This window comes from Chiroxiphia lanceolata, chromosome 15 (assembly GCF_009829145.1).
Source record: "Chiroxiphia lanceolata isolate bChiLan1 chromosome 15, bChiLan1.pri, whole genome shotgun sequence".
Lineage (NCBI taxonomy): Eukaryota > Metazoa > Chordata > Aves > Passeriformes > Pipridae > Chiroxiphia > Chiroxiphia lanceolata.
Window position 1 is genome coordinate 11,761,520 of NC_045651.1, and position 121,896 is coordinate 11,883,415.

At 41.2% G+C, this 121,896-nt stretch overlaps 1 protein-coding gene across 1 annotated transcript; it reads left to right on the forward strand.

The window, feature by feature from the left end:
* The first annotated feature begins 74,554 nt into the window (after positions 1–74,554).
* CLINT1 (clathrin interactor 1) lies at positions 74,555–121,064 on the forward strand. The gene is made up of 12 exons (XM_032702712.1): positions 74,555–74,667; positions 98,742–98,846; positions 99,485–99,581; positions 101,041–101,149; positions 102,039–102,203; positions 105,267–105,441; positions 109,933–110,173; positions 110,694–110,775; positions 115,040–115,117; positions 117,790–118,070; positions 118,499–118,700; positions 119,399–121,064. Exons 1-12 carry the CDS (start codon positions 74,627–74,629, stop codon positions 119,758–119,760), a joined length of 1,938 nt encoding a protein of 645 aa, XP_032558603.1. The 5' UTR covers positions 74,555–74,626; the 3' UTR covers positions 119,761–121,064.
* Positions 121,065–121,896: the final 832 nt, after the last annotated feature.

The window sequence follows — 121,896 nt, forward strand, 5'->3', positions numbered from 1 at the left end:
TCCATGGCAGTGCCTCAAGTCACAACGAGTAACATGTTCTGTCACAGGCTGTTGTAAACACTCGGGCTGCTCGGCGTGTACCGTGCGCGATTCGTCTGAGCGGAGACCTAAAATCTTACACCTGACTGTTTCGCTCACTATCAAGCCTAAATAAAGCTTCAATGGCAGAAGCAGGCAGGGAACACAAACCAGTTGTGACTGGTGCTCAGAGCTGAACGCTAAAGGAGCAGAAGATGGGGTTTGAGCTTTTTTGCAGAGACAGTAGAAGTAGCAGCATTAAGGGAGGTACAGCCCAGGGAGGTGCTGTACACCAACCAAGCACTTCCAGACAATGAGAGAGGAGGAACTGGAGCTCGTCCTTTCTGGGACTAAACTCCCAGTGTTCATCTGGCTGTGGGTTCAGGAGCAATGTGATTTTGAGCTGAAGGAAGTCTGGTAGCTAAAAGGAGTGCACGAGGCCTATTTGACTTCTATTCCTGGCCCTCCTATTGATTTGCTTGTAACCTCAGGAGAGTCCTGTCTGGGCCAGAATGTTCTCACACTGGAAGCCAAATGTTAATTTAAGATAATGCAGCTGTCAAATAAGCATTTTGATTTTCAGAAGTGGTAATATCAAAGAATGGAATAAGAATGCATTAGAATGTGCCTCCTTGGTAACATTTTACTTGAACTCATACAAAGACATGAGTCTATAGAACAGCAGCCTCTGTGACATGTAAAACAACATTTGGCATCTGTTTTTCCCTTCATCTTTTCCACTTCATTTTTTTTGTATTCCAAGTGTGTGCAGCGAAGACTGAAGATTTTATTTTTCCTTTTTAATGGAGCGATTGTTATTGACTACCTGGTGCCTGTGTTCACAGGGTAGGAAAAAACCAAATAAAATCTACTGAACCTAAAAATAAAGAGCCCGAAACAACAACAGGAGCTCTCTCTATCAGGTGCACCTGGAGGAAAGGAGTGCTGCAGTTTGTACAGGCTATTGCACATTAGGAAATAGGATACTGCAGTGAGTCTGTTTATATCCCACTAAACAAGGGACATGGGACAGACTCCCTGCTTGTCCTACCACTGTTCTGGACCATCCCACGCAAGGAATGCACTGTATGAATGGTTGGATTTATTTAAAGATTGTCAAGTTCCTTGGCTCCCATTAGCTTTTAGAGGGTTTGACAGACCTTTACAAAGGGCCCCTGCCTTGGTCTAATTCTGTGAAAGTGTGAGAAACAGGTTCAGGCACCAAAGCCACATTAAAAGTCTGGACCAACTTGCAGGAAGACCAGTGAATTAACCAGGGCTTGAAAATTTGCTTTGAAAGCTGAAAAAGTTTATGAAGCTTGAAAATCACAATGTTTAAGAAATGGTCCTTGGTATCAAGCCCTATTCATTTTGTTCCTAAATGTGCACCGATAAAACCCTGCCTGCAACAGGCCCATGAAGTAATTTACATTTGCAATTGTTTAGCACTGCATTTAAGCCTCTTCTCTCCTCTCCTGGTATATTTTTACTATTTGAAAATCATTAAATGTTGACTGCAAAGGAAGCAGGTGTACAGGGTATAACTTCTATTTCAACTCAAGGCCCTTGGTGTTCCTCCTTTGAGAATGAGGGCATTAACTACATCAGGACACAAATAGTGTTGGAGTTTTACCATCAAAAAAAGATTTTAAATTGTGTAAAAAAACAGGAAGAAAGAGTCCTTCCTCCAGAAACTTCTTGGGTGGGAAGTGACATCAGTCACGCCACAAGGACAGCAGGAGCAAGCACATTTTATTGGAAAATAAAGATGTGAGTAAATCTACGATGATGAATATAAAATGCTTCTTTTGGATTTAATTAGGAGTCACCTTTTTAGGGCACCACTTTGTACCTGACTTTTCACACAGCAAAACATATGGCAAAAAAAGCAGGAAGTGGGGATTAAGGTACATTTTAACGGGCAGCATGTTCAGCCAGATGGCCTGTTCCCTGCCCCTCAAGATCTGTATGCTTTTTCCCCCTCCAGAGTTATTTTGATTGAATCCCTTAAACAAATAATAATAAAAAAAAGCCCATATTTTATGCCATTTTAATGCATACTTCTCAGTCCACGTCACACACTTCCATGCACAGGCTTTTTAAACAGAAATCATGGTGCAAAAGTAGGCAAGGGTCTTTCTGGCTTTGAGGACAACAGGACCTCAAGACTTAAAAGTCTTTTCCAGGAGTGCCTCATGCCTTTCTCTCCTAACCTAAGCAGCAGCAGTGATGGCACTGTGATCCTGGTATATCCCTACTGGCAACAGCAAGAGAGGGTAATAAGAGGCCAGAGCTGGTGAAGTGGTGCACAAGTGACACATGACTGCTCCAGCCATGGAGTTTCCCGAAAGTTTGAATTATGGTGCAAATCTGGAGGGATTTTTTTTTACCAGCTCTCCTCACTTTTGTCCTTCACTCTGATGTTGAAGCTGAATGTCTGTTCCTCATTACTGGCCCCCAGTGCTGCAGAGCTGTCCCAAAAGGCTCTGCCCACCTGACAGACTGGGTAGAATCAGGAGTTCCCACAGCCAAGCCATCACTGATGGTACCACTGAGTGACCAGGTGTTACAGTTATATACAATTGAAATATATACAATTTCACAAAGGAAAGGGAAGGGGGAAGGCAAAAGGAACAAAACCAAAATAAAATATATCTATATCCCAAGAAATTAGCAAAGAATATCTTACTACTTTCCTTGGGACAACCGAGAGTCGCTCTGGAACGATCCGGCAACCTCCGCCTCCCAAGGTCGACAAGGCCTTACCAGGCCTCGCTCCCCAACCCGGCAGACTCAACAGCAGGGAACCTGCACCTCCAAGCTGCTGGAAGGAAAGAGAGCGAAGGCCTCTCCTCCTTTCTTCTTATAGTCGGGCTTACGAAAAAATCGTAGAGAATACTGGGTAATCTGGACCCTTCCTTGGTTACAAACTGGTCACCAAGGAAGGCCTAGACCAAACTACCACATCAGGAAAACATAAAGATGAGATAGAAGAACAATTGCTTGTTGAAAGAGGGCGGAGATAATGGCAATCAAACAATCAGGATGCTCTTAAGGAAGTGCAGCTAGAGAAGAGCTCTAGTTCACATCATTGTTGTGTCAAGGCACTTAAAACTATCCACCATTCCTTTTTAAAGCCAAGAACTAAACATGGGATAAAAAGTCCTCCAGAACTGAGTTAACCATGGTGAAAAAGCTGTCAGCAGAGGTTACTGAGAAAACTCAGGAAGTGGAAAAAAAATGAGTCCACATTAGGTGGTGAGGTTTGGAAAGTCCTCTAATGACTTTGGCTGACATATGCACCACAATGGCAAGGTGCTGTTGGGCGTTGGTGCTGTTGGAAGTGTTCAGCAGTCAGGTGAATTGGTCCAGTTTCACTGAAGCATTAAACAGACAGCTACCCAGGTCACCACAAAGCAGGGGCTAGAGGCACCAATTTTCCTGGCACACTGCACTGAAGCTGCTCTGGAGCCTTTGGGTGGAGGGAGAGAGGCAGAGAGAGGAACTGAACACCTCTCTAGTGCCCAGGAGCTTTAGCCCCCAGGCAGCAGAGAATGAAATAGAGAAATACCCATGTCCAGTAACGTACATATCACACCTATTGTTATATTTACCTATGGCTGTGTATACACACACACACACATACATGAAAAAATATAAAGCAAGCAAGCAATCCCATTTAAGAGAAGTACACTATTTTTTAGGCATAAAGAAAACAGTAATGATGATTACACTTCCTCAGTGGAAGCCTTCATGAATACAATGTAAATTGCATGATACAAATGCAAGAATAAGGCTTCAAAATTCTGAGAAACACTTACTGGAGAAATTTGGATGAAACATCAAGGAGGGAGTAGTGGGGAACTTCCTGTGGCTGGAGCTGGGCAGTGTGTAATGTGCAAAATTCATTATCTTAAACTTTTGGCTATGATGTGTAATTGTTAACCTCTGCCGTTAGTTCAAGGCTCCTTTCAGTAAAATATATGGGTTGCCATCAAAGCTGATTTGGATTAGGAGGCAAGCATGTGCCCTCACTTTTAGGTTATATTAATACACCAAAATCAATAACATGCCATAGCTTTCAGAAGTAGTAATAAAACACCCTAAAATATTCCCAGAATACTTCTATAAATTATTTGTTCAATGTACTTATGTTAAAAAGGTTGTCAGTTACAGTGCTCTGAAAGACTCTAAAATAACAAGTCATCGTATTTGTATTTGATAAACCCCTGCTGTTTTGGGTCAAAGAGGGCTCTAAAAAGGGGGGGGAACAAAAATCATTATTTTCCCTAATAAATAAATTACTTGCCTATATTTCATGTATCACTAAAGCCTGCCAGTATCGAGGGCTTAAATAATAAATAGCAAATAGCTCCATTCATTTATTAATAATAATGCATCTTTTCTTCCTCTTACCATATTTGCGGGCAATGGATTGCACAGTAGTCATGCGGAAGGACAAATAGGTGGGCCACTGGGAACATTTAAAATTTTCCAGTTTAAGGTGAACTTGTCAGCACTGACAGCCCTTTTCCCTTTGTCCGTGTGTTGTGGTGCCTGATCTGTGTACTGTCAGTGGTAGGAGCTTTTGGGCTTCAAAACTATAAAACCCTTATTAGTTTGTACATGTGAGCGTTTCTAAAATGAAAAGCCATTTTCAGTTAGTGATCACAATACCTGTTCAGCCCTGTTCATCAGAGCATGGAGGTACCTCACTGCCCTTGGTAGGTTTAATGTTCATAACACCTTTGGCAGGGCAGCCCAATCCCTGCCTTTGGTGGCAAAAAAAGGCATTAGGCAGGAAAGGTACAATAAGTAGGAGGCTGAGCCAGATACACATCTCTCTTACCTTCTGCTAACCAAAGAAATGTTTTATTTGCGACTGTTCTCAGCATAAACTGCTCATTCCCTTTCTGACATAATCCACATCTTCGCCAATGTGACTATTTTTAACAGTCATTCCCTCTTAGATTTAAAGCAAAATAAAACATGAGCAGTTTACCAGAGAGGTGAGAGTTTCTCAAGCTCTGAAACCGCCAGGCAAATGCCCTCCTCCCATAAGCAGGGTATTGCAGCTGATTGCCAGCGCAAGGAGAGGCACAAATGTGTACATGAGTCCTAAATACCAAAGTTTTTAACATCACCAGCAGCCCAGCCTGTAGGGATAAGTGGATGAGCACAGATTTCAACCTCATGCCTTAATCTAACATCTTCAATGGAGAGATAAGAGAATTCAAGCACAGGCACACAGATGACCACGTCCACCATCAGTGTCCCTCCAGAAGAAGAAAGGGAGCTGGAACCTCTGTATTCATGCAGGTCATGGCATCATCATGCCTGGTGACGGAGAATGAACTCCTTTCTTTGTCTCAACACCCAGTGGGAGCAGACGGGATGTAAGCAGCCTCATATTAACTACAAAGTGACCTTTGTTGCTTACCTGGAGAGCTAATCTTTTTCAAGGGTCAGGAAGAAAGTACTTTGTATTCTCAGTGTCCCTTGACCAACACATAGCCATTTCTGACAAAATTAAAAAAAAATAATAAACAGGAAAAGAGCAAATGCATCAACCATGCCAAAATCTGGAAGCTCACAGCCTTGGATGGGAGGGACTGCCAGCATTTCAGCTTGCCACTATGAAGAAGAGCAAGTATGGTGGTACTCAGTCCAGGTGCGGGGTCTTCAAGAACATGCCCTGCTACCCTCCAAAGAAATTTAATCACTCAGCCAGCCACAGAAACTCCACTTCCAACTACCTACAGAGTGCAGGCTTGTATTTAAAGCAGTGTATTTCTTTCAGCCTTACCCACTGTGAAGTGCAGTTATGTTTTTCCACAAGATTTAGCTACAGGGCAAAAGACTTCAAGCATCTAAAAACATAGATGAGAGGTCCGGCATGATACTGCTGACCCAGTCTAATAGGAGCCTTGATAGCCAGATGAGTTGGGTCACATCCTACCTCTTGTCTCCTTAAGCCCACCGTGCCACTGGCTCTTTTCAGACCTAAGTAAATTACTTCTTTTCTTTTGGCTATTCCTTAAGCTACCCTAGGCACCGAGCAAGGAAAGTAAACACATGGCAAAGGCACAATAGGCAGAACGGACTTGATCTTTGTTTAAAGCATGGGGTCAGCTCCTCGCTGTGAGCAGATTTTCCTCTTTGGAAACAGGTTCATGTTTACGTTTTAAGTTCCAGCAACACGCTCTGGATTTTCAACATGTGCAGCACATCTGCTCCAGCCCAGATTTATGAACAAATCTGCATATAATTGTGCTGGGCTAGGGTGTTGTTGTTGTTGTATTCCCACCCCCACCCCTCCCCCGCACATATACCCACCCTTTAAATAAAATGGTTTTGTCCAGGGCTGTATAAACCCCTGATTCCAAGCCATATAATTTTATGGACAGGAAAAAAAAAAAAAAGTTCTTTTGTATTGCACCTGAGCTCATTAAAACCTCGAAATTCCATAATTTTACACTACCATGTGCTGCATATTGTATTTAGTACCTAGCAGAGTAATTGCTTACAGTCCTCAGAGTGAGTGCACATAAGGTGGAGAAATGATGGAACAGGTGGGACAGCCACCCTGTGCTTGGCAATCGCAGGTTTACGTCCCTGCACAGCTGATGTGAATCTGTGTGGATGAACAGTTCAAAAGCCTGGATTAGGGTCCTTTGTTAGCCCTGTGGTGGGTGCCAAGTCCCAGACATCAGCTCCCAGTGAACACAATGGCTTCTGTAGCAGAGCAGATAAAACAAATAAGCATGTGGGATACAGACTGGGAAAAGGGAGAAGCCAAGGATAAGAGGGTCAAGGTGAAAAGTCCAAAATGCCAGAGGAAGTGGCAACTTAAACAACTTAACGAGACATCCCAAGAGAAAATAACCCTGGAAAATTCAAGAGAAAGTGAGCAGACAAGAACTCTTCTGTGGCAACATTCAAGGTTTCCTAGCTTGTTCTTGAGAATAAACCAGAACTTTTTGTGCATCTCCACAAAGGGAATAATGTCAAAACTGTTTCTAAACAGAAAAAGTGTTTGCACACTCACTGTCTCAGTGAGCAAAGACCCCCTGAAACTGCTTTTGCCACCATGTCTTGACTGCATGAAGATCATATGGAAAAGGAGAGGAAAGTGAAGCAGATTTGCTGTGTGGTCACACACACTCTGTTCTGGATGACTGTGCTCTTTGGTGACCAAATCCCCTTCACTTGACATTAAGGGTTTGTTCAAGCGCTGAATGGGATCCAGTTGCAAAGGCCTCTGTGCTCAGTACTCCTGAGGGTGCATCCTAGAGATGTTTGTCTCAATCCATGGGCTACCCAGCCTGATGTTTCAGGATGGATTTAGGTCTCCAGCCTGTAAGAGAGAGAGTTTTTAAAAAAACTCCCCATGCATGGCTTGCTCAAGGGCACACAGGAACAGTGTAGCAGAGCAACTCATTTTAGCCATGGCTCCCAAGTCCCATCCCTGTGCCCTAATCTCCAGGCTGGTATCAGAGCTGCTGATAAGCTCTGAGTGATTTCCTTGTGCCTGGAACCGTAAGTGTGCTCTGCTGGAGATTCTCCACTGTCTTATCAGCAGCTCTTCAGATAGTTAAGATTAGGAAGCCAGAAAAAGACAGACACTGAGTTCACAAAAATATTGTGAACAGGAGCTGACTGAAACAGGCATATGCTGATGTGTCCCTACAGAGACAGTCCTTACAGGTTGTACTTACTGGCCTGGCTTCCTAAGGAATTAAAAAAACCCAAAACAAAACAAAACAAAAAGCTCTTGAAATTATTGAAGTGGGTTTTGCAATGGTCAAAACTAATATTTTGGTAACACATAACTGTGCTTAGCCTTAAATGGTGGGAAAGGTGGAAGGCTCTAACCTCAACATTAGGAAACTTCTGACATTTAGAGTTTCAGAAGTCTCTTAGCTAGGAACAACTTGTTTCCTTTTTTTTTTTACTGTAGTCCCTCCTCATTTAAAACATATAATGAATGTGAACAGTCATCAGTCTGTAAATACTGGTTTTAAGTTCACTAGAGCTTTGTTGAGATATTCCTCCTAGGTAACAAGTCTGTGGCTCATTAGTCCCTCATTAGCAAGATAGAAATAAAGACGCAAAAGGAAAAAAAAAAAACCTTTCTCCAAAGATATTGTTGCAGTCTAATTGCCTGCAAGGAATTCTTAATAATGTTTACTAATGCCTTTTCAGCATTGCCAATTTTATAATGTTCCAGATGTGACGTTGCTGTTCCCTGCTGTGATATTACTAAGTCTGCTAAGGCACCTACAGTACTAAGTTTGCAAAGATTTTAGCCCCATCTTATGTCACTGCCATGAAACAACATCCATTGGGGCTTTCCAGCATCACATTTGTACTTTTGAAAAAAATTATCAGAAAACCCCTCTCTGATCCACTGTTTATACAGAACTGAGTAAATTCAGTCACAACCCACACTGGCTGCAGCCAACAGCCTTACCCTGGACATCAGCAGCACTATCAGATACTCACAGTTCAGCCACATTCGCTTTCCTCTTTTTGTTTTTGTTTTTCTTTTAATATATTGGTTTAGCCTTTATGACATTAATTGGTTCCTTATTTATAGAGAAATATCTTTTGTTTGGGATATGATTTTATACTGTAAGCAGCATTTGGAATATAAAACAAGCAGATGTTTGCAAGGATATGAAAGCAAGGCTCGCAGCGTCAACAGTATGTTATACTCTTGCTTTACAGCCAAGTAAAGGAACAAAGTAAGCAGCAAACATGCAGTTTTGAAACAACAAAGCTTTAAACCCAAATTTCTCTGAAGTTTCTTGGTGTTATGGGAACAAGCAGACTCTCCACCTGAGTCAAATTTGTATGCCACTGGGAATATGTAAATAAATGTCTCTTTTGGATGAATTTACTAAGGAAAGAAAGCTTGTGAGATCATCATGTTTGTCATTCTTTCTGTTTAACAATTTGTGTACCTGCTGGTCAACTTCAGCCAATCTGAAAACAGGGTGGAAATCTCCATGATATCAAATTCTTGGAAAGAAATGGGTAGAAAAAAGGGTAAGTATTAGTGCTTCCAGGAAGAAAGATTCTGTAGTGTGAGAACTCTGTCCATATTTGGGAAGGAATAATAGAATTATAGAATCATTTAGGTTTGAAAAGACCTCCAAGGTCTTATATCTGACCTGGTTCATTGGTTAAGGGATGCAAAACTCGTTTCTTTATCTTAAATTTATCACCTTGCTCCTAAAATGATGGCTCTGGCAATTAATGCTAAGGAGTTCCTTGTGCCTGTCAGACTGGGGTAATACCATACCCACGAGGACACCCTGCACTCCTCTCCTTTCCCAAACCCAGAGAAGAGGGACATGCAGCAGTCTGACCACCTTGGCTCATGATGTTAAAAAGCTCTTGCTTCCAACTCTGAAGGTCCCCAGTTCATTTTCCCAGTATGTCAGCCAAGACGGTGGTCCTCACATTTGCACTCTTTTAATAGTTTCAAGCTTACATCACATTCCCCTCTATTTACTCTTTTTTCCAAGTTATATATATATATCCTTAACCTTAATCACTGCTCAGCCAAGGGCTCCTCAAGCAGACCCAAATCTAGTGATCAGTGGAAGTGGGAATCTTCCTACGGACTCCAGCCGACTCAGGATCATAAAGTCCTGAACCCACATCTGCAAGATCTGGAGGCATTCCAATATGGATTCAGATTGGACATCAGCCACTCAGGCCCATCTTAATTCGTAAATCAACATACCCAACTGACTTTCTCTTCTCTGGAACCCCTCCAATTTGTTAATACGTTTCTGTTAACGAGGTGCTTAGAACTAAGCACAATATCCCCAGTGCAGTCACATGAGAGCTGTTACATTCCTACTTCATAATGTTATGTCTCCACATATCCAGGCCAAAATTGCACTGACTTCACCAGCTACCATGTTTTGTTGCAGCCTTGAAACCCTCGCCCTGTCACTCTTACCCGCTGGGAGCTGCACTTCACCCCACAGGTAATCGTGGCACAGTCAGCAGGACTCCTCGCTCAGCACTGGCAGTGCGGGCCAGGAAAGCAGAAACTGGTCCCAGGGAAAGAATTCGTGTCTAGATTTTTGAGCTGATAAACTGAGACAGCAGAATAATTGTAACAATGCCATCCTGCTGCTTTCCCGAGCAATAATCTATTTTCCTCATTGGGATAAATGATTTGGCCATCAGTCTCCCGGTTTAGCCATTTGGGAACTGGATTATTGCTTCATAAACTGTGCAACGCACTCCTATTACTGTTTAATTGCACTGGGCAGAGAAAGGGGGAAAAAGATTTTGCAATTTCAAATGGAAATCTCCCAGAAGCACTCTCTTTCTGTGTTACTTTCCTCAATAGTTAAGGCAGTGAACTGCATTCCAATCCCAAATTTTCCTTTGAACAAAGAACATAGTTTCTCTTTATACACTTCTGCCAGTGCAGCTCCTCTTTCCAGCACACTGCTCCTTTCCTGGACCTGGATGCCCAGTGTTCCTCACCACCTCCTGTAGTGAGGCAAACTCTAGGCTTCTAGGCAAACATTTGCTGAAAAATCTCAGCTACATATTTTGGCCCGAGTTTATATCCCAATTTCCCCTCACTAACAGCAGAAGCTGTCCTTGAACCTCTTCATTCCTTCCATTCTTTCTGTTTTGCTTGTTGTCTGCAAGCTGTTCAGAGCAGTCACTGCCTCCTGTTACACAGGGAACCTCCACCCAGCACTTCAGCAGCGGGCACTCCTGTAATTGAGGTATATCCTGTCTCCCAAAGCAAGAGCTGAGGGGGGAAAAAAAGGGCCTGTTCTGCAATTTTTTTATTCTTAAACAGTGCAGCATTCACTCCTGTCTCTAGCATGTTTTCCAACACTAATCTCCTACTCTGACACAGCATTGAGAAGTCAAGATGAGTTCAAAGAAACTCTGTTCAGTTGTTTGAGAAAAGGCTGAGTCCCTGCTTTCTAATTATCTAGCACTGACACTTGTTTCTCTTTATGAAGCCTGAGTAAATATATTTTAATAATATTTCTTTCTAATTTCAGGAGTTAGTGGTTGAAGTGTTTTCATCAGAATAATTCTCAGGAAAAATATCTTTCCAACAAACATGGAAATTTTTGCCAGCCAAAGCATTTAACCTAGTCAGTTCTTTTTACAGACATTTTTCCCTATGAAAACCTGACAAAGAAAATGAACAAAATGTTTCTGGGTGAAATGTTTTCCTTTACCAAATTCAATGTTTGCTTTTCAAAATGTGGCTTTGTAAGAAGTCTGAAAACTGGTACCGAAAGATGCATTTTAAAATTTTGATCACTGTAATTTTCATAGGAAATGCAAAACAAATAAAAATAAAGTTAGGAAACTTCTCCGAGCACAAATAAAAAGGAGTTTGATGGAACGAAATCTTAGTGTTTTAAAAATAAAGCTATTTTTTATCTCTGCAGGAAAAAAAAAAACCAACTAGGAATTTCCTGGGCTTACTGTGTCCCAGACAAGCCTGAGAAGCTGCAAGCCAACTTCTCCCTTAAGCATTGCCATGTGTTCTCCCACACAGGTCCACCTCTTTGTGCCAAAAACCTGTCCAATTACCTATCCCCTGGTAAACCATATCTTATCATTTACTCAGGCTTAGTGCTTACAGATTGTTCCCATTGCTTTCTATTAATCAGGCAACCAGATGACGTTTCTGTTAAACTCTGTGCATCCGATTGCAGTAAGTTTTCTCCAAAACACATCTGCCCAATTTGCCCAGTTCGTCCGTCACTGCATGGTGGCAAAGAGCCTGTGAGCTCTCTGGGGCTGCACCTGCAGCACCTGGCCAGGGAGCTCCTGTCCCTACAGGGCTGCAGGTCTTAACTGCAGTTCACAGGTACTCTTCTAATACCAATAAAAAAAACAACCAATGAATACGGGGAATCTGTGACCATGGACAGCTTGAGCAGAGGAACTGCAGACAACTTATATTTTGATTTTCAAAGCTGGCAGTGCCTTTCTACAGAATATTAAGCTGTTATCACAATGGAAGGGAAAATATTTGGCATTGGCAGTTAATTGTTGGGAGGTGTTGATTTTAACATGCTGCTACACTGTGACACACACAGTGTCTTTAATCATAGACCAGGCTGGATGATCGTGGAGATCTTTTCCAACCTAAATGATTCTGTGATAATGTGGGGAAGCAGATCCCTCTGAAAGGAGGCCCTGAGGTGGGTGGAATTGCTGACTGTGTTATGGTGACAGCCCACTGTGCACACTGTGGTGGCAGGGATCTCCATGTGTTTCAGCTCCCTGGGATACCAAAGCTCGCTGGCAGGATGTCCGGCCAACAAGGAAACATGCTGGTATTTTTAACAGGAGGTTAGAGGGGTGAGAGGCCGGGACAGCAGCAGGTCAGATGAAAGGCTTGGCAGGCCAAGTTATCAGACACGCTTTCCTCCAGCGAAATTCCGGCTGGAGATCTCCTATCAGGCTCTCTTCTCCTCTCCGCGGTTTCTGGGACATGCCCTCCTGCCTCCCACACAACTTTGCAGTTTCCAAGGAGACCGCATGCTGCTCACCCCGCACCTCGGCACCGGTGACCGAGTGACTTCACTGGGTCAGGGAGCCCATAAAGCAGCGCAGCCGAAGCGATCGCGCGGCCGCCTGACTCACGGCGGTGTTAGCGAATCCTAAAGGACACGTGAACCCAATGATGGGCTGCCCGGTTTGCTTTTTCATTAGGGCTGTTACGATGAGACCTAGACATGGTGTCACTGCTTGGAGACAGCCTGGAGGGAAAAAAAAAACATACCGAGGGATCGCAGGCTTCAAAGAGCCGATTCCAATAATCGTGTTACTCAGTTTCCTGAAGGAAGATAAATATGAGAAGTCGATTTCATAATCGTGGCGGTATAAAAATACACTAAAAATTCAACATTTATAACATCAAGTAAGTTCACACCAAGATCAAAGATTAAAAATTGGCTACATTCCTACAGTATGAAACGTATCAATTAGGTAGTGCAGCTCAGTGTCACGAGATGTGAATCTGGTGCCTTTCTTAGTCTCAGACTTCCTGAAGGATTTTGGAAAACCCATATAGGACATCAATTTCATGAAGTTTTTTGTAAGGCAATACTTACCTCCACCTGAAAATTAGGCTCTGAAAATAGTTTTTCAGACTTCAGTCCATAAAAATATATCAGCCTGTAAATTGTCTCTAGGAACCAAATAGAAATTGAATTTCTGGATGTCTCTGTGTGTGTAGCCCTTATTGTTTCTGTAGTCTGAATTCCCTACATCTTAAGTAAGAACAGTGGAGTTTGTCTGACCGGAATGGAGTCAAAATAGGAATTTTAAAGTAATTATGAAACACATATAGTAACAAAGAAAACACCTAGATAATAGAGTTTCTGTTGCAGCAGTGTTGGAGAAAGTCCTAACTTAGGACCATAAGAGAAGGAAGCAAAATAACACGTGCATAAATCACAGGTACCAATTGCAACCCAGCTGATAAGGAGTGCTGGACATGGTATCCAATTTTCCCTTGGCATTGTATCAGCCATGGCTACAGCAAAGGATGCCACTTACCCCAAGTAAAATCCACAGTTAGTTACAGAAATTAAATATTTCAACATATCTTCCTGAAAAGTGCATTAAAAAAAACCCTTATACATCCAATATGGGAAAATTGAACATTCATGTTCAATCATGACAAATATGCTGCTTTCCTGCCATTCAGGTTTTGTCTACACTGACGGTTGTAGGGAACTTTGAGGTCATCTTGCACCAGCCTTGATCACAATCCTCATCTATGGAACAGCTCACAGCCTTTGTCAAAATCATTCTTCTGCTGCTTGTTGTCTACAAATTAGGGCTGGTTTATGAACAGCCTTCTGAGCTACTTCTAGGCATGTCTTTATGGGGTGTCTGCTATAGCCCAGCATACTTTGACATGTCCCAGATCAAGAGATAAAATGGAAGTAGCAAGGGGCAGAAATTTGATAGAATTCCAATTAATCTGCCTGAAAACAGTGGCCAGCAAATTTATCTGTTCCTTAGGGCAATTTTGCAGTGAGTCCACACTGTTAATGCAGGATTGAAGGTGTGTTGATTGGCTATATAAACAAATATCAAAATTTTTAAATAAGTGATTGCAAGAAGCAGATCACAAGTGCCTCCATTTGCCCTTTAAGAGCTGTTTCTAGGTATTGCCCAAACACAAACCCTAAATGAATACTTCTCCCATAACTTCAATCCTGACTGACTTGTAATCTACATTTTAATATTTTGATTGTTGGACAACTGCAACAACTCACAGTGGAGAAACAGGTGAGCAAAGCATGTCTACAACATCAATATTCCTCAACTGTCATAGTAAAGGAGGTGGTTACAATGAGATATTGAAGGAAAAACACCTACTTTGAACTTAAATAAATAGAGAGTTGAAGAGAAAAACAGTGAAGACGATCTACTGCATTGACATAAAGACTAACCTGAAAAAAACCCTCCAAAGTATTAATTTATTCCTTCCTTCTCAAAGGATTCACTTTAAAAACCTATATCCTACACTAAAAGTAATGAAGAGGAAAATCCACTTCACTCTTCTGCCATTAAGGAAACAGTTAAAGGGTTCAGCAAAAGGTGGCAGCCTGAGACCTCAGGAGCTCCATTTACTTTGCTGGTGACTAACATGTCCCTCTCAAATTTGTTGGATGAATTGTTTTCTTGAAGATAAAATACTTTTCTTTCCACTCTTCCAAATGTTGCTCCAGGAGCAGAGATTACCCAAAAAAAATGTGCTGGATGCATTAGAAATTGCAGCCCCAGGAAAACAGCCCTTGATAGAGCAGATTTTCTCTCTTACTGTGAAGTTTCCCACGCTTCCCCAGCCAGATTCTGCTGGCCACGGCTCAGAGCCTGACTCTTGCTGTGAAAGTCCGGGAAGCTGGTTCATCCTTACAGCTCACTGACCCTGGGTGCCTGAGCTGTGAGGGGGTGCAGTGCACATCAGAAGAACAGCCCCCCATAAGAGCTGGCACTGTAAGGTCCTCAGTCTCCTGGCACATTGGCCACTTGACAGCCTGTAACACACCCATCCCTGCCATGCCTGTTCGAGGAGAGGATGGGGAACGAACACAAGGTCACAATGGAGAAGGCAGAAAAGGGAGCCCTGGGGCTTTTAATCCCAGAGTGTATCCAGCTCCCTCTTTTGTACATCAGTTTGCTCCTCCTCTTCCATCCACAAAAAAATGACAGTGCAACTCAGCTGCTTTGTCTGTAGGAGTCTTTCTGCTATGGCAACCAGAGGTAACACACAGTTATTCAGTTCTCACTGGCTCTGGAATCTGTTATAACCTTGTGGAAGAAACATGTCTTTATAGGGCACTTACAGACATACCTGAAGGCACAGGGTGCCTACCAGCCAGGAGTGCAGGGGATGTGATCCTTGTCCTGGGTTCTCCCCCTCTAAGACACCAACTCATTCTCACTTTTAGGTCTTCTACCTATTCAGTGGAAGCTCGTGAAATTTTATTACTTAGCTAATATCTTGCAAATTATTCTGGGCATTCCTAATGTTATCTGTATAAGGCAGAACTGTCTGGAGCTCTTATCGTGAATTGGGATCCCATTGTGTGCAGAAAAAAATAAGACCCTATAAACAGCAGCACAATGGAACAAACACTGGCACATCTGCAGATGCAGCAGTGGGTACCATTTGAACCTCACTTTTTTCTTAAGTCTCCCACACCGCATTCAAAATATTCTGCAAAATCCCTCTTCCTGTCCTGACCCCATGGCAAGAAGGAACACGGAAACCAGGGAGAGCAGGAAATTCCACTCGAATTCCAGCTGCAATCATTTCTGCGAACAGGAGGGACAAAATGCAGCAGAGATCACAGCAGATAAATGTCACATGCCCAAAGAGGCAGCTAGTAAAGAATAAGCTCTGGGAGAGGGTGCAGGTCACACATGGAAGTGGAAGCAGACAGCCCTGTTCCTTGCTTCATAGATTGTACATCAATATTAATCAGGAACTGTCTTTACATAAATAAGACTAATATTGCCAAAGGTGTCTGGTTGAATTTCTTGGTCCCAATGACAGCTGGATAGACCTTCACCCCAGTTTTTAGGAGGTGGGAGGAGAGACTGGAAATCATTCAAAGACTTTTTAAATCATTACTGCAGATCTTACTTTTATAGTTACCAGAATGAAGTTGAGAATGGAACCCACATACACTTCTTGAGCACAGAAGAGGAAGTATCACAGTTTTGCTTTATGTCTTTCCTGGGCCTCTCTTGATCCACGAAGCTGTCCTGGAATACTTAGCCTTCTTCAAATGCAGGAAAAGTAAGCCCAGGAGCTTGAAATCAGTGCCAGCAGAAGACAATGTGTATCTTCTGATGTCATTAGAACACTGATTTAACTTCATGGTTGCCTTCTGATATTTTAAACTCAGACTCACAAATATTTAACTTCTGTTGGTGAGCATGTGTGTGCAAGGCAGAAAGAGAACTGCCTGATTCTTGAAGTGATGTTTGCATAGGGGTTTGCCATGTTTTAAATAGGTATCTTATTTAAATCAACACAGGGGAATGGTGCAAACTAAACACATATTCAGGTCTGAAAGGGAGCAACCACCCTGACTGCACAGGAGATAATAAAAAAATCTCTTACCAACTCTTCCAAGGCTGCTCCTTTGTAAACTGAAGGCAATGGAATCACCAATACCCCATGGTCAATTTATCTGCTGGAAGACAACCTTTTCCATTTGGCAGGGGATGTTGTCATGTTTTCCTCTGCCCTTTCCATTTGCCATCTCCCCAAAGGACTTGCCAAAACAATACAAAAAAAGGAGTCAACATCACTCTGACAAGTTGTCTCCTGCTACTATGCCAATAAAAATTACCTTCCTTACACCACACTTCCCTGAACCTGACATCTGTCCTAAATTTCAAGTCATACATCCCACTCTTCCATTAACATGAGTCATCCTACAGACGTCCTTCTGCTACTCTTAGAGTCATGTCAGAAAGAATCATTGACTTATTGTCAGCAGATTCATCCTACCATGTTAATGGTGTCTGCAGAGCCCTCTTCTCTGATCATCTTGTTCTTTCCTCCCCAAAAATGCTGGAAAATACCTGCTGAGCTGTGGGATGTCAGAAGCATGGAAAGAATTGCCTGTCCTATACTGCTACTCTGCCTGGAGCATAAAGGCTAATTTGCCACATTTTGGACTTCTCTACCTTGAAGCAGAGCAGATAAACAGCTTCTTCTCAGGAATTCACACAGCCTCAAGCTGCCTAAATAAAAGACCTCCTGCTAGTGATACTTTTGAGAATTTCAGGAAACATAAACGACTTTCTGTACAGAGATTGTGGGCATTATATACAGGAATCCTAGTTCCAGATGTTTAAGGGTAAAATACCAGGAGTTCAGAGTGGACAGTTGCATAAGAATAGAAAAGACAATGAATGTCTTCTGCCTTCAATCATACGCTATTTACAACCCTTCTGTTTTTAAAGCAAAGACCAAATGGGGAAGAGGCTTCCTTTAAGGGGCAGGGGCCATGGCAAGTCCTGGTAGTTGTTTTCATTATTCCATCAACTTGGTGTCTTGAAAGATTTATTAACTCATTCTCTTTCTTGGTCTTTTATTTCTATTTTTAAGTCTCTGATGTTGCCTCTATTCTCATGCACTTCACAATGCCCTTTCTGCAAAGTCAGTGGAGATCAGTCTCAGCCTTCATCTTTTCCACAAATGGGAACCTAAATGTTTGCAGAGAGAGGGGTGTCTGTGGTTATGTTAAGATCCAGGAAGTCAAGCAATTAAGCCAAATGTTTGCCTAGTGTAAATCAGCACTCAGACTTTACCTAATTTCTGATGGGAATAAGGAAATCCTTACAAAATCAGACTGCAGGTTAATATTGCCCATTTTCAGCAGGGAGCTAATTCTGTGAGGGAGGTGCAAAAAAAACTTTCAAAGTCTGCTTTTCCTCTTAGAATCATAGAATAGAATTTAAGTTTGAAAAGACCTCTGAGATCATCAAGTCACACTAACCCAGCACTGCCAAGTCCACCACTAAACCATGTCCCTAACTGCCACATCTATGTCTTTTAAATATCTCCAGAGATGGTGACCCCACCACATCACTGGCAGCCTCCTCCAGTGCTTGACAAATCTTTCGGTGAAGAAATATTTCCTAATATCTAATCTAAAGCTTCCCTGGTGCAACTTGAGGCCATTTCCTCTAGTCCCATGTGCCCATAACTCCTTTCACTCAGAGCAATCTAAACACCATAAGACTGCCATGCTTTCTCTCTTCCCCAACATCAGGGTTTTCTTTCTAGGGTGTTACCTTGGGGTAGTGGAATGCAGTCATACTGTATGCACTGGAACTGCATAGAAGAACCTCAGTGCATTGAGGAAGGGGGCTGCTGGAACCCCTCTGCCCTGTCTTGGCATTCACTGCGTGGAAAGCAGCCACTTGGAATCTCAGGAAGTACTCAGATGTGGCAAAAGAGGACCCCACTCAAGAAAAGCTGAAGATGGATGGCAGGAAAGAGGTCATCTCTGTGATTGCTGGGGAAGGATAAAATAGAATAATACTCCCAGCACACCTCTGCTCACCATGGCTCATCTTTGCTTAGGAGGCAATGATCCCTTACAGTCCTATCCCAGACACAAAAGCATATGGTTGGGGCAATCACTGTGGCTAATTGCACACACACACAGAGCTCAGTGCCCTGGGACATGCCCTCAGCCCATCCTCAGCCAGCTGGGGACTGAGGTGTCAGCAAGGTTCAGATGAACCAGTTCATTCCAAACCCTCACGGCAGTGGACAGCAGGCTGCCATGAAACAGTCCCATCTCTGAGACAGACAACCACCTCGGCTATAATTAAAGATAATTATTCAAAGGCACCCTGTTCATGTAGCACTGCTCAGAAGCTCCCTGCATGAGCATGTAGGCAGCAGGGCTGTTTTTCTTCATAAAAACTTATGAGGAACGCTGAGCAGATTAACAGCTTTAATGACAAAAATTACCGCTTACAACACTGACTTCAAATCAAAGAACAATATCTGCAGACAGATATTTTCATGGTTTTCATAACAATTCATTATAGGTGGCACCAAGGGATTATATTTTTATTTCCCTTGTGTCATTTCTCTCAGACTCAGGTTCATTTCTCTTAATGAGGCAGTGGAAGATAAAGGGCAGTGAAGGCTCCTCCAATGCCTCTGCAGAATGTGAGGAGTTTAGGGGCAAAGTGATAACTGATCCTCTAAAGGAAAAGGGAGGGCTTGGAAGGGGAGGGGGAGAGGGAGAGTGATGGGGTGGGATGCTCTCTGCCATAATGAACTAAAATTAAGACATAAATTTTCCTACCTTTGTTCCAGCCAGATCTAACAAAAGGGAATCAGCTCTTTAATGAAGAATGGATCAGTAGCAAAATTATTATCTAATTAATTGTAAAGGAAAGGGAAAGAAAGAGGAAAGAAAAAAATCTTCACCTTAAAGGACAGGACTGAAAGTTCTTCTTGTGGGCTCTCAGAATAGGAAGGAAGACCCTGAAACCTGGAAGCTTTCACTCAAACAGCAAGGCTGTTCTTCACACATAGTTCAGGATGGAAAAGCAAAGGTCCAAGCAAGAAGGAATAAGAACTAAGCAGAGCTCAAAATGGGGTCCAGGATTCCCCTGGTAGTACCAGGTTTATTAGGACTGAGCAGAGGTTCCCAGTGAAACTGGATGGAAACTCTCCTGTGAAATAGTTTTCTGCTGAAAAATAATGTGGAGACAGAACAAAAGGGTTCCTGGGAGAGGGGACTCCTGGCACAGACTCAGAAGACCAGGAAGCTGGTTTTTTTCTAAAACCCAAAACATCAACCCAAATGCTTTAAAGTCTTCTGAGAACTAAACAAACAGGACTGGCATTTCCAATCCATGGAAAGGCTTCTCATTCCTGAGTTTTGTTCCAGCATTTGTTTCAACAATTTTGGTTTCCTGTGAGTGGGGTAATCTGTGTTTCAGCAAGTTCTGCCCATCAATTAGGGCCTCGGGGCTCCCAGCATTTGTGGGTCAAAGGGACCAAAAAAAAAAAAAAGAGAATTCAGGATTTCCTCTCTTTTGGGAATTCCACTGGAGAAAAAGATTCTATTTGAAGGTACTCAAAAGTGGACAAAAGTAAAATTGGGGCTATCAGAAAAACTCCAGTAAAGGGAATTTCTTTCTTTAGGTTAATCTTAATTCAGATCCTCCTTCTGTCTGCTCTAAGTAGTGCTTTCCTGAAAACCAGTATTTTAAGCATTGCTAGAGCTGGGCAAAAGCCTGGGAGCCTGGATGGGTAAATATATCTGACAAGCCATAGAGACAGGAGACAAAGGGGCTAGACAGGGAAAGGAGAAACCGAGGATAAATGAGATACAGTTAGTGGCATTTGTGTGTGTTTGGCTGTGGGGGAAGACAATCTTGAGAAAGAGGAAAGATGTATTTTTGTCATAACCCTTTTCTCTCTACTTATTATCAGCTCCCAACTTTTCACCCTCTAAATGAAAAGGGAATAGCCATCCTTTCGAGATGAGTAGGTTCAACTGAAACAGAGCATCACTGTATGAAGTAATTATATATGGAGTATTTAGCCCACACTCTTTCTGCCTCCTTCAAATTATGAGGAATCTTTCATGCCTTGGCAGGGCCCTGAGTCACACAAAAAGGTGTTTCACACCTGCCTTCCTGTTCTGCACTGACATTAGGGAGCACAGGCTCACAGACTGGAAAACGTGGGGCTGAGGACTTCCAAGGTCCCTTCCTGCCCTGTCTCCAATAAACTCCAAGAAGCTACAAAGTTGACCTGCAAAAAAAAATTTAAAAAATTAATATATATATGTATTATCCATATATATCTCAAGAGGGTAATTATTTGCCTTCTTCTTCCCATATTTTTCAGACTTTTCACTTGAAATCAACAGGGCTTGAATCATCTCTCTCGTTTAATGAAGGCTGAGCTTCTTGTGGACTCACATGACAGCAGGAGGTGCTGCTCACTGAAAAGCCCAGGATGGTGGGAGACTTTGATAATATCACGAGAGTTGGTAACATGGGCAGAAGACTTTGAATAAAGCTGTCTGACCTCCTTGGCCCAAGTGCTTTTACAGCCAAGCAAAACAATTTCTCCGGACTCTAATGAATAGACTTCTGTCATTGTTCATCATAATAATGCCCCGATCCTGGCAAGATTACCTAGATGCTACCATAATCCTGCTAATAAGTGATGATTATAAAACACACACTTGAGGAAAAGGAAAGGTAGAATTTGGATCTTTTGCCCCAGTCTCTTCCCAAAGGAAAGCAGGATAATAAATGACTTCTGACTGTGATATATGACAAAGAACCTTACCACATCAGAGTCTGCTACAGCAAAATTCAGCCAGCTCACTTAGTTTTGCCTGTAAAAATACTGCTCTATTCAGTGTGAGACACCTGATAAATGGGGGGACCATATTGAAGACATCTAGTTGTTGGGTTTTTTTGTTTCTTGGGGGAAACAGCTGGAAACAGAAAAAAAAGATTAATTGTTTTTTGTGAAATAAGCATTTTTTCAAGCAGCAAAACTTCCTTGTAGTGCTATGCAAATATATGATTCTCTTATTATGTGTGACTTCCTATCCATTTTCAGCTAGTGACTTCTGTTTTCTGGCAGAGGCCAGGTCCAAATGTTTTACCCACAGGCTAAACCAAGTTACTTAAGACAGCGAAGTGTGACTGAGCAGACTAAAAAAAAAAAAAAAATAAAAAAATTAATTAATTAAATAAATATCAAGTGGGCAAATTCTAACTTTTTTTTTAACAGAGCATATGTAATGCCCCTGCTGTTCTACTCCAGCTCAGCTGCTCTTTCTTGACTGTAGAAGGTACTGGAGGCTACTTATCACAGGGGAAAAAAGTCTTGTTGAAAACATGAACATGAGAGTTTTTGCTTCAGAATTCGGTGCATCATGGCTGATGGAGGAGGCACAGAGCAGAGATCTTCATGCTTGCTTTACTACTTGTAAGTGTAACTGCTGCTTCCAACGTTAATGTAAGGGGACTGCTTCATTCGGAAGTGGTTTTATGCAGGTAAAAATCTTGCTGTATTCTGTAGCCTTAAAAGCAGGGGATGAGATACTGGTATATGCAATAAATAAAGGAGACTTATGTTCATCTGACTGGGAGACCGCCACAGGTACAGCATAAGGAGATCAGGGCAAATTCCATCCCGGGAAACATTTAGGTACTCATGCAGGAAATTTGTTTCTACAGTCTCCGTTATTATTCATTCCTGCTAAAAATACATGTGTCACCTCATTTACACACCAGAAGTAGCTGGTGTGCAAGCCTGCATGAATTCAGAAAGCCCAATATGTATTTGGAAAAAAACCCTTTGCTTTCACAATAAAGTTATCAGCAACTCAGCTACCACCCGAGCTAAAAAAGCCTTCGTCTTAAGACAAGAGCCTTTCTCTTCCCACTGGATTAGATTTCAGTGGGAGCTAGGCCAGGAAATTGCTTTTATTTATATTCTCCACCCCTGGCAAAGTCAATGGCCTCATTAATCCGCTGATGGGCCAGCACCACGATGGAAACTAGAGATGCAGCAGGGAAGAGTGCCAGAGGAATTGCTGCTTTTCTTCTCTCCCAAGCCTTCACCTTGCTCCCACCTCAACCTCACCTTCAGATCCCTCCTGCCAGCACGAAGAGCTTTTGCCACCACCTCCTCCTTTCCATCTGGATCTCCATCCTTCTTGGAGATAGAAGGAAGAATACAGCCTCAAATTCTGTGGACATATCACATCTGCTAGAATGAATTGGAAAAGTTGAAACTAGCACATTGCCTCTGGGATCAGGCCCAAATAAACCTTCACTTTCTTAAATATGCAACAAAATTGTAACACAGCCTGTAGAAAATAATTGTAGCACTGACTATGGTGAATTCAGGGAACATTGACTCCCGTTCAGACCACAGCTTAGATTCTTTCTGCACCCCTGTTGGAAGGGCTGTCACCCTTGCACTTCTTTTCAACACATTTTTTTATGTTAGAAGTGTTTTTAACCATGAACTTTAACACTGTGACTGTCTGTGCTTTGACTTTTATTTTCCATATAATCTGTTTTGCAGTAGAGGGACCATTAACCAGTCAAACAATGTTCTATCCCAATAACATTATCACTTAAAGGGAGCACGGCAAGAATTTCTGCTAACTAGTGGGCAGTAAATTTACTCTTCTAATAGGTTCATCTTTTATTAGGTATTTATTTCAGGAGGTTAAACCATAATTAGATTGCATTAGGAAGCTAAAAAAGAAAGGAATGGCGATTCCACCCTGAGAATTTGTTTTATTTGCTCCTCGGATGTCCAAAGAAATTCTCAGCGCAATCTGTATTCCTCCAGATAGGGGGTTGCACAACTAAACAGCTCCAATATTTCTGCCAGGAGTTTGCATTTGTCTTTCCTGTACAAAAGTTATTGCCAAGCTGTAATCCTTCCCTGAAATACAGTGCGTGGAGCCAAGGCTGAACCCAATTTACTGTGGCAGATGAATATAGCCAAGGTGGTGGTCTGAATGTTTGGCCTAAAGGCACAATCCAATTTTCAACTGTTTCAAAGCTATTATGTCAAAGGCTGTTTGCATAAACATAACAATAGCTGCGAGCCCAGGCAGAGGCGGCAGCAGAGGAGACGCCTGCCCTCTCGTGTCTCTTGCCTGCATGTGCCTGGGAGCATCCACAGCCTCACAGAAACTCCCGTGCGTGGTCATGATAGAAAGAGTCAGAATTACGGGAGAAAAACAAGTGTATGCATGCACTGCTCTACACAGAGCCCATCTCTCGAAGGCAGAGGGACCCCGCAGAGAGACCCAGACAACCGAGAGGGCTGGGCAATCACCAACCACTTAACAAAGACAAGTGCTGGATTCTGCTCCCGGGATGGGGCAACAGACAGACTGGGGAATGAGATGCTGGAAAGTAGCGCCGGGAAAGGGACCTGGGGGTTCTGGCCAACAGCAAGTTGAATATGTCTCAGCAGTGCTCTGGCAGCCAGGAGGGCCAGTGGTGTCGTGGGGGGCATCAGGCAAAGCATCACCAGACAGGAGAGGAAGGGGATTGTCCTGCTCTGCTCTGCACTGGGGTGGCCTCACCTGGAACATTGCGGCAGTTTGGGGTGCCTCAATATAAGAAAGATATAAAGCCATTAAAGAGTGTCCAAAGGAGGGCTCCGGAGGTGATGAGGGATCTAGAAGGGAAGTCATGTGAGGAGCAGCTGAGGCACTTGGTTTGCTCAGCCTGGGAAAGAGGAGACTGAGGTGAGGTCAGACCTGCAGCTTCCTCACAAGGGGCAGTGGAGGGACAGCTCCAATCTCTGCTCTGTGTGCTCAGTGACAGGACCTGAGGGAATGGCTGGAGCTGTGTCAGAGGAGGTTTAGGTTGAATATCACAAAAAGGTTTTTCACCCAGAGGGTGGTCAGGCACTGGAATGGGCTCCCCAGGGCAGTGGTCACAGCCTCAAGGCTGACAGAGCTCAAGGAATGTTTGGACAACACTCTCAGGTACACGATGGGGTCATCCTGGGGAGTCCTCTGCAGGGCCAGGAGTTGGGCTGGATGATCTTTGTGGGTCCCTTCCAACTCAGGTTCTTTTACGATTCTCTGATTCTCTGATTCTCATGCCTGCAAGAGGTGACTTTGTGCATGTGCAGAAGCGGGTGCCATCTGCCTGTGTGGAAATGTACACAACCACATGCACTCACTTGAGCTGCAGGAACACACGTGCATATACACAGACAATTTTTTCACATGCACACTTGTCTGTGCAGCCAAGATGCTGATTTAAAAAAAAAAAAAAAAAAAAAAAAGAAGCAGATTCTGCCAATGATGGAAATAGGAGAATGTTAATGACTTTTTAAACTTTTCTCAAGCTTGAGAAACAGATGTGATTATTCAATTCATTACAAGGAAAATGTCTTACAGCAGCATGCATGTGATGAGCTGACTGATGATGTGGGAACCTATGAGAAAGCTGTTTCCCTTATTAGAACTGGAGGATTTTCAAGTTGATGTTCTATTTCTCTTTCCTGTTGTGTACACACACATAGATGCTTTTTTAAATAATAGAAATGTGGCCTAAACCTTTAAATTCATAATGAAAAAAAGCAAAATAGCACATTGGAAGATTCTGTAAAACCTGCATGGTTTTACACATGGACTGGAACTTTCCCCAAATCTGTCACGTTTAGACAGTGTTTGGACTTGGGCCAAATATACAGACTGGACCCAGAGGCTCACCTCTAAATTTAAAAGATGGGAAGAGGATACACTTATCAGTTTTCTGGAGGGTAGATAGAGCAGGGAAATCGTTAAATGACAGAAACTGCCAAAAATAAACATCCGCTGCTTTAAAAAATCCTTCTTATATAGAACCATCAATGCACGGGGCTTATTAAGACATCTGGCAAATTATTTTTTTCTGATGGTGAGAATTCTCAAGGCCTCAAACACAGAACAGTAGAGAATTTCACAGAGAAACAGATTTGCAGAGTCAACGTCACACATCCCCTGGCCATTTATAGGAGTCTGAGTTCACTGGGGTCCCGCAGCTAAGATGGGGTTGAAGCCAAGGGACACAACCCCACAGCAACCTGAGCACAAAGTCCTTCTCATCCAGTACCTGATTTCCAGTCAAAGCAGGCATTAGGCAGCACTATGGAATATGATAGTGTGAAGCTGGATGTGTGTGACAGATACTGGTTCCAAAATCAAAATTCTTTCTAAACTCAGATGTCTAGAATCTCAGACTCAGCAACATAAGACTTTCCATTGTTCCAAATTTCCATTTCTGCACTGACTACTGTTAGAAGCACACGTTAGCTCCAGCTGTGACTGGACATCTCTACCACCATTATACAACATGACCTAGAACTCTACCTTATTTTTGGCAAATTAACAAAGTGTATCTCATAGAATTGGACTCTTTATTATCAAAATATCATCAATCTGAAAGAAAAAAGTGCAACTCATCACTATAATAACTCTTTTAAACAACCCAGTGATTAGACAAATAAAACAAACACCCCACCACACCAAAGTATTTATTCAGTCAAAAATAATAGATAATGCAGAAGGTGAAGGGCCTACCAGGGTTAGGGTGGGTGTTTGAACATGGTATGTAATCAGCTAACAGACAGCAGACCTTGCTCTAGGAAGCCAGTTCCCTCAAAAAGATGAAGCAGATCAAAGCAAAGCAACAAACAGACAAATAAGCATTAAGTTAGAAACAGGAAAATTGTTCTTTTTCTCTGTAAGTAAAAGCACATGATACATTTCATCATATATTTCCTTCCAGAACCAAGGTAGGATTTATAAATCTTGTCTCATGCTTAAGAGGCACCCAGGCTTCCTGAGATCAACAAAACACAGGTACAATACAGCAAGGTTTCCCCAGGGTTTTCCTTGCCTGTGAAATGGGACAATGACAACTGAGATAATTACATTTTTCATAGGACATCGTGCTGATTAATTAGTTATGGAAGGAGCAGAGCACACAGAAATTAAGAAGCAGATATTTTTATGTGATTGAAAAATATTTTTATATCTCTGTAAACACTGCCTGACATTCAGAAGGGAGAGCAGCGACTTTTTGAGCAGTCTCCTCAAAGAGAAATTGTTCCTCGAAGATCCACTCTCAGCCTGCCCCTGTGACCCTCCTAACCCCTTCCACACACATGGAAACCCACCAGCTACAGCTGCTGTGATTCATGTACATGAAACTAAGCATGACCTCGGGCCTTTGGGAGTCAGGGGTGGTAAGAATCACAGGGCAGGCGCTGAAAAGGGAAACGTGACGCTGCTTTTGCCCGACTCAGTAGCAAAATTAAGTCTCCCAACTCCCAGCCTGATGCTTCACCCACAAAAGCATCTGTCTTGCAGGGAAGGGCTGTAGGGGTAGACAGAAGTAGGATGCACTGAAGCAGCAGTGGGAACCGCTGAGAGAGACAGCTGAGAAAGGGTTTAATGAAGACCAGCTTTGCTACATATTTTTCTGCATCTTGTTGTTTTAAAGATGTATTCCTGTTTACATTGTTTCAGTTGCCGCTTCGTCCTTGGCTTTCCTGGGACCACTGTTAGATCCTCTTGAAGAGATCAGGATGTTTGGAAATGCAGTTCTGCTGCTGTGATTGGGATGTTAGAAACTGCTTAGGCATAAACAAAGCTTACAACCCTCCCTGTCCCTCCCCCAGAGAGGACTGTGACAGCCAGAGAAGGACATCCAAAGGCAGTTCCCAGCTCCACCATGATACATCAGGCTCACCAACTTCAAACAAGGCATGTGTGTATCCTCAGAGTCATTCTCTGAAGAGATGGGAGATTCTTTGCAGGCAGAAGTTTCAGTGCTTTGCTGAGTAAGGAAAGCTCATGTGCAAGTGTTTTGCTGAACTGCAGATTGATTAAATGCAAAGAAATGAGAAACAACTGGATGCAGGAGAGAAAATACACAAAGTTGCACATTGTAAGGCTGGCATATTGTATCAGAGTCTCATAGAAGCGAGACTGTACAGACAGGCTCCTCTCATGCGTGTCCCTTGGATGGTAGCTCATCTCAGGGGCACAACTCCAGTGAAAGCAGAATTGAAAGGATGTGGGTAAAGCCACAGAGCCAGGACTGGTTCTGTGTAATCAACAGTTCTGCTAAAATTTTCTTCACACTCACTATTAGGTCGCTACACTCTACATGTTTAACAGCCTTCTGGTTCTAAGGATCCAATTCCTAGCTTTCTGAAGTACAGTTACATCCAGACTGTAGGAACCAAGAATACCCTCGAGCTCCTTTATCTGTGTGGGCCCTGCTCCAGTCGTACTCCCACACCCTGATTTTCAAGAGCGTGAGTCAAGCAGCAGTTAAGACAAAAAGCAACAGACTCCTATTCTAGAGGATGGAAGAATGAGGCCCCCCAAACCAATTGCCAGCACCAGAAGGTCAGTTTAACAGTCACAGAAACTCTGGAATGGAGAAAAAGGAAAATCAATAGAAACTCAAGGATCCTGCAATCCCATGATATAAACCACCATAAAATGAGAACAGCATCTGCCAAAGAGGTGCAGGCACTACAGCATCCTATGTGAAGCCAGCAAGTCCTCGCTTTGTCTCATGCTGGTATTGCAAAGCTTCCTTAACATTTGTGAAATGTTTGGAGAGCCTCAGAGGAAAGATGATACTGGACAGCAAAGCAGCTTGTTCATCAGCGTTAGAATTAAGTCTGCGTGCTGACAGCCCAGTAGATGGAATGAAAAATGTCAAAAGCTCGAGAAAACTGCAAACTTCAAGATGCATAAAGGGAGCAGCCTGCTTTTCCCCTTCCCCCTCCTTCCCATCAAGCTCAGATGTAATAACTTTCCCTGGTTCTGTGGCTCTCACATAGCTAATGCTGTGTTCAGTTGCTGGAGTCTTTACAGATGCAATGCATTAGCAAAGCCTGCCAGTCGGCATCCTGTTTTTCCAATCACTCTTCTGAAACTCCTCCACTTTTCTCAGAGGTTTTATCAGAAAGATGTTCCTCTGAAACATTTCAGCGAGGGGATCTGACAGCTCTTCAAACACCAGCTGAAATTCATTTGTTTTCCACTGCTTCCTGTTTTTACAAGTTCACTAGTGTTTCACCAAGATAGACTAAAGATTAGAAACTTTCACTAGCAATGCTGGATCCCTGACACACAAAGTCACGGGAGACTGAACGTCCACGTTACGTACAGATACACAAAAATGCATGGCCTGGATGCATGTATGTGCAGACTGTATGCATAGGCATAAATATACATACAGGAATATAATAAAAATGTGTGTGAGCATTGAATATTTGTAAATCTCCTCAAATCTCCTGCATATATTGAGGAACGCACGTAACCGTGATGTGCACACGTAAACACACCCACACACATCCATAGGAAAAGCAAAGGCCCCACTGTGGGCAGCCTGACACTGAGCCTTTTTTTTTTTTTTTAATGGAATTTCTGAGGCCAACAAAGTAAATAAGAGCCTAAAGTATCTCGGCTGTGGTCCATAGGTCAGGGCTGCTCTCAGGACAAGCAGGACGCCGAGCATGTACAGAGACATTCCTGAGGACTCACAGGAGCTGAGTGTTGGAGCTCAATGAAGAAGGCACTGTGTGTGCTCAAGCATCCAGACTTCTAGCATTATCTGTCTGGTACATTAATATGCTAATTGTAAGAGAAGAAACGTGGAACTAATTCCATGTATCGTTCATGTAAAAGCATCTAGGTAACAGTAAGATAGGGCTGTATGAAAACAGGCATAATCACATTACTTTTGATATATTCTAGAACAGGAATACACAGCATGTTCTCCTATTTAAATAGGTTAACAGACTGTTTAGTTACAACAGCAGCAAGAAAATTGAAATCTATTTCTAATTTTCACACAGAAGCTGCTTTCTCTTGTATCCCTGAAATGCAGCTGGACAGCTTCTTCTTATAAATTGCAGTTGTGAAGCAAAGAGCAAGGAGCAAGAGACACAGCTTTCAGATTAGTAAATTTGTTTATTTCAAAGTCATAAAACACCACTTTGCTGTTAATAATGATGATTTAACAGTTGGCTCTTAAACTGTCTCTCTTCTGTTTGGGTTTTATTACTACTTTCTCAAAATCTCCTATAATTGATCAATTCAGAAATTATGAGAAAAGAAAAAAGGTGAAGGGAAGCATGTTTGCTTTGGTCTAATGATTTTAAACAAGCCTGATGTGTCAACCAACAGAAAGTGCTGTTGATATAATCATGAAAGGTACTGGGTAACTTACTCTACTTTCACATTAAACTAAATCTGTATGATCCAGGAGCTGGAGCTTTCTGCTTGACTGCTAAGAAAATATCAAAAAATGTCATATTTTTAAACTGAGTTCTGAGGCTGGTGGTGATTTACAGCCAAATGTTTACGATAGAATCAAAAAGCCTTTCTTTGTTCATTTTTGTTGCAGGTCAACTTCTATGATTTCTGAGCTTCATCACGTGAATAAGACCAGCCTCACTTTAAAAATGGTTCCCTGGATGACCAAAATATCAAATTCCTTTAAAATTGTCTTGAGCCCTTAACACCACAGAGCCATATTTAACTTATTGCCAGAGACTATAAAATAAAATATTACTGCTTGGTTACACATCATACTTGTTGTTCTGTGCTCTCTTTATAAGGGAAGCAAAACAACTGCTGCATATCTGCCCACTTTGGAACTATTTGCCATTTCATGCTATGATTAAAATTATTAATTACTTTTAATGGCTAATGAATATTCTATTATTATGTAGCTCAAACTAACTACAGTGTTTGGCATCTATTTGTGTTTCCCCCAAAGTCTTTGGACCTGCCAAACAGAGCTGGAAATATAATCAGGTGTTTTCATGCTATTTTCATTTCTGCTCTCTCCCTGGCTGAACCAGCACTGCTGCAAGAGTATTTTATTTGATGTGTTTCACCTTCACCTTCAAAGTTGTGCTGAGACCACCACAAAAGGACACTGGAGGGAAAAGTATTAAGTAAAGTAGCAGAGGTTTCCTGGGCTGTGAGGAGGAAATGGCCTACTGTTAGTTCAAGCAATGGGTAAAGGTTTACCAAGTTTATGATAAAAGATAAGAACCACCACCATCATGCATGTGAAGGTTTTTTCATCTGACATCACTGAAAATTTTACCCAAACAGCACAGCAATGTAGCAAACAGACTGTAAAGTCTTTGGTATCCCACAAGCCCTTCAAGAGTATTGATGTTTTTGTTGGTCATCTGTGCTGGGAAAAAACTTCAAGTCTTTGCAAAGGAAATAGCAAACCTGAGCCTCCTACCTGCTGCCTTTGTTTAGTTCCAGCCAAACTACTTTATTATTCATGAGCTACATAATACAAGTAGCATGTTAGAATCTATATAGACAGGTGGAGAAGAAAGTAATACCAGAGGAAGCCAAGTTCACTGTTTACCTCTTCCTGGCTTTTTAGGAAGGTCTTTACAGAAACAGTGGGTTCCCCCATTAACACAAAGGATAGGATGTGTTGCCTTTTGCAGAATGTACTGGCATGGTTACTTAGAGAAAAAAATAGCCTTCAGCACTGAAGGAGGAGATCAAAATCTGTTCTCAAGTCAGGTTGTTAAGACAAAACTCTACCTGGCAGTTTCATCTGTTCATGAGCTGTTGCAAATGAGCAATGTATCATATTTACTTGAACATAATCTTTTTCAGTCTCCCAGGCTCTTAAGAAATAAGGGTCACCTTGGGGCTGGTATCCTCGAATCTGAGTAAAACCAATAGCAACTTGGGGGAAGGGGAGGTAGAATAGTAGAACTAGAAATGATAGCAAAGTTAGCATGTTTGGAAATGATTTCTACTGTTTCCCTTTGAAAATCCCCAGATATTTAATGTGGAGTGTTATGAGTGCATAAATTACCTCTTGGAAGGAATGAGTTTTAATGATGTACTTGACAGAGGGGAAGCACAGGGGCACAGGAGAAGCCACCTGGGAGCAGAGCACAGCATGAGTTCAAAGAAAAAAAGCCAAGAGCTGAGAGTAGGAAAATTCATCAGGCAACTTGGCCAAGGCAGCGGAAGGCAGTGGAAAGAGATGAGAGAATGGAGACAAGCTTCAGTAGATCTTCCTTCCTCATTGTTTTTCTGTTGCTGCTGACCCCTCCATCTCCTTTCTCTCCAAGCAGCCAAGGCAAGGTGAGACCGTCTGGCGTCTGCAGCCCAATTTCCCTCCCCCCCCATCTCAACACCATCTGGGAATCCACACTCCTAATGGAGTTTCCAGATGTTCATGTCATTCTGGTGTTTGTGTCATTCTGGATCTGCTGTTTCAGTTCTGATCTCCCGTGTCTCCACCATGGCTTTGGACATGCATCAAAACTTCACACTGCACAGCAGAAAGCACAGGAATCTCAGCAGGATGAAAGCCTGATGCAGGTAGGGATAACTGAGCCTTTATGACTGGTGTTCATGTAAGTAGAACTATCTTGCAGACAGCCACAGATGTGCTGAAGTATCTAAGGGATGTATCACCCCATTTCCCAGCAGCCTTTAACACTGGTCAACTTCCAGTACACACCTCAATCATCACTACTGGGATGTCCATTGCCTGGAAGAGTTTTACAACAAGTATAGATAAATCAAAACACGAAATACCAGAAGGAACAACTTTACCACCTTGTTGGAAAAAATTTAATCTAATAGGTTGTTTGCACCTATAACTTCCATGCTGTAATCAGCAAAGTTATTCCACATAACGATATTGTAGGGATCCTTCCCAAATTTGCACTTGCACTGCTTAAGCCAGATCTTCCCCAAGCCAGACCATATCCTTGTCATGGCTATAATTAACATTTACTGGGTTCAAAAACAGAATTATTACAAATTTTTTTCTTCAGACTTATGATTATTTCCTGCAAGTGTCATTCAGGTGAATGTTCCCATCAAGACCTTGAGAGACGCTGCCTACAAGGCAGGGGTTTTTTGAACCCTGAAATCTCACTGTCTCTTCTACTAAGAGAATAAGGTATCTGCTTTATTTTGGCCTTCTAAAAGAGGAAAAATGCAATATTCTCTGCAGCCACTCTAAGCAAGTACCACTGGTGCTCTAGTAAAGCCTTGACCACATAGAAAGGGAGCACAAAATAAATGAGAATTAAAATCGAAAAACCAGCAGTCATTTCACAAACTCCTGAGCCACAAGTACCTTTTCTGTAATTTAAATTAATCCACTTGGAAAGTTGCACAAAGGCACTTTAGTAGAGAAGAACATCTGCTCTGGGATTTAACACAGAACAGTTACAGTGCCTAAAACATACCCCCAAACTTATTCTGTACTAACTTCCTGCTCAGATAAGCCCTAAGAGTTGAACTCTTTGCTCCTGATTTCCCCTGTGAAGCTGTGCAAAACCCAGGGCGGTGGGAGCATGTGCCTTGAAGAACAGGGGTCAGAACTAGAGAATCTATTCAATTGTTTTCTCACTTAAATGACAAGGAAAAAAAAGGTTCCCTTAAACTCCCAGCCAAGGAAGAAAGTAACTTGGCAAACAGATTCCTTCTGAGTTCTTTTACTGGAAAGATTTATATTTTGCTCGCCACAAATATACAGAGCAGACGTATAGCACACTGCGTACAGTCCTGTGCTCCTTGTAGCAGAAGGTTTTGGCAGTCCTTTCTAGGGTAAGGCTTAGGAAAAATCACACTGCTGGGGGCAACTTGGCCATTGTAAAAGCCAAAACCAGCTTTTAACTAGATATATTAGAGATTTAGGCTGTTGTGATTTTAGGCCAGAAGGTATTACTGATCACCCAACCTTGTCTCCTGCACCACACAGGCCATAGGGATTCTCTAAATTAAATTCCATATTTGAGTCCAATAGCTGCAGATGAACTTAACTGTCCTTTAGAAAGCCATCCAATAGCAATAGGAAAGTATTCCTAACAGAGAACATACCACATCACAGAATACCATATGTCCAGGATTTCTTAGACAACCCCACTCCATGTGTGGTGTTTACACCCCAAATGGCAACTCAGAAACTTTCAGAAAGCTCCAAGCCTGCTGTTCCCAGGCAGAAGTTACTGCAGCCCATGGCTCCTAAGAGGTCAACCTGCCTTTGGATGAGAGCCCACACCTATCTAGAGGCCCTAGACAAATGGAGCCATCCCTCAGATCAAAAACAATTAGGGTAAATGCCTTCTCTGTCCTCTGCAGAGGACCCTCAGAAGAAAAGAGGTACCCAGTACCCTACTTACAGCCCCTAGTGCTTCCAGAACAAAATAATCCTGCAAATAAAAGCAGAAAGAGAAAGAAAATGCTCACCGTGGTAAAAGAGTTCTGACAAAGCCCTTGACCTCTTTTCTTCTTTGTTTTTTAAGCTGCCTCTCTCACAAAGTCTCCTCTCCATAGGGCAGATAAGGCCCTACAGCTGCCCAGTCCTTCCACGCAGGTGTGAGCAGACTCTCTCTCCAGAGGAACAGTGTTAACCTTTTCTCTACTGACCTACTGGGCTAATTTATGCTTTGGGGTTTGGGGCACATAGAAAGTCTCATAAAGACTTACAAGAAGTCAGCTGAAAACAGAAAGAAAATCATTGTTTCTTGAGGCTATGACAGTATTGCTGGTTGCAATTGCTGGTGGCAATAAATTTTGCAAGTTAAGGTGCATTTGTGTGCACTGTGGGTTACTGAAAGGGGGGAATTTCAACTGTATGACCATGATTTAATTTGTTTTGCACTTCATCATGCCAAGTTTTAGTGCCTCTCCTGAGACTTCACATTCTGCCTTGAAAGCAAAAACCTAATTATTGTTGAGCTTTACCTGTTTCATATTGTTACTCAAAAGTTTAACAGTGCAACGATCACCAGGCTTTCCAAAATGCATAGTGATCATGGAGACTTCTGTTCTGAGGGCTCCAATCACTCAGTGAGTTTTCAAGCAAAGTCCAGCACTCACTTTCTGAAATGTAGACATTTTTCAAGTACTTCCAGCTGGACCAGGAAGTCACTTTGGACATCTCTCCCTAAGTCCCTGTCCTCAAGATACTTGGTTCAAGGAAGGGTGGTTCCTATGCTGCTGCTTTGGCATAAAGCTGCTCTCTGTGGGAATTGTTCTCAGCTCTCAGTGAGGGCAGAATGACAGCAATCAGCTTTTGAAATGGGCACACACCCACCATATAGCTCTTGTGTTATGGTAGCACCCACACAGTTCCACAACTCCTTTCCCCTTCATATCCCGGCTGCACCCAGCCCCAAGAAGTCTTCTATTCTGTTATTCCTGGATTTTTAGAGCCCTATAGATGGTTATGAGGCAATGTTTTAGTTTGTGTAAAGCAGTGGCATACCCAATTTAACTACAACAAACAGATAATTGCAGAGCCCTACCACACACTATGCTATGGCCTAACGCACTCAGTCTTTTAAAAGCATTGCAATGTAAAAGTTACATTATATACTTTAGAGTGAAGCAGTATTAGCAAGAAGGACAGGAGAGCAGGGCTGTTGGGTTTTTTTCTCTCCTTTTATTCTGTGTTCAGAAACAGAATTTTACAGGCCAACCAGCCAGCTGGTGCAACATCCATTATTTACTCCTGTTGGACTGGGAATCTCAGCAAGACCCAGCACCAGCGACCTGACACTGGCAGCACAGAGAGTGGAGGAGGCAAGAAAGATGCTCCCCGATGTCCCCAGCAGACTGTTCCTGCTGTCTCAGACAGATGAAGAGCACCGCACGTTGCTCTTTTTTGGAAGGTAAGAAAAAAGAAAGTCTATTTATTTATTTATCCAGCAGCATCTTAGAAGATTCATTCCCCGCTCCTTGGGCCTGATTTTTCATTGCTGCCCTGTAAGATGGAGTTTGTTACACCCATGTTGCACTCTTTTTGCAGTGGTTCGAATGTTGTTATTTTATATAATAGAACCAAAGAATCATTTAGGTTGGAAAACACTCTCAAGATTATCAAGTCCAACCACAAAAAAATGGAATGGTGTAACACTCACAGAGAACAAAGACATGAAATTCCTCAATAGGAGGCATATGAGCTTTTCCAGTTTTAGATAAGAATTCATCTTCACCTCTCCTCAAGTATTTGACATGTACATCTCAACCTCCAAGGACTCACAGAGTCTTTTGCCATTGATTTGCCTGAGTTCAGTGGCCTATACAGCTTTTATTATTCACAGCATAAACTTCACAGCCTTTAAGGAAAAGAGAACTAAAAGTAGAGGTTGGTATAAAAATAAAAGAAGTCACTTGTCCATAGAACATTGTTTTTTTTGTTTTCTGGGTCCAACTGGTGCCATAGCACAGGTTTTAATTCTCATTTATCCATTCCTGATGAAGGAAGAGAGAGATAAGCACACAATACCCTCCAAGCCTGTGGATATCACGGACTTCTTTTTTGACTTTACCATGGGTGGGCCTGGCCCTGCAGTTGGGCAGGAATCCCAGTGCAGAAACTGCACCCTGCAGGACAGCTCATGTGTGAGGTAGCAGACAGCATCGCTGGCCCCAGGGCTCAAGGACCCACATGTGCTGCCCAAATTCTTCCTCTGACTTCTTGTTCCAAGCCCATTCCATACACACAAAGTACAAACTACGGCTGGTTACAACCACACTTAGGTGTTTTCATTCCTGAAATGCAGAGCGTTTATTTAGCAGCAGGATTAATCTGAGAGGGAAATTCAACTCCTTGTCATAACCTTTTTATTCACTCTGTGCCACTCAGATCTTGGTAAGTCCTAAGGGATCCTCAAAAGTTAACAGCCAAAACTCCACCCTCCATGTACTAAATTCATACCTAGTTGTTTGCACTTCTCCTGAAAAAATTGAGAAGTTCGTGATTCCAAAAATATTTAAAACATGTTGCTTTTGGGAGTAAGAAGCAGAAAGCACAAACCACAGCCATATACCCCCAATATATAACGTGTTAACAAACATACACCCAATGAGCTCCAGAGTAAATATTCTCCTTTTTTTTTTTACCCCAGATATTTTGTCTCCCAGCTCCCATTTCAAAAAGGTTTTCTTGCAGAATGTGTCATTTGTGACCAGCTTTGGGTATTTAAAACATTTATAGGGGGAGAAAGACAGATTGATTCCTTTAGTGCAGCCTGCACTCATCAGGTCTAAAGACAGGTCAGGGAGATGACAGGAATGCTAAGCTTAAGGTGACGGGCTTGGCGCCATGCTACATTTGAGCCGAGACTGAGAGACCAGAGTTTCTGGACATCATAAAGAATCTATTATCATTGTGGTCACTTTCAGCAACGCTGGTTTCATTACCATCTGTCTTCATCCACCGATGCTTAGGGAATAAATATTAAATATGGAACTTTTCCTGGATTCAAGTCACAGAAGGCACAAGGTGAAGCCACTCTCTAGTAATACAGTCTCAGACCACCTTTGAGTAGGTGGAGGAAGATGAAGGAATCAGATAAGATCATTAGCTCTGTCGAGTTGAAAATAAGGGTTCAGTTTTCAGTTGAGCAATAATTCTCTTTTCAAGGTGGGCAATATTTAAGCAATCATCCCTAGAAAATTGGTCATTACCACTGGCTAATAACCGATTTGTTAGTTAATAGCCCAAGGTGAAACCAAGGGCACTAAATGCTCTGGCAAACCACCACTGACTGCAGTATTAACAGATTTCAAGGGCATCATTGCTATTATAAACCATGTTCATTGATTTATAACAACACTAATATGTTTTATAAAAGAGCGGTGCAGTGTTCTGGAAAAATTAATCATTCCTTGCTAACCCACAGCTGACTGTCCACTGTTCTCAGTCCTAGAGTGAACTGGATACCATCACATTTCATTCTGTTTAAGCTGAGGAGCACAAGAACTGAGCTTGAGGAAGACAGGGAAAGGAAGGATTCTTTTCTAGAGTAAGGCACATATGTCCGTGTGATCCTGACAATGGCTGCCCAGTCTCCACATCCACAACTGTGTATTTTTTCCCTTGATCTTGCTGGTATCACACTCACATCCGTTTCGTCCACCCTATCCCAAGAGCCATTCACAGATGAGGTCTCCTTCTGAAAGCTTTCACAGTCATCCCAAAACAAACAGACAAGAGGCTCAGATACACATTCACACCAGAAAGTACTGTGTTCTGCTGAACTACAAGCCCAGCACACACAAACTCCAAGCAGCATCATCTGTGACGTAATTTGACTCCACTTGACCTCGGGGAAAGGCACTGACACCAAAGTGCACTCCTTTGCTGCTGGAGCGTGCTGGGAGCACAGACAGGGGTATTACAGAGCTCAGCTGATGGGTTGTGTCTTGTTAAGTGACTGTAACTCCAGCACATCACTGAATCCAAATACTCTGCAACTGAAGAGTGCAGCTATCACAGAGCTAATCAGATCAGAGCAAAGCCCGAGCACGCCCACGCACAACACAGGGCTGGAAGGGAAAACCTGCAGCTTCTACTTGACCTGTGTAGCAGTTCCCCCAGCAGCATCCTTCCCTGTGTCACCCCAGAGGGCTGTAGGTGACACATACGTACATGTAGTGCATATTATTCATTATTCTTTACCATCAGCTGAAAGGAATCTACAGAACTGTGCAAACGCCCACCTGTATGCACTTGACTCCTGTGAGCAAGGAGAGGAATTTCAAGAAAAATATTTTGTAGGAGTTTTACCTCTGGCTTAGTTCTACCTCCTGGCACGCTGGTAATTCCAAGTGCTGTTCCAGCCCTGGCTGAGTCTTGACAGGATTCACTCAGAAAGAAGAGCAGTAAAAAAAAAAAAAAAAAACAAAACAAAACAAAACAAAACTTTATGTTAATCATTCTCTGTGGGCAAAAAGCAACATTTTCCTAATTGCTGTAGTGCTTGAACCTAAACTAGTCAGCTCACACAGGAAAACTTCAGGTGGGGCTAGTCCTCATTTAGAAGGATACTGAGAGTTCATTTATCCCTTCTGTTTGTAAATCTGTTCCTTCTACCAACAATGCCCATCAAGCCTGAAGGAACCTCCATACTTTCAGGGGCAGGACATGACAGTTCATGCAAGCTTTCCCAATCTGTAGCATGAAAGCCTCAAAGAGGAAAAACTTGAAGGAGAATGAGCTCTGCTTCCAGATGGCCAGGAAAACTCCTGTGATTTCCAGTCAAATAGCACTCTGAGTAGCTGCAGTACTTGAAGTTTCTTTAGAACTGAAGCTGGGATGCCCAGCTCCTCAGTGCACTTAGATACTCCTAATATTTCAGTGGGAATTTGGTGCCTAAATATCACTGAGTTCTGGAGCAAAGTCTTCAAGCAGACTAGGACTTTACAATCTCTACCTGTTTATTCCCAAAGGAAATTTGAATATGAACCCAGTTTGGCCAAAAGAAACAGATAGATGAGCTAGAGCTACTGTATGTACATACCTGCCTGTACATAGATTAATCATAATAAGGATCTGGTGTGGACATTTCAACCCAGTAATTTTAATGGAAATGAGGCTCTAAATCTGTATTATCACACCAAGAAAAATGGAGCTATTTTCACATCTCAGTTGCCTAATGGACTGGACACACATTTTCCTTTGTCTTGGGGAATGAGCTGTAAGTGACAGGCTCTCCCCTGGTTGTTAATGATATTTTCTTCTGTTGCCTGGCCCGTAACAGCCTGCTTGGTACAGCAGGCTGTAAGTACCACTTCTTGCCCCTAAGCAGTTGGTGCTCACGTTGGTGCAGGAGGTGGGCAATGTGGATGTGTAGATGCACACCCTGGTCATCAACCACTTCTACTTCTGAAATGGAAATTTCTGGTGAGTTGAAATTTCACTTAAATCCAGCTGTGACCATTTACTTCATGCAATAGTTAAGGACCCCGTGACTTTCTCAGAGGTGAGTTTTTCCACACAAAAAACTTGTTGATCTCATTGTAAAGACTGAGCAGAAATCAAGTCAGAGTTTTGGGATCTGCCCCAGTTTTACCAGTCACTGGAAATGTGTTTCCATGCATTACACAGGCTCACTCTAAGATATGTTCTGAAGCTGGCCCTGCCCAACAGACCCAATAAAGATTGTCGACTGCAATAAAACTTCTTTGACAAGTTAGGAAGAACAATTGGAAACATAAATTCATTCTGTGGATCCAGCACCTCGGCAAACATTTACTGCTGCTTTTTTTTTTTCCTTCCCACCGAATGTTTAAAAAAAAAAAAAGAAAGAAAAATGACAAAGAATTAGCTGTATGTTTGTGGTTTATTGGTTTCCCTAGAATTTATTGCAATGCCAGAAATTAATTTATGAATAATAGCAAGCATGGGATCACAACAAACTTCATGCAAAGAAAAAAAACACCTAAAGAATGTTCCAAGTTGGCAAGAAAAAGCCCCTGCGTCAATTTGAATGCCAAAAAAGGAGGGTAAATCTCACATACCAGCTTTGGAAATCATTAGGGGTTTGTAAATTATGAGACAATGTTACATTGTCTTCCCAAACATTTTTTCCCATTTACTTCTCTGTGTGCCTAAGCTCACAGTGTCCTGGAATTTTATTGCTTTATGGCCACCGATATGCAGAGATTTGGGAAAATGTCGCTTTTCCCCCCCCCCAACAGTTGTTCTTTCTTTTCCTTTGAATGGAGATTGCTATGTATTACTCACTCCTGTGTCTCTTTGACAAGGATCATTACTTATGTTTATCATAAAAAGATGCTCCATATTACTGTCATATGGTTTCAGGATTTGTTATTATAATGTTGCAGAGTTCGGAAATGGCATAAAACAAAGACCAGTTTTATTTGGCATTTTTGGGATTGGCTTTCACTGCCAAACTCCTCCCTAGTTGCCCCAATACAAGCATCTCTAATGTCTAAAATAGAAGAGCTCATTTTGCACAGGGAAATGAAAAAGGGGCCAATTCTCATCTAGGAAAAACAGGTAAAAATGGTAAAAGACACATACAGGAGGTTACATTAGTTTATAGCACAGTTCACACTAGCACTGCCTGGCCAAATACATCCAGCTGTCCAGGGCTTGGAGCTAGTTAAACCCTACAAGTACCAGGAGGTATGTTTCTCCATCAGGAATCCCCACCTTAGGACTAGGATCCTTGGCAGGTTGCTCAGCAGAGAGAGGAGCAGGAAGGTGCTGCTCTAACCAGCTTAGAGAGCAGAAGCAGGACTGAAAGTCATGTGCATGAAAGGACCTTGCAGCCATGTGGACTATCCTCCATCCCACAGCCAGGAAAATGCCACGCACTGTAAGGTTCTAAAGGAAGAGGGAATACAATCTCCTTTACATTTCCATCAATCTAAGAAATTCCTTCCAGAGAAAAACTCTCCCATCAATGTTTAGTTACAGAAGGACTGGAAGCTGCCAGTGTGTTGCACAACACTGTACTCGAGAAAAATTTGGGGAAGATACAAGAATTTCCCAAGTGCTGATGTCTAAGTTCTAAGGAAACAAAGAAGGAAAGGCTGGCTGGCTGGATAGAGTCCATTTGGTTCCTTCATGGCAATGTATCCACTCCAATTTCACTTGATCAGAACTCATAGTACTGGCACAGACACTGCAGTGACACAAGATCATTTTGTGCAACACGTTCTATATCCATTAAATTAATATAATACTGACCTTACCTGACTGCTAGTCAGCCAGTGTTTATGGAGATCTTCACCATCACCATTCAATGTTGTAATCCATTTATTAAAATGGAGTTTCCTCAAGTATTCCCAGATATGGTTACAGGCCAGTAAATGCAATATGAATCTTATTTTAAATACGATCTTCGTCCTAATCACTAGGAAAAACTCAAGTAGTAAAACCTTGATGTAGATGTCAGTATAATAAACATTTGCAGCTCGTGGAGAATATTTAAATTATTCAAAGCCTAAAAATGTGAAAAGGAAAATCAACATTTTTTAAGATGTGTCTCATTCTGAAACCTCCAAATTTTCTGTTGAAATATTCTTCATTTATGCTGCATAAAAATGCTTTCCATCAGAAAGGTCAAAATGTTTTCACACTTTATTTCCTTTTAATTTAATTCATTTATTATAAGAAATTATATTGAAATTGAAATGAAACATTTTGACCCTTTTGGAATTAAAGGCCCTTTTCTTATCAAAGTGAAGCATTTCTACCTTATCTAAGTGACTTTTGAAATATCTTCCCACGAAAATGTTGATGAAGCTCTTTCACTTGTGAAAATAATTCAGTTTTTTTAAATGGATAATTTTCAGTGGACTAATTCCAGCGCACTTGCCACACAGAAATATCTTTCATAGTAAAACAGACCTAAAATTGAAGTTCTTCTACTTTTATAAAAGAAAAAAATACACAGTGCCTCTGATAATTGTTAATTTGCGAGATGCTTGATTGTATTCAGCAAAACAACAAAATTTGTACTAGACAGCAAAGCAGAAAACTGGTGAGGTTTTGAAGAAGTGTAACAGCAACCTCCAAGCTACAGCCACATAAAAATCATCCTGTCAAAGCCCTGCACCGCAGAACCTTTCGTCTCTAGACAACTTCTGCAAAATCCTCTAAATATGGCCAAATATTGACTTGGCACGCACAAGGCCAGGTAAAACCCAGCTGGATTTCGAGCTCCACAAGGGCTGAGCTAGAGAGACTTCAGCTCATGTATCAAAATTAGGTTTCAGAGTCTTGCAGTCACTGATCCTGCAGCAGCTCTGCGGATGGCTGCTCGGGAAGCCGGGGTGCTAATGAACAGAGAGCACAGTTAAGACTTCCTGCACTGGAAGTAAATGACAGAGGTGGTTTATCTTATTGTTTCCAATGGGTGCATTTGACAGGAGTTCAGTTGGAGCAGAGAAGGAAAGGAAAAAAAAAAAAGAAAAATGTTAGATCTGGACCAAAATAATAATGACTGAGAATCACAGCGCTTTCCTTTCAAGTACTGTCACCTTAAACAGGGATGTATCTTATCAGGAATGGAATGACAGCTATATAGGTGGCTGTAGTTATAAATGCTGGCTATAGAGTCACTGGAGTATAAAAAACACATTGGGAGGATGTTTTCATTACACATTTGCTTTTGTCTTCCTTTGTCAGGTTAGTGTTGCGTTTGCTCTGTTGTGTAGTAGCAGTGACTTTTATTGATTTGTGTTCTTTATACTGTAAATGCTCCTGGTCAGGGGCTGTCATCATTGCTTGGCATGACTACATTCTGTATGGTATTTAGCATGAAATATATCAATAAAAATGGTGAAGGCCCGGGAGGATTCAGCTGTGGAGTGCTGAGCATGTCCCTGACACATCTCACCTCAGGATCTACAAAATAAGGATTCACAAAGGAATACAAAAAGAACATTTTGCTGCGTGTTGCTTTCTGAATGTGTCTGTTCCTCTGTGCATGAGGACAGGCACTGGCATTTGGGAAAAAAGCAGTCATGATTATATCAGGTTTTTTTTAACCTTCAACTCTAAGAATTATAAGTTTTTTAAAGATAGAGATAGAGATAGATAGAGATGCAGAAACAGAGAGGTTTCTAAAATCCCAGGACCCCGGAGATTAATTTTAAGAAAAAAGATCCATTAGCACAAGAGTGCTACTAACATAATGGAAGCCAGCAATGATCTGTTCAGGGCTTCCCTTATGAATCCTCCTTAGAGAAACTTTTCATCTTTACTACTTCCTCATGACCCACTTCAGGATTTTCACTGTTATTCTCTGGGGGCCTTTACGCCACTGCTACTTGTCTAATTCGGGTCCTGAGTCAGCAAGATACTTTACATCTCTGCCGAGTAGCCCCACTGGCTGTACTGGGATTACTCCCATGTTTAAAAGTAATATCTTGCTAAATTGAAATAACATGCCCTACTTAAAATTGCATAAACCAGAATCTGCTGGGTCCAGACCCCAAAAACATCAGGTGTCTTTACACAACTACTACTATTGAAGGTCATTCATATGATCAGCCACAGCTCAGGAATCTCATGTCACTGTCTGGGTGCAAGAAATCTATATATTTGTCTATCGTTTTTCACTTTCAGGTCCTTGGGGTACAGAGGATGACAAGATTTCGCTGCCAAAAAGAAGAAAAGGTCTTAACTGCTTTAAATTTAAGAGATTTCAATCCAGTTATTTGTTAGAGTGATGGAAGGATAATGGAGCAATCCTGTTTTACCCAGATGAATTTCCCATGACAAATGATATTGGCTCATCATCTGTGGTCCTGATTGAATTCCAGTATTTTCCTTGCTCTAAAGCATGGATAGGGCTGTAAAGAGCTCTTGTTTTCCTTGGGACATTTGTTTCCAATTTTGCAAACACTGAGAATGTGGTTATTTTTGTAGTGCTGTTATGAAAGCCTGGCATTTTCTTCTTCAAGTTGGAGTTAATTATAAATCATCAGAGTTGCACTGCCCACAACAAAGTTCTCAGACCCAGAAACCAAATCATTGCTGATCAGTGCTCTCCCACCCCTGCTCTCTCTCTCACTGTCAGTTGCTCTTTGAGGAAGGGAGGGGGCGTTATTTTAAGATGTTTTTATTGGCTTGGGAATATAAAGTGTCAGTTCCAAGGTCTTTTTTTCCCAGAACAAGATAAACTCCTTTGGGCAATATATCAGGGGGCTTTCGCATAACTTGACAGGACCTCACATTTAAATGCCTTTGCAATACCATATCTGATGACTTATGGGAGGACTGTAGTTTTTCAGGGGATGTATCATCAAAAGCCCCTTTCAGTAGCATTGGGCTTAGTCCCAGGTTTGCTTCTTTAACACTTTCAATAGAAACTTTTCTTCCTTTAAAAAAAAAAATCCATGAAAAAAAGGGTGCACACAAACACAGTCTTACACACACAGGCACAAGTAATATCATCACAGGCTGACTGTGCACAGTCCTAGGCTGGGGTTTTGTGTTTGCTTGGGAGGGTTGTTATTGCTGTGTTGTTGTTGTTTTAAATTAACAGCTTAGGTCTTTTGTGAATTTTACTGTCGGTTTAGGTTCAAGCACGTTCTTTAAAGAAGATTAAGCCTGGAAATTCAGGTCAGAGGATCACATCAAGTTCTGTTAAAGGAAATTTGTTAAAGATCCCCTCCCACTAACCTACTTAGTGTCAGGTCTGATTTGAAAGTAGGGCACTTATAAGTGTAAAGAGTTTAATCAGGTTTCTTTTTTTATTAGAAAAAATGAAAATCCAGCTTCTCTTTAAAATAAACTGCTCTATTTTTATTTGAGTCTTGGTAAAGGCATTTGTGTTCATTCTTAAGGTTGAATGCATTTGCAGGAGCTGTTTGCTGCCGTCTTGTGAAAGGGGATTGTCTCTGGAAACAAAATAATCATATTTAACTTAATTGGGCCCTTGTTCAGTAAGGCACTTAAGCACAAGTATAAATCTAATCTTACTCAAGACAAGACTTATACAAGCACTTCAACCTGAAGTGCTTAATTTCCAGTGGAGTCAATGGAGCATTCCAAAATCATGACTCAGGTCCTAGAATCATTAGACTGGCATGACACCAGGGGGAGAAAAAAAGCATACCTAGATATTATTTTTTTCCTGTCACTATGGTGGCTAGAAAATTTCTTAAGAATAAAGCTCCTTCCTTCAATCTTAACAGCATACTTAACTTCGAGATATTTTTCTGAATTAGAGATATGAACCATGTCAATGCATTGCAGTGTGATGTCTCCTCAAAGGAAGATCATTCTGAGGCCGGAGAAATACATGTGTCATCAGAAGATGAATGCAGTGTATAAAGACATGTTTGTAGAAGACTTCACTGGAGGTGAGGTCAGAGACCAGAACTATTACATGGAGGTTACTGTGTAGCACAATCCCCAGTGGTGATAGTGAAAAAAACGCAACCTCTCATGTTTAGCCTGATGTGTATAGTGGCTGGGAATAATTTACAAATCCGCTACCTCCTTTCAAATAAAAGGGAATCAATGTTGAATGCAAATAGCAGTACAAAATGCACAGCTATAGATGGTGCATTAAGTTCCCTTTCATTTAAATAAACAGCTCTGTGTTTGTGAAGAGGAAAGACAAAAAGACACATCTATTTTGCAGTTTCAGGTATACTGGTACTAAAATATACCTTCTGGGAAATGAGCCTGTCAGCTTGCATACATTGTGTATTAAGGAAATAATATATTCAGTGTTAAATTACTTACTGGCATAATGTATGGAATCCTACTGCTGGCCATACAGCTGCATGCTCATTTAACCACTGGGCATATTGACCTTAATCCTACTGTTCAGCAGGCTCAGTTATTCCTATTTAAAAAGCTCAGACTCATGACAGTAAACCTGTGGTTGTAGTAATTATGTCTTTTCCTCACTTTTCCACGAGCCTAAGACATTTAATATTCCAGGCGACTCCAATAAACTGTTTGCATCTGGGGTAAATCAGCTTGATTCCAGGGAAGACAAAAAGGCAATGGCAAGTCCCCCTAGCTGAGAATCTGGCCTACAGTGCCTCCAACTTCTCTAGAGAGGCTAATGGGGAAAGTGCCTGTCATTTTGCGGCTTCTTTCTCTCCACAAACACATTTAAGACAAGTTTGGTCAATTATCCCCATGTCTCCTATATCCATTTAGTGTAATTCCTATTAAGTGCAGTTCCACCTACAGCACTAATGGGAGAAATACTGATCAACCACAGGTCCCTCTTTGCTATATTTAGCTCACGCAAGTGCTTGTGATTCCAGCGCATTGCCAGGGGAGTGAGATCGTTATAGACTATACCATTTCCATTTGACTGCCCGGGAGGATAGACCAGCATGGGTGAAATCCAGAAACCTACTTCAACACACGTGCAAATAATAACAGGTGTAAGTGACTGGAGGCTCTGCAGTCACGACATCCTGGAAGCTGAGCTGAACTAACACTAAACCAGGCATCAAGAAAGCTCAGCTCAGCTTTTATCGCTACCCTGTTGTGTGACCCTAAGCAAGCTACTTCACCACTTTGTGGCTTTCTATCTTGTTTTTTCCCTTCTATGTTTTCTCTCTTTGCAGCAAGAACCACGCCCAGCCCAGAGTGTGTTTTCAGTGAGAGTCACACCTTGGTCTTAGTGCTTGTCTCAGCTTCACCCTCAGCTTTGCCTGGCAGGAAGTGGTTTCCAGGCTGCTCGTCAGCTGCCCAAGCAGACAGGTAAATGGGGTGTTGTTTCCCCTCAGGGACACGTCTGCCCTGTCTGCAGGCTCTGCATGTGCACCCAGGGAAAGCTGGTCCTCTCTCACGGTGCTCTGGGCCATCACTCTTTCTGTAGAACTGGTGCCTGAGATTCCCTGTGGTTCTCTGGGCTGAGGCACTTTGGGATTACCTCTCTGATGCTGACAGGACTACTATGGTGGCAAACTGAGGGAGAGTTTTCAATGAAGAATCAACACACAATTGAGCTCGCTCCTCCCTGGAATGAGCTCTGGCATGATCGAAAGCACAGCTTGTGTTTTGACCCTTACATGTTTGAGTAGACCTGGGTACAAGTCACACACAAGAACCTGCCTGAAGGCTCTGTGGCACAGAGAAATGTGGTCTGGCTGCACCCCACAAACACCCCACAATCAGAAGCAAACTAAACACCCCGTTGCTCCTGATATCCAGCTTCATTAGGTCTGCCAGGTGGTAGGGGTCTGCCATGAGTGCAAATAAATAAGAATACTAACTCAAACTACAGTCAGTTAAATGTGTGCTTGCAGCTAGGGATATTTAAAAAGCTTTGTAGAGGTCAGCACTCAGGCATATGTGCACATCCGGCTCCAAAAATGGTTTTTTATTGGGCAGGAAGAGGATGTAACAGATAAGCAAGCAAAATCAAGGCAGTGGGCAGGAGGGAAAGAGATAAGGAATCAGACCTCTAGAAGGAATGCAATGAAACTTGTTTTCAAAATCTGTCCCTGTATCTTTAGACCGGTGGAAGGCTTGGACAGTCTGTTCACACAGACACACCAGGATCCTGCACACTCATTCTTCTTCACTCTTACCCTCCCAGAGAGCAGATATCCCTGCTACATGCTCATACACTGCTGGGTACCTTCACGTTTCCTAATTCACAGTGAGTTTAAGGATAGACCAAAAATCATCTGACAGAGGAAGTCAGACAACTTTGGACAATGTGTTTGCTGTTTGAGCTCTTGTAGGTCAGATCTTCTGCAAACAGCTAAAGAACAGGACCATTAACAGACAGCATTGAGGGTGGGCAAGAAATCAAGGAATCAGAAACAGCTTTTTGGAGGAGCAAAGCAGATAACGAAGCTCAGTTCCCTGCAGCTTTGTGTTCCACATCCCCTAAGCCCTTCCTACGATCCTCTCCCTCCTGTCCCACACAGTAACTTCTACAGTTGCCTTCTCCATCCCCTGTTAGCTGATGAGCATGAGACACCATAAGCTGTGGGTGTTTTGTGGCATCATTTGTGCCCAGAGGTTGGCCATTACATATGATGACTGGCCAGCTGGCTGCTGCCTCTCTGGATGCATGAGATGAGCTATAAATGCATTTCTCAGTGGTGGCACTACCTTGGGTCTTTCTTCTCTGCCCAGCTGTTTTTCTTCACGAAGTTCTAGGAATTTGTAGCTCTGAGTTCAAATGTGATTGAAATTGGCCAACTGGCTCCCAAACTGTTGGGGAGGGGAGGATAGACAACGAGAAAGGCTGTACAAGCCCTGTTTCCCCAGGAAATCAGTCTCTGATAAGGGCTGGAAAGGATCTTGAGAGATCACCTAGACTATCTGGCTGCCCCAAGGCAGGAGCAGCTCTGGCTACATAAGTCTTGACAGATGTTTGTCTGCCTTGTATCAGGCATTGAACACTGGCTTGGGAGCGTGCCCAGGTGATGAGAAAGCTAGCTATCTTCAAACTACCTGGCAAGCTTTTCCATGAGCTTGACACAGCATTTCTCAACACCTGGAAACTTGAGAACATCTGCTTTCCACACGGGCAGAGCAGGGCTCAGTTACATCAAATCCTCACATCCATATTTTAATCTTGTGCGGCTGACTACACTGGGATCAGCACAGCTTGGGAAGACTGGAGCATCAGTGACTTCACAGGCCCTGCAAACATCCCTCAGTTTCTGCCAATGTGGCTGTTCTTCCTTACACCAGCTGCCAGTGAACCCAAACGCATTTACCAAGGCAGTTCGTTTCAGGGCAATGTCCCTTCTCCCCCCACACCGCTGGAGTGGCTCTGATCTAATGCATCTACTGGTGCCATTTCATCCCCACACTCCAACCCCAAATCAGTTCAGCACACCACAAGACCAATTCCCGTAATGCCACCAAAGAGTCTCTTAAAATACTGCACCTTTCTGTTTCCAGAACAGTAGGAGATGGGAGTTATAGCCAGAGGAAAGGAGGTTTGGCTGGGCTGTCCCTGGGCTGATTTGGGGTTTTCAGCACACCCAAGACAGACCACACATGAGGCAGCTCTGACCTGCCAAATGGAAGTGGCATTAGGATTAGAGTAATGTGAGGAGAAGCTTTCCCAGTTTACTAATTTGCCATTTATATTTTCTATTCTTCTGCACCCTGAAATACAGCTCAGTCCATTTCAGCTCTTGACAATTAAAAAGAGAGGAGTTCAGCCAGGACAGAGTAGTGACCTCTCTCTCTTTTTTCACGAGCTGCTATGAGATTGCAGGTCCAAATCCAGTCACATGCTGGGTTAGTTAGGAATCCATTTCAATCCCAAGTCCTCATTATACACATGGGTCACTCTGTTGTCAAAAAGTGACCTGAATAACATGAGTAACTCAGTACATGTCAGAAATATTTCTGACCTTATTAAACAATCTCCGTGCTCAGAAACGAGGTTTTCACTCATCAATCACCGTTTTATTCACACATGATAACAGCCTCATTAAATCATATGAGAGTTGCAGGAGATTTTATATGCTAATTTAATACCAGTGTAACCAATTACACAAACTTCACATAATATTTTTAAATAATCAAGTGGGTACTCAATTAGCATGCAGTGACCATTTATTAAAATCTCAATTAATTCCTTGTTTAAGACTTGTGCAGTGATCAAACCGTGCAAATTCTAAATAAACCCACCAGGCAAAGCCCTGGCCCTGAGACAGCAGCACTGCTTTAGCAGCAGAGATGCCCCTGTTCTGCAGGAGCTCTCTGACACTGCCTCTCCCCCTACACAATGAGCACTCAGCATGCCCCTGGCACTGAATGGCACTGCCCCATTTGATGGAGAATCAAGTAGCAGACTCAAAGAGTACAAAAAGCTTTGGCTCTGATTCTACTTCAGCTGTCTCAGATCAGACTCGTAAGGTCTAGACACACAGCCGAAAGCAGGTTATTAAGTTGCCAACAATCAGCACAGCCCCAGTAAGCGACTCTGTTGGCATTAGAGATGAAGTAAGATGTGCCTCACAAGCAGAGTCAGCTGATGGGCAGTAACTTGTACCATGGTTAGAAAGTTACTTGGCCAGGTGCTTTGGAGCACATCTCTGAGGAGTGCTCCAACCTTGGGATGGAAGTTCCTGGGTGAAGCTGGCTCCCTACCAAGTCTCCAAACCTTACCACAAGAAGTCCCCCCCCCCCCAAACCTCAGGGAGAAGAGGGAGAAAAAAACTACTAAGAAAACCCGAAACGAGAGAGAGACAGTTAAAGTGATATATATAAATATATTTACACTTATGTTACAATTATATACAATTGAAATATACACAATTTCACAAGGGAAAGGGAAGGGGGAATGGAAAAGGAACAAAACCAAAATAAAATATATATATATCACAATTAGTAGTCCAATATCTATCCACTAAAAGAGTTAGCAAAGAAATATCTCACTACTCTCCTTGGGACAACCGAGAGTCGCTCTGGAACGATTGCCGGCAACCTCCGCCTCCCAGGGTCGACAAGGCCCTACCAGGCCTCGCTCCCCAACCCGGCAGACTCAACAGCAGGGAACCTGCACCTCCAAGCTGCCGGAAGGAAAGAGAGCGAAGGCCTCTCCTCCTTTCTTCTTATAGTCGGGCTTACGAAAAAATCGTAGAGAATACTGGGTAATCTGGGCCCTTCCTTGGTTACAAACTGGTCACCAAGGAAGGCCTAGACCAAACTACCACACTGGGGCAATTCAAGGCATTCCTGTCCCTTTCTCTGAGCCACTATTGGAAGCCCTGGTGCCCAAGCCGGAGTTAAAGAATGAGGTTTGGCCTTTGTAAAGATCTGACTTGCATGTGGGAGGACAACTGCCAGCCTACACCTGAACAGGCAAAAATCTCTCAGATCTGGACCCTCGCAGGGCTGTCTGGCCACGGAAAACCCAGCTTGTCTGTGCTGGTGATCAAGCACCACAAATGCACAGTCTCTAAATCTTATAAATAAAGATTCCTGTTGTAACTCAACAACAGCTGCTCATCTCTGTCGTCACTGTCATCGTAATGCTTTCAGCTCCTACACAAAGTGCATCACAAACATTCAACAACCTTCCAAGAGCAAAAAAACATGTTTGGCCTCTCCAGCTGCAATGAGGTTTTCATGCATTTCCTTATGGAAGACAATTATGTGCATCACTTCCAGCTGAGCAGTTGAAAAATCTGGTTTATATACACAAAATATTTCCGTGCACTGAGAGCTCCTTTCTCACCTGTGAAAACAGAGCAAGGGTCACATGTGCGAAGAAGTACGTACAAGTGGCACAGCTGTGTTCTGAGAAGCCGGGTGGAAAATTTAGCCCACAGCAATTTTGCATTTTTCACAGGGTTTATTATGAGCTCTCTCACAGTTTTACCCTATGGTCTCCTGGGATTGTGTCACAGTTGATTTTCATTTAATGGTGTTAATCAAGAAGTAACTGTGAAACTCATGTTTGTCACTGATTTCAGTGAGATCGTTCACCTGGCAGCAAAGAGAAGTTCAGATTTGGAGGAAAAGACAAAAATGACTACCTAAAGGGTCTGCTCCTTGTTCATGTTGGGGCCTCCTTCTTTTTCCCCCAACAAATCCTTTAGCAGTATTAACTGCAATAAAAGAACTCGTCATACAGACGAACAGTGCTCCACCGAGCCTTGCAGGGATGCAAACCCTGATCTTTCCTATCAGCTCCTGAGATGCTTTGGAAAAATTGTTCCACTAGATGTCAGGGCCGAGCACGGAGCGACAGCCACGACCCGGCTCCCTGTTCTGCTGGTTCCTCATCCCGCTGGTCCTTCATCCCACACCGCTCACAGGCAGCGCTGCGGGACTCGCGAGTCGGCTTGGAAGGCAAATCTCCTGCTGGAGAAGGGCGCAGGGAACAGGAGGGGGCCCTTCCCTGATGGCGTCCTGCCTTCCTTAATCCGCAGAGGGGATTTGCGTGTGTGATTGGCTTAGTGGAGGGAAGCAGAGTTAAAAGTGCTTGTGGAATGTGCTGATGTATTACTCCACGGTGTGCAGCCTGCCGATGTTTCCAAGGGTCCCTGGGAGGTTACTGAGGGTGCAGCTCCACAGCAACTTAAGCAGATCTAACGAAGCAGGGAGGAAATGCTCCTGGGAAAAGTCTACTTGGCACAGTGCAGTGCAAGGACAGTTCATCCTACTAATCCTGCCATGCAAAGCAGGCTGTGACCTGTCATACATAGGAAGATGTGTGCTGTGTATCAGATCTCCACATGGTGAATGGACAGAGCTCTCAGCTGTGGTGCAGAGAAGTATCTCTGACAGGGATTTTAGGGTGCATAAACTTCCCTCTCCTGACCCTGAGCTGCCACTCACATCCTCAGCTTCCTGCCATGACCACCAAGGTGTGAGGCTGAGAACATCCACGGCAACAGGGTCCTGGTGCACAGGGCTGCCTGTGCATGGGAGGATGGCAGGGGATTCAGTCATTGAGTCCAGAGCTCCATGCATGAGGCCTTGGGAGATCTACATTGGAGAACAGTGGCTCAGGGAGTCACAGAGAGGCTGGAAGACACCCTGTGAGGTCAGCTGGCTCTGTGTAAGACTGAGCACTGAAGCTCTGAGGTGCAGGACAGGGCACTAAGTTTCACACACCTCAGTAGAGCTGCCTGCGCTCATCTCATGGTGCCTTTAACATCATGTTACCCTTTCACAACTACCCCTGGATAGCTGGGAGTTACTGTGCTCCCAGCTGGAATGAGCAAAGAACCCACACAAGGGTGTGAGGTTGTTTTTTCCTGCTAACTGTAGTGAACACGGGGAGGGGGCCCCCCAGTATGATCAGAGCTCCTTGCCTACAACATCTGGGTCAGGCCTGGGGGTAGGTGTGTCTGCTTGAATACATGAGCTTCTCTTTAAAAGAAAGGCAGAGCCACCCTGACTGGTTAGGCTCGTTTTTCTCAAGATTTCTGACAAATGCTTTGTATTCAAAAGGTCAGACTAGCAATGGCACCTCACGCCCTGGAGGAAAGAGTCATTCCTCACTGTTTCACTCTGCTCACGGCTGGCTGCCCAAGCTGGCTCTATCTCCCTGCATCTGACATCCAAACTCTTCTCGATGCAGGGGAAATGTAGCCAAGTCCTGGCATAAACTGTCAGCTCAAACAGAGGGGAACAGCACAGTGACATCAAAAATGTGTTGATGGATATTAGCCCGTTACCCAAGTCCTGCCTGTGACTTCCCTGCAAGTGAATTTTTCTCTTTTACCAAGGGCCTTACTCTTTTGCTGCAGCAATAGTCTCACAGTCCTGGGTTTGAAAGGGAAACAGAGAGGCTGTATTGCTTTCCTCTACAAATCCTGTAGTAAATAGCTGCAGATCTTGCATAAGATACTTGTCATCTTTTGCATATTATTGTAAGACAGAAGCAAGCAGAGACAGAGTGCTTAGAAAGTGGGTATACTCCTAAAAAGAGACACCTCCCTTCCCTACAGCAGTCTCTTCTCATGGGCTGAATTTCATGTCAGGAAGCACCCACCATGACTTAACTCTTTGCACTTCCACGGAGAAATCATTTCCCCCAGTGACCAGTTTTGATGACTCTTCCATTAGGAGGTGTGAAAGTGCCTCTAGCAACCCTCTTTTCTGTGCAATGGCAACCCTGGGGAGTCTTCGAGGACTCTCAGCAGAAGGAAATGCATTGTCAGCTGCCAGAGCAGGGAGCAGACCTGTCCCAGACAAGAAAGAGAGGTGTTTAAACAAAAAATCAAATATGAGGGTGTTTGCGAATATACTGGATAACCAAAACAGGAAAGTCCTAGCCAGGCTGACTCAATCAGATGTATTTCTCGTGCTGACAGTCTCATACCCTCTATGTCAAGGTCTGTCCTAGTAGACATTGAACTCCTGTGCACGTTTCATTTCATTCTTGGCAGGGGAAAAGACAGTCTTTGGTCTCCCTCCTGCATGACTCGGTTCAGGTCACTAAGGTGGCAGAAAATTAACCCTACAAAAAGAAAAGGGTCATTAGTTTATGAACTCTGATCCAACAGTGAGTGTTGAAGGAATGCACAACTAAGAGCTGTGACAGTCCCAGGATAGACCAGCTTAGGCTGTTGTGATCCTTATTTTTCCAAAAGACCTGTCTCCAGACAGAGGCAGGAGGGCAAGTCCAGCCCTTTTGGCACTGTGGTGATTTAGATCAGTTTAAGGTAACTGAGAAACCACTCTCCAAGTATAACTGCTCTTCTATGGTATTCAGGATCCTTCCTAAAGCTCAGTATTGGTTGGTTGGTTGGTTCATTCGTTAAAGAGGTATCCAAGCACACAAACCAACCGCCCTGGGAGCAGGGAAGTGCCCTGTGTCCAAGCAGAGCTTTTAGAACATGGAAGGCTTTCTCTATAAAACAAAATTATTATAGCCAAAGAAATGAAGGAGGTTAACCCAGACTTCAACAAAGAGGAACAAAGCTGCTCACCCTTTCTCCAGAGGATTAAAGCTGATTGCTTAACAGGAATCCAACTTAGGCAGTTTATTTTTCAAAATAGTTGGCAGCTAGTTTTATTACACAACAGTGTTTGAGACACAGACTTGTTGAAAGAGGGAACCTTGCACCAAACTGTTCAAATGAAACCTTCAGCATCTTTCAGCATTGGCAATATTTAACACAAAACATCTTATGCCCTTTAAAAATATTTTTAAACATTTTTCATAAGAAAGAAAAAAACCCCAATCTCTTTCTTTCTCTGTAACAATACTTATTATATATGTGTTGAGAGACCAAAATAAGGAGAATGTATTCATCAACATTCTGGTAAAAAAAAAATGGAAAAATAATATTTGTGGAGGTGTATAAGAAAAAAAAGGATCTTTTCAAATTCTTTGAAGTAAAGGATTTCAAATGCTATATTTTTTCACAAGAATATTTTTGTGAGATGCTATAATGTACAGTAAGCCTTTCAGAATTTGAGACCAAGAATAATAACTAATGTATGTATAAAAACAACCTGGCCTCATCTTTTTATTAAATATACACATTTTGCCTGTTATTAAAACAAAACAGTGTAAGTATCACTGTTGTTACAAATTAATCTTATTTGATATTGTAATTAAGCTGCGAATCCCCCCCCCAATTATTATTTTATGTATCACTGAAGGATTATAATTAGAGTGAGATCTTATTTATAGTTTCCAATAACTTATGCTAAAATTTCATCCAGTACTTTCAGATTTCAGCTGTAATATCTATCTGAATACCAAAGACAGGTATAAGGACAATATTATTACAGTGCATAGGAAATTAATCTGGAATGATTGGACCCTCCAGATAAGTTACCACATGGCATTTTAAAATTACCCTAATTTCTCTTTTATATATATATAATCTTAATTGTTTTGTCATCTCCATTGGGTAAAAAGGGCTATAGAAATGTTGGGTTGTGAGATTGCATGAACTTATCACAGAGAACTTCTAGAAATCCAGAGTTTACTGATCCTTTTCTTATCACAGTAACTCTACCACTGCAAACATCTAGGACCACTTTAATTCTCATTAGTGAGATTCTCCTGTAAAACAAGAGATACCAATGGTACTCCACAAACCCACTATTTGAATGGTTCATCTAAACTTTTTTTTGTTTAACACAACAACTTTCTGAATTTCGAAGACAAAGAAATTAATAAGAATGCGGGTAGGAGCATACAAAATAGAGCCATAATGCCAGCAATTGTCAAATACAGAACTGACCAGATCTGCCTCTCAGAGCCTGAAATTCAGCCACTGGCAAAAGTCCTATGCATGTATTTTCCTATGGGCAAAACTACCACTCCTGTCTATCATCAAACATGAAGTGTTGTATCTAGTTTTGTCAACCAACAGTTACTTCCATAAAATAGAGAATGTGCATAAGGTTCTTTTCGAAGAATTCAAGTTCTGGTCATGATGATGATGGATGGATGAAATCAGCACTTTTCCATCATTCTTAGGCAAGGTTTTCTTGAGACTGTATTTCACAGAAGTACTCCACCATGTGTCTGGCTCAGTGAAGAATAAACATTCCCATTTCTACTATTCATCTCAGGCTCTGACGTACATGTGTGACCAGACCATCCTATTGCTTTGGCTGGCTTGGGCTTGCCAGAGTTGACTATAGGGTGTGGGCTTCCAATAGGCTGAGCACAGATGCATAATGCATTCTTTTTGTAAAAAAATGCACTGTGAACCTTGTCTTAGCTCCTTAAGAGCAACTCCTGTAGGTTTTACTGAAGCCAATCTCTGAAGCTTTTACAAATGCAAATGTTGAGGGTTGAAAATCATAATTATTGACATTCTTCATCAGTAAGATCAGTAATTGAATGACAAACTCAGCAGGCCTCCCTCAAATGCTTTTATGGTTTATTATATCTCCAGGCTGCCAATCTATTCTTTCACTCCATACTTCAGTACTTTCGTGTTTGTAGTCCACACATAAAACATTGTACTTTTACAGTGTCTTTCTTTTAAGAAGCTGTAGAGCCATCAGGAACGTGCTGCAAATGAGATATGACATCGCAGTGTGGCCACCCTAGGAACATATATTCAATAAATATGTAAAGCAGTTCAAGTACATCTCTCCTCAAGTGGGAAAAGGTATGGGAATATGGTCAAGTATCACATTAAATTATCTGCTCAGTGGAAAACAATAACATTCTAAGGAACCAAAGAAAAGGGGAAGCAAGTAACTAAAATTAACTAGGTTTTTTTCTTAAAATGCAACGAACAGGCTGATTCAGTGGGAATTACCAAGAAGCATAAAGAACATGTCATATCTCCATGTTAAAAAAAAGCTTGTAAAACCAGAACAGCTGCACTGACCTCGGCACTGCCCACATGACTGAAATGAGTCCCTCGCTCAGTGGGACTAAGGGGGAGCAAATACTGGGGACTTTTGTTGATGTCCATTATTCCATTAATGGGTGATATTCTGATATCTTCTTGTTAGCTACAGCTGCAAATGAAAGGCAGTGTTGTGCCCCAGAATTTAATGGATGTCTCAGATGAACTTAGTAGAACACAAGTGATATGATTTGGAAGCGGAATACTTGCTAATACTGCTGCAGAGTCAGTGGGGCTGATCCTGCTTTCAGTTACATCCCTGTAAATCCAGAGAAAATTTCACTCAGACAAATTAATTAATTCACATTTTATTAGGATAAATGAGACAACTTCTGACAAATCATTCACCACTCAGATGATTTATTCTCCTTGATATTTAAATAAACACATAATAAATGTGCACCATCAAGGCACATGGGAACTGAGTGGAGTGTGGTGGCCAACTGACTTGGTTTTCTCCCTGCCTTACAGAGAGACGAGGAAGCCACTGGTGGGAACCAAGCAGCAAGGAGACATGCCAGGTCATTGTGCCTCTGCTCCTAATCTGCTGTGTAATTTTAGAAGCAGTTTTTCCCTGCCCTGTGCCTCCATCTCCCCTTTTATCATGCCAGTGGACTGACAATTATTTGGCATGATAACATTAGGGACTCAGTTTTGACTCTGACCCATCAAACTTCAGTCAAATAACCTAAGAAATAACGTCCTGTTTTAAAAGAGAGAGAGGCTTTTATTCCTGAAAATCTCTCAGCTGTGACACACAGTTTGGAGCACATAATTTTGAGCAATTAACACCACAGATACACCAAGTCTCTAAGCCAGCATAAACCAGCACTGCTCCTGAAGGAAATGGCTCTTCCTTCCCCACACCCCCAGCCCACATTCCACTTCACTCCCTTCCTTGTGCCAGCACAAGTGTTCTTGTGGCCCCACAATGAACCAGATCAGGGAACTCATCCAGGTCAAAACTAACCTGGGGAAAAGGAAATTGTTTAGTTTTAAGCTGGCAGACTTCCCTGGCCTGGTTCACTGCTCAATCATGTGTGTGCTGGTGCCAGCACAGGGAAAGGAGCAGCCCTGGGCCAGGAAGGAGAAGGCAGAGGAACGGGAATTGTGGACTGCCCTCTGAAAGAGGTTGTTGCAGAGCTGGCTTATGCCAGCCTAGAATGTTTGTACAAATGTGGCACATATTTAAAATCTCACTTTTCACAGAATATTTGTCTTCAGAGGATTAATGCTTCCCAGGATCTTCCAGCCTTGTACATCTGTGGAGCACTGCTTCTCCCTCTCTCCCTCCAGCCCAATATACTGGCACGGAATAAAAGCCTTGAGAAACTTGAAAGCAACAGGCCTGGGGATTTCGTGACAAATGCAAAAATGCTCATATTTGTCAAACCATTAGCAAAGGGGCACAGCTGTTGTGAGAGCCTTGACCCCATGCCAAGAATGCTCCAGCCTGCTGGAAGCTGCGTGCCTGGATCATACTCAGTCTGGCAACTCCCATCGAGATCCCTTCTGTGGGTCTGTGGCAGGTGCCCAGACAAGCACAGTTGACTTCAGGATGTCCAGAGGAAGATTACTGCACCCTACATGAGCCATAGGCATTTGCTAAAATGCAGGGCTGTTTGCATGGGACTACAGCACTTCCAAGGACGACTGGGCTGCAGTGCTGCAGTTGCTCTTGCCCACTGTGGAGCAGAAGTGCTGCCAGGCGTGAGCCAGCCCCTGCAGGTCAGAGCAGGGCAGCTCTGTCCTGTGTGACTAGAACCTGGGGTGCTGGAAAGCCTAACATGGGAACAGCCGAGCAGCTCTGGAGAGCAACAGCCCAGATCATGCCAGGCCCAGTGGTGGCCCTGCAACTGGAGGCAGTGGCTGCAATTTCAAATTTGGAAGAAGACAAAAATGAAGCCACAGCCTTCACTCCCCAGGACTGGGAACCAGGGAAGAAGGGAAGAAGGAGCAACCTCGAAGGTGTGGAGCAAGAAAAGAGGAGGTAGAAGTTGGTAGCTCCAAGGGAGAGGAGCAGATGACAACAAGTACCTCTGTAGTACAGTTTCAGGGTACCATATATTTGCTAGCTTCTTTCACTAACCCTGCTGACCCCAGGAGAGCTGGGTAAAGGACAGAGCAAACATCTCAGGTCGGGGTCTGATGGTCTAGGTTGAGTCTGCTAGAGACAGGCATTAGTCAGGCTTCCTGGCTTTGCACAGAGGTGATTGGTGTTCCACTCTCACAGCACGGAGCTCCAGACACTCTGTTAATAGCTAAGCCCAAAGCATTTCATTTTGACTAATCGTCCAAAGTTCAGGGCTGATCCCAAAGTCCTCAGTCAGCAAAGCTGGCTAGAAATGTCATGTGATTTGGCCTCCACCAGATTCCCAGAAATCTTTGGGCTGGAAATGCTATGAGGATTAGGCAAAAGTGAAATCTTTCTTTCAGATTACGTAGATATTATTTGTCCCTGCTTAGTAGAGCAAATATGTTTGCTTTCCATATTGGCCCATCAGTTTGAGGCTTTTTTGTTACTGCTGCCAATTTTTGGGTACTTTAAAGCCTGACAAATCCTTCTTCTCTTCCATGTCATATTATTTTTGTTGGGAACACTGATTAATCCCTTTTCACCTCATTCTTCAAGAGCAACCTTCATTGTATGTGTTCAGGAGGAGCGGCTCCAAGGCTACAACAAGCCAGAGAGAGCAATGTTTGAAAGTGGAGCTGCCTACTAAAAATAATCAATTTTCATTCTGGCTGGTTTCCATGTTACTGTCCGACCTCTGGTCAGACTCTGCCACTTTCACTATTCTAAAAAGATATAATTTTTTCTTATCCCTGCAGTTTGTACTTCCATAGTATTCTGTTGGGTTTGTGGGCATAGAGAGCATAGTTTGTGTGCATAGAGAGATAATTCCACAGGTTCTGCTCTAACCAGCCCTGGTGACACAGGAAGAGGAGTAAGGAGAGATTTCTCTTCTCTATGTCACTGTGTTGGTGTGAGACCTTGTCTCCAGCAATGACTTGCCTACCAGAGTACAGGACCTTTCCCTCTTTAGACATCCCTCAGGCTCATGTGAGTGTGCTACAGTTTATTTCCTGCAAAATCATTTGGATCAGTTCATCCATCCATCCATCCATCCATCCACCTGGCATTGCTTGAATACAGGATCACCCGTGGGATGTTTCACTGGCAGAATGGCTGGGGCAGTAACCTCTGGCGAGGTAGATGATGACAATCTCCTGGGAACAGCAACATCTTCTACCAGAACAGCTGGATTTGTTCACAGCTGTGTAAACTTTGACTAGCTAAATCCAGCTAGTCAAAAATAGACTTCCAAATCAATCCCAGGCCCCTTGAGCTCAAGTTAAGTGAAGTCTCCTCTCTGTCACACAGCTCTTCAGCTGCTGGGAAGAGCTCCAGCAGTTAAAAGCTACTGAACATCAGGCCTTGTAAAGCTTCTCATCTCTGTGCTCCTTTCTCTCTCTCAGAGCAATCTGAGTAAAAAGCATTAAAATGATCAAGAAATGGTGAGTAAAGCTGATAATTACAGATGCCCACAGTGAGATCAAAGACAAAGCAGAACCCTCAAACAGCATAAACAAGTAATGTTATCAAACTCTCCCTCAGCCTCTCCAGCAGTAGATTTAAGACCTGTGGATAAGTAAACAGCTCTTTACAGCTACATTAAGCAAGTTTATAAAATAATTACTGTGCCAATGGAATGACAGATTTTTTTCCCCATATACAGTAACAAATGTCTTTGCAGTTGTCACTCAATGTGCTGTAATGTGCAGTTCAAGCAGCAGAGCCAAGAGAGATGTTTCATGGACATATTACTCTCTACACATACATGTATGTGCCCACGTTCACACAAAGACACAGACCCTTCCCTGGGACTGGGTGGGCAAATCAACACTTTTTCAAGGATATTTTCCAAATAAAATTATGAAGAAAAACTCAGAACTGAGAAAACATGGGGAAATAAAACTGGGCAGGTTTCCACAGCTGTCATTTAACTTCTACTAATTAAAGGAGGTGGTGGATTTAAAAAAAATAAAGGAATTTAGGAAATATCCTAAGTGTGAAGTTTAAGAGGTAAATTCAGTGGGATGATTATAAACCCCTTGTGAGGCAGGAGAATTAGTTCTGTAGTTTGCCAGTCAAGACAGACAGAAGTCAGGTAGGGTGACAATCATTACTGTGATCATTGCCAGGAGGGGAAGAGATAAGGTGAAACTAGAACCTGTGTCTCCTCTCTGTTGTGAATATATCTCAGTCAGTCTTGATGGAGTCATCAGCATGATGTCCATTCTTTTCAAGGGATGCTGAATTAGACTAACACTGAAAAGAAAATATACAGAGATTGGAAGGAATATGAACCACCCCAAGTAAAACTCATCTGGAGCACATACAGGGACAGCTGAAATTTCAGAGCCTTTTGTTGGAAAATGTCTACTGAAGGAGCAGGGGGCATTTAGTGGGAACTGGTTTTTCATGACAGTATTCACCCATTATTATGCTTTCTTTTTATTCAGAAAATGAAAAAGGATCTAAGAAAAATTATGATGAAACAAAAAAACAAAACTGTAACTGAAATATTTTCCACTGGAAATAAAGGAACTGAGCCATTTGCCTGCTGGCTGTCAGTATGCTCACTTATCCCCCTGGAACTAACTCTCCACATCCCACCTGATGCCTCTTCCCTCTACTGCAGACTGGCCTCCCAGAGCTGCAGAGCAACTCAACCCCCCTCCCCGAGATCATAGGCAGAACAACCCAGTCTTTCCAGTCTGCCCCAGCTCCCCAGGTATTTTGGCACAAGTTCACTGACACGGGCCTTTTTGCTAGCAGAGGAACTCAGAACTGGAAAAACTTGAGATGTTTGAGGTCAGAACCAAACATGTCAGCAAAGCTGAGCTGAAAGGAATCTTGCACAATGTCTGGGTACTCCGTGCCAGGAAGCAGTTAGTCCTAATGCCCCTCCAGTTCATTAGCACCAAATCAAGAAAAAAAAAGAAAGACAAAATAAAAAAAAAAGAAGCTGGCTGTCCTTATTCCTGATGAATTGGCTCCTGTACATACATGTCCCCTCTCCTCCCTGGATTGCTGCATCCCCCTTGCACCTAAATGCCATTGCCTCTGGCAAGGGTGTCTCCTTCACACCAGGGATTACACTGTCTAATTGCTGTGAGCTATGGAAACCCAGGGTTCTGCTGGGGCTGCAGAGCTCCTGGAACATTCATCCCAGTGCTCTCTCAAGTGCAGCTGGTGTGTTTCTCAAGAGCCAGTCTGGGCTGATCCCATTCTCTGGAAAAGGACACACATTGTTGTTCAGCAATGGGTGTGCTGGGAAGAAATTCTAGCTGTGGCAAGATTTCAGCAGGCAGTTGCAGTCTGCAGTAAAACTGAATTCAGTTGGCTACAGCCAAGCCTTGTGTGGGTTCCTGGTGACTGTTCAGACAGTCATGGTCCCCAGTCTTCACTGCACCTCAGAACTTGCCTGTTTTCACAGGACATTCAGCTCTTTCTTTGTCTCAAGGTCTGTCAGTGGGCATTACAGCCACATTCAGTGTGTAACCTTTTCTGGCTGATTAAAAAACTGTCTTGAACCTCAAGTGAGACAATCCTATACAGCAGAGTGACTGTGTTCAGCTCTGTGCATGAGCAGATGTGCTAAAATGGTAAGAGTTCTCTCCAGGAGATCAAGAAATTCTTCTAAGAATCATTAAATCATTAAGGTTGGAAAAGATCTCCAAGATTGCTGAGTCCAACCTTTGACCAATCACCACCTTGTCAACCAGACCAGAGCACTGAGTGCCAAGGCAAGTCATTTCTTGAACACCTTCAGGGATAGTGACTCCATCACTTCCCCTGGGCAGACCATTCCAATGCTTAACAGCCCATCAGAAATTCTTCCCGATGTCCAACCTGAACCTCCCCTGGCACAGCTTGAGGCCATTTCCCCTTATCCTGTTGTGTGAGAGAAGAGGCCAATCCCTATCTGGCTACAGCCTCCTCTCAGAGATTGTAGAGAGCAATAAGGTCTCCCCCAAGCTTTTCTCCAGGTTAAACACCCCCAGCTCCCTCAGCCGCTCCTCATCAGACCTGTTCTCCACACCCTACATAGCTTCGCTTCCCTTCCCTGGAAGCCCTCCAGCACCTCAATGTCTTTCTTGCAGTGAGGGGCCCAGAACCAAACACAGTACCATGTAGAAACTCATCCCAGCTTTTCCTCATTCAGACTCTTTTGTATGCTGACAGCACAACTCTAAGCATGTAAAGTTAAGTGGATAAACAATTATGAGAAGTTCAATCTGGGTTTAAGGAAAACTACATCGTGTAGAAATCCAGGGAAATCAAGTTTTCACAGCTTTTGTGAAGTTGTATGGATAGGGAAATTTTGGTTATTGTTTGAGACCCAGCCTGACAAGAAAAAGGGAAAGGAATACTGTTGTTTGGTTAAACTCTGCACTGTAGCATGTGTCTGGGCTGCCTGAGCAAAAGAGGGTAACCAAAGAGTCCTTGTACTGCCCAAAGCTGTAAATTCTCTCCAGCACCAGATGGGACTTAATTCAGTCCATGGAGTGGTGAGAAGATTCCAATGCTGTTCTTTGCAGGAAAAATGAAACCCTTTCAACTAGCTGGTCACAGCCTGTGGGCACTTATGATTTTGTTTTCTTTACTACTTTGCTGTGAGTGACCAGAATTTTCCTTCACCAAGTCACTTGCATTTTTCACATGACACTCATGAAAGCAAAGCTGACCAACACACAAACCCCTGGGAGCTCTCTGGGCTGGCTGCAGGCACAGCAATATGAAGACTGAAGCTCAGTTATTCCTTCCTGACACTTCATATCATATCAGTGGCACATACCTATGCTTGGATTCAAGCAGTTTTTCCCTGAGCCTTCATACCAAGATCAGAGTTTTAGGAAATGAAACCAAGTATAATAATAATTCTATTCATTAAGGCTAAAGCTTGTAATGGTACTTAGCCATGAAAAGATGCAGCCAGTGGGATTTTCAAATTGCCTAAGTAGATTACACATCTAATTCCCACTGACAGCCAATGGGAATTAGGTCCCAAACTCCCCTAGGCACTTTTATAAATCCTATTAGGTGTCTGTCTGCATCTTTGTATGTTTAAATACCTTTGTAAACCTGAGCAAGGCTGTGCTACCATGCTCCTTAGATAGTTTTTCAGAGTTTTGGTAACAGAACAAAGTCTGACCTTCTAGCTTTTCTTGTAGATGTCAGGATCTGGAGGATGAACTACAAATCAGGTGATAGTTTTGCTACCTTTGGAACCTCTAACATCAGAGCAGTCCTGCTGAGGTGTGTTCAGAGGCTGCTCACTAGTGTTGACTCATTGCTGCTAGAGCAACTCTTTTATGACCAGCTGCCCAGCTCAGCTCTGCCAGAACAGATCAGGAAGCTCAAGCCTTGTGGAGTTGAACCAAAGACAGCTCAAAAAATGCTTCCTCTTTATTTCATGCTGCCATAAACAGGAGATTACAATGACAGCGCAGTTCACTTGAGTTTTGCCACAACTGTTTTGTGTGCTCCTGTCTGAAGGGCACATTAGAATATGTGCATAGTGCTAATCAGACTAAGCTGATTCCCTGGAAGCACAATGGTGCAATTTTTAAAAGACTACAGCCATGGTTTTTCTAAGTCTCTGCGAATGCATCCTTTATTGAAATGGCTTTGTCACAATGTGAAACTAAGGAGTCCAAAATGAAAGCAAACATTCCCCCCCCCTTTGAAAAGCTCCAGTGTGATCACAACAATACCAGTTGAACTCTACTCTGAGCTAGAGTAGTGCTGAGGACTATTTAGAAAATAATTAACTGAATTTTACATGACATTCAGATGTTTCTTGGCTCAAATACCAGTCTATTCCTCTGCTGAATTCTAGGGATTCTGCAAACAATGGAAAATATTTCCTTAATGGTAGACTTGCATACTAGGTTCATGTTGTGCTGAGTCACTGTATCAGTGAAGACAAATGATGAAAAGAATGTTTAGATAGAGAAAAAGCTTTGCTAGATAGACTTTGAGTGTGATGAAGACTTGTCATAAATATGAAGCAAATATGGGATGTTTTTATGGAAATGTGTTACTGGGTTGAAAGGCAGTTTTTCTCAGTTCCCCGAGGAGATTCTTCAAAGAATGTGGATTTTTCACTTTGTTGGGATAAAATTGCTCATGTCATCACTAGAAATGTTAACCAGTCTTTGGCTGAAACAAGAGTTAAATCCAGTACCCTGTTCATACCCACCTACAGCATATGAATAAAACTGTGCTAAACAGTTTTCTCCAGCTCTCAGCTCTGAGGCTGGGATTATGCAAGACTTGATGGTTGATGATCCTTCATTGCTATTGCTTGACTTGATAGCTGATAACTCTCATCTTGAGAGCGGGCTCAAACTTACATCAGGGTTACAGTGTAAACAGATGTACTACATTTTTCCCGGAAAATCTGAATAAGGAGAAGCTTGTTGCTTGGCAGCCCAAAGAATGTTCCAAGGCCAAATTGCCAGCTTGTAAAGAGAAAGAGAAAGACAGACAGATTATGAAAAAAACTTGGTTGAAACAATGGGAATAAGAAAGAAAGAAAGACAAAAAAATGTGTGTAGCTTAGTTGCAAGGACATTTTTCCTTTTATTGATGGGTGGAAGGGCAGATGTCTGTGAATATCCACATATGTTTGTGTACACAGTGTTGGTACTGGAATTTCACATATCTGAGGGAAACTGCATTCTGAATTGTCATGAAAAACTGGATATTCAATTTATTCTAGAGAATAATATCCTCTGAAAAGCACCATGACAGATCTATGAAAACAGACACAGCAGTGATTTAGATGGCTGGTAACAGAGGCAAAGGTTTCAAATCTGGCCATAGCAACTAAGTGGACTTACAAAATACTTGCACATAATATCCATGTTCTTAAAAGCATCTGTTGTCAGCCACTGTTGCCTGTTTTTTGCAAACAACAGTTGCAGTGTTTCAGTTTCACAAAGATGTTTCTGTTATGAAACAAATGCAGGTGCATCCTAAAACAAATGACTTCGATGCCATTAGTGGAGCTGGCTTTCATTTGCAAAGCAGAAAATAAAAAATTACCCAAAATAGATCTTTTACTAAGAGGGATTTATTCAGATAATAACTGTGGACCTGCTGAAATCAAGAAGAAAGCAAATAAGAAGTACACAGATTGCACAAGGTATAATGTAATCTCAAAAGAAGAGAGATGGCACCTAGTAAATATTGGTACAGAAAAATAAACTCTGAGCAGCAGATGCACACTAGACACTTGCTCACTCAAAATGGAAGACTGTCTTAATGACTTGCAGCTTGCAAGCTCCTTACTTAATGGAGCCTTGACTGGGTTAAACCATTTAACACAATCCTTTAGGCAATAAATAGCTTCTATTCCCAGTATCACAGAAACATCTCTAAACACAAAAGCATCCTTCATACGTGCTAAATACAAGCTGCAATTGAAAAAGCTGTGATGTCAGAAAACTCAGAAGGATTTGAGAAATTCTGTCGAATGGCTTGTGCAGGGTGGGTTTGTGCTCCAGATTGGCTCTGCGCTCCTGAGCCGCCAGTCGAGGAGCCAAGCGGGTTTGCAGGGAAGTACACACACATCACTTACAGTGGGGACTCAGTGGCAAAGAGCTAAATAGTTTTTGAAAGATCTGATTACTGAACGGTTCCCTTTTATTGGCCATGTGCTTTCTCCATGGATGGATTCATTGGATGTGCAACAATAATTGAGTTTCATCCCATGGGTGAAGTCCATTTGGCGACTTAAGTGCAGTCACTTGTCAGGATGGATTTTTCCACAAATGTACATTTTTCAAGTTTGCATGTCTTTTGTCAATACCTCGGCTCTCCAAGGGACAGCATGTCAACTTCCTACACTCTTACATTTGACTGGTACTGAAAATCCGTCTGCTATGGTTCTCTGAAGTCTGTTTGATGGGGAAGGCTTTTTGACAAGTCCTGCCTCTCTAGAGCTCTTACCTCTTTGTTTCTGTTGTAGCTTGTTGGTTTTTTTTCTTTTCCCAATAACAGAACCTTTTATTCAGTCCAGCAGCATTTATACTCTCTTTTTCTGTTCCTGTCTTCCAAAACACCAAGGATTCCCCAAACTGATGAACTCTAATGAACAAGCACCTCAAAGGTTAAGGGCTTTCTTCTCTCAACTTAGCCCTCAGCCTCCATCCAAAAGAAAGCATTAAGTTCATGACACAGGGGGAGACAGTAAGGGTCACACCAATGGGAACAAGAGAGGAATTGAAACTATTGTAAATGAAAAAAGCAGTAGAACTGGTACAAAATTAACCAGGCCACTGTATTAAGGTCTTGTGCAACATACCTGTTTTACTGGATGCTACTGCATGGAAGGCAAAATTTTTAGATCTGTCTGGCAATTATTCCAGAAGGAGGAGACAGGCAGTTGGAAATGAGCATCACTTTGCTCCCAAAGCTATCCTCAAGATCAGAGGAAGAGTAGATGGTAGTTCTCTCTTTCTTGACATGATCTAAGAACTGAAGGTCCAGACACAGTAAATTCAATACTGAATGAATCTCAGAGAAGAACTTTGGAACTGGAGATGATCAGTATGTTCAATTCACTGTCTTTTACCTGATGGTGGCCAAATAATCCTAAAAAAGAAGCTGTAGTAAATGACTATGGATAAGGCTACTCAATGCTGCAAAAAATATCCACTCGAATCCTGGTGGATCAAATTTGGTTCTTGTAGACAGCACAAGAAATACATGCTGTTAGTTTATGATATTTTATCCATCTGACATTTCTTTCAACTTGACAATAAATCTCATCAGTTTCCCCTTTGAGATTGAGTTTGTTCTTTCAACTTTCCTTTTATTTCATTAAAACCTCAGTAACTTTTGTGCTGTTGATAGTGTTTGCTTTTGTAGAACACTAATAGTCAACAGCAGCTTTTAAAGCTCTATTTCTGTAAAAAAAATAGGAAGCAAAACAACCAGATTCTGTGCAAGCAATGGAAATAGAAAAGAAGGAATAAGGGAAGCATGGGAGTAAAAGTTGCTAAAACACCATTTTTTTGCCTCTAACAGAAGTTATTCTGTTGGGAACTATTCATGACAGGATTTACATTTGTACTGTTTTCCTGTTGATCATATAAGTTATTATGTGAACTGATACAAAGAGAAGAAACTCATTAAATGGCACTTTTTAAAAGTATTATTTGAATGTAGAAAAATCAGCAGCACTTTCTTCCATTCTTTTCTTTGAAACATGACCTAATTAAAAATTGTAGTGGGAAAAAAAAGGCAGCATTTTAAGGCATTGTCTCCCACTTTGAGATAGAAAACCAGTTTCTCTGACTAAAACTGGCTGGATAATTCCAGTTCAGAGAGTTCCAGTCTGCCAGTCTGTGAAAATATCTCTATCTACTGTGTTTCGATCCAAATCCAGCTAAACATTCTTAAAAAGGAATTTGGAGACCATCTTGTGATATGTTACCCCAGCAGTTTTAATTTCCAGCCAGAATAAAATGAGACCAATTTTTGGTTGCTCAAACACTGCTTTCAGATCTCCCTATTTTTTATTTGTTAGCTTGCATCCATGAAAATATGTACAAATGACCTTTAAGAGAAAAAGCTGCAGGGATTCCATTAACCATGCTTCACCAGCTTACCAAACAGCAGTTGCCCTGGACCACAGCTTGAAGATGATTCTGCTTTGCCAATTCCTTCAGCTGTTTTGGGAGCTATTTAGATGCATCAAGAGGGAAGCATGACCACAACTCTGTCTTCTCTATGTTCACAGCTGATGGAAAACCATAGCAGGGCTTTATCTGATAGGATACGTAAGACATTTATGGTAATAGTTAATCTACATGAGAATAGCCAGACAAAAATGAAATGAGGTCTTCAGAGAGCCATAAAAGAGACCTGTTTTCCTGTAGTTTTGTGGTCAGATTCTCCTGTGTGTAAGAATGAACAATGTCCCACAGAAGCAAGAACACTGGTAAGAATGGTCTCTGAGGGGATTCTTAGTTATCCAATTGAACTCCTACTGCAACCTTTCTACTCCTACCACACATTTACAGGGGCATTCATATGTATCTCTCTCCACACAGCTGTGCGTTTTCACAAAACATAACTTCAAATCCTTAAGCCTGCCATCCCTGTATCTCATTTGATTGAAATTGGCCCAACAGTAATTGCAAGGGGACTGAGAGACACAAGAACAGAGACAGCGAGATCTCATAAGCTTCGTATCCTTAGGAAATCAGGCAAACGAGACCTTTCTGGCTTGGGATCTGGCACAAAACGGAGTGACTTGGACTACAGTCAAACTGACAATGTAACAAATGGGAACACTTACAGGCTGCATCCATCCCCGAGAATTCTGACCTCACTAGTCTGGCATGTGCTTCTGGTTCAGCCCTGTTCTGCTACCAGTTTTCTAACCCTGGCCACTGTCACAGGCATTTTGGAACTTGAAACCCAGACTGGTAACCAAGACAAATCTGTCAAGGGCTGACTGCTACAAAAAGCAGATGACGGCCTGTCCTTTTCCCCTCCTACCGACAGTTTAAATGCCAGAGAGAGGTGAATTGTTGTCGGTGGACAAAAGATATTCCTGGAATACTGCATAACAGCAGAGATCAGCAGCAATCCAGGCTATAGGTTCTTAGAATATATTGGAGCTATAGCAAAAGACTGGTGAATCTGTAGATGAGTTTCTGTGAGAAGAATAAAGATCATGTGTGGTTTGTATGAGAGAATTCTATTCTGAGGATCAGTTCTCAAATTTCCCACATCCACTTTAAATGGGTGGCTAAGGGCATGACAGAGAGAGCTGTGACATTGGGATCTAATTCAGAGGGGGTTTCCCCATATTTTACACTTCTAACAGTGGGAACATTTTACAAACTGTATCTCCAAAGCTCCCCTAAGAACAGTGTCAGATAATGCCACATCATCAGTCTGAAGGAAAGCCTGGAACACCTAATACCATCCATTAATTGGCAATCCCCAAAACCCCACATTTCTATCCTAATTTGGAGACATACACACTCTGCCAGTTACTAATGTGGGAGAAAATGAGAAACCAAAAAAACCCCAAGTAGCTCAGTAAAAAGTGGAACTAATGAAGACTGCTTCCCTGGGGACATTTGTCTCACAGTTGATTGGTTTGATAATTAAATGGTAATATTTTGGCAGTGGGAATTCACCCCTTTCTAGACATTAGGGGATCCACAACAAAAAGCAACGCTGTGAATGCCCCAGGCACAGGAAAAGCCAGAATTTACTGCTTGATGGACAATGGAGAACCCCAAGAGGAGAACCTTGACCTTAAATGCGTTTCATTAAAGGCTGAGCACATCTTGCACTTCTTTTTCAGGAGCAGTGACAATAAGGCCTCTCTTAGTCTGTCATTTATTTTCAGGAAACTTGTAAGAATTTTGCATAAATTTGTAATTCATTTGGAGAACAAACCACCTCTTCCTCATCTAATCAAAATGGTTCAACTGTTTCAAAAGATTGTGAGGAGACAGAGTGAAATCCGCAGTGTGAAATCAACTTTCATTTCTTCAGGCTAGAAAATAAAGCAGCACTGGGCTGGATGCAACCTGATGTTAACATCCAATCCCTCTCTACAGGGACTTCCTGCAAAAAACTGCCCATGTTACCCTGGCAGAAGGAGCTGTCTGAGGGGCAGAGTTGTCCTCCCAGCTCCTGAGATAAATCATCACTTCTTCCTGGCACTCCCAGTTTTCTGCAGGCACAACATGGGCAGTTGTAGCTTTGGCTCTAAAGCTTAAAATAGAATCATTTTCACTTGTTAAAAAAAAACCCCAAACTTTGAAGTTTGCTACCTACATTCCTTTATAGTGAGTCAGACAGGTCCTGGACATGCAAATGCTGGTAGTAAATGGGTGTATCATCTCAGTGGGGCAGCATTAGGAGGCATAGTTGAAACATCACTACCAGTCTCCTTTTCACTTCCCCCACACATTCCAGAGGGGACATTCCATTCCCTTCCAGTATTCCCTGTTACTGCCTGCCCCCAAGGTTCTCTCCTGAAGTGAGTGTGATATGGGCTCAAGTGCTGGGCAGTGGAAGCTTTACAGGCAGTTCTCCGTCCATGGAAGTGACTGGAGGATTTTGCCAAAGGCAGAACAATTCTGTGGCAGAGCAGGAAAACAGTTTCTGAAACAGCCCACCTAGGGACCTTCAGTTTGAAACACGATATGTGTGTGTGTGTCTATGGGATGTGTTACAGAAAGACAGATTTGGATTCGGAGAAGCTGCAATTTTTCAGAAAAGCCTGGATACTAACCAGTCTACAGACAGAGAACATTATTCCAGTGTTACTTCTGCCCTACTGACTAATTCTTAAAACAAACAAACTTTACGAAATTCAGATTTCAGCTGTGCAAGTGGGTAAAAAGTGGAGCTTTATGAAATCATGGAAGCAAACACTGCTTTAAACGAAAAGTTTTTCTCAGTCTGTGCCATTGCCTCCCTCCCCTGCCACAATGTGATTTTCCTTGACATTCCTCTCTCCCCCCCCGCATTTTAATTTTAAATTAATCACTGACTTGGATATGTCTCTACTGTGTGTTAATATGGTTGATATTAACAACAATATTGCTCTCCAGGCATTTGGAATGTGCAAGACTTTTTGTGCACCAAATGGCCCATATTAACGTCTGGAATAGCCAGGTGCAAACTCTATTGCAGTGTTCAAATTAGTTCAATTTCTCTAACTGCTTCTCCTGTAATTGATGGCTCAAATTATAATAAAGTACAGTTCCTCTACATGATATATGTTACAACTACTACCTGTTATGCTGAATATTGCATTGCTTTGAAACTGCATTACCCTCTCCCTACACTGATCAGATCTCTTTTTTTTAAGGGAATTACTTATGAACCAGAAAGTGTCTTCACATCATTCAGAAATTATACATATGCTCATGCACTTTATCAGTAGCTGACAGAATGGGGATGGTAAAATTACTGTCAGTCATGTTGCATTCAATGTCACATAAAGACCTGCTTTTTACTATACCTTAAAATTGACAATAAATGCCAGTCATCTCTTCTTGCCCCATTACTGCATCCAGGCACAGCGAGCAATGCGTGAAAGATACCCACCTTCATCTGAACTGCTTTTAAATTCCAGCTTCAGTCTTCCTTTCTTCTGCATACACTGTAATTCTTCTATGCCTGGACCCAAAATACTCTGTACTATTCTCTTTTTTTTCTGAAGTGTGCAATTACAGTGGGTCAGAATTTTTTTTTTCACATGGAAACAACAATTCCCAAAACCCAAACAAATAAACAAAGTCCTGCTGCCTTATCGACCCCTAACTGTTTCAGTTCAAATGTCATCCCTGACAGGAAAATAGTGAGGAATGGGTGTGTTTGTCTTTGGGGGTATGTGCACCTTGAGGTGTGGCTGAGCCTGGACCCTGGAAACTGCCTCTGGCAGCCCATCAGGAGCTGGCAGGTCTGGTCCAGCACCCAGAACTCTGCAGGTGCTCAAGGAAACCAGCACTAACGAGAACATCAATTCCACTGCACCACAGCAGAATCTGGGGAACTTGCAGTTCATCAGAAATGTATTTAGAAATTTGATTTTGATCCAATATGGACTGAAGCCAAACATTAAAATAACAACATTTCTAGCCAATCAGAAAAGTGTGTTTCTGCAAGCTCCAATTATTATACTCTATATTAGTTCTTCATTAAACAGACACTATAAACATCATTTTCTACTCCTGAAGATCAGTGTCCTCAATTTTTTCACAGAAAAAAGAGAAGGCCAGATATTAAATGGCAGGAGTCCTCACCCAGCTTGCTTTGCCAGGTGTTACAATATGAAATTAGGGATGTCACTTCTCCCAGTCCATAATGGAATGGCACATGGATATATTGGGGCAGCAAAACTGGTGCTGAGTTCAGTTACACACAAATCACAAACAGTCACCATAGGCGTTGTGCTGCAGATTAAAATATCACCTCGGTGTTCTTTAGCATTCAAAAAGGCAAACTCTGTTAAGAACTCTTATGAAGGGAACTGAGAAAAAACTCATAAGCTATCGCTAGGCTGGTCAGTGTCTTCAATCCTGCAGGGTCAGCTCCTCCCCTTCACTTTCAGATTCGATACAGCAGAATTAGAAAAGTGAAGCATAATTTCAGAACATGCAGAAATTAAGTATATTTCAAGTCTTAGGCAGTGAAGAAAACAGTGGAGTGAGAAATCTACAGATTCCTAAATTTGCAACTGACAGGGAGAGGAGCACTAGGGAATTGTTATGTCCTAATTCTTATAATACTTGAACTAGCAATGCTATTAAGCAGACAATTTAAAATACAGAAAAGGAACTATTTTGTCATGTGACAGTTATAACACTGAATTCATTGCCATGAGGTATTGTGCAAGGACTCAAAAAGCAATCAGTTAAACTCTTAAAACAAAAGTGCTCCTAAACAGGAAGCTTTAGGATGAATACTCCAGAACCATGGCAGGGGGTTGGAACAAGATGATCTTTAAAGTCCCTTGAAACCCAAACCATTCTGTGATTTTATTGCATGATTCTATTCCATGATTCTACATCATTCTATTCCAGGATAATACAGGTTAACTGCAATACCTGGGAACTCTGTCCTGTCATGTACAAAGACACAGCCAACAGACTTCCACTTCTCGTCCACTCCCTATCGTGACTGGTCATTCAAAACTCATATCAAATACAAGTTGCTAGAAAACAAAAGTAAATGTATATCATGACACTCTCGTCAATCCCGATTCTAAAATCACATTAATGACTTTACTGTTTTCAATTCACTGTTTATAGCCAGGGAGCTGTGATTTCTGTGATTGCCCAATACCCTGCATAAGCAATATTTGAAGACAGTCTTGCAATGCCTGTTGGCAAGTTATGTTAAAATAGGCAATGTTCTCCTGAGGCAGCTTTAATGTATATGATTGTTCCTTGTTTTTTGTCAATCAACCTGGTCTTTCTGGAGAAGTGCAGACAAGTTCCTGCATGTGCTATGCTCCAGCAGACTGTGGGGCAGCCATCAAACTGCATCCCTTCCAGCTCCTTTCCTGTGTGCCCCTGCTGCAGAAATCTGGGTCTTGGATGCAGGAGGAATTCAGGAAGTCCGCTGGAAATTCACTCCAGCTCTTACGCAGTGACCAGCAAACGGGCAGCCACAGAGACAGAACGCTGCTCTTAACGAGTCCCTCGCACTAAAAGCAGGATATAAAACCACATTCTGGCCCGACATGCGTTTTACACCAGTGCTTTGACTGTAACCACCTATTTCATAGACACTTTTCCCTCCCGTGCCTCGCCGGGCGGCGGGTCAAGGCTGGCTTTTACAGGGGTGTGAGGGCGGGTCTGAGCCGGGCTGTACCCGCCCCTCAGACGGGCACGACGCCCCGGTACCATCACCGTGTGACAGCGCCCGCAGAGCCCTTAGGAGCCGGGCGAGCCCCACCCCAACCAATCCCATCCCATTCCCGCCCACCCCACCCTGTCCCCTCCCCGTCCCCTCCCCTCCCACTCCATTCCATCCCACTCCGCCCCATCCCGTGCCACCGCCCCCTCAGGACACGCCCCCGTCCTCCCGCTCCCGGCAGGCCCCGCGCGCGCGGCCGCGAACTACCAGTCCCGGCAGCCCCCGCGGCTCCCCACAGGCCCCGCGCCCGGTCCTGCTTCCCCGGGACTACAACTCCCAGCATCCGGCGCGGCAGCCGGACCCTTCATTTCCGGGAGCGGCGCCGCGTCCCTGGCTCGGTGGAGGCGGCGGCGGCCGGAGCGCGGCGAACGGGGCCTCCTGGGGCCGGCGGCGGCGGAGGGAGCGGGGCCGGGCGGGTCTCCGGGCGGTCGGCGCCATGCTGAACATGTGGAAAGTGCGGGAGCTGGTGGACAAGGCGTGAGTATGGCGGCGCGCGGGCGGGGGGCCCGGGGGCGGCTCGGCCGTGGCCCCTCAGCCGGGCCCGCACTCCCCCGGCCCCCCCCAACATGGCCGCGGCCCCTCCCCTGCTGAGGTGGCGGCCTCGCCCCCCCGCCCCGTGCCCGGCTGACCCCGGCCGCGCTGCCCCTGCCCGCCGCCCTCCCTGTCCCCCGGTGGCTGCCCGGGGTGGTCCCTGCGCGTCCTCCTGGCGTGGCTGTGTGGCCCCTTCCGGGCTGCAGGCGGGCAGGGGCTGCTTTTCAGGTGCTCTGTGGCCTTTCCATTATGGCTGACTGCCTTCCCGCCCCACTCGGGCGTATCTGGGACCCTCCAGCTCTTGGCGAGCAGCGCTTCTGCTTTGGGTTCCTCCTCTGTCAGGGCTCCGTGGGGTCTGTGCATGTCTTGGTATGTGAGCCCTTGGAATCTGTCTCTGCTGGGTTTGCTCCCAACGTGGCCCTTAGGCCCCTTAGGAGCAAACAGAGAAGTCATTCAGAGAAGGAAGGGAGTAAAGAACCACCTGTACGTTTTCAGAGAGCTCCCAAAGTCACCACATGCTCTCCCAAGTGTATCCCTGCTCCCCTATGGACAGGTTCCCTGCTGCAATTGCCATTGACTTGCTACCCCGGGCCTTTCAGAGGTGGGGCATAGTAGAGGAGTGAAATGCTCATTCCCACCCCTTAAATATTCAAATAGCTCAGATATTTGCAAGTTTATTTCCTTGACTAGAACCTCCTCACACTGAGAACTTGGCTGTGGTCTTGGTTGTCGTGATCACTGCGTTTGCAGCTTGAGAACATGACGTTGTTACGTGTGTCAACCACTCCTTCGTTCTTGGCAGGAGAAAAATTTGACACGGTGGAGATCTTAACAAAGATTGTTTTGCCTCTTTAAATAAGAAATCTTTAAGGGCACAGTTGGAGCACTTTTCCATCAGTCTTTTCAGTGATGCCCAGGGGCAACAGAAACATACTGCAACACAGCAAGTTGTGTCTGAATATGGTGAAAAGCTTCTTTACTTTCGGGGTGACATAGTATTGGAGGAGGCTGCCCACAGAGGTTGTGCAATCTCCTTTCCTGGAGATATTCAAAACTTGCCCGCATGTGATCCTGTGCAACCTGCTCCAGGTGAACCTGGTTGAACAGGGGGTTGGACAGGATGATCTCCAGAGGTCCCTTCCAACCCCAACCATTCCATTATTCTGTAATCTAGCTGAAGATGTCCCTGCTCGTGGCAGGGGGTTGGCCTAGAGGATCTTTAAAGGTTTCTCCCAGTCCAAACCATTCTATGAATTGTGGAGTGCTTAGAGGAATAACTGGCTAGAGGTCTGTAGATTAGTATATACCAAATTATATTACCTGACAGTTATACCTGGATTTAGAAGTCAAAAGTCCTTCGAAACTGAGGTTCTGTTTTAAACATCTTTCGATTTTTTGTTTCTCCAAACAAACTTAAACTGGTCTGCTTGATGTGTGGGTTTAAAGATGGAAAACTGGAGAAAAATGGCAGCTTTTCATGATAATCATCTGTTTTGCTTACGGTACTGAATACCAGACTGAGACTTTTCTAGGCCAAGAATTGGATGACATTTAAAACCTACTGCAAATAAGACTTGTCCTGAAGAGGTTGTTTACTTTATACAGCTTCTTGCATGCAAAGTCAGCCCTTGCTAAAATAGCTTTAACAATGTGACAAATGAGGTATTTAATAGTAAACCCCAAATAGGCCTGTCTTGAGTTCCAGGACCTAAAAGGACACCTTCAGGGAAATCAGGTTTTACTAAGTTTTGCTTGTGTACTTTTTTGTGTGTAGGTTTAATGATCATGTAGCATTATAACAGTGTCACTGTCTCTAAAATGTTTACTTTTAAGGATATTTCATAAATTTTTAAGTCAAACAGTACATGAAAACCTGGTTTGGAAAACACATTCCATTTCCAGAACAGTGAACATTTTAAATAATAAAAAATATTTATTTTTTTAATAGACTTCAGTTTGTGGGAATAACATTATCCAAATAATAAGCAGATTGTTTATTAAAAAAGAAAAGGAAGGGGGGGCAGGAGGAAAGTGGAGCCTGCAGAGTAAATAGTATTTAGAGACATCAAGATCAATAGTCCCATTGTGTGTGGTGCAGATTTGTCATAATGTCTTCTGTTTTAAGGCCATGACTTACAAAATTCTCTGCAGAGGAAGCTAAGTGATATAATCTGCCTCATAAATAACAGCTGATGCTGTGGCAGCAACATACTGAACTTCAACAAGAAACTGCCTTTCTTTCCTTAAAAAAGGAATATAATTATATGAGGATTTCGAAAATGTGCAAATAGCTTGAAATTTTTCTAGTTTCAACTTTGATATGTTTGTAATGGTTGTGAGCTCTGCATCCTGGCTCCATATTCAGCTGATACTTATCTTAGAATTTCAACCTACTCATCTGGGGTTTTTTTATCCTTATTTGTACTTCAGGTGGCTGAGAGCTTGGTTAGGTCAGAGATATTTCAATGTGAAGGACTTCAGTTAAACAATTTTCACATTTTTTGGTGTGTGAAAGTTTAGTAAGCAATGGTACATAAAAACCCAAGTAAAAATGGTAATCTATTAAAATTCATCACAGTCGGAGAACCTAAAAGTAAGTTAACAACAGCAAAAGGCACAGGGAAAATTCAGATTTGTATTTAGTATAATTGGGGTATTTTGGTTTTATGTTTCTTCAGTGTGATTGAAATTTAGCAGTCGAGTTCATGAGGTCAATTTGCTTTGTAGTTCTCTTCACATGAGAATCACCTCTTATTTTTATGGTAGTAACTCCAAAGTATGTATCTGCATCCTGTTGTGCATGCAACAGTTATTTTGGATACTGAGTGGTAGTCCTATTGTATATGAAATTTAGGAGGAAGACTGTGTAGAGTATTAGATTTACTGTTCCAAAATATGACGAGTTACTTTTGTTGTGTGTCTTGTTTTCCCTTTTGTTAACTTCATTCTTTTTAGATGCTGGTACAACTCTCCCTCCTTAAATTTTAAGTGACTTGATTAGTTTTGATTGAACAGCAACATCTTGTTTCTGATTGGGCATTGTGTATAAGTTTGCATTTTAAATCAAATAACTAATAAAACCTGTCTGTGCTTAGTAGAACTTGCTTGTCATAAGGTTTATTCTTACAGTTGCTAAATATGTGTAGAACTTTTCCACCCTCCAGTTTCTTCCTGGGTACTGCAGTGTGTTCAAGAGTTCTCCAAATGTGTGGAATTATATTGAATTTCTGGTTAGCTTGTAGTTTAGAAGGTGCAGGTCTACATTTTCTTATTTCTTCTGGAGTAAATTCTATTTCACATTATTATGTGAATAAATAGACTTCAGAAGGCAGCTTTTCACTTTTTTTTTTTTTGATGTTCACTTGTAGGAGTTCTTTCTCCCCAGTAATTCAAAACTGAATTGGAAAGTAAACAAAACAATTGGAAAATAAATGCAGCCCTCTGTGCTGAGCTTGTTGGCTCTGGAACACTAAACTGGGTATAAATGACAGAGGTTTCTGATGGCTCAGGTCCAGGGTGGTGCTTGGTGCAAAGTTGGTGAGTCAGGTGTCAGCTCTGAGTCACTCCTGAGGCAATGCAATAGATTTCTCTTTCGATTGTGTTTTGTCACAGGCTCGGGTTGGGGCTGCAGTGTAAATGTGTCGCCTCAGCATTCCAGGACAGTCCTTGTGACCTGCTGAGCTGCAGACGCGTTACCGTGACACAGCACAGAGGCACACGGTGCACACTGGAGCTGGCTGGTGGGAGTGTGAGCTCCAGGAACATTTGGCAGGTGGGAAGTGTTCTGGTCTCCAGCTCTCCCACTGCTCTGCTGCACGATGGGGTTTGCAGCTTGGTCTCTGGATGATCTGGTGACAGTAGTCCTGATATTCTGTGGCTCCCATGGCAGAGGGTTCAGGTTACCCTGTGCCTGCTCTGACAACAGCCCTGTAGTTGTGATGAAACTTGAGGCCAAGTGTTGATTAGAACTGCTCGTGAGCTGCATGAGACTAAGGATCTGCAGGTTGGCTGTATGGGAGCAGCTTATACAAGAAATATCATATTTTTATTGGTGTAGGTGTACATTGATAATCAAACCACCAAAGGCCCTAAACAAGTATCTCCCTACTGTGTGATAACAGAACTGGCAAAAGTTATTTTAGTCGCTGAGATAGTTTGGGAGTCGTGGCTGTGGAAATCTAGAGTATTATGCAACTTGGTAACTTCATTTTTAAATCTTTTCAGACAAGTATATATTGTGCTTTGTGTTCCCTGCGTAACTTCTAGGGGAGTTCTACAAAGAAAACCCCATGGCTTTTTCAAAAGAAATCAAGGTATATTAAGAAAGTCTGTTAAAACAGTTTCTAGCTTCGGCAGAAACAGGAAGGTATTAGCTTGGCCTTGTGACCAAGTTCAAAAGCCAGGCCATCATCTCTCTCTAGTTCTGTTGAATTCTCTCTTTTTGAAGCAGAATCTGCTGATATTTCACTGAGGTGTTCCTGCATGTTAACCTGCATGAGGTGGCTCTGCTCAAAGCAGAGGACAGCGTTTGTGTGTGTTATGTAGTTAGCAAGGCTGGTTGGACTCCTCATAGCAATAATTCCTCTCTGAATATAAGATGTGATTGTAACTTAACATTTTTGCTGACTAGTTTCTGTCACAGACATGTAGAACGTGCAGTAAGCAGGATGAAGACCTTTGGACTCATTGAGGTCAGATTGCTGCTTGCCCACTTTCTTTAAAATACCATTGCCATTCTTTTGTGATCTTCTACATGCATGATGTGAGAGAGCTCCTTTTAAGCACCTTCCACATATCAAAGGGTCAGAAACAATCTAATTAAAGATTTAGTGGAGGTGACAGGCCTGTGGGTAGTAAGGACAGTATCATCCAGATGTTAATTTGTGTTAAGGTAGTTATCACTGAGTTTTTGACTTGGATGTATACTTAAAAAGAAGAGGAGAGAGCCTGTGAATTTCTTGCCAGTATTAGGAGTGTGACAGCTGCCATCCTCCTGTTTATTCCGTGCCCCTCCCAGTTCAGTTTTGTCCACCTAACTGAGCCCGAGCTGCTTTGCTTGTGCTGTTCTTAGCCACACCTTTCTAGTGACCCAGCAGGAATGTATTTGCACTCTCTCGTGTTGTAGAGTGGGAGTTGAAGCATTACAGAGCTGTTCTCACACACTTTGCAAGCTTGATGAATTGCCCCAGTATGTAATATTTTAATCTGTTTTTAAATGGAGAGCAAATAGTCTTGTTTAGAACTGATTGAATACTTATATGGTTAATAAACGCTGGAAGCAGTTATAACACTTCAGAATTTATTTGCCAAGTAGGCACTTGGGTCCTCTGTTATTTATTCTGATGCTACATCTATGCAAGGAGAAAGGATTTTTAGTGTTTGTGGAAAAGGAAGGATTAAAGGAGCTGTTATCATCAGCTCTAATACAGCTAGGTAGGGGAGAAGTTCTTGTAGTGAATAAACAGCATGTTTTCTTTAGTGCTTCTAATTGTACAATCTGTAGAGAGAAGGGTAAATTATTGGTAAAATAGAGTGAATTACTGCTTTGACTGCAATTTCTCGCTGTTGTAGCCTAAAGCATCTAAATTAGACCTTGCACTTCACTCCCACTTCACGGATGAGGAAAACTAATAAGATAATTGTGTCAAGTAAACTAAATCACATTGAGCTGATAACAGTTAAAACTCTGGATTCTCTGACTTCCAGTCTCATGTTGCTGTGTGCTACCTCGTGCTATGTCTGCAAGATAGTTATTAATGTGGGAAATGTATGCCAGTGATTTACCCTGCAACTACATGCCTTACAGTCAACTTTTGGTTGCTCATTGCCTGTAGTATCCTCGTGTTTGACCAGCACATAAACAGGATCTGATGTATACTCAGCTGGAGGTTTTAAGTCTTTTAGTCTAACTGCTTTCTTTTTTTAATATGCCTGGAATTGTTCTTGTTTACAGGCCATTTTCTTGTGGTTCATGGATTTGTCCACCCAGACTATTGAGCTCTTTAATGAAGTGCTGTTTGCTGGTTTAGTAATAGCAGGTATTATGGTAAATGATCCATCATATGATGTGTCCAGCAAATGGGTAGATAACTGTCCAACACTTGTCCATTGCTGTCTGACCTTCCTGCAAACTCCTTTACTTGACTTCCAGGATCGTTTAGTTTTCTTTATATTTAAGATTTGTCTTGGTTTGCATAAGCAAGATCTTCAGAGCAATGAACACTTCCACTGTTTTATGTAAGGGACAGTTAACCCTCACTGCATGAGTTACCCTCCCATTGCTACTTAAGAGATGTCCCGCTGATAACTGCTTTAGCAACAGCATTTTGTGTCATTATTACAAGCAAGGTGATGATTATTATCTTCAGCTCTCGAAGGACTTGTCCTCTCTCTGGTTACCAGAGAGTGAGAGAAGAAAAAGCCTTGGCAATCCAAAGGAAGACTGCATTTGAACATGGCATTTGGCTCTGCAGCCCTGCATGGCTGGGTCTGCCAAACGCTTGTAACAGCACTTATGTCTTAGGACTTTCCTCCTTCCCTTAAAAAACTTCCAGAAAATGTATAAGTTAATAAATAATAAAAAGGCTTATAGTCCTTGGGCCATGTAATTTAGTATGGGTGATAAGCATCTTTAAAAGTGTTATGCTCTGTTATTACATAGATGTGTCGTTCTCGTTTGAATATTCATCTGGTGGAGTAATCAAAGGTAGGCAAATATTACAAGCTACGGTGTATATTAAGGGTTGGTATGAGGCAGTTGTGGCCAAGCACACAGGGTTCATCAACACTCCAAGTGGTGCTTTTGTCAGTGCTCTTTCAAATGTGTTATTGCCATTTTACACCCCGTGGAAGCTGACAATAGTTTGTATTACGTTGCGTAAGACTGGCTAAGGTGTTGGCTTTACAGATTTCCAGGGAACCAACATGATGTGTGTATGTGTGACAACTTCTGTGTCCTTCAAGTGTTTCTAAATCATAGCTTGGCATTGCCCTGCCAGAAATAAGACTGGGCTTCTGCTTGGGAAGTGCATGAAGCTGGTCAAAGATAAGAGCCTTACCTACATCACTGCAGCTGTGGTCAGAAGGATCAAGGTGCTTAGCTCAGTTCTGTGCTAATTCCTCTCAGTTGTGTTGACAGCTAGTGTATTACCAAATATTAGCTGATTTGTGTAATTATTTCATATACAAGTATAATTACTGCCAAACATTGTGCAAATGTGGAACACACTATTGCTTTCTCTCCTCAGGCTTTGCTGTTTCAAGGTGCAGCTGTGTAAGCATTGCAGTTGTCCTAAAATAAAATCTTGAAATTCCAATCTGATTCTGCTTTCTCGTGTTTGTCTCTGTTCATTTCATGTATTAAATGAATTTCTGTATTTATGTGAAAATAAAAAGTATTTAGAAAAACAGACTAGACATTGAAGAGTGAGTGGAGCTTTGTCTCACATGATGGTAGGTTAAGAATACAAAAATGAGTGGTGTGCTTCATTCTGGAACTTTTGGAATTTCTTTCATTGGTTTATTCTCAAGTTTGGGATACAACTTGTCCCAAGTCATAGTATGTGAAGTCCCATTTAAACTCATCTCCAACATGCAGAACGTGACCTGTTGCTTCAAGCATGGTTCAGATAGTTTGTTGGCATGTGCTTTGATGAAAAGCTTCAACTTCCACATTGCCACTGTGTGCTCTGATGGTGATTTGGGTTGCTGTGCAGTGAACCTGACGGGCACACAGATCCAATGGGGAGTTGTTTCTCTGCCCAAGGGACTTTGTAGGTTATCTGGTTTGGGGCTAGATTAGTTCCCTAGACTTTTTTGCCCTGCAGCTGTATGTGTGTGTTGCCCATCTGAGGAAGCAATGTTGGAGTGGGAGGGGAGAGAAGGACCTATAGTGCTCTAGTATAAGTGGAGGACACAGAAACACAGGGTTGAGTCTCCCGTTGTAGTTGCCCTGAAGTCTGTGACTCCATCAGCACAATCACAATATGAAAACATAACCTAAGCCATGAAATCTCAGTTTGTAGTTTCACAGTCAGTGTAAGCGTAGGCTGATGGTAAAAGAGGTTTCACAGCCTCCCGTCTGCCACAGACTGCACACTTCTCTCCCTTTTGTTGGCACCAGCAGACTTTCTGCTTGATGAGAGAATCTCTGACTAACCAGTTGTTTTTGCCAATTTAGTTCTCCACTGGATCGGTTCCCTGGTATAGTTAACTCCGTGGTCACACAAATATTTGTTCTGGCATAAGGGATGGAATGGTATTTGGATAGGAATAAGTGGCTGGGGGCAAAGTACAAGTTCAGTGCTTGAAGTACACCCTTAGCATGTGGTTTCACAAGCAGGTTAGAGAATTCTAATATTATTCCTCCATTAAAGGAGGATGTCCCACTCTTATACCTGTCTTTGCCTTTGCCTTCACTGTCTTTGCCTTCCTTATGCTGCTGTTGTGTGGTTCAGTATTTGCTTGTGCTCTCTTGATAGATCTGAAAAACCCCAGGGTTTTAGGGTTCAGAACTGATCTGGCAGGTGCTGCATAAGCAGCTGCTGATGGCACCACAAGCACTTGTGCTGATGGGGAAAGGACAGGAAGATGAGCTGTGGGAAACTTTTTAGATGAGAATACATTTTTATCTATTCTTATTATTTGAAACTGCACTGTTAGTGGTTTGTTAGCTGCAAGTTTAAATTTTTTTAGGTTGCTTTTCTATCTTATATATCACTGCTTAGAGCTCCTCAGCTAAGCTTTCTGTGTCTGTCTCAGTGTTGTAATGGGGAGGGTAAGCATCAGTGTTTTGGTTCCACGCTTGGGTCCCAAACTTCGGAGAAATTATGTGGATTGAAATAAAATTTTGTCTTGTATGACACTACTTTGAGTGACTCAGGCTGGAATTGATCCTACAGATCTTCATCTGAGAAGCTTTCAATTCAATTTGAAACTGCATATTATTATATTAGAAATGCTGGTGGTGTGTATTGTGATTAGTCCAGAGTGGCAAGACTGGCATTCTATGTAGGCTGTTATTTTAAATAGATTAAATCTTCTTGGAGGTGTTTGGTTTGCCACTAAAAATAAAACTTCTGTGACAACACTTACATTGTCAGTGTCTATTTATGTGTTTTAAGGAAACCACTACAAAACTGTTGTAGTTTTCCCTCCTCTCATCCAAATAGTGTTATCTTGACCAGTTAAATATTGACTGCATGCTTAGTAGATATTAACTGGTTCATTTGGGATACAATTAGAAATATTAGTGTATATTCAACATGTTTAATGGGACTGACCTGCATTTTTTTTAAATCTCTTTTAATAATAATGAGACCTTTTGGGAGTTAGGGAGTAGTTTTTTTCTCTACTCCATTCTGAGTCAGGGCAATAATGTTTTCCTCGGTGGTTACTCTCTCCATCCTGTCAAGCTGTTTAGAATCACCCTAATGTAGGTTACAGACTGCTCAGTGTTTCCTCTCAAGACATTACTTTAGTAAACAAATACCTCCCTGTGTGATTCTTGGGAGGGGTGTGTTTTGTGTTCTATGAGACTACTCAGTTCCAGATTTCTCTAAGACCATTTTGAATGTAAAGAGAAGAAAAAGGCTTTTGATAACTTTGGATAATTTCATTGGAGTTGCAGTGGGCGGATGCATCTTCTGAAAAATAAATTACAGTCTGGGTAACTTAGGTCTGCAAATAGAGCTGATGTCTTAATGATTGCTGTCTCCTTTAATTATTTGTTGTTTTGACAATTATTTAATTATTTAAACTGTTTGTCTGTATGATTGTGCAAGGGGGAGGAAAGCCCTCTGTTCAAAGGTATTTATTGTCTAAATGAGTTAACTTCTATCAGAGTGGCTTATCTCTCCTTGCTATCAAACAGATGATTGCATTTCTTGAGACAGCTTGAAAACTTAATGCTAATAGACTCCTAATTGGCAAGTGGAGTCTCTCAGCTTTAAACTGCCAGCATCGTGTTTTTGTTAATTACACGGTAACTGTAACTCATGTAGCTGCAGACATTAGCTCAGAAAAATCCAGTAATCTTACCATTAGTGAGTAAATAAATAAATAGTACCTGTATTGAACTATAGTGAAATTGGGTTGTTGCAAATACACGGTGTCATTGGAAATTTATCATCTGTGTGTGGACAGGAACTGGAAACGGGCTCCGAGGCAAATGAAACGGCTCTTGTTACCTTTTTAGGACATAAGAGTCACTTGAGCTCCTGGAGGAACCAGTTTTACAAATGATACCTATGAAAGGAAAGGAAACATCATTATCCTCCACAAATAAACATGGCTTGGTATTTGGAAAGTTAATTTGTACGTTATTTGCCAGCCTCATTTCACAACAGAACACTTGCTTTGAGTCAGAATGCATGTTCATGAACCTGAGGGGTTTTAGTTTGTCAGGCTACACTTTTTCTATGATGTGAGCTACCAACTCGAAAAGTTTAATGAAATAACATTAATATAACATTGCTCTTGTAATTCTTATTCTGAATGGTGTGTTCTCACTGCTTATGCCCATTTTTGGGTACTCTGCTGTGAATAGCTGTGGAAAGACACTACCATCAACTGTAAACCAAAGTTACTTTGTCCAGTTTTTTATACAGCAGCAGAGGTATTTCTGGGTTGTCACCTGCCTTCATAGAAGATTGAATGACTGAAGACAATAGGTGCTAAGCTATTTAGGATTATGGTGACTACTTTTTATTCTTGGATAGACTTGTAGCAGGAAAAAAACATGGTAATTCAGGCTTATTAACGGATGAATGATCTGAAGTAGGAAAATATTAGAGTATTTTTTTGTTAAACAGGCTTCTTTGTTTATTTCCTGGCTGCAGTATAATAAGCTGTAAAGTAAATAATTGTGCCATTCGTAGGAACTGGCAATTCAGGACTAAAGGTGTGAGAGCAGAGCAAGATCAGCAAGAGGACTGTATTGCTTGATGTCCTCCTGCCCCATGGGGATGGCAGAGAGGTGATGTGGGCAGGAAATGTGATGGCAGTGGGTGACTTTGTGTCCCATGTAGGTTAGATGCACATTGCATCAGCACCTTGTAGTTCAGAAAATAAGGTAGTTAAATGATAATGTGGTTTACTTTATAGAAGCCAAGATGAAGATAGTGGCCTCAAGTGTTTCTCAGTCCTCCTGACTACATCCTGCTGAGCAATTCCACTGCAAGACACTTGAATAAATGAAGGAGAATAATGGGTTGTGAACCTGCAATTTGATAACTTTGTCTAAACTGTTGTTTCCTCTTCCTTTCTCCTACTCTGAGAAGTGCAGTACAGCTTCTGCCTCAGCCTTAGGACATTTTCCAGGGCACAAGGCCATATTAAAAGTGCAGCTGAAGGTTTTCTCATTTAGTTGCTTCACCTGCTACTTGGACCATACTTCTGTTGATGATATACATGTCTCAGGCTTTCTTAGGTAACATGATGGTAATACTTTGCTACTACACAGATGAAATGTGAAGCTGTACAGAGTCATAGCTCTGGAGGAGCTCCTAAAGGCAGGAGGAAGATGGAAGCCCTTCAAAGGCAGTCTGGGTGTTGGGAAGAGAGAGCAACTTGTGTTTTTCTAAACAAAACCAAGTTTAATGTGTATAATTTTGGTAGAGCTGGGATGCTGCTGCCCTGTCTCTGGTTGCCTTGAGCCTAAAGGGACAGGGAGAGGAGCTGATAGAAATTGGAGCCCTCGAACAGGCTGGAGACAACAAGGGTGACACTTTGAGCGGGACTCCAGACAAATCTGTTAACCTTACCTGTACTCTGCCCATGATTCTGATCAGAGAAGAGCTTGTAACAGGTGTTCACTGCTGGCTTAGAGGAGTTGTCTGTGCTCAGGTTTATTCCTCAAAATGATTGCAGAAGAGGATTGATATTGCAAAGTACAGGGGTACATGGGATGTCACAGTGCCAAAGTGATTATATAGTAACAGAGAATGATCAGTTTGTGTGTTAAAAGCTTCAGTGCCTGCATTGTTTAAACTTTAATCAGCCCTCCCTGGTGGAACAGCAAGCATGTGTTTAGAGTAATGCTTAATTTGTAATAAATTTGGAATTAGGGCAATGTTTTAATGGTACTCGGCTTGCAAGGAAGGGATAGCTGGAACTATGAGGATTGTTAAGCATGGCCTCTTAATGTTGGGGGGAGTGTTTATGTGGTTTTGGCAATATAAAACTCCATGTTACTGCATGTGCATTCTTCTGCCCTCATCAAATACTCTGCCAGTTGACAAGTAATTGAAACAGTTCTTGGAGTATGTAAAGTTTGGGTTATTTTGAATTCAGTGTGATTAGTAGCACTGAGTAGGTCTGTGCTGTTCGAGGTGCACTGACTGCCAGACAGTGTTCCTGCTTTTCCAAGTAAAATCCCTTACCTGTAACTATTAGGTTAATACACCTGAAGCATATGTAGCATCAGTAGCTTTCCTTGACCAGTTGATGCACTACTTAGAACTGTTACAAGTTCTTCATGACGTTAAGAAACCCTGGTATGACCTTTTTTAGTGAACATATTTCACATGAATAGTGAGTGAACAGTTACAAAGAGCACAGAATTCCAGAAGCTTTGGAGGTGAGTGAGGCTTATCAAAGGAGTGGTACGTTTTGGGGATCATCCTAAAGCACTAATGCCAGGTCTTCTGACACTGAAAACTTGAGGTTTGTTCTGGGAGTGGGAGATACATCTTAAGTACAGAGGTCACTACAGTGCATTCTGGAGGGTTTGGAGTATCATATCTACTGTTAGAGTCTTATTTTTACTGCGAGGTTGGTTTTTTGTTTTCTTCTTTTTCCGTCCCTATCTTCCTCCTCCATTTAAGATGACTCTCACAATTTTTTATGGTTAAATATAGGAAGTCTGAGGTGCACATGTGGGCTGAAGTTTCACAGCTTCAAAGCTTACTGTTGTTTCATGGTGAGCGTAGCTACAACTTCCTTGTCCTCTGAAAACTTTTACCCCTTTTATTTGTTGTTTTGAAAGAAGGATAAGACCTTATTCTTCTTGTAAATACTTCTCACTCAGCATTAAGATATTTTGCCCTAATCCTGAAAACTCAGTGACTGGCAATACTTGTGAGTCTCTTTATCTGTTGAAGATTTAAAATACTCGAGCTGTGGGCTTGAATGTGGTCTTTTAACTCTGTGCGCATACAAGGAAGGAAGTAGCACTAGATGCTTATTTGTAAGACCACTTATGCAGCACATTTTGAACACCTGAAACCAGCTTTTTATCTTCAGAGAAAGTTACTCTTTAAGTTATATGAATGAAACAAAGGGCAAAAAAACACAGTTGATTGGAGGCTGTAAGCTATGGGGAGGAGTGCTTCAGTCTCCTAAAATAATGTATTTAAATTTTAGTTTTATGTTATAATTGTATACCAATGTTTATTGAGATTGACATTTTGTGCTGGTATTTTATTCATATGAAAAGCACTCTAGAGAAGCGTGTCTTTAATTATTAGATTTCACTTGCTCTTTGTCCTGCTTGGTTAAACATTTGTTTCCAGCACAAGTCCTGTTACCTGATTGGATCACAAATATGGAAATTAAAGATAAAGCCTGTGACGGCAGATATGTGATGTGGCTCTTGCTGACTCTTGAAGGATGAAGTGCAATCTGAATTCTGTAAACAAATGCAGTTAATTCTAAAAAAAATATTTTTAAATATTTTTAAATATTTTTAAAATTGTTGTGGCTTGTCCGTTACAGAAGAAAAAAAAAGCTGAAGTATAAGAAGCAGAGTAGCCAAATAAGTTTTAGGATTGAGCAACAGTAAACTGAGCCATGTGATTACAGCTTACGTATGGAAATCTCTTCAGTTCTGCAGTTACAAAAGGTTACCCAAATTTCATAATTCCACTTCTTTTTTGACTGTATAGCCACTATTGTTTGAACATAGCACGTTGAACTTTGAAAGCAGTTAAATCCACAGGAATAGGAGCTGCAAAGCAATGACTCCAATCCGATGTGCCAGATGTAGATTCACAGGAGGCAAAGAGACTGAAAACTTGCACAGGGCAGTAACAGTGTTGCCTTTATGTCTGAATCAGAAACAGAGTTGCTGTTTTAGGGTGTAACTGCCCCACCAAAATGTCAAGTGCTGCCTAAAAGGCAACTTTTTTTCCACTTGTTTGTGAAATTGGTTTTTATGTTGTTTAATGGGATTTGTCACAAGAATGGCTTAGGTGTACTTGTCCTCTAATTTCAACTAAAATTTGACCTAAAAACTATTACTGAAAAACAGTGGAAAAACTATTGTGTTCTTACTATGTAAGTTAAAAGGAAATATTTTGATTCATTCTACGTGCTGGAGTGTAGCATTTATTTTGGTAAGTCACCTTTTAAAGAACGTTTTTTGAATTCAGTATGCAAAACAAAATGACAACACATGCTAAGCCTTTAAAAATGAAACTCCAAAAATGTGTATTTGAAGGAAAGATATTCTAATTGGTGAAGATTAGAGGATGGTAACAAGAAGGTGAGGGTGGTTGCTTGGAATTAAAACTTCCCATAAAAAAATGGGGTCTGGGCTTTAGCCAAAGATATTTTTTATAGAGAGGTGGTGCAAAACCACAATCATTAGCATTAACATGGCAAAATCCTTGGTGAGTTTGAGAAGTTATTTACTGCCACATATTAAGATATATAAAGCAGCCATGTATCTGTTGGTGTAAACCACAAGGGATTGTTTGATACAAGAATATGAAAATATTAACACTGACATACTGCAGGGAATCTGCAGTAGGAGAGGTGAAATCAGTCTTAAATCAAGCGGGGGAGGAAGTGTTTGTTCCTTGCACAAATATGCTTTAAAACTGCCGTGTTCCCAAGCTTCATGTTCCCAACATCTGCAAAAAATAATTCAGCTGTAGAAAGCAATTACAAAACCATTTAGAATAAAACTTGCTGCAATTGGGTCACTTTTGACAGGGGGGAGACTTTGAAAGGAAAGATTTCAGTAAGGTGCAGTGATGGTTTCTGTAAGTGAGAGAGCTTCTGAGTTCTCTAAGAGGCTGCAATTTAATTCTTAAAGTCACTGTTGTTTTTGAACGTGTGTGTGGTGGATTTTGGGTTATCTTGTTTACTTGGTAGTCTTTTGTGATTAGAAGTTGTAAGGCACAGGAAATAGCTTTATAGTTCCTTCCTCCCACAAGTTGTAATTCATTTGTGGCCATCAGGATGTTTTTCTTGGCTTATCTCTTTCTGTGCAGTTTGCCTTGCACATCTGCCACATAAATTATGAAACTGAACTTGAAAAGCTGAAAATGTATTTCAGATCCTACTGTCCATAATGCAGATGGTATCGTTGGTCAGAAAGAGCATGACTGCTACTTGCATGGAAGGTGTGGAATAATCCCTGGTATTCATGGACTGAATTGCCTGGTGTCGTATTTGTAATGGTTCTGAGGAGCGGCTGGAAAATAAAGAACTTCAAACGGTCAAGTAGCTCTAATGTTGTGCTGTTACCTCTCTGTAACCTGAGGTATCTCACCAGGCATTTTGGCAGATGGGTCCCCATCTGTTTCTTCGTTCAGTGTGGACTGCTGGCTTCATATTTGGTATCCATATGTTTCATCTGTAAGGCTCTAAATCTAAGCTGCATGTTTTATAACAAAAGTGACATTACTGACAGGAGCAAAATGAAAATTCATTAAGTTTGTTACATGTTTTTTAGTTAGTTTGTCTTCACTCAGCAAGGAGAGAGATGCTGGTTGAGACTGAATATATGAGCTCACTGAGGGCAAGAACAGTACCATCTTTATTTTGAAGGCAATTAATGTCTTCTTCTCTGAATAATTATTGGTAGCATTAGGTACATAAATTCCTGAATGTCCATTATATTGTTTGGGGTAACAGGTGGATAAATGATGTCTTATCTTTCTGCCCTCTGTCTGTGAAACTGTTTGCATGTTGAGCTTTCCAAGGTAGTGACAGACCGTCACAGGGCAGCGAAATCTGGTCCTGGAGTGCATCTTTCTATTTGATTTTCTTAAATCCTTTCAGTTTCTTGAAACACAAGTTTGGACCAGTGATCAGAGCCTGAAGGAAGGGATGCTCACAGAAATAAGTGGAGTTAATAGATGCTACCCCTGACTATGGGGTGCTGCTTGCACCCTGGCCTGGCCTCTGGTGGTTTGGGAGGCGGTGCTGTGTGGATTGGGATCGGTTCGTTTTTAGCTCACCAATTCAACTGCTCTGTTGAAAGTATTTCATGCCCAGATGGATAAGTATTAAATGATTTTTTTTAATTGGCAAAAGCGTTTCTGGAAACTAATTAACAGTTTAATAGATGCCAAGATTCCCACACCTGGGAGTGGGGGAGACATATCCTGTAGTCAGACAAGTTGTGTAGCTTTTTATTTACTGTGTGCTCTCAGTAGTTGAAACTAACTTCTGCACGTGGTTTAAAAATGGATCATTTAATATTAAAGCAACTTTTTTGTATTCTCAGAAAGCTTTCCCTCTTATTTCCACTCCTTCACAGGAACCTTTTAATCTAGATACTAAAAATAGTTTAGATGCATGACTCACAGGAGTTGAATGGTGAGGATGAGATGGTGTGTTCACTCTTCTCCAAGGGCTTCATCTTAAATGCACGTGTGTCTGTAGGTGGAGGTCCTCTAGATAACTGTACTGTGAAAATATTGCCAAGGTCTGCCTTATCTCTTCTCCAGATGTTGAATGTTCAGTTGGCTCCTTTTATAGTACAATAATTAATTCATTTATTCTTCTTTTAAAAAACAATTATGCATACAATCTTAAATGTCTAGAAGCAAAGCTACACTATACATTGGGGTTTTTGCCTTAAGTTGTCAGCCTCGTACTGAGTTTTGGGAAATGTGAAAGCAAATTACTGCTGTTGTGTTTGGGTAATATTCCTAAAACATGCACCATGGATTGGATGAGCAATAGCTGGTGGGTCCCTGTGTTGTCCTAGTGGGTGACTGCTGACTTCTCAGCTGAGAGGGACTAGGCAGCTGAACTGATTGGAGAAAATGAGCTGCTGGAAGACAAAGCCAGGGCTTGAAGTGCAGGAGCAGGGAGTAGGCTCAGCCTCCAGGTGTGAGTTACTGCTGCCTTTGTTCAGTTCATGTTGGAGCTACCACTGTGCTGGTAACACACCATCCCTATGAGAAAGCACTGCTGTTGTCATCTCTGTGCCTTTCCATAAAAACAGTAGGGATGTTTAGATGGAGAGAGGAAAGGCAAATAAGTCAACCATCTGCATATGTTCTTCTTTATTCGGTTCAAGTGAACTTTCTTTGTGCTGTAACTTAATGTTTTTTTAACTGTTTTATGCATTTTATGGTCCTTTCTGATTGGATAATGCAATTTATTAACTTAAATCCAAGAAACACCAGGATAGAGCTGTGCAAGTGTATTCTGACTTAGTTTGTCCATGTGGACTCTAAAGACTGTTACTGTAACAGTCTCCTTTGCTATCTCACCAAGTGAGGTGGTGAGATTTTATTCAGTCTGTAACATCTGTTCTGTCATGGGCCAAACTTAAAGTGTGCTTTGCTTTCATTTACTGTGAAAGTCACAGGAAACATGAAGACTTTCTAAAAATAAGGAAGCTGCTAAAAAAATTACAGAAGGAATGAAATTAAAGTATTAGTATGTGAGAATTGCCTATTGAAAGGATAACGTTAAATACCTTATTCAGAAGATAAAATCGTGTTGTGTCTGTTTTAGCATGTTAAATAACAAAAGGTTAAAATATTTGTTTCTTGTAAGAAAACTTTGGCACCAGACTTCAGAGTGCTGTACAATAACAGAGCTTCTCTTCTGTTCATCCAGACCCCTCCTGCTGTAACAGACTAATTTCTTTCTTTAATAAAAATAATTTCTTTAGTGCTGCTGTTTGTTTGAATAACATTATTGTTCATGCTGCAGGTATGACACATACATGTAAGTAAAGCTTGAACTTTTTTTTTCTTCTACATTTAGTCCTTAAACAGATATTTGCAGAATGGGGTCTCATTGGAAACTCTTAATGGTGGTAAAACGTACAAAGTTTCTCATCTCAGCTTTTAGGATTTTAGCATTCCCAGTAGTAAAATTAAAAAAAGGAAAACAGAAGGTGCATAATCCAGTGGTGTCCTTGGAGTAATAGTTAAAGGCATAATATTATGCACATAGGAGTCCCATGTATACATGATATTGTAATTGGTTTGAAATATACATTGAAAAATATTTGACTGTGTAACCAGGTTCCTTGCTGCAGCTGCCGAGTCCCTCAGCACAGTGGGCAGCTTCCCAGAGGTTTGAGAAGTGTTTCTAATTAGGCTTCCCCTGTCCAATCCAATACCTTTATCATCACTATAAAGAAACTGCTGTAATGTAGCCTGTCTGTGGCTTCTGGTTATTTTAGTTTTCATAAAATTAGACATGGCATTTCACAAATCTTCTGTGGATCTAATGTCCAGAGATGTACTTGTGTCCTCAGTGACACCACCCACATCAATAGCAATGCTAATCCTGATGGTGCTTTTAATGGAGTGGTCTGACTCTTGCCCCAGGGCTTATTCAGGGCTTTTAAGTTTGTGCAGAAACATAGACTAAGATCTGTTAGGCTTTCTGATTCCTTAATATGCTTTTCAAGTAAGTTCCATTCTGAATAAATGGATGGATAGATATTTATTATTCTTTCATTACCTTTAATGTATAACTACCTTCTTTTCTCATGACGCTTATTTTCTCTAGTGCAGGTTTTCTAAGCACTTGCTGTTGAAAGGTTTCTGCATATTTGAGACTGCTGATATTTGAGCATTCATACAAAGTGCTGACTATGTGATGTTTGAAGGTCTGAAACTTTGAGATGTAACACTTTATTCCTTTCCCAATGAATGCTTATCTTAGGAATAATTCCTTCATTGCTCCCAAAAATCTAGCTATGAACTGTGAGCTTCCTTTACAAGTTGTGATTTCATACTTGAATGTATTGTCAGGCTGATGACAGAACAGAGCACCACTGACCATGGAAAAAATCTGAAAAATAGAGGAGATGCTGGGAAGCATGAAGTTGAAGTATCTGTGTGATGTTCTTTTGGGAAGCCATGGAGACTGAACTATTTACACTTTCTAGTGCTGTAGGCTGCCTCCAAGGTTGTGAGCAAAGTGTTAAATCATGTGAACAAAGACAAAAATTGTTGCATCTTTTTCTTTAGCAGGTTTGCTGCCATTGTATTTAAATCACTGCTGTTTGAGGATTAACCTTCAAGTTTGGTGGTTAATTTTAGAGCAGAGATTAGCTGAGAGAATACTCTTCCATTTCTGTTGCTGACTGTGCTCAGAGCCTTGTGTTTCCCCATCCCCATTTCTGAAGAGTTTCTGGTTCAAGGGATATGATTTAGAGAAATTTAGGGTGGGATTTTTTTCAGTGTGGAACCAGCAGTAATGATGTGGATAATTAGTTCAGGCACAACAAAACTGATTGTAATGTTACCAATTGGAAGCTATTACTAGAAGCAGTGCAGTTATAGTTGTGTATAAGTGATTGTAATCTCCTAACAGATAATTGAGCTGATTTCATTTACAGCATATGAATCTGTAGAGATCACCTTTGGTCCTGAACAGTGAAAAGTCTTCACTGTGAGACAAAACATTTCAATTCAGGATGTTGTGTTTCTTTAATTTTTTTATTAAAATGTTGGGTGGAAATAAAATGACTTTGCTGGCATAAAAGTAGTTTTAAAAAAAGAATTACTTAGTCTAGAAAAGTATTCTTTTTTGCGATTATTCTATAGAAAACCCACTGAAGAAGTGCTGATGTTGCTGAGAGCAGAATATACCTCATGCTCACTAATATTGTCCTTCTGATCATTAGTAGCTTGATTCATGTGGCATTGTGTAAGATCAGAAGCCTGAGCAGAGTAGCCAGATCCGTCTCTCAGAGCCTTACACTGGAGTATGTTGAAATCAACCACAAACAGGAGTTTTCTGCAGATATTTTTATCACTTACTAGTGTTTGTGTGCATTTATGTCCACATTGTGGGTTATGTTCAGTATCTGCTGGTGGGGAGGAGGAAGACAGGACTCCTCTTAAAATCTATCACTGTTGTATCTCACCTGTGAAGTGCTCCTGCAGTGTGTAAGGTTTTAGTTTCATGCAGGCCATCCACAAGCTGCCTTTCATTTCCATGTGTTAAAGGTTGCTGAGGACAATCTCAGACCTATAGGATTTTTATCCTCTTACACCTGAAAGTCCAGGTGCTTTCAGGCTGTTGAAACTGTAAAGGTTGAATTGGCAGGTACTTGCTAAACTTTTTGGCTGGACCTTGATAGCTTCTCTGATCAGAGTTTTATATGGGCAGGTACAGAACTTCTTGTTCCCTCTTGCTCTCCTTAACACCAGCTAAACATCATTCTTACCTCAAATAATACACTGAGGTATGTGCAGTGCTGCTCTCACCCCTTTGATCCCTCTCCTCTCCCTGTCTTGCTTAATTTTCTGTTTGTTTTTTTTTGTTTGTTTGTTTTTTAGCATGCTACAGGATGTGACACCTTTATCTCAAATGCACAAATCTCAAAATGTAACTTTGAATAAAATTTGAACTATTTACAATTGGTTCAATTCTTTGAAAAATACAGACAAAATTGTGGACAAAGTAGTGTTTTGGAGGTACATGATATATCTATTAATTTTCAAAATATGTTAAAATATAGTTTATAAAATACGTGTAATTTTTTTTTTTTAAGAGGAAGTATGTCTTATTATCTGATGCAGTTGGAGATGATCAGATATTTGCAACTACTGCCTACTGACTTTTCATTAGCAAATGTCTATTTATTCACGTAGAGGAATTTAATTTCAGACCTGAGCTACCTATTTAGTGTTGCTATAAATTGTAGATGCAAACATTTAAAGTTGAGCTTTCTCTTCCAAGAAATTAAAAGCTGTCATCGTGTTGCCTGTTCCACAAAGATCTGACAGTGCCCTCTCTTGGCTTTTCCCAACAGTTTGGTTTTTTTTGAAAAAACAAATTATACTGAAATAAAATAATTTGTTAGGGGTACAATAAAAATTAAAAATCATCTGTTGACACTAGTCTGATTTAATAAACTTGAAATAAATGTAACACACAGAAGAATGCAACAGTTTGTGATGTTTGTCAACTCCGTTATTGCTGTGCCTTTATTTTGGATGTAACTTCCACAATATACTTTTCAGTTCTATGTCTTTGTCTGTGTCAGAAGTTCCTGTAAATGTTCTTGTCACAAGATTTCAGTTGTGCAGGTTTCAGTTAAGGATTTGGGGTGAATCCAGTTTGTCTGGCAGATAACGGGGTGTTTTAAACACTGACTGCGAAGTTCCTTTCTGTCAGCCTTGACTGTTGTAGTCGATTTGTTTGCAGAGCAGACCCTGTCCATGCAATCCAGCACGATTCCCTGGAAGCTGCCCAGGATAAACCAATCAGAGAGCCCCCCCTGGTGTTGGGAAGTATCCTCGGATATTAAATTTATATCAATCACAGGAAGTCTTGGCAATCAAGCTAGTCACTTTTTCCCTTCACATCTGGACGTAAATTATTTTTTTGTTGCAAAGGTCACAGGAATCATGGGTAGGGCATGGAATGAGGGCCATAGAAAACATGGGAAAGGAAGAATAAAACTGTATTTCCACCTTTTTAGAAATGGTTATTTTTAAGTGCCCTGGAATGATGCCAAACTATACAACAGTGGTGGGGTTTTTTTTTTCCTTGAAGTTTACATTTGTTGCTGAATTAAATGCGGCTTAAAGATGCTTTGGTTTGGAATGTTTTGTGCCATTAGATCTCAGCTTGGCATTTATAAAAGAGCCTTCTCCTAGTTGCTGAGAACAATAACTTTTCTGCAGGAGGAGTTTAGAAATAGAGCATGTTTCTGTACTTAGGGAGGCTTAACTGCACCTTCTTTCTTTTGGCATTACTTAATTTCCCTTGTTTTCCTTCCGTTTCCCCCTTCCAACCCCGCTGCTGCTTTAGCCATGTGCTCTGAGCTCTTCCATAGCTAATGCTACCGTTTACTTTTTTACAGCAAATTTGCATCTTTTCACACATTTTCCATTCTTGAAGTCTTTGCTCTAAGAAATTAAGGAAATGCTTCGTTTTGTGCTTCCCCCTCCCAATCCTCCATCAAGTCTCTTGAACAAACGCTTAAGGAGGGGTTATAAAAACAAGCAGAACCTTTCCATTCAGCTCCCTGCCTTTCCTTGCTTTGGACAAGGGAACCAGTGTGCTGGAAGCTGCAAATCCTGAAGCCTGTAGCTTTGGAGCTGTGTTTTTTTCCATGCATAAGGGAAATAAAGATGGTATTAGTTCACGATTTTACATCTGGTGAAGAAAATATCAGAAACAGAAGCTTGAGGTGTGTTTGGCATAAGTGAATTTGTAAAACCTTAATGGCTGTTGTTCCAAACTGCTGCTGTGTTCCTACATGCTTTTTTTTAATATAGATAGGCTCTGTTAGCTTGCTGATTATTTATTCAGTCATGTACCTTATGCTCTCTTTAGACACAAAGTTGAATAAAATCATACATCAGGATCTGACAGCAGGAATTCTCATGCTGAGAATCCAGGATAAGTCCAGGAATTTTATTCTGTTTTAACAATTACCTTCTGTGTCCCCTTTCAGACTTAAGGGGATCTCATTCTTGTTTCTGCTGTTTATAACTCCCGGTTCCAGGATCTTTGCTATCCTTATGCCAAATAAAATTGAACAGGAATTGTTTGAATGCTGCTTTGTGCCAACTTCTACATGTACAGAGGGATGATTATTGAGCATCTTGATGTTTGTTATTTTTTCTTCTTTTAGATATTTCAGGTTCAGAAGAGGTTTTTAAGCAGCAAATGCCTTCTCCACATTGCATTATAAATCATTAGAGCTTTCTTACAGTTTAATTAATTTGACTTTGTGGGATGGTTTGTGTGGAAAGTCATCACCTTACAGGGTTTTTTAGCTTCTGAAACCAGTTGTATGACGTACTTTTAAGTAAACTTTCAAACTTCTGATGTGATAGGTGTAAACATGTTATTTCAAATACATTCCGAGTATGTAGAGAAAGCAGGGGCCACCAGCCCTCCTTTCAGTGCTAATTTCATTCCTACTGTGGGCTCTTGCCCCAGAACTGGAGAGCTGGTTTTCAGACATTCTCTATATGAATGAGGCTTTGGGCCTGTTCACTCACTTAAAATATAAGGAAAATTATTGTTTTATCAAATATATCTGGATGCTTTTAGGGGCACAAAGGATGTTGCTGGTCTTATAGGTTACCCCTTTGAGAGATTAATTAAAAATCCCCAAACCCCCATATTTACTATTTTAATGTAAACAGCATGGAAAAATTGCCTCCTTTTTTCCAAGTGAGGCTTTTCTGTGACCTCTTGTAGAGACAACCTGAGCTCCTTACAGTACTTGCATTGCTGTAATTGTAATTGAGTGCTCTGCAGCTTTTCTTTTGCTGTTTTGCCTTAATTAAATAAATAGAAGCTAGGAAACAGGCCTTCTAGTGAATCTCCTCTCCCTTATTTCAGTCTTCCATGTGATTTTTTGTTTGTTTGTTAGTTTTTAGTTAGTAACCTGTTTAGTACTGATATTCTGGAGTTTCCCTTGTAGCACTTATTGAAAAAGAGCCCAAACTGCTCCTGATCGAGTTATAAAGCCTCTTGCAAATAACTGTGCACCGTTGCAAAACATATCTAGTTGCAGAAGCTATCAGCTTTGACTGTAATGGTTTGGTTTGGATTTTAATTTGACCAAAAGCCATTTTTACTGGACTAAATCCAGCTGTAATGTAATCCCTAGTTTCTCATCTGTATTCTTGAAGACTAATGGAATAGTAAAACCCTCCTAAAGATAACTTAAATATGTTGTATGGTGTCCTCAGGGTAACTTGTGCACTAAAGCTGTTTTCTTTCCCCCTCTGTAGAGGTATCTCATTAAGTGAGATACGCACTAGTGTCATTATTAAGTTTTCATGTGTTTCTCAGTTTTGATGCTAATCTTCATGTGTGTGAATTTTTTTCCTTTGCAGCACCAATGTGGTTATGAATTATTCAGAAATAGAGTCTAAGGTTCGAGAAGCAACCAATGATGATCCATGGGGACCTTCAGGGCAACTCATGGGAGAGATTGCCAAGTAAGTGATAATTTGACTCAGTGATGAAGAAAAGAAAGGTGCATTTTATATAAGAACGTGAAATTTGCTGCTAAATCAACTCTGCAGTATGCAGACTGATAATGTTGAGAAGTTGCTGTAAATCAAGTCTTATTTTTTTAATGAATAATTTTAGAATGTATTGAAAACTGTCAAACAAAAAATGAAGCCCAAGTATTTTTTAAATTCTTGATTTTGCATTTATGTAGCCTCAAAATTATTTCAATATATCTGACGGTTTTGGAGCGTTTATTTTCAAAGTGCCTTTTTGTGACTTTTCCAAATAGAGCAAAACATGTCAAATTCTTCCTTGAGCTTTTTTGTCTGTTAAAATTAATTTGACTAGTTGCAGTGGTTATTAGGGTATTCATATTCAACGTTATTTTGGTTACAAGTTAGTGAAGGTTATTTTACTGCCTCAGATTTTTCGAATTACTTTTTTTTTTTCTTTTGTAGTCCTGGAATGTAAATAAGTAAAACCGGGGATAGCTTTTTCCCTTGTAATGTCACCCGACGTGCCTGGGCTTAGATCACGCTGCCATCTACTGCCAGCCCTGAGTCTGAACAAGCCGTTGTGGCAAACCACGGGGAACATTTACTCCTTTTGTTTAATTCTTTAGGGCTACGTTTATGTATGAGCAGTTCCCAGAACTCATGAACATGCTTTGGACTCGAATGCTGAAAGATAATAAAAAGAACTGGAGGAGGGTTTATAAGGTGTGTATGTCTGAGACTTCGTCTTGGTGCTCGTACCGTGTAGTGCCTTGTTTAGATACTCCTACAGCACTTATTCCACCAGTAACCTTTAATTTCTTTCTTAACTGTTTTGTAATTCTGTTAGTGAAGTCAAAGGTGTCTTTCAAATGCTGTATGTGAAAAAACCACAAAATTTCTGGTTTTAGAAGAGTGTTTAAGATCCTACTTAATGAACGTAACAGAGCAATTACATTTTGCTGATATTCAAGTGTTGGAGTAGCATTCGCAGTTTGAATCTACCCAAAGGAGTTGTTACAGAGCTCCGTGAGAAGGAGGTAAGTTACTGTGCTGTCAGGAAAACGTTTTTGAAGGAGTTCAAGAATACCTGAAATAAAATACAAACTAATCTTAACTTTCTGGCAATTCGTGATTCTTTAAAAATTGTAGTTTAACTTTGAGTGGACCAAATGTTCTTGCAGATCTTATAACACTTTTCCAGAACACAATTAGGACGTAACTGAGTCATTTGCATTTTTCTTGTCTTTGGTGAATTATCATGGTACAGAAACTTTTTGCTTGAGATTGTATCATGCTGCACTTGAAGTGGTATTCAGTGTTCACTGAATTATGCAAATATAACCTCATTTTTTAGATTTAATGTAACAGGCTAGCTTATATTCTGTTTTTCTTGATGCCAGGATTGTAGCAAGACACAATTAATTCTAAAGCATGGTTTGTGCTTTTCGCAGGTGCTTGATGTTTTGTAGTCATAGTAATTGTTTTCCCTGAAGTACAATAGAAATTAATATTTAATGCTATCACACGTAGCTACTTAATGTTATAAAGACTTCTTGGAATTGCTTATCAGGTTTGGATTGGATCAAATATAATGATAGTTTTAGCTGATAAAGACACTTCTTCAGATAAGGTACATTATTTTTTTTTTCTAGATAGAAATCCTCAACATAAAGAATTGAAATTAAGGTATTATTTAAACTTCATTTGTTTTGTCATTTACTTAAAGTTGTCCTGAAATGCAGTTTTGTGTATCCATGGAATCCTGCAGAAGGCTTCTTAAATTCCTGTAGGAGTTACTTTTCAGTGAAAACCATTGGAAAATTGTGAACAAAAGAGGCAAAAGAAAATGCTTTGTTTTGCAGGGTTAACTTTTTCTCTTAAATTATTACTGCTTTCTCTTAAAATAAGCAGTAGCTGATAAAGGTAACAACTTGTGATTTAATAGTAGCAAGTTAGGGTTTCACAAATACAGTTTTGATAGTCTAAAGAGCAAAAGGTTCATGTGAGGAAAACATGTTTTTTTCTTTGTGAACCATATAATAAGCATTTATTTTAAAAGGGAAGGTCTTATTGCTTACTAATTTGGGGAGGGGGGTAGGTTTGGTTTTCTATTGCCTATTAAAAAAAAAAAAAAGATAGAGCTTTTGTTCATGCAATCATAAGGTGCTTTGTATTTTTATAGTCTTTGCTGCTCCTAGCTTACCTCATAAGGAATGGATCAGAGCGTGTTGTTACAAGTGCCAGAGAACACATTTATGATTTGCGATCCCTGGAAAATTACCACTTTGTAGGTGAGCAATAGAAAAATCTTATAAGCAAATTAAAACAGTAGTTGGAGTTGTCAGTCACCTGAACCAGCTTAGAAGCTTCCCCAGTCTAATTAAAATGTGACTGTTGCCAGTTGTGTGAAGAGTGCAGAATCCAAGACGTGGGGCCCTAGAGTATTAATTAGTGAAGACAAGAACTTGCAGAAAAGACTGGCTAATAACAACAGAACCAACACAACATGAGTGTTGGGGTTTATATTAAAATATGCACTAGAGACTGGTCCCCTGTGGTGTCCGTAAAGGAATAGCTTTAATCATATGGGAAGAAAAGGTTAGAGCTCCAAAACACACACATCTGTTTGAAGCTGGGGTTTTTTTCCTCCCACCAAATAATATTTACAGTGCAAAGGCAGCAAGGCCAGTGTGTGTTTTGAATGTGAAAAAGGCTGGAAAGGAGCACATTTAGCTTATACTACTTCCCAACTGAAAGCAGTTTTTCAAAAAACCAGTTTTACAGTGAGACAGTTCTTGCAATGAAACTTGCCAAAACTGTACTAAAAAGATTGAGGGGGGGAAAAGGGGGATCTTTTGAGGGGTTAAAATTGTTCAAGTGGAGCATATAAGTTCTGTCTCAGTCTTTATTAATCTTTCCAGTGTTTCAGCAGCAGTTAGATGTTTCTAAGTACACCATTCAGTGAAAACTCATTTATCTAAGGATAAAAATTGGTGTTAAAGTGTTTGGTCCCTTTTAAACAGATGCAGTGGACCTCAGTAGCCATAAAATCTTTGATTGCTCTGCCCATAATTCAAATTTTCTTATCATTTTGATGTTCAGTATTGCTGCCTCTTATTTATTTTTTCCTTTTTCCCCCCGTCTTCCATCCATCATCTCTATCCTGCATTACCTATACAGATGAGAATGGCAAAGACCAGGGGATAAATATCCGCCAGAAGGTAAAAGAAATGGTTGAATTTGCTCAAGATGATGATCGGCTGCGGGAAGAGAGGAAGAAAGCAAAGAAGAACAAAGACAAATACATTGGGGTGTCCTCGGACGATGTTGGAGGGTTCAGATACAGTGAGTACTGGGCTTCCTTGGTCCAGGGTTGACAATCCCCACTTGGCTTAGATCACCTGAATAACTAAAGGAATTTCTAATATGTTCCTGTTTATGCTTTTTCTTTGTGTTTCTTTAACTGTCAGTGTTACTATTATAAAGGAAATCTTGCATATTTCCCCCCCATACAAATTTAAATGAATTACTTTAAAAAGCATAAGTTAGTCTTTTCTGGTCATAACTAATTAGCAACTTATGCAAATAACATTAATGCATTGACTTAATCCAAACTTAGCTGTATTGTTTTTATCCATAGGCAGAGTCTCCTTGTGAAATGAATGCTGCTGTAGCAGAAGTAGATAAAGAAATGCCCTTGTAAGTTAGGGTTTCTTAGTCAGTCTTTTAATCAGAAAAATAAAAGTGATGCTGCTTTGCACCCACCATGGCACAAGGCTTGCTTTGCCTCCTCCTGCCAACCTCCTTTAGCACCACTAGTTAATTTGGGTTAGGGCTTTTTGGGTAGTGATCCTGTTTGGGTGGCACAGCGTAGGTAGATAGATGCCATTAGACATTTTGGTTTTCCAAGTAGTACTTGAAAAATACCTGTGGATTTTCCAGGCTCTGTCAGATCTGACTAAATATAGGCACTAAGTACCTTGCTTTCTCCTTGCTCCCTAGTCCCTGTCATAGTGTGTAGCAGAGATCTGAGCTTGAACTGGCTTTTATATCTGATATATCCCAGCATGCCATTCATGATCCAGCTGTCAGTCTGTGTTTTCTTTGGCCTAAGTAAATCCTTGGCTGCTTTTATTAAGGGATGAGTACCAAAGTCCCAATGGCACAAAGCTCTGGGTTGCTAGAATCGGGGAGTTCTTTGAGAAGGGTTTGGTGTAAGAGCTGAGCAGTAACTGTGCACAACTTAAAACTTCACTTGTCCCTCTCTGGTGCTGTCTGTGTGGTTTTTTTACTCTTCTTCACTGGGAGCCTTAAGCTTAGATTTACTCCCTTCTGGTTCTGACAGATTATTTCTCTGTTCTCCCTTTTTGTCATATGAAGAGTAGTTGAAAATCTTTATTTACATGGCAGGATATATATTGTTTTATTATATTCCTTTAGGCTTTTGCTACCTGCTTGGAATTCTGGTGATTCTCTTTTTAGGAAATACTTATGAGTCACTGTATTTGTGCTTTGAGTACATGTCCCTCTGTTCTTTCCCTGAGCTTATCTTTTGACTTGCTCTGTAAAGAGTCGTGATCTATCCTTTTATGCTGGGTAGAAGCCTTTCTCCATATGCTCCTTAGTTGTCACTCGGGCTTTTTAATTTGAAGGACTAGTTTCTTTGCCTTGCATTTAATTTTTATGATATTTTTTATTATTCCTTCATTTGGTGAGTAAAGTAAAAAATGAAAAAAAAACCCAAAAGAATCTTTCTAGCAGCAGAAAACAAACCTTTTCCCAGGTGAGATTTGTAATCAAAAAGATTCTAGTTATTTAGATATAAATGCTTGTATATTCAGATTTTTCCTTAGTTCATTTTATCCTGAAGATACCGAGCTCTTAGTTGGTTTCTTTTTTAATTTTAAAATTTCTACCGCACAAGGAAACCCTTCTAAAGGAATCTGCATTAAAGTGCTTGAGAGCCTGGCATAAACTGAAATAAGGCCATTTTATTCTCCTGCAAAATTTAACAGTAATACATTTCTTAGCAGTGTCTCCTTTTCCAGTGATAAAGATCTCACTGAGTATCTCATGGATTTGTAACAGATTCTCTACTGAAAAAGTTTGATTGATCTGAACAACTATCATTGGAGACTTGCACTTATGTCTTTAGTAAGGAAATACATCCTCTATCATACAAAATTATCAGACAGGTATAACTTAAATTGTGCACCTTGTAGTGCTGGAATCCCTAATTTTCTTTTTTATGAAAAATGGCTTAATTGAATACATCTTGAACGTTACCTGAGCTGCAATGTAATTCCTGTGGAACTTGAAGTAATGATTTTTTTCCACTGTTCTTCCATTCTGCTACTCAATTTTACTCAGCTTAAGTAAAAAAAAAGTATAAAAAGTGTCTTGTTTCGTGTGTGTGATGGCCTGCAATGTAAAATGTTTGTCTAAAAATGTTGTCTGGAAACTGAGCTGTTTTCCTTGCTTTATACACCTTTATATTTTGGGCAGAAGGTCTGAGAAGATCACAATACAAGTTAAAAGTGTGATGTGCTCCTGATAGTTAAGTCTTTGTTAAAATGTTGGGGTCTTTTTCTTTTGAATTAAGCTCAGGTTGTCTGTGTGTGTATAAGTAACTCAGACTTAAGTGTTTTAACCTTCCTTGTTGGGATTGTACAGCAAATGTGCTTATTTCAAGTAAAACCAACAGCTGTTTGTAATCTGAGATACCAGTATGGAGGTCTTGAATACTTGATTAGGAAAAAAAGTTTTTGATTCCTTGATAGTAGTGTTCAGTAAAAATGTTCAGGGTACTCAGTGGCTGCTGAAAAGGTGAATTGCTTTACTGCCTCTTTTTTTTTTTTTTTTCATCTCTTTAAAAGGTTTCTTTAACTGCTAAGTGTGGAAAAGAAAACAAAGTTGCCATGCATTGTACACGTCTTCTGAGATTTTGTTACTGTGCTTTTCTGTATTCCTGAATGTCAGTGTGTAAAAACCCAGTGATTTACCTCTGAGCACACAGCTTGGCCAGGAATGGAATGTTCTGCATTAAGTGACTGTTCAGAACTGGTGTGTCCCCTTTTTGGTCAGCTGCTTCTGCAGCCAGGGCTGATGGTACCGCCTGTGCTTCTCCAGCAGAGTCCAACAGGATCCCGATGTGCTGTGCATTAGGACTGTGTCATTCTCATAAACAAAAGTCTTTGAATCTGCATTTCTGCCACTTAATGATTGGCATTCCATGCTGTGCCTTGCTGTAATAGTGTTGATTCAGCACGGTGGGAGCTTTCAGATTGCTTTGAAAACTTGTAAGGCTTTATGTATGTGGGGCAGGGGGGCTTGAGAGGGATTCCTGAAAGACCACAGGCATTTTTTTCTTGTGTTATCTGTAATATTTCTTATCTTTGTGTTACACAGGTGAAAGATACGATCCTGAGCCCAAGTCCAAATGGGATGAAGAATGGGATAAAAAGCCAGCTTTTCCATTCAGTGATAAGTTAGGTGAGCTAAGTGACAAAATTGGCAGCAGGATCGATGATACCATCAGCAAGTTTCGAAGGAAAGATAGAGAAGACTCTCCAGAGAGGTGCAGGTACTAACTGGAGTTATTTTAACACAAATTTATCTGTGAGATCACTATTATAGAGCTGTTTGACATTGCTGAATATTCCTTACAGTACTCTGCCATTCCTTTTGTCCATAAGGAAGCCTGTTTGGGTTCAATACCTGCTTCCTGGACTTCTTATGCAGGTCTTTCCTGGCCTGAGGGAATAGTGTAGCTCTGGCAGTAGTTAACTACTCTTGGCTGCTTTCCATTATTGCCCCAGCTTAGAAAGCTGCTGGCAAAGCAGGGAATTTGGCTGAAATTTTGTAAGCTTTTCCTTGTCTCAGCAATTCCGTGGTCTTATGCCAGTGTACCGAAGGCTGCCACTTAATGCTACACTTGCTCTGAATGCCGAAGTGCCAGGGAAGAGGAAGATAAAAATTGCTTAGACTTAACTTGACACAGGGCTGCTTCCCTGAGCTGATCCTGGGAAGAACAGCCTGCAGGTGGCTTCTTAAAAAAAGTCCATTTCAGTTGAACCTTTTCAAGAAAGTTCTTGTATTTTACATCTGGTCATTAAATTTTTTCAGTAAGGAAGAAAACCTGCCCTGCTTTGCCTCCAGAAAGAACTTTACATACATCACACTTCAACAGGTGCATTGAATTTAATTATCTGGAGATCAAGTTCATACTTAACAGAATCTGAAATTGCTGTAGAGAAAGTGCTCAAGTATATTGAAATGATTCCCTTTTGGGAAACAACTTAAAATTCAAATTTGCACCGAGATTTGATTAATATTTTTTACAGGAATGTCTTTAGATACAGTCACACACATATATACATATGGATATATATGAATATAAAAATACACATGCACACGTGTCTGTGGTGCAAGAATAAAGCAGTTTTGCACAGAAACAAGAAGTAATGGTAATGGTAGCATTTCTGGGGAAAAGGCTGGTATGGTCTTCTTGCTGGGACATTAATAAATCATAAAACTGGTATTCTTTGCACACACATCAGGGTTTCCTCTTAGAACTTACTATCAATGGACTACAAAGAGAAGGGATCAGAAGGAAAGTAAACAATTTCAAATGTAACAATGGTATATTGCTGTGTGCTTTTCTGTTCTTACCTTTCAAAAGCAACTTGTCTCCTGATGTCTGCAAAGCTCATTTTTTTTTATCTTATTTCCTTTGCTTTATTTCTGAATGGCTCCTGGTCTCTTACACTGGATAAATTCTTGTACTTTTCAGTGGTCTAGGCAGGCCTTTCTGAAGTCCAGTCTTTATCAAAAGCAGCTTATTTTGATGACTTCTTCACTGTACATCTCTACCCCAAGTGACACTGATCTTTTTGTCTGGCTAATGTTACATTTTTCATTTTTGTTTTGCTCTTGTAACCCTTGTTAGGTTTTATTTATTTATTTTATTTATTTTATTTATTTTTTTTATAACCCTTGTCCCTTCTGTTTTATTTTTCTTCTATTTTTTGGTATATGTCACTTGGGGAATTTGTCTTGAAATTTATGAAAGGACTCAGAATAGAAGGAGGTTTTTTTTGGGACATACATAAGCAAAGCCAGTTAGGTAATTGCAGGTTATCCTGTCCTAAGAAGAATCCAGGTTGCAGCAATATGGTTGATTCAGCTCCCATCCTGGAATTTCATTTTGGCTCCTCCTGGTTAGATAGCATCAAAGCTATTTTATCAGAGTGTTCAAATGAAGGGGCTTCTTTCCACAGAAACCATTGAAGGATCCAAGAAGATTGAACTCAAGGCTATAGACTTCTGTATTTATACTTAGATACTGTAGCTACAAGCCTTAGTGGGTGCTCTATTACCAAAAACTGTATTTAAATATTGAAACAGAAGGAAACATGAAATTTTAATCATCATATAACTTAAGCTCAAAATAACAACATACTTTTGTAAATGCCTCACAAAATCAGTGCATTTCTGTGTTTTCACACTTCAGTAATTTTTTTCTAAAAAATTTACTGGCTTATTCATAGCCTGCTGCTATATAATAACAATTAAGTTGCCATTTCACTTGGAAAAGTGACTAAATGGTGATACTCACTCAGCTGGCAAATGTGCTGTTATGTTCTATTGTTTCTATTATAATAACTTTATAAACATTATTACTTGAGTACCGTAAAGCCAATAAAGGCCTTGAAGCACAGAGAATGGGACTTACACATCTTCACTGTGGTTAATGGAACTTGGAAGACATGGTCTTTATGTACCAGAAGAACTTGCCCAAACTTCTGGATTTCTGGCTTTACTTGCAGAGCCAGTAGTTTGTAAAAAACAAAAAATACTTAAAGTAATGAAGAACTTTAACAAAGAGCTAAGAACTGTGATACAGACTGTTGAGTGTACAGCAGATTTCAGTGGAACTGCTCTACACAGCGTGCTCTGGAGAAGCTGGGTCTGCTTAAGTCTCAGTAATCTATTTTTCTTGCCTTAAAGTATGTTCAAAAAAAAAAAAAACCCACACCACAAAAAACTTCAGGCAAAGAAAAAGATTGTGTCCATACTTTGATTCCTAGAAGTAGTAACCATGTACTTTCTTTGCAGAAGTGTTTTTAATTATTTGGTACACTGCTAGCTAGAATTTTTATTTTTAAGTTAATTCTGTAATTCTCAGATGAAGCACTGTAGTTTTACTGAGCACAGTAAACACACTTAAAGTGAGCATTCATCTGTAATTATTTTTTTTTGTTAATGTGACCATGAAAGGAAAATAAAAGGTGGATCTCCTGAGAGAGTTTCAAAGCAGTAGAGGTTGTCATAGAAAATTGAGTCTTTAATATTTATTCTCCTTTCTGGGATATATGTTTGATTTCTTTTCTCAGAAGCTTTTAGTCCTTTATTTTGCTGTAGATCACCAAAGGCTCATTTTTTCATCCTTGCATTAGTGAGATTGATCTGTAGCAGTTCTGTCAGGATCAGACTTTGGTTGTCAGTCATTTCCTCAACCCACAGAATGTGTATGTGGACTTAGTGGACTCAGTAGTGAGGACAAGAAACATATTGCAGCAGGTTTTAAGAGACTAAGCCTTACTTTATGTTGTCCTAGCCTTGGAGAGGCTTTAAACACACATCTGAAAGGCAACATCATCCACTCTCCTCCGAGGCTTTTCGGGCAGATGTACCATGTGCACCATCTAATGTGCAGATCTCTCTTCTCTGGGGGCTTGTGTTAAAATCCTGATGTCACAAATGGAAATGTGGTGAGTGGTCCCCTCTGTGTTTGTGCACACAGGTGGGTACCTGCACAACTCCAGAACTGGGACAGTGGGACTGCTGCCACACGTCAGGGTTGAAGTGCCTTGGAAGAATAAGGTTATGGTGGTGCCATTTGAGCTCCCTTGTCCCAGGAGTTGCTGATTGGCCAGCAGCTGTGATATTTACCTTTTTAAAAGTAAAAAAATTTAAAAAGGGGGAGGGAGCATTTGTGTTCAATGATGTTACTGAACTGAGGCATCCCCAGTGGTGAGTAGGTAATGTGTATAGAGGAAATGACACAGGCAACATGTTCCAAAAAAGCCAACCATTGTTAGCAGAGAACAAAGGCTCCCCTCCAGAGTATATTGCAGTTACTGTCATATTCCCACTGACAAAGGGACAGCCTTTCTTAAATCTTGCAGTTTTAGTATTCTAATGCATTATTAAAATATAAAACCCTTCCACTTTCAACTCTGTTGCTAAGGGAATTACTATTCAAAATGTTTCGATGTATTTAAGCTTTCTTTATAGCAGTTCTCCCTGCTATGTACAAATCTTGATTGTAGCAGGCAGCTTGACTGTTGGCTGGGGCCAGTTGGTTTGTTTGTGAAAGACTTAAAATATAAAAGTGGAAAATGTAGCAGATTAAACAAATAGTATGCAGTGGCATCTAAAGTTTTTGCCTAAAAGGGTGACATTTTTGTTCTTTTACATTTTAAGAATAACTGTGTGTGCTCTGATAGAAAGGGAATAGTATTGCATTGCATAATTCTGTAAACATTCTTTCCCCACGAACATTTTAAAGAATATAAAAGTCTGTTTCTGTGGAAAAGGAAATGAGCTGAAATACCAATGGAGCTGTTGAAACCTGAAAGATAGTGCCTGTATTTGGTTCATTGCTTTCTGTCTCTTGGTGTAAGTACTGAACAGAGCTGCCAACTTAAGTTTTTCTTGCTGAAGTGTTACATAATGTGTGGAGGAGTTCCTGTCAGAAGGTAATTCCATGTACTGGATTTAAACACTGATTTCCTGTTATCCTCTGCCGTGGACTTGCAGTTCACGTTTAACAAAATAACCTGATTTTCTTCATCACATCTGTACAACAGGTGCAATGCTGTGTGATGTGATGGGTTATGTAAGGGGAAAACATTTCCTTTCTCAAATGTAGGAAGAAGCAATATTTTTATTAGGAACTGTTGCTACAAGAAACTGCAGTAACCAAAACTCTTGTGACTTTAGCCAGATGTCCACTCAAGGAACTGAGAAGTTCATCACGAATGCTGAGCTATCACCTTTGTTTTTCTAGTGACAGTGATGAGGAAAAATCAAGAAGAGGTAAATCTCCCAAAGCTGAATTTAAAGATGAAGAGGAGACTGTGACAACGAAACACATTCATATTGCACAAGCTACAGAAATTACAACCATCAGACAAAAACGCTCAGCAAATCCTTCAAAAACCATTGACTTGGGAGCAGCAGCACATTATACAGGAGATAAAGCAAGTCCAGAACAGAATGCTGCTCATCCTGCACAGCCTGCAACAAAGGTGAGACAGCAGGAGGGCACAGTAAAACATGATTTTGGAAACTGCTTTCTTCTGACCTCAGAGGATTTCTAGTTTAGGGTAGAATTTTTATTATGCAGTGTTCAAGGGAATTATTTTATCAGAAATGTTTAGTTGTAGTTTTCAAAGTCTGTGGAACAGTTTAATCTGTGTGATTGATTTAAGATGTAGAATATTTTAGATATAGTCATTACTATGTTTTACTCTTCAGAAAAGCAAAGAGAAAACCTTGACCTGAAGTGTGAAGGATTCTCTGAACCTGCACAGTTATTGAAAAGTCACCAAATTCTTCAGTTACAACAAAAAAACCCCAGACCCGAGTCATGAGTTTTTCTAGTATTTGATTTTACATTTAGCCACATTCCACTGATTGTTGGCTTCAAAGACAAATCTGTTATCTCTTCAAAGTAAAAGAAAACAAAGCCTTCCAAAAACCTCGAAAACTTCTCAATGTCGTTTGATTGATGACATTATAAGATCTGTTGTGTAATTTCTTCTTCAGGCTGCTGTACCCTCTGGCAGCAAGCCATCTAATGACCTGGTTGACCTGTCATTTGATGGAGCCAGCCAGCCAGCTTCTACAGGTAGGCACGTTTTGGTTTTATTTCAGTAATGCATATTTGGAACCAATTCTGTTTCAAGCTTGTTCAAGCTTGTTTGTTGCTGTGTAGATAGAGTAGTAGATAAATGGAGAAATGAATACTGAAAAACAGTTTAGAACTGCCTAGAACCTTTTGTAGCAAGGTACTCTGTGTGCTATTGCGTGGGACTAATAAATGTTAGCAGCACAAAGATCAACTGCCAGATCAGTCTGTCAGAAACTGTGTATGTAATGCAGTTATTTATAATTAACTCTAAAAGCAAGTGCAATTCACTCACATTCAGGCATTTCTCATAGTGCAGTGCAAAGGATGGAGATGGGTGATCTCCATAGAAGCTTTCATCTCAAATATATGGCAAATTCATTTCTTTATCTTTTCTCTTGGCACCTAGTTCATCCAAACCCTAATGCCAAAAAGAAATTACTACCTAAAAGTAAAATTACTGTTTTTAAAACACATCCCTTCACTCTGTAAATGTGCAAGTATGTTGACCTTCGTATGGACTTACCCTTAAGCTCTCAAAATACACTTTTTAGGAGTGTGTTTAATTTTAGTGCATTGCATACAGGATTGGTAGAGGCATTCAGGGGGTTGGTGATTTGCTTTTCAGAACCTAAGACTTTAAATTTAAAGGCATGTTATTGTGCTTACCAGTTCTTTGTAATAAGGGGTTTGGCTGTGATATGGAATAGAAAAAGGGCTTTGTGCACTTGCAGTCTGCTGGTGCAGTTGGGAGAGGGTCAACTGTGGGCAGAATTTTTTTGTTTACAGATCACTTTGAGTAGCAAATAAAACATGAGCATGTGCCTTTTTGTAGGAAGGAACCTCTCACAGAACTTCTCCCGTTTACAAATAGGCAGTGTCTCATGATATATGGGTTCATATTGACATTGTTTGTAACAGTGTATGTGTATATCTTAGGCTGACCTGTCTGCTGTCCCCTTGTTTTAAAGACAAGGTAAAATCACAGAGGCTGTACCAAAAAATGGCAGTCCAGAGGGGCTGGAGGCCATGTGTGTGGCCATGTGGCTGCATTCAGGCATTTGTAAAGACTGCTCTTACTCACTTCTAGCTGAAGTTACACCAATTCTGGGGTTCTTGTAGGGGGAACCCCTGATTTTGTTTTGTAAAGTATGAGCACAGTACTGTGACCACTCAGAGACACCTTCCTTTCATCACTGTCCTACCAACATGCTACATCTGTAAGTATTCAATGCACTATAAAATATATCAAAACTCTGCTGGAGGGGAGGGAAATTGTCATGGTAATTTAGTATCAGACATCTGTCTTAGTCCTTATTTCGAGTAAATCTTTAAAACTTTGTTCACTTTTATTTTTGGGAAAGTAGACATTCTGTTCTGGAATGTGTTCATTCCTAATTGTTAAGAAATAAAATTAATTTCATGTGCTTTGTTTTTGTGCACAAATGCTTAAATTTAAGGAACAACTTATTTTATGCTGTTTCCTATTTTGTTAACTTCGTGTACAAAGATGTTCATTGTACATTGGAGTTACCACAGTCCCATGAAATTTTAATATCCTGGAGCAGAACCACTACCCCAAAATCAATACTGAAACAACTTCTATCCAGTTCTTATGGCAGAAGGGATTGGAGCCTTTTTGTATTTATATGTGTGTGTATGTTTTTACTTTTATAAAAATAAAATCGCATTGAGAATAGATGTTTCCACTTCAAAGGGAACCTGCCCATATTTCAAACAGAGCTGTGGCAGTTTCCACATTACAGTGTATTTAAATCTTTCATCAGTTTGGCTCTTTGCTGTAGTAAGCCTTTTTTTCTTTACCTTTTTTCTTCTTTTTCCGAAGCAGCATTTAGAAATGGTGCTGAGAAGAGGCATATTACCAGCTGGCCCTGCTAAATAACCTCTGCTGACCTGAGCAGGCAGATGGAAAGGGTTCATTTGTAGTGACAGATCTCACATGGGAATCTTTGAGGCCAGCTCATGTTGAGAAGATTAGCACTGTCCTTCACGTGCAGGTCACTTGTTATGACCACTGCTCCTTGCAGCACAGGGTGTGGGAACATTCCCAGTGTCAGGCAAGACACAGGGAAAGGGTCAAATGCAGCCTTTGATGTGTCCTGTGAAGGAACTGGCAGGGAAGTGATGTGAATTCAGGGAACTCAGGATTTGCTTATCTGTGTATTTTCAGGTGCAGAGATGTGGAAAAGGTTGGTTGGGCTCAGTGTTACATGTTACTGAAGCAACACAATTTGTACGTGAGGGGATTGGTTTGTTGCCATAAAGAAGACAGAATCCATGGTTAGACCTGCTGGAAATAACTTTTTGGTGTTACTGGAACTGAGGTTCTTTAACCTTAGCTTGTGATACCTTTCTTTATAGAGTTACTGCATCCAGCTTGATCTCTGTCATCTGGAATTCGATTTCATTTGAAAACAGGCAAGAGAGGTAGAAGAAAAGTTTACTTGATGGAAAAAGTTAAGGGGTTATTTTGGGTTTGAACCTTATTCTGTTTTTAAAATTAAATTAATCCCTAGACACTTAGGCAGGCAGCCCAAGGATAATGGGTATAGCATGAGAGCATTAAATAATTTTTTTAAAAAATTTTTTTTGGTGCATGTGGTCAGCAGTATGTCATCTATGTTGCTCATTTGGCATATAAACTCTCGAACCACTAACCTGTTGTGAACTCTGGAAGCACATAGGTGATGAAAAAAATTGTTTGAAAATGTTCATTGCAGTAGACAGAGTAAACAGGATCAGAACAGGGGTTTTTAGCTTAATATTTTACCAGCCTGTTTTCGTTCTCAGGTTTCAGTCAGAATAAAACTTGTATATAAACATAGGTAAGATGCTTATTAGATCACTTCAGAATTTATCGAAGAAATTCCTTAACTTTGTGTGAAATCTCCCTCTTGGAAAGGTGGTAGAAGGGTTTCAGTAATGCTGTGTTGGTGAAAATTCAAAGAGAGCATCCTTGCATTCCCTGCTCATGTTTTATATCTGATATTACGTTCTCAGCAAGAAGACATTTCCCCTTGGAAGAACGGTCGCCTTCCCGGCAATGTCTACAGTAGAATAACATTATAAAAAAATACAAGTACACATGTATTAGGAAGTGAATGGTTCCTTTTATTACTGCTGGCCATTTATTAAAAAGGAGATGGTTCTAGTTTAATTAACCCAGTTGAGAGTAGCAGATGGGGCAGAATGTCTTGCAGCGATAAGACAATTCCGAAATGGCACCAGATGTTGGAAACTGTCCCTGGTGGTGTTTGAGTGCAGCACAGATGTTCCAGTCCCACCTGGCTGGTTCCTAAGCACTGCAGGCTAAGCAGCTGTGATGTAACCTATATAATGTAGGCATAACACTAAAAGCAAAATAATTGAACTGCTGCAGCTTCTTCTAAGGGTGGGACTGCTTGGAGGTGAAATCTTTGAGGACAAACAAATAAGGTCAACTTCTTGGCTTCCTCAGGTCAGGAATCCCTGCTTAAAAGCAGTACCAACGATAACTGGGTGACTTTTTTTTTTTAACTTTTTTCAGTTTATTTTAAAAAGCAGTTTTACAGTATGGTTTTTAAATTTTCTGATTTTATACCTTTACGGTATCTTTTAAGTGAAAAATTGTTACTCTGCTCTATTCAGAAGTTAATAATTTATATGCTGTATACAAATGTCTAGTTGGAAAACTTAATGTTCTCCTTGTAGAAAGGGAGCAAACTTATAAAAAAATGAACACAAATGCAAACTCTGTCCTTGAAATCCCAATTCAAGAACATTGCAGAATCATTCATGCTTTAAGTAACACAAAAACTAAATATAAAGTGACATGTAATTTTTCATAGGAAGCATAATAAATTAACTTTTATACAGTAGGAATGTTTGGCTTTTTATATAATGCTCTCAAAGTTTTAATTTTACAAACTGCCAAACTAGTAGCATTTCTCCAAGTTAAAAACTTGTTAACCTTTTTAATATCTCTACATTTATTTTTAGAGATGACAAAAACTTGCATATTTTAGTTCTTCCCTAGGAAAACAGAACTGCAAGATCTGCAAGGTAGTTGGAAATAATCCAGTTCATTGTTGCTCAGGGTTGTATAAATATAGTATGGGGATGAACAGAGCTGACTTAGGGTGCAGAATCAATAAATCCATCGTGTCAGGTACAGAACAGCTTTTCTTCATAAATCCCACATGCAGTTGTTGCAATGGATCTTTGCACAGTCCTGTAACAGCTTTTGGCTTCCTTCTGTTTCTAGGTGGACCAACTGACCCATTTGGAGGATTTGCTGATTTTAGTTCACCTGCTGCTTCAGCAAGTTTCCCATCGTCACCAGGTAGGATTAATTTACAGATTGATTTAAGGGTCAGAAGAGGGGAAGAGATGCTGTGTGGCATAATTGAAAGTCACCTCCCTTTGCATGGCAAACTGTGTGTGTAACTGGACCACAAGTGCTACAGGAATAAGGAAGGTACCCACTGCCTGGCACAGCCTGTGCCTCCAGTGTCCACAGGGCTGGTTCAGTGCATGTGCAGTCATTTTGCAGGCAAACATACATGGCCACCATCTGAACAAAGTTTCCCTTAAAATTGGACTAGAAAAAAATAAAATATACTGGGGAGCCACCTAAAGCAATCAACTTCCCTTTGGTGGAATGTTTTTGGGAGCCTGCAGTGCTACCCAGACAGAAGAGGACTGCAGACAAGCAGGGAGTGGAGAGAGCTGGCTGGCTGTCTTTTGTGAAGTTAATTTGGGCAGGAGTGTTTGTGACTGGGGGTTCTCAGCCAGGGTGTGTAGGATTAAGTACAAAATGAGAAGCTAATAGCAAAGAGGTTGATCAGCAAATCTACCTGTGAGCCAGCTTTTAGTCAGTGTGTTTATATCTCTTCCTTTATTTTGCTGTATTAGGAAAGCTGTGCTACCTAGATTAGTTAATACACGTTTAATTTGCTTGGTGGGAAAGAACTGCTCTAATTTTTTTACAGGCTTTCTTAGTCAAACCCAAGTTGTTTTGCAAACACAAAGCCGCCTACTATGCAAATAACTCCTATGTTAATACAGTCTAAATTGATACAATCCTTTATCTGCATTAACATGATTAATCTATTCCAATCACCATTATGCAAGGGACAAGGAGTCCTGTGAAATGATTAATCATTCCTGAACAGCGTAAGCCCCTCTAGAAATCTTTTCCTTCTTGATTAATCATCTTTGAAGTCCTACTGAAGGGGCAAAACCTTCTCCCTTTTACCCCCACTTCCATTATTGGTGCTCAGTGCACAGGTCTGAACATAGAAGGAGCACACTCAGCATTTACTTATCTATCAAGAATATTTAAAGTAGGTTTTAATTTTTAATATGTAATACTAATTGAAACATTCTAATATAGGCCCCTCTTTGTGAGGAAGATCAAAGCAAATGTTCTAGTAAGGCCCTAAGCTAATGAATATTAGCCCACTTCATGCACTGAAGTTGTTGGCAATACTTGAATTTTGTGAACAAATTTAGTCTCCTACTATTCTTTAAATTGTAATGTGTTGGTAAAGATGGAGATGACTAAAGGTTCGAGGTGTGTGTTGATAAATATTTACATGATGTGTGACAGACTGAGTGGGTGGAATACTGATGTAGAAAATGGCTATGGGTGGCCCTTATGGAACCAGCCATTGGACAGAGCAGGAAATGGAAACTGGCACTAGATAAATCTACCCCAGCTCTATGTTTGAGTCTTCATTCTCTCAGCTAAAGAAATTCAAGAGATGATTTAAATGTTCATTAGCATTCAAACTTCATTGCATATGGCAACAATGTTACTTGTGACTGCTGAAGTACTGAAAGTTTATCAGTGAGATAATCAAAAAGCTGACCTAGTCAGTGGCTCAGACTCGGAACACGATGCATTGTGTGGCATGAGAGCTGTTTAAATGCTGTTGCTTTGTGTTCAGCATCTCCTAGAGATGATGTTTTTTAGCTTTTCTTCCCCCATCACTCCTGTGAAGCAACACTTTCCTTGTTAATCCAGAAACATGTGTTTTTAAGGGAGGTAACATCTCCTCCTGTTTGACTCAAAGGTTATGACATGCTCTCAGTTCACTGGTTTGTGTCTCAACATCTGCGATGCTGAAATAGGTGCTCTTGCAGGTGTCTATAAACAGCTCACACTATTGGATCTGTCCTCACAGTGGGATACAGTGAGAGCTCTGTGTTTTTATTTAAATACTTGTCTTCAAAAACCTTGTATATTGAAATGAAACAATGTTTAAGTGATGAACTAAGAGTTCAGCAAAGCTGCTGCTGAGAGAAATGCTAGATCCAAGATTGAAATTCTCCTTCAAGCCAAGGCATTTCGTTCAGGAATCAAATTTAGAAAACCTAATGTGTTTTACATGAGCACTTCATGGAATGGGAAGTGCTTATTCCTTATCTCAAATAAGCATTCCCTGACAACCTGCTTTCAAAGTTCTGGTTTTTACTCCCCTCAGCATGGTTTTATACAAAGAGCTAGTAGTTGTATACAACCAAATTTTGTTGTCTTTCTTTTATCGTGATGGAATTTGCTTCCATCAAGTGACTTGTTCCTGACAACAGCTCTCTCAGCAAATACCAGAGTGCTGAGATAAAAAGTTGATAAATGTTATCAAAGTTCTAGGTGTTGTTTTGACTGTAGCCTCCTGTGTACCCCTAAGTTATCTTCCAGTTGTACTTCAGCCGAAGAAAACCTGTCCCTGCTGGTCTTGCATCCACAGGTGACATGTTATCAAACATCCTTCTACTTTGTGTATGGGTGTTTTATATTTCCTTTCCTACCTTGTTAAAATTGTTGGAATATTCATGAGAGGGAATGATGTCCAGATGGAGGTTCTACCTGCAGATGTTAATCTGGACGGACACAGATCAGCTCTCATTTGTTTCAGTTCATGGAATATGGCATTTGCTCAGCGCCTTTCTCTAAGTCTTCTGCCTTTCTTCTCTCTCTTCCTTCCTCCCACACTGTTGCCTTTCCTTCAGGTACAGCAGCAACTGGAAATGGAGACTTTGGTGACTGGAGTGCCTTCAACCAAGCTTCTCCTTGTCCCAGTGCTTCATCTGGAGAGCTCTTCAGCAGAACTGCACAGCAGCCGGCTCTAGAGCTCTTCAGTAGCCCACAGCCAGCTTCGGGCCAGCCTCCAGCTGCTTCAAATGCTACAGATCTTTTTGATTTGATGGGTCCCTTTCAGACAACCATGACCACCACCCAAAGCATGAATTTCACCATGATGAGTGCCAGTTTACCCATGTCCAGGTCACAGGTATGCTGCTCTTGGTACTGTTTGCTCATGACCTACCTGGATTAATCTTTTTTCTTCTCCTTAGTCACAGCATTGAAAATTAATCCATCTCAGTCCTGGAATGCATTAGACCTGGTCATTCAGATGTGATCAGCATGTTGTAAGGAAGTTTTGTCCATAAATGTTTGATTAGCCTACTAAAAAGAAAAGTCCTTTTATAAGCCAGTGTTCTCAGAAAGAGTCTTCATTGATCTAGAAAGTGTTGCTGCTTTTATGGAGAAGTTGAGGTTGATATTTTAAAGCCATTTTCCACAGCATGTTACAGGTTTCCAGCCTGTTTTGTTGGGGTTTTTTTGTCTTCTGTGGGAGAAATTAACACCTCTTGTTTAGTCCAGTTTCCTACTGGTAAATTCTTTCAAGTGAATTCCAACAAACTTCTCTTTTTTTAGCCTCTGCAAACCATGAACACAATGATGCCGAAGTCTAACTCTCTTTATAATGCGACAGAGATGGTCCAGAAAAATGCAAGCAAAACTCTACCCTCAACTTGGTCAGATCCCAGTGTAAATATCAGTTTGGACAATTTAGTACCTGGGATGCAGCCTTCAAAACCCCAACAGCCATCACTTAACGCCATGATGCAGCAACAGAGTAAGTGATCATTGCACTGTTTTGTGTGCACACTGAGCCCTGTGTTCAATAGGCAGGCCCTGAGATCTGAGTGCTCTATCCTGCTGTTTTCCTACCTTTAGTCACACTGGTTCCTGAAATTACTGCAGTGTTGTGACACAAGTGATGTTTTCTAAATGGAGATTGATGTGCCAGGAGGCTGTATCTGTGCAGGTTCTACTGCAGAGCTTGCACCATTGCTGTATCTTGATTTCAGGCTTCCTAATCCTTAGAACTTCTCTAGAATATGCAGAGCAGCATGTATTGGTAAAAAATTATATTTAAAATTTTTATAGAAGTTTTCTGAGTCTTCACACAGAAAATAGGGAAACAAGCAAAATAAAACCACAGAATCTTTAAGGTTGGAAATGACCTCTATGAACATTAAGTCCAACCTTTGACTGATCACCACCTTGTCAATTGAGTGCCATGTCCACTTGTCTTTTGAACACCTCCTCAGATGGGGACTCCACCATCTCTTTGGGCAGCCCCTTCCAATGCCCGACAACCTTTTCAGTAACAAAGTTCTTCCTGATGTCTAAATCAGGAAATAGCTGTGGGTTTGGCCATTGGGTATCCATGCTCACAGCAATTACCACTTAAGTTTCTTAAAATACCTGAGCACCTTCAGTGCCATCAGATCTGATCAGTGCTTTTTGTGTGCCTTCCCTTTTCTGCAGATATGCAACAACCCGTGAATGTCATGACTCAGAACTTTGCAGCCGTGAACCTCAGTCCTCAGCCCAACGTGATGTCTGTGCGACCCCAGACCAGCACGTTGATGGGAGGGCCCATGCCCGTGGGGATGGGAATGCCCAATGTGATGACAGGTACAATGGGAATGACTGCCATGGGACCCACACCGATGATGAACCAGGGAATGATGGGAATGAACATGAACATGGGAGTGCCAGCTACAGGAATGGGTTTGACGGGCACAATAGGAATGGGGGTACCCAATATGGCTATGACCACTCTGACTCCTGGGACTGTACAACCCAAGCAAGATGCCTTTGCAAATTTTGCCAATTTTAGCAAATAAAGATTGTAAAATAGATAAATAAAATGAAATTAAAATAAAATAAAATAAATGGGCAAGCTGAATGAAGGATTTTTAGCTGCACAGATATAGCTGAGGAAGGGATGGAAAACACTGATTAATACTTTTTTTTTCTTTATCAGTTAAAGTGTCTACATAAAGAACCAAAAGCTATTTTCTAAATGTTGAAATAACTAGTGTTCAAATTCTGGAGAGGTGAAAGATTCTTCTAAGGAATGTGTTGGATGATTTTACAAAATAATTTGTATTAAGACCATCAAAAAACCTTTCCTATGTAGAAGAACCAATTTTAACTTTGAGACTTGATGGAAGACTGGATTGGGGACTGGATAAAAATGTTTGAATCTAATTTTATACTTTTCTTTTTTCTTGAAGAGCTTTGACTTTCTTTTCCCCCCTCTCCCTGATCGCTTTGTCATAATTGGATCATTCCTTTTACTACCACTGAGTCCACAATTGTGAAGTCACTCAAGTACTATGATCAGTTTTTTATAAGAATATATATTTTTGTCCAGAAATGGCTTACATAAGTGACTATGGCTAATTCAAAGGGACCTGGAATGTATATATACTTTTGCTAATGTTCCAGCCACGCTGCTGTATTACCCAAATTTTTATTGTAAAAATTCTCTCTCAGCAATTTGGTAATCAACAGATTTTTGGGGTCTTAACGTGCTTCTAATGTTATATATGATATCCCGTGGAAGTCCAAGAGAATCTTTATCCAAGACTGCTGGAAGGTTTCCTTTCAGAAAACTCCAGAAAATGCGCTTTCTTGGAGTTCTTTTTGCAGTGGCACTTGGTGTCCTTTGTAGCACCAATGTCCCTATGGAGCCACTGGTTTAAGGCATCAGCAGCAAGTGAATCACACTTCAGTGATGTAAATCTATAACCCAACCTAATCCAATGGCATTGGATCTTGACTTTTATACAACACTTGGTGATTCTTTTGTGTAAATATGGCATTAGCAGCTGTGGAATCCAATAGAGGAGTAAAAAAAAATATATATATATTAATAAAGGAGACCTGTAGCAGTCAAAGATTTTACTGATTTACTGAAAGCAAAAGAATGAATTAAGGTTTTTTGGGTTTTTGGTTTTCCTTCTGTAATTCTGCATTTAAGTTCACATGAATCAAGATTTTAGAATCTGGAACACAAAGACATTGTTATATTCACAAGCTGGGAATATTGTTAAGAATAAGCACTATACTATAGGTATGAAATTTATTGCCTCCCTTTTCTTATGTTGAATTTCTTTTTTATTATTAAATTGATAAAACTTTGTTTCCATTGTATTCATAATGTTCTGTTATACATAACATTAAAATGTTCATTAAAATCAGTGTTGGGCTGCTTTTCCTTTCATTCCATTTGACGTTTATGAGAGCATTTGGGGAAAAAAAAATAATTATAATTTGGGCAAAGTAATTTTTATAAATAATTTAAAATTGTTTAATGACTTCTTATCTGAAGCCTTTCCTATCTGGCTCTACTGTTAGGAATTAAAAATGAAGCAGGCAAGATATCCTGACCCGCTCCAGCCTTGCTAATGCTCCATCTACAACATTTCTAATTAGGCAGAAATTCATGTACTTCAGCTAAGTGGTAATGAAAAGTGATTCATTTGCTGAATAAGAGATGAGAGTGAGTGTAATTAGCTGACTGCGGTTTTTAATCTTTCAACAATTCAATGTGTTTAAATTAGTTTCAAAGAATAGGAGCTTTCAAGTGTTGTTACATCAAAGTAATCAAGGCAGGCTTCAGCGGCTGGGTAGGAGAGATCACTCTGGTTCCCGTTCTGAAACCTTTACACTTACTTGGAATAATCATCTTCAGACCCTTTAGTTGGAACAGATGGCAAGACTCAAACTGGTTTAGTCTATGCAAAATTGTGGTGGGAAGAAAGCTGGTTCCAGAAGTGGGACGTGGGGGGGCAAGGAAAGCTAAACCTGTAGTCAGTTGTGTTGGAGGGTTGCAGTGCTGCTCAGTCGTCTGTGGAAGGTTTTTGGATGAGTAGGAGGGGTGTTCCTCGTGGTGTTCTTTTAAGGTGGGTTTGGCTGGTGAAATAGTCAGCTTTGAGTTGAAGGATCACGTCCCTGTTCAGGTTGTTCACATC

What these genes read in the sequence shown, in the direction of transcription:
- CLINT1 (XM_032702712.1), top strand. Translation starts at nt 74,627, where the DNA reads ATGCTGAACATGTGGAAAGTGCGGGAGCTGGTGGACAAGGC. An exon ending in TGTTGGAGGGTTCAGATACA is followed by an intron (nt 102,204 to 105,266) that starts GTGAGTACTGGG and finishes TGTGTTACACAG; the next exon opens with GTGAAAGATACGATCCTGAG. An exon ending in CGCCATGATGCAGCAACAGA is followed by an intron (nt 118,701 to 119,398) that starts GTAAGTGATCAT and finishes CCTTTTCTGCAG; the next exon opens with ATATGCAACAACCCGTGAAT.